General features: G+C 40.3%; 3 protein-coding genes, 1 long non-coding RNA gene and 2 pseudogenes across 4 annotated transcripts in view; 3 read left to right on the top strand and 3 right to left on the bottom strand.

The window, feature by feature from the left end:
• ATAD2 (ATPase family AAA domain containing 2) overlaps positions 1 to 46,123 on the bottom strand; it is a 58,388-nt gene extending 12,265 nt beyond the window's left edge. Inside the window, exons 1-19 of the mRNA XM_032467718.1 lie at positions 45,915 to 46,123; positions 37,033 to 37,181; positions 32,150 to 32,199; positions 30,636 to 30,801; positions 30,232 to 30,334; positions 29,895 to 29,982; positions 28,929 to 29,117; positions 28,194 to 28,311; positions 21,583 to 21,690; positions 18,241 to 18,349; positions 17,822 to 17,937; positions 13,792 to 13,966; positions 12,827 to 12,915; positions 9,072 to 9,231; positions 7,930 to 8,020; positions 6,923 to 7,237; positions 6,431 to 6,563; positions 5,883 to 6,069; positions 5,022 to 5,207 (exon numbers count right to left, since the gene is read on the bottom strand). Coding sequence (XP_032323609.1) covers positions 5,022 to 5,207; positions 5,883 to 6,069; positions 6,431 to 6,563; positions 6,923 to 7,237; positions 7,930 to 8,020; positions 9,072 to 9,231; positions 12,827 to 12,915; positions 13,792 to 13,966; positions 17,822 to 17,937; positions 18,241 to 18,349; positions 21,583 to 21,690; positions 28,194 to 28,311; positions 28,929 to 29,117; positions 29,895 to 29,982; positions 30,232 to 30,334; positions 30,636 to 30,801; positions 32,150 to 32,199; positions 37,033 to 37,181; positions 45,915 to 46,082 — 2,700 coding nt within the window. The 5' untranslated portion in view covers positions 46,083 to 46,123. The remainder of the gene's footprint in view (positions 1 to 5,021; positions 5,208 to 5,882; positions 6,070 to 6,430; positions 6,564 to 6,922; positions 7,238 to 7,929; positions 8,021 to 9,071; positions 9,232 to 12,826; positions 12,916 to 13,791; positions 13,967 to 17,821; positions 17,938 to 18,240; positions 18,350 to 21,582; positions 21,691 to 28,193; positions 28,312 to 28,928; positions 29,118 to 29,894; positions 29,983 to 30,231; positions 30,335 to 30,635; positions 30,802 to 32,149; positions 32,200 to 37,032; positions 37,182 to 45,914) is intronic.
• LOC116659935 lies at positions 9,740 to 9,864 on the bottom strand (annotated as a pseudogene).
• On the top strand, positions 21,715 to 23,888 carry LOC102523387 (annotated as a pseudogene).
• Positions 46,124 to 54,778: 8,655 nt separating the features above from the next.
• WDYHV1 (WDYHV motif containing 1) lies at positions 54,779 to 69,911 on the top strand. The gene is made up of 6 exons (XM_032467766.1): positions 54,779 to 55,134; positions 57,707 to 57,806; positions 58,724 to 58,774; positions 61,852 to 62,000; positions 62,633 to 62,757; positions 69,059 to 69,911. The coding sequence occupies exons 1-6, from the start codon at positions 55,043 to 55,045 to the stop codon at positions 69,166 to 69,168; spliced, it is 627 nt and encodes a 208-aa protein (XP_032323657.1). The 5' UTR covers positions 54,779 to 55,042; the 3' UTR covers positions 69,169 to 69,911.
• A 25,126-nt stretch (positions 69,912 to 95,037) lies between these two features.
• On the top strand, positions 95,038 to 108,836 carry LOC116659822. The gene is made up of 3 exons (XR_004315186.1): positions 95,038 to 95,630; positions 99,621 to 99,623; positions 108,826 to 108,836. It is a non-coding gene; the product is annotated as an uncharacterized LOC116659822 (long non-coding RNA).
• Positions 108,837 to 109,926: 1,090 nt separating this feature from the next.
• Positions 109,927 to 143,776, bottom strand: FBXO32 (F-box protein 32). The gene is made up of 9 exons (XM_014555079.2): positions 143,061 to 143,776; positions 137,147 to 137,259; positions 136,235 to 136,284; positions 135,041 to 135,133; positions 123,449 to 123,542; positions 122,424 to 122,608; positions 116,962 to 117,144; positions 115,674 to 115,817; positions 109,927 to 115,283 (listed from the first exon to the last, which is right to left on the bottom strand). The coding sequence occupies exons 1-9, from the start codon at positions 143,174 to 143,176 to the stop codon at positions 115,194 to 115,196; spliced, it is 1,068 nt and encodes a 355-aa protein (XP_014410565.1). The 5' UTR covers positions 143,177 to 143,776; the 3' UTR covers positions 109,927 to 115,193.
• Positions 143,777 to 144,179: the final 403 nt, after the last annotated feature.

Genomic DNA, 144,179 nt, shown 5'->3' with positions numbered 1-144,179 from the left:
GCCAAAAAAAGAATAAAGACAAAACAGATCCCAAAATGATATTCCCAAACAAACTTCTACACCTTTCCAAGTATTATTATTAGAGGATAATAATGTTCATTCCTTGTATGATGCTTGTGTACTCTGTTTAGGGTACCTCTGATGGAGAGAAACTTACATTCATAGTTTTGCATTTTCTGCTTTATAGGGTCTTCCATGCTCCAAGCTTATAAAAATTATGAACATTTTCCTCCTTTTGTCCCAGCATTTTTTATTAAATAAGTCTCTACTTTAGCTAATTCATGTATTGATTTACCATGCATTCAAGAGTCTCTTAATGAACTGTACTTCATTGATTTGTTCATTCTGGCCCAAATTCATAGTTTTAATTACTAACTATGTAGTGTGCTTTACCATATTTGGTGGGCCAAGAACCCCCTCATTGCCTTTTCAAAATTTTCTTGGAAACTCAAGCACTTTTTTCTTCTCCATTACATTTTAGAATCCATTTATTTTGTTGACCTTTTCCTCCCTTCTGGTGGTTGGAAGTTGTATGCTGTATTTCTTCTATTCTTCTATTGTTACAAGTTTTAATAGACTTATCTCTTGAGCTTCTTTTTCAACCAAACTTAAGGTTAATCAATGTCTACATATCAGATACAAATCTGAATGTGCTTTTTACTTCCTCATTTTTCTTCACTATTGTCCTTCCTGCCATTTTGAGTTCAGACCAAGATGGACTTAGATTTAGTATCACGTTCTTAAAAAAAAAAAGTTTCTAGCACAATTCTGTGACAAGTTTGACTGTTTTCTTCACTCACTGCTTCTAACGTGCCACTTCTGCAAAATAAAAAAACCCAAGGAGAAATAATCCTTTAATAATTCTTTCAGTCGTTGTTTATAGGTAATAATTTCTTAGGCATTGTATATTCAAAAACATCTTTATTTTGCTCTGTCACTCAAATGCTAAATAGACTGGGGAGAAAATTACAGGTTCAAAATTCTTTTCCTTCAAACTTTGAAAAATACTATTCAGTTGCCTCCTTATTAGTAGTGGGTAATAGAATGAGAACTAGAAGCAATTTGATTTTCAGTCCTTTCTAGTACTGTTTTTTCTCTTGGAAGATTTTTAGATTTTTCTTTGTACTTCTGTTGTTTCGAATTTTTATCTAGATGTGGGCCTTTTTACATCCATCAGTTAGAATACAGGGGACCTTTTAAATCTGAAGACTTTTGTTTTTAATTCCATGAAATGTTCTACTATATTGCTCTTCTACATTTCTTTTCACCTCCTATAAATCCCATTAAATAGATGTTAGACGTGAATCTATCTCTTCCACGCTCTTTAACTTTTTCCTCACTTGTCAAATCTCTGCCTTTTTGTACTATAGAATTCCTGATCTCATGATCTTCCAACTAGCTAATTCATTTTTCATCTGTGTCTGCTCCTTTTCAGTACTGTGGGGGTTTTCATTTGGGGAGGGGTTATTTCTTTTATAATGTCTTCAACTGATGTCTGCTGGTGATGCACTAGTGTCTGTTGGTAAACCATGATTATCCATGGAGCTGTCCTTCCTCAAATGCTTATTTATAAACTCATCTTTGCCTCTGAGATCTCTGATCGTCCGAGGCTTTTTCTGCTTATTCTAGCTTCTACTTTCAGTGATTATGGAAGAAGCTAGCCTACACTGGGAACAGAATGTGCCTGTAATTTGCCTTCTGGGCAAAGGGTCTTCCCATTCCTCATATCACTACCTACAGATAAAGTCACCACTCTACCACACTAGACGTTGGGCCCACCTTTACTGCTCTAGCTGAGGACAAACTCTGCTCACTGCTGCCTGGCATGGCCTGTAGTACAGAAAGCCAACTACCCCAAAGTTGTCCAAGGTCTGTTTCAATTCCCACCTAGCACTGACGCAGTTAGAAACCACTCTCAACTTTCAAAGCAGTCCTTTTATGCACATGCTTTGAAATGCAGTTACCTACACCAATCTAATCTAATTCCCACTGCTTTGTCTTTCATGGATTCATCAAAGTTTCTAATTCACTGATGACTTTCTCATTTTTCCGTACTGCTGGTTGCTAGGGCCCACTGGTGCTCATGCACACAGGCACTCTGACCGCAGTTTTGACATGGAAAAACTTTCATGTACCTAGTAACGGTATATGCAGCACTTCTTATGTATTATAGTCCAATGCTGTATAGACAGTATCACAGAATCTCTAAGGATTGTATAGACTAGATGAGGCTCAAGGTGGACTTGCTTATTTGCATCCATATAGATTATTCATTTTATAAAACAACCAATTTCTGGTCCAATGCCCATTCCACTCTACTCTACAGAGTGATACTGAGATACTTTAGCCAGGTTACAATTATATGATTACATACTTAGGCAATATTACCGTAAGAAAACAAAGAAGCTATATTAAAAAAAAGATCTTTAAGGGCAGAATTCCCACATTCTTGATAAAGCTACCCCAGATTAAACTGATTACAGTTTATTAACCTCCCTATATCCATATAAAGTTCAGCTCATTTGCCTTACTTATTACCAAGAATATAAGTTTATCTTTGTTTCAAACTTCAAAATAATTAACAAAGTTTTAATTGACAGTGAGGACAATAAACCAATGGTATAATGTGGCTACCAAATAGCAATTCTTCATTACTCTGTTAATCAGAACACTGTTAGAGTACTTAATTTATTCTGGGTACTGCCTTTCAGAACGAATATAAAGACAAAGACATTTAGGAGAGTGACTAGAATTTTGAAAACTAAAAATACGTGTGATGTGTAGCAGAGCCTGCTCCCATCACAGTCCATGTTTTCTTTTTTGGGGGCAAACTACTATATCATGTTTCCTAGTCTCCCTTGCAGTTAGGTACTGCTATGAGTTTTAGCCAATGGAATGTGAAAGGAAATGATATGTGTCACACTCAGATCATGCACAAGAATAGGCCAACCCTTTCAGCTGGGTGGAATAAACGTAAACTGAAAAGCCATGCAATAAAAATGAGAAAGCTCTCTCAGCCCAAGTTTCTGGAATGACTACATAGGGGAGGGTAGACCTGCCAATCTAGTCATCTGCCTGGTATTGTTAAGAGCAAAGAATAAATTTCTATTGTATTTAATAACCCTAAGGAATACACCATATCATACAAGAAGAAATATTTGGTGTAAAGAAACCTGGATCAGAGTGGGGAGACAGAAATGAACACAAAAACATATTCAAGTATACAAAGAGTTATCAAGATGAAGACAGATTAGACAGGTTCTCTGTAACACCTGGGGGAAAAAAATGGAGATTAAAAGATGGATGCCTCTCAAAATAAGCTGATTTTTCAAGAGTCAGAGCTAACAAAATGAACAGTGAAAAAAGTGTTCTCTACAAAAGAAAGACTATAAAGGAGAGTCAAAAACTAGATGATAAACTAAACTAGAAACCATTAAGGACTCTTCCCACCCCGAGAATCTGTAATTAACTTAATGTTCATTTCCCAGTTTATTTAATTTTTAGCTGAATAATTCACAACTACTAAAACTGCCATCAGGGACATAATTTGGTCCTTTGAAAATTCCTTGACTTCATTTCCTTCTACTCTGCCATACACTCACTCGGCTCTATTTGATATTTTCCCAACACACTTTTGCTTCAAAGCTTTAGCACTTGCTTTCCTCTGCCAGGAACCTTTGTCCCTCAGATACGCAAATGGGTCACTACCTTACCTTTTCTGGGTCTTTGCTCAAATGTCATCTTCTTAGTGAGACTAACCTAGCAGATTTAACACTATGACCCTAGAACACTCTTTTGGCCCTGCTTGGCTAAATTTTCCTCTATAGCAATAGGTTAGTATTATATAGTCTACTTATTTTTGTTTGTCTCTCCCTCAACTAGAATGTAAGCCCTAGGAGGATACAAATTTTTATTTGTATTGTTTGATGCTACATTTCTAGCATCTAGAACCATGCCTGGCACAGAACACCCACATAATAAATGTTTCTTTGATAAAGTGTTGGAATTTATCTTCCTACTGATGTTCTAAAAGCTATATACCAATTCTGTCAAACCTATGGAAAAACTTCATTCATTCATTAAAACACACACATACACACACAGAAGCCTACAATATGCTTATTAATGTACTCTGGGGATACAGAAGTGGAAAAAAAGTCCCTGACTTCTTGTACTTTATATTCTGCTACGAGAGACAGAGTCAAATAAATTAATATTTAATGTCAGACAGCGATAAAAAACAAAGCAGAGTAAGGGAAGAGAGTGATGGGCAGAGGAGCTATATTGCTATCACTGAGAAACTGATCAGGGAAAACCTCTCTGAGGTGATATCTAGGCAGACACTTGAGAAAAATAAAGGATTACACCAGGCAAATAGCTAGAAGAGTATTCAACGCAAAAACAGCATGAACTTTTGTTTGTCACTGGTAGTTGTCTAAATTGGCACAAATTTGAAAGACAGTAAATTAGCCACTATCAAAAGTGTCAAATGTGCATACTCTTTGACTAAGATAGTTATTCCACTTTTAGGAATTGAAGTTAATGTTAGAAAAATCCAGATAGTGATGCTCACACAACTTAAAACCCAAGAATGTTCACTGCAGCAGTTCAACAGAAAAACTGGAAAACAACTGGAAATATGTATTAATAAGGATTTGGGTAAATAATTATAGTACATCAGGACAACGCAAAAAGCCATGCTGCTCTTAAAAGGAATTTTAAGATTTATGTATTTAAAAATATGTAAGATATATAAAGCAAGTTATAGAATAGTATGCATCATATAATTCCATTTAGAGAAAAAAATTTATAATGTGGCTTTACTATACTCATACACATATACACACACCATCCTGCCCAACAAGCACATGTATCAAATAGTTAACGATAGTACCTTATAATAAGAAAACTTCCTTATCATTTTATTCACCTCTGTAACACCTGGAATTTTTACAATAAATTCTTACTACTTTGGTATAAATATCTCTTTTTAAAGTATAATGATTCCCCCAACAACTTACCTCTTCTGGCAGAGCGGAATGAGGTTTGTCAGAAGTTGCAAGTAATAAAACTGGAGCAAATGAGGGAATATTCTGTAATAATGTGGTAAATGTGGCTTTGAGTGTTGGTCCAACTATGTCCCACCATAAGTGAATATGAGGAACATAGACTATACTTGGTGCTGTTCTCTTAGCTTCACGAATCATCTAGTAGAGAGAGAAAAAAATTACATTCAGTTAGAGTCAGCACATTAGCAAAGTGCTTTATTAATCTGGAACAATGTTTAACTTCTCATAAAACCTTCAAGTTTTTAAAATGCTTCCCCTAATCCCACAATCTTGTTTTTAAATGTTTTATAAAATCTCATTTTTAGGAAAACGTAATTGCTTCAAGTAGTCAGAAAACTGCTCAAGAAATCTAGAAGACTTTTCTGTTATGGTAACCAAGATTAAATATAAAAATATAAATATAAAACACTTTTATATTTAAAACATTTAAATTTCAATATAGCAAAAACAGAAGCAGCAGAATATCTGAGTACTTTCTACATAGTAGCACTGTTTTAAATATTTCACTCATTTAATTCTCACAACAGCCATACAAGGTAAGTACTATTATTATCTCCACTATGTAAACAGGTGAAATGAGGCAGAGATCTAATAACCCTCCTAAGGACACATAGATATTAAGTAGTAGAAATGGGATTTAAACCCATACTCTTTAATAAGCAAGCAATTATGCCTAGTTCTATTCCGTAAACCTGAAGTTAGAAATCAGAAAGGCATAAAAACACTGCACAAAAACAATGAGGCAATTTCAGATTTTATCTTTGGAAGACTGCTTTGTCTTAAAGCTTATTTGTCTAGGCACAAATAAATTACCTGGGCACATGTTTCTTCAGGAGATGTAGCACTGACTCCAAAAAGAACAGGAATGTCTAATGTGTACACTGCAAATTTTTCCAAAGCATGGATGACAGCTGGTGCCAGATGAGAACCTTGCCCAAATCCTGGTTCTCCCACTATCAATATCCTCGGTCGAAAGGACATAGGTTGATAACAAGCATTTCTGAAAGAAATGAGTAATAACCTATATTTTAGGGAAAAAAGTTTAAATTTTCCTCCCAAATTACCAATTACAAAATTGCGTAAGTCAAAAATTTTGACTACATGGCTGGCCAATCATAACATCATGGTTCTCATGGTTTTTAGAAACAATCAACCTCTATGGATTTTTAGAATACTTTATACGTTGTAGTTCCTACAATCATGACAAATGTAACAACAAAAATTTTTCTATTTTAACTTTAAAAAAGGAGGTTAGTTGGCATCTTTTATCTTTTTAAACACCATTTCATTTAGTTTAAGGGAATTTACATACCAGGAAAAAAAAGTGTGTGTGTACATATAAATTTTCAAGAGAAATATACCTATTCAAATGAAGAAAATTAAAATTTTCTTTTAGCTTATTGAAGGATTTTTGAGAAAGTCCATTTCCATATACTGATGGAACATCATCATCACTGTAAGCCAAGTCACTTTCTAACAGAGGACAAGAAATATCTATAAGACAAACAAAAAGTGTGCATATTTAGTAACTTTTCTGGATTACAAAGCAAATTTTTATGTAATGCTTCAATTAGCAAACCAATGGAACTTCAATGAAATCTTCTTAAGAATCAAAAATATTTGTATAGATACGTATTTGTGCAGATATGAATAGCAAATAAATTTAAAAATACATTCCAAACTTACTGTACATTAAGTCTAGGGCAATCTGCGAAGTAAATCTTCAAACATCTGGGCAAAGCATGACCAAATTCCTCTCAAGAGGCTCTTTTATAAAAAGACACATTTCTGGGATGTACAAAACATTTAGCTTTACTGATTATGAAAACTAAATGGTCAATCAAATTTCATACCTGAATCTAACGCCTTATTTGTTCTGATTTCTGCGTGTGGAAATACTCTCTGCAGGGCTTCTAAGATCTTGTGAACGGTGCTTTGCAGGAGTGGTTTCACAATGGTGGACAGTGCCTGCCCAGGTGATGTCACAGCTCTCTGGGAGGCTGGTATCATCTTTTGCATAGCTACCTCAAAATCCTTAGCTGAGATATTAATTGAAGAGAGATCCAACTGTAGCTTCTCACTAGTGGTATAGATCTGCGGGTAGCGGCGACGCAGAGCACATAAAGCAGCCTCAGAGCATACTGACTTAATATCTGCACCACAGTATCCTATCCAAGGCAACCAAAAAAAATTTTAAGTAAATTACCACCCTATTAGCATGACCATGCTAATTAAACATCAGCCTAGCAATTTAGTAGAAAAATATTTAGGAGTAATAAGGCTAAAATATCTCTTATTCCCCAAGTGAACTGGGGTATATATGGCAGTAATAATACTTAACAAATCAATCAACTTTTGTGAGTGAAATATGCAAGCAGTAGGTATAGCACAGGAGTCAAGAGCAGGAGTTTTGAAATCAGACAGGCTAGGTTCAAATTCCAGATGTCATCTACTAGATGTACGATCTTTCAAAGTCATTTATGTTCTCTCAGCCATTTCTACATGTTTAAAGTGGAGACAACACAACCTACTTCACAGGACACGATGTGGATTACCTGAAATAGTATATGTAGACTGCTTAAAAGGATACTAGGAAAATATAAAGTTAGCAAAAAAAAAAAAAAAAAAAAAGATAGCTATTATTACTATTATTGTCTAACTTTGTTCTCAAATTCTCTGACAGCCAAAATGCCAATTATCTCTATTTAATATTTAAGACTTCGTAAGAAGAAAACATGCCACAAGTAATAGATGAGAAATATAACCCTGTATTTCTTTAAACATAACCTTGGCAAAACTACAATTTGTTCCATCTTTGAAATGCATATAAAATTTCTTTAATGCTTAAGGCAATGTTTACCAACACAGTTTTCTGCTAGTTCTTCTAGAAATATGTCCAGTGGTTTAGGATTCCAATCCTTTGTGTGAATCTTTAGAATTTCTTTTCGAGCCTACAAATAAAAAAAATTTAATTTTTCTATAATAATAAAATGCTATTCAGATGAGAATAATTTCTATTTAAAATAATTTGATTATCTAAAATTTTAAAGATATCAATACCTAATATAAGCAGAAATATGAAACAGTAAAAATAAAAGATGAATTTGTAAGAGCTTAAAGAATTTATATTAAACAGATCTGCATTTATAGTGCTCAAGTTCTATTCATCATAAATGTGAATGAGAGAAATTAAGTAACTACTGGACTATTGCTTATTCTGGTACATACTAAGAACTGTTTTTAAGACTACTGACACATCTACCCATATTTTGTTTTTCCTTTTTTAATGGTAGTACTGGGGATTGAACCCAGGACCTTGTGCATGTTAATCATGTGCTCTGCCACTGAGCTATACCCTCCCATCTTTTTTACTTTTAACGTTAAAAAATTTTTATTATTTTTTCTACCCATATTTTCTTACTTTGTTCTCAAAAGATTAAGCAGCTTTAAAATAACTGGTTAGGCCTCTGGCTCCGTTGCCTTCTGAGACAGCCTACGCTCTGTGTATGGAGTATGTAGTCTCTGAATAAATCTACTTTTACTCAATAAAATAAATTAAAATAAATAAAATAAATAAAATAAAATAAAATAAAATAAAATAAAATAAAATAAAATAAAATAAAATAAAATAAAATAAAATAAACTGGGTAGGAAACAGCTGTATCCATGAAAAAGCCAAGGCTAATGAATTGGCTAAGGACTGACTGTTCTTTAGGTCACATGTTCTGAATCAAAATAAAGTTGTATGATTAACATGCAAAGGGTGTGCTCAATTCAAAGAATTTTAAGAGTCTTTTTAGGGACACACTATTTTATTTTTATAAAAGAATAAAGAATTATGAGTTCTTTTTTTTAAATGACCCCTTAAAAATATATACATATATTTAAATGTTAATCATACAACATTGCTTTAGAACATACAAAACTCAATCTTCAAATTTTCACTATACCAAGATTTGTTCATGATGAAAGTGACCAACTTGAGTGATGTTAAGTTCTTACCTCTTTATCAGGTAGGCTAAAAAGGAATTCTCTGTCAAAGCGACCAGGCCTTCGTAAAGCAGGATCAATAGAATCCAGTCTGTTGGTAGCACCAATGACCACAATTTCTCCTCTGCTGTCCAATCCATCCATAAGAGCTAGCAGGGTAGAAACAATAGAACTAAATTTAAAAATAAGAGAGAAGAGATTAATTGTATGGAGGGGGAATACATCATTTCTTTTTTTCCTAAGATAAGATTTAATGCACTACACATGTGAATGAATTTTCTCAAAGCATCCCACTGCTTTCAATGGATTAAAAAAAATCTAAAATAACATACTAAATGGCACGTAGACATTAAAATCAATGGAAAACATAGTCTTAAGAAAGCCACAAATGGGTGTATAATTTCACATAGGAACTTTAATAAGTTCTCAAACAAGGAAACAACATAAAAAAGTACTAATAATATGTATCAAGGAGACAAACATTACCTAAAAATCATAACATGTTTCACCATGTACACATTATCAAAAACCCCCAAAATAAAACAGAATATACATAAGCATAGAGATATAGAATTTTAATTATGTTTTATTTTGGAGAGAGAATAGTAAAACAATCTCCACATCTTCATCACCCCATTTCAACAATTATCAGTATTCCTTTTTTATGTCTTCACTCAGTAGCTTTATTTTTCAATTTTTTTTCAGGGGAAAGTGCAGGGGTCAGCACATTTGGAGTGCAATGGATAAGCCTCACCCTAGGAATACCACCTTCGTGATCATAGTATCTCCCCTGCCAGGTACATATTCACTTAATAGCTTTAAGTGAATTAACCCCTCCCCAATCAACCAAACAAAAAATCTCAGATATATCATTCAATCCATAAATATTTCATGTTAAGTACTTCATGTATGTATTTCTGAGATAAGGACTTTAAAAATTTCCACAATACTACGACACCAACATAAACGACAAGAATTCCTTGATACTACCCTATGTCTGATGTCCCTGTCTCATAGTAATCGTTTTACATTTGATTTGTTCAAGCCAAGATACACACACTGCACTTGGTCAAACATCCCTCAAATCCATAACAGTTCCCATTGTACTTCCTTCACTTTTTTTTTTCCTTCCTCCCATACCAATTATTTGTTGAAGAAACTGGTTCATTTGTCTTGTAGAATTTCCTTCCCACATTCTGCATTAGGCTCAATGCTTCCTGATAGGGTCATTTAACTTGCCCTCTAGCTTTCCTATTAATAGATGCAGATTAAACTAATTGGGAAAGCATACTTCACAGGAAGATACCATGTACTTCCTATTGTATACCTCAGGAGGCACATAATACCAATTTTTCATTTAAGATCAGTGGATTGGGTTTAGCTGAGATGCTATCAGCTTAATCCACAGATTATAAACCTTACCATCAACTTTTCCACCTTTCTTACTGTTTTTAGCAGCCACTAACAATTATCGCTTAGATCAGGGTTTCTCAGTCTTGGCACAACTGACATATTGAGCCAGATAATTCTTTGTTGTGGAGAGCTGTTCTGTGCGTTACAGAATATTTAACAGCGTCCAGGGTCGTCACCCACGAGATGCCAGTAGAGCATCCCCTTCCAGTGGTGACAATCAAAAACAGACCGAGATATGTGTCCCCTGGGGGGCAAAATCACTCCCAATTAAAAATCAAAGGTCCCAATACACTATTTTATAAGGGGTTGCAAGAGGGTTATTTTTATAATTCAATAATCTCCTTTGTATTTACTGTGACTTTTCTATAGAGAACAATGCTATTTCATCAATATTATTAAATTACTCTGAATCATGGGTACAGGAAAGGAAAAAAAATGCTTGATTCATTCTCTATCAATTTTCAGAGTAATGAGTCACTGTCTCTGCAACCTCTGAAGTGACTGATTAAGTTATTTAAAGAGACAATTAAAAACTGATGATTTTTCCATATTTGATGCACTTTAATCTGTTGGGTCATTATTACTTTTGATGTTCAGATTGTCCCATCTTCAGCCAATGTAAACCCCTTCAGAATTGGCTGTCATTCTGATATGAGGCCATCAGTCATTCACTTCTAGGAATTACAAGATATTCCAGGGTTGTCTTGCTATTTTCTGCCTAAGTTCTGATATCCAGCATCTCTCCTGAAGAATCCTAGTCTTTAGAGATCACATTCTGAGTGCTGTATGAATTACCACTGGACTGTGATGGGTCCTAGGCCTCTTTAGTGCCCAAAGACAGGGATTACTTTTTATTTTAAAATAAAATTCATCATGAGTTCATACTGTTATTTCCAATTCAGAGTAAAGATTTGACAGTTTTAACTTATTTTATATTTGTATCCTCTTTCTCTTCAGTTAAAAATTTTATTTTCTAATGCATTAACATAATCACTTATTTACATTATCCTACATTATTATTACTAACAATAAGATAAAGAATACAGCTTATGTACACCTGAAACTAACATTGTATATCAACTACACTTCAATAAAAATAAATACAGCTTAATCATGTTCAATGTGCTAACTTCTAAAAAACAAGACTTGTACACTATGTTTCTCATAAATATATATATAGCATGTGCTTGCTAAAATTATCCTATAATTTTTGTTACTAAAATTTCACCAATCCTTTTTAGAACTGTTCCAAAATACAGTAAGTATTCAATAACTTGATTGCCAAGTGATAGTAGTATTGTTAAATATTTTTCTAATAACACAATGAATATAGTATGGCTGATGATAAAATATGTACTATATAAAAAGTATGTATGATTACTGGTAGGGTAAGTGCAGACACAACTATTTTAACCATAACAGTAGTTAACATTTTAATGTCCTCAGGGCAACAAATGAAATTTGATAGCATCAAGTCAAAAAGGGTATCAATATATAGTAAATAGGTGTTAGAAAAATCAAAGCCTATCTATCACTCATACTATATCTTGTTCCTCTTTCATGTTACCTGCAATAAAAAACAATACTGGCATAATGAATACATGCAAACATTTGCTTTCAGGTATCCCAAATTAAGTAAGTAATTACAGATAATTCATGAGACCATCTGAAAAGAAGCTCTGAAAACTGAAGATGAACTAGGGTTAAAAGTAATTTAGATTCAAGCCGAGGTAGTGGCACTAATAAAAAGTGCTCCTTTGGGTAAACAGTTATCACAGAGGAGATGCAACTTTTCCATTCTGAAAATGAGGAAACTGGGCTAGTATTAGAAACTTAAACTAGTAGTCAAACCCTAAGACACGTTTTGTTTGGCCTAGGCAGCATCTTAAAAGCATCTGAATTAGTTGGCAACGTTTAATACATTTTTAACACAAAAATTTGAATATAAAAGAAACAGAAATTTTATTTTCCAAGTATGAGTCAGCTTTTGCGCTTCAATAACAGGCTACAGCTTAAAAAAAAAAAAAAAGGGCTATGCTCTTATGATTAGACACTTAGCCACACTTCCCAGCCCTACTCTTATCACTGGCGTGTCTCACTTATTTGCCTTACCTCGCTGACCAGTGGGTATTTAAGTTTATATCACAAGTTAAATCTGTAACCAATACTGTGCTTGAGAACACTCTGCCATCCAGAACATGTTCACTTTTTCCTTTTGTACTATACACTGGTTTCTATTACCAAACAACAGGTTTGTAAAGTTTTTTCACCACTTAACATTCTATCCCTCATGCAGTATCAATATGGCTCAGAATATAGGAAGAAAAGCAGAAGTTCCATTAAGTAAGTTTTACCTGTGAATTTGATCTTGCCTGCTTGAGCGTACTGGAGCCAGACCATCGATTTCATCAAAAAAAATAATTGATGGGCGCATCTGATAGGCCTAGAAAAGCAAGTCCAGTGACTGAATGTTACTATGAAAAACTTCAACTATGCAGACTGAATATAAACCATTTTAATCCATTTTCATTCCAACTTGCTTATAGAAATTTATACTTTTTAAATCTAAATGTAAATTTAGGAACTATGTTCTAAGGATTCAGACTAAATTGTAACAGCATACAGTTTAAATTTATTTGCATCTTCAACCAGAAATATTCAAAATACACACTCCACTGATTATATACCTTAGATTTCATATAGCTGTAATTATTGGGAAATAAGAAATATATAAGACCAACTGTCAAAACAAGACAAAGAATAGAAGACAGTGACATAGCCTTCGTCTATGTCAGGATGGGAAAACATTTAACAAGATGCCGTAGTTTAAAAAAAAAATCTATTTCAGTAAAGTTAAAATAAAAAAAACTCACTGAGTTCTACAGAGACATAAAAGCATTTGCAGCAATATGCCTCAGTAGATCAGAATGTATTATCTCACAATGTGCTGTCAATACAATCTGGGATATGAAACTGAATGCCGCTCCAGGGCAGAGCTCATCTTCAGCTCACATACTGAAACATAACTCACTATTCTGTTTCTTTAAATATTAGGCTACCACTCTCTCTCTCTTGACATGAGACCTAAGATGCCGAAGAACTTAGATTCAATTATTTCTTTCTCTTACTATAAAACTGTTCATCATAAGTGGGTATTATCATGGCATATGAAGGGAAATAATCTAGAAAGATTATATATTTGGTCTAATTCTTCTGAGTTTATGCCTGTGAAAGGTGATTAAATGCAATTTTTATCTAATTCTCACACTCTTACATCTACACTAATTCTACTCTATATAGGTAAATTTTCATATCGTACCTGATCAAATAGCAATCGCAGCTGTCGTTCAGATTCTCCTACCCATTTACTCAGACAATCAGCACCTTTCCTCATGAAAAATGCTACTCTTTTATCCCCTTGACTGCACTCATTGGCAAGTGCTCTAGCAACTAGAGTTTTTCCAGTTCCAGGTGGACCATAAAACAAACAACCTCTGTAAAAGAATAAGTATTATTTTAGTACTACTTTAAAAAGTAGACTATTTAAACAAAAGTAGAAACCAATATCATGAACGCACTCAATTAGTGAAAGTAAGTAAAACAACTGAAATATCATTTCAATCCACAAAGCACCACTTAAACGCTGGGAATTAACACTGATATGACAAAATTAATATTAAAACTAAATAAAACCCTTTATTTGAAACACATTTTCTTTTATTCATTCATCATGCTCATCATATTCCCTTATCTTGCATAAAAGTCATGATTAAAAAAACTTTGACAGTTTATTCTTATAACGTATCAGGGAAAAGAATAGCTAATTTTATCTATAATCTTTGGTCCTAGCGTCAGTAACACAATACCAAAAGTCTTGCAAGAAAATATGCTAGGAATGAACAGGAGAGAATGTAAGATGAAAAGAAGAGAGAACTCAAAATGGTAGTTGGGTGACAGGGATAAGGACAATGTAAAAATTTAAAATAATTTTTGGTGAAATCACTACACTGTCATGGAATAATGTACAGCTTTTCCATATATTTGCAGTTATTCACTGTCTCAGGATAGAATTCTGAGAAAATAGGTTATACTCATAATCTTAGCAGAAATAATCATCAAATAACTGCTCTTGAAAAGAAACATTTAAGATACCAGAAAAACAGAAATGACAAAATATGAACAGCCAAAAAAAACCCAAAAACACAAGTGGTGAATAAAATCTGTTCAAAGCCAAAATTAAACCATAAAAGAAGAATAATAAGACATAATCAAGCAGCAAGAAAAAATGAAGTAACTGTTAAGAAAACAATCAGACAAATAAATGAAATAAACCATAGTGATTTCAATGTACAAAAGCCAAGACAGGAACAGATTTTTAAAATATATTTACTGAGCCAATAATCTTATTCATGAGACTATATCTTAGAGGAGGAATTAAGGACTCCCATAAAGAGGAAGTGATGCTGATATTCATGACACTGACATCTGTGATAATTAAAGCAGGAGACAACAAAATAGCCAGCAGTAGCAGTCAATTAAGTAAAATGTGAGATATCTATGAAATGGAATATTATCCAGCCACTTAAAATGGAAAGAGAACATACCATAGGAAAATAACAATTTAACACAATCATTTAATTTTTTTTTGAGGGAAAATGTGCAAAAGGAGAAATGTAAGAAAGAAAAAATAAAGAGAAAAATTGGGAGGTTTGTTGTTTCTTTTAAAATTCACTAAATTACTTTAACGAGATACTTTCAACATTTCATGTAACCAGTAAATGCTATTATTTAATATTAATATCTTTTCCAGCAGTCTTCTTAATGTTTTAAAAATTTTTGTTTTTTATTGAAGTGTAGCTGGCTTACAATGTTAGTTTCAGCTGTACAGCAAAGTGATTTAGTTACTATCTTTTAGGGGGAGGATACTTAGGTTTATTTTTTTTTTTTAAAGGAGGTACTGGAGAGTTAATGTCTTTTTGATTAAAAAAATTTTTTTGAATTCACTGATGTTTATAATTGATTCATGATATGTAACTTTTATAATGGAAAAGGGGAAAAAGCCTACTAATTTTATAAAGTTTACTTAAATCAGTGTTTCCAAAGAGGGTGATTTAGGGAAAAAAAAACTGTATAAGGAAAAGGGAATTAGGAACTAGGGTTTAAAAATGGGTTGATAAATAAGGTATAAAAACTAGAAGAAAAAGGAAGAGGATAAAGAAGTACGGTGATATAAAAAGTTCAAGAGTAGGCTTCCAGTTAAATGAGACAGACTGAACACATGGTTTTATCTGTGCATTCCTCATTAATTCTGCTAAAGTGCACAAAGCAAATAAAGCAAACAACAAAAAGATGACAATACTTGAGATATCCCAACAAAATTTTCCAAGTTAGAATGCAGATGACACCAGAGACCTGAGAAAGCTAAAAGCCTCAACTAAAGAAGCACCTAATAAGTAAGCTAATTTGCAAAACCTCTCTCACAATTTAGAGGCAATTCATCTCAAGGCAGAAGTGAAGGGTGTGGGTGAAGACAGGACAGAGTAAAACATTATTAAAGAACAATGAGACCATCCTGATCCCCTCTCCCTGCCCTGTGCAGGCAGCCTGCTTGGCTGGTTTACTTCCTGGTAGAGGACAAGATGAGCTGGTGCAGGAATTAAGTTTAAAACTCCATACTAAACTGGTGGAAACTCCTAATCCTTGCTCAGGTCCACTGCTGAAACGCTAGCAGCCAGGCTCATACAGAAGACTGGAGGACTCATCTCTGGGGAAAAAACACTCTTAAATATAGACTTTGAGAACTTCTGGTAAAAGAATCAGCCCCATCAATCACCCTAAGGTGAGGCCTAGAAGTTAGTCCCTACTAGTGAGCTTTAAAAAATATGCTTCACTTTTAAATATTAACAGAGAGCTAAAGATTACTAGAGACTTAAGAAAACCCTCTCATATTAAGAAGACCAAACAAAATCAGAGAAAAAAGGTAAGAAAGGCAGATTAATCCGGAAGGTCCAATATTAAACTGACATGCATTGAGGGACAAAAAGAAGAGTGAAAATACTACAAAAGAAGTAATATTAAAAAACCTTCCTAGAAATCAGAGCCATGTTTCCAGGTCAGGAAGGTATAGTGCAATGAAGGAGGAAGGGGAAAAAGACACAATAGCGTTTGGTTACATGACATTCTCAAAAACAAAATAAATAAAATAATCTCCCATGCGGCCTTTTTCTCAGGATATTCCTACAATATACTCTATTAAAACACAGCTATAAACCAAAAATGTCCTAGTTGAATCTAGGGAGCTGGGAACCCAGCACTGAGAGAAACACAAAGGAAATCCCATGATGAAGGTAGTGGGAAGTCCCAAGACTTAGCTGTGCTACAAGACTAAAGCAACCAGTCCAGATGGAAGCAAGAGAAAGGAGGCTCCAGGAAGATGTGGCTAGAGAAGTAAGGAGGAGCCAGTAGATTATTTGATATGTTTAACTGTACTGCCAAGAATTTTACAGCTCTAGTAAAAACTTTGTGGATGAAGTGATAAGTACATATAAAACTAATTATAAAACAAACAAAAAGCAAAACAAACAAACAAAAAACCCAAGCAAATATTAAAGTTGGTGGGGAGAGGAGGGATATAAAAGAGGAAATGTAGGCATAATATATTATACATGGCTCAACTGTAAGAAACATTTATATAGTCATAAAGCAAATATTGAAAATTGATCCAAAATTTTTATATATGTATAATAAACTACTAGAAGTATTGAGGAAGAGGGGAAAAATGTATGTACATGGAGGAAAAAGCCAAAGAGTCACTGTTCATAGTTAAGTCTACAGATTATGTCTAAAATAGAAAAATTAAAAATTATAGTATAAACTTATTATTGAGACATGTACAGGTAAATAGCAGCTATAGGAGTTGAAAGTAATTGACTCTGGGAAATGAGAATTGAAATGGAGGAGGATAGAGAACAGACCACTACTATTTTTTTATGTAAAACTTACAGTATTATTTGACATTTGAAATTATGAACATATATTACTTTGACACAAACTTAAAACTAAATTACAAAAAGGAAAGAAAAAAAGTAAGGTGTATGTATGGGAGGAATTTTACTAAATGTAGGAAGAGCCATGGAGAATGATTTTTTTTCATGGAGAATCTATTTTGAAACCTTTTTAAAAATATTAAACATTAAGAAAGTAAAAATATTCAAAGCATCCAGGACCTTGCAAGTATAACAAGTATAACAAATTACTGTAGAACTGAAAAATTTCAACAGAGAATCATGATCTTTCTAGACACAGCACAGCACAGATTTTGGCTAAAATTAAATGTATAATTAAATTACCTAGGAGGCTGAATTTTGAATTTTTCAAAGACTTCTGGATAAAGTAATGGAAACACCACCATCTCTTTTAGAGCTGCAATATGATTAGACAAGCCACCAACACTATCAAATCGTACCTGGTAATGGAAGGGAAACATTGACATTTTTAGATTTGGAGTCAAAATTAAAATCTCACTCCATTCCCAAAATATACCCAAGCCACACACAGTCAACTGAGTAACAGTATCTTAATTGTAGTTCGAAGATTAAAAAAAAGAAAGAATTACCTCCCACCCCCTACACACACAAAATAAATAAATAAATAATTTTTTTTAAAAGTCAATAAAGATTGATTTTAAAAAATTGGTTTCTTTTAAAATTTTTCACTAAAACAAAAAACAATATTACAGTTCAAGAATACATCCCAAGACGGTACCCACTGAAGAATCTAGTTGCATTGGATCAACATCAGCAAGGCTTGCTCCAATTTTTATTCGATCTTTATAAATTCCTTTTAATTCATCTTTCCGAAAATTCAGTGGGAGGCACCTATTTTAGAAGGTTAAAAAAAAAACACTCATCAACTCACTTTCCTTCCCCAAATTCCATGTTAGAATATAAGTATTTTAGAATAAAAAAATTCCAATTGGAGCAATCATGAGATTATGTATTTTAAATTCCTCATTTTCTTTAGAAGTTGAGAATTTAAATATTAGGAATATTTATATTTGAAGCTTTACTGTTAAAGATATACAATCAAATGAAAATACCAGTTTTCAAGATACCACAGCACCATAAAGTAACTCAAATAGTTGAGAATTCAGACAGTATCAATATATATTATAATGATCACGTCTAACTTAGAGTGTTTACCATTTGCTGAACACTGTTTTAGTTTAGGTGCTTTGCATGTATAAATTCATTAAATCCTCACAATATTCTTATGAAGTAGATATTATTTCCCCTATTTTAAAAGAAAATTGAGGCACAGAAAGGTTAACTCAAATGCCCAAGGTCACACAACTAATAAGTAGCAGATCTAGGAATCAACCCCAAGCACAGCATGTCTTTAGACCTGCAACAACTCTGCTAATCTACCTCTTGGCAAAATATCCATAGTCCACCAGCATTTGGATCCATGTCAATCCTCTCATGCAAGAATGATTCACTACTTTCTTAATTACTTTCAAAAACCTGCTTGTTTTATAGACAGAAGAATGAAAATGCCTATGTTAAAGGTTAAGATACTTGTTCCAGAATGTCTAAGCAAAGGATGCCTGCTGCAACTGAACACAAGTAAAAGAGCACCATTCTCACCCCAAGTGACAATATTCACTAGTCTCAAACTCCACAAGGAATTTATACTGCGAAATCCAAGACAGAAAAGTTTTTAATTGTAGCTTTTAAAAAGGTATTTCTTCACTAAGTCTTAATAGAAAAATAACTGCATAATATACAATCTACAGAATTAGATGAACATTTATATGAAATGAAGGCAAAGAAAAATCCAAGTCATCTAAGTACACAGCTTTTGAATGATCTAACTCATTGCTGTCCAATAGAAATGAAATGCAAGCCAAAATGTAATTTAAATTTTTCTATTAGCCACACTAAACAAAGAAAAATTAATTTTAATATATTTTACATATCCCAATTTATCCAAATACTATTTCAATATGCAAAATCAGTGTTTTAAAAATTGAGGTATTTTACATTATCTTTTTTGTACTAAGTTTTTGAAATCCAAGGGTGTATTTTTTACAAAAACTGACAGTGAATCTCAACTCATACTAGCTACATTTCAAGTGTCAACAGCCACAGGAGACTAATGGCCACCATAATGAATGGGGCAGAGCTAACATGGTAAAAGCCTAGAGCTTAGGATACAAAGAATGATTGGTTTGCATGTCCCTTCAATTATTAGTTTCCAATGGCTTCATCAAGCATTGTTTTCTACCCTAAGAATATATTATTACAATCCAAGCACTGTATTTTTTTAAAAAATTGAAGTATGGCTGATTTACAATGTTGTGCTAGTTTTAGGTATAAAGCAAAGTGATTCAGTTATACATTTATACACATATATTTTTTCAGATTTGTTTCCATTATAGATTATTACAAGATATTGAGATGTAGTTCCCAGTGCCCTACAGAAGGTTTTTGTTTGTTTTATATATAGTAGTGTGTATCTATTAATCTCTGACTCCTAATTTATCTCTCCCCTTGCTTTCCCCTTTATTAACCTTGTTTTCTATGTCTTGTGAATATGTTTCTGCTTTGTAAATAAGTTCACTTAAATCATTTTTTCAGATTCCATATGTAAGTGATATCATGTGATATTTGTCTTTCACTAAGTATGATATGTCTTTCACTTAATATGATAATCTCTAGGTCCACTCGTGCTGCTGCAAATGGCATTATTTCATCCTTTTTTATGGCTAATGGTCCACTGTGTATATACATATATCACATGTTCTTAATCCATTCATCTGTCGATGGATACTTAGGTTTGCTTCGATGTCTTAGCTGTTGTAAATAGTACTGCTATGAACACTGGGGTACATGTATCTTTCCAAATTAGAGATTTTGTCTTTTCCAGATACGTGCCCAGAAGTGGGATTGCTGGATCATATGGTAGCTCTATTTTTAGCTTTCTAAGGAGCCTCCATACTGTTCTCCAAAGTGGCTGCACCAATTTACATCCCCACCAACAGTGTAGGAGGGTACCCTTTTTTCCACACCCTCTTTAGCATTTATTATTTGTAGGCTTTTTGATGTTGGCCATTCTGACTGGTGTGAGATGGTAACTAATTCTAGTTTTGATTTGCATTTCTCTAATAATTAGCAATGTTGAGCATCTTTTTATGTGCCTGCTGGTCATCTGTATGTCTTCTTTGGAGAAATGTCTATTCAAATCTTCTACCTATTTTTTGATTCAGTTGTTTGCTTTCTGACATTGAGTTGTATAAGCTGTTTGTCTATTTTGGAAATTAAGCCTCTGTCAGTTACATCATTTGCCAGTATTTTCTCCCATTCTGTAGGCTGTCTTTTCAGTTTTATGGTTTCCTTTGTTGTGCAAAAGCTTGTAAGTTTGATTAGGTCCCGTTTGTTTATTTTTCCTTTTATTTCTTTTGTCTTGGGAGACTGACTTAAGAAAACATGCTACGATTTATGCCAGAGAATGTTTTGCCTATGTTCTCTTCTAGGAGTTTTATGGTGTCATGTCTTATATTTAAGTTTTTAAGCCATTTTGAGTTTATTTTTTGTGTATGGTATGAGGGAGTGTTTGAGGGAGTGTTCTAACTTCATAGATTTATACCAAGCACTTCATTATTCATCTACCCACCCACATCTGTAAAATGGGACTAACCCTTGCCCTGTCTGCTTTACATAATTATCATGAAAATCAAAACAGCAGATTCAGTATACGTGAATTGATACTATAAGGAGTTATGAAATGAGTTAACTTTCAATTTTCCTTAAGAGCTCTACAATAAGAGTGTATTATTATAAACAGAAAAAAATTAATTTGAAATAAAAATAGTCATTTCCTTAAGTTAGTGTTTACCAGGCAGCAATTTTGGTTTTACAAGAACATATATATGATAACTTGTTATTAGTCTGAACTGTAAATATTTCACACAAGATGGTATTCTGGTTTATATATTAACCTGTTGAGTAATTTTTTAATTTAGTCAAGCTTTATCTATTCCCAAATTATTCATCCTTCTTTCCACTTAAAAAAAGAGTTGACAGTTTAAAAGTAATCAATATGCACTTGCCTGTTGATAGCTCTATTACGGCTCCTTTTTCTACGCCTCTCAAAGTGTTGTTCATCTTCAGAAGAGGAAGATGATGTTGAGTCACTACTGTGGATTGCATGCCTTCGCCTAAAGAGGAAAACTGAAATCATGATGGAGGAAGGCAGGAGAAAAAAGGCGTAAGATATAAACATCAGAAATACCTCATGATCCAAAAAGGTTTATTATAAAATTAATATATTTGCTGAATCAATAAAGTAAGCTTTGTTGGTTCAATCTTTTGAAGGGAATAAAAGACTTGGATAACTAAGAGGAAAGGAAAAAAAGATAGGCGGCTGTGGTTGAGCTCACCATCAAATGTTCATTAAGACAAAACCAGGCAGAGTGACTTAGTATAAAGTCTCTTAATATAAATCAGTTATACTCAAAGAGAAAGGTGGGATGAAAAGGGTATTAGATATTAGAATCTTTGGGACTGTAATTTTAGAAAGCATTTTCAATATTATACTACATATAATTTCACATTTAGAAGGGAATCACCTATTCTGAAATGTCAAAAAGCCTTAAAAGGAGGACAATTTTTATGTAAACCAAAGGGAACCAAGAAGGGTTAAAAAAAAATGCTAAGAAATAGTGAGAAATAAGATGACCTTTTATCTATATTATATCCTCAACTCTAAATTCACAACCATTATTTGACAGTTGTGTAAGTGTGGGTAAGTTTCCTAATCCATATAAAGTCTCAATTTTTCTCTCACACAAAAAATAAAAAGATAAAAAAAATCAAATTGTGTTCGCAGCCACTGCTGCGCTACCGCCCCTCTCCAACGTCAGGGCCGCCTCTAGCTTGTCGAGTTCCAGCCTAAGGAAAAGAGGGTGTAAGTAAGGAAGGTCTCTATACCATTGCTCATACAAAGCCGACTGCCCACAAATCGACTGGTGATAAAGCACCTAGGAAGCAACTGGCTACAAAAGCTACATGCAAAGAGTGCGCCCTCTACTGGAGGGGTGAAGAAACTTCATCATTACAGGCCTGGTACCGTGGTACTCCGTGAAATTAAACGTCATTAGTCCACTGAACTTCTGATTCGCAAACTTCCCTACCAGCGTCTGGTGCGGGAAATTACTCAGGACTTCAAAACAGATCTGCGCTTCCAGAGTGGAGCTATCGGTGCTTTGCAGGAAGCAAGTGAGGCCTGTCTGGTTGGACTTTTTGAAGACACCAACCTGTGTGCTATCCATTCCAAACGTGTAACAATTTTGCAAAAAGACATTCAGCTAGCACGCTGCATACGCGGAGAACGTGCTTAAGAATCCACTATGATAGGAAACATTTCATTCTTAAAAACAAAAACAAAAACAAAAACTCTTCTTCCTGTTATTGGTAGTTCTGAACGTTAGATATTTTTTTCCCATGGTGCCAGAAGGTACCTAAATATATGATTACAAGTGGCAAAATAGGGGACAGAAATCGGGTATTGGCAGTTTTTCCATTTTAATTTGCACGTGAATTTTTAATATAAATGCGGGGACATAAAGCATTAATGCAAGTCAAAATGTTTCAGTGAACAGGTTTCAGCAGTTCAACTTAATAACAAATAAACCTGTTGAATTTTTCTGGACAATGACAGCATTTGGATTTTTTGAAAACCAGTAAATTTCTTATTGATGGCAACTAAATGGTGTTTGTAGCATTTTTATCATACAGTAGATTCCATCCATTCACTATACTTTTCTAACTGAGTTGTTCTACATGCAGGTACATGTTTTTAATGTTGTCTGTCTTCTGTGCTGCTCCTGTAAGTTTGCTACTAAAACACATTAAACTAAAAAAAAAAATCTTAGGCTTATTGACAGTATTAAAAAAGATGCTGAGTGCTGCAGATATTCACAAAAATTTTAAATCACTTCCACCTTTGCAGAATTGCAAAAGACACATAGGATAAAAACAAAGAATCTGGCTGGGAAAACCTTTAATCATTCTATTGGCTCAGGGTCTAGAGCATTTCCTAAGTCAGAGTATAATCATGGTTAAGTAGATATTTCCAAAAATATAATATATCCACAATCTATTATCTGCATAATTTAGGTCTAGAATCTTATACCTAAAAAATTCTGAAAACAAATGTTTCCATTATTCACTTAGCAGTAAAACATGATTTGAAATGTCATAAAGGTAATTCATAATCTTTATTTGTCACACTTAACTCTGACTACTCATACTGTTTTGCTAGAAAATTAATACATTTGACTATGCAGTGCTGGCTCAAACACGCCTACAAATGTTAATGTTGCACATTGCATATGTTGTATGTTACCTTCATAAGTACCCCTCACTCGAAAATCTGAAATCTGAAACATAAATGGCCCCAAGGGTTTTGGATAAGGGATTGTGGAAAGACAGACATAAGTGAGAAAATAATCCACCATCCACCCACTCAGACACACCCAAGACCGTTTTTGTGATCAGCCTGAAACTAAAATCTAGTACAAGTCTCTAATTTTATATGAAAAACTTATTTAGTATTATCATTAATATTACAAAGAGACTATAGTTACTTATTATACATAACTGTATGTGACTTCAGTATATACTCACATAATTAAGACCAACTCAACAATAAAAAGGACTAACAATAAATGTTTCTTGTACCAGGTGGTAGACATATTATTTAATTTAATTTAATTAAAACTTTGGATAAGTACATACTAGTAGGTTCATTTCACAGTCAGGGCCACTGTGGCTCACTATTTAAATAACTTGCTCAAAGTTTCAGAATTAGTCAATGATAGTGTCAGAATTAAAACCTCTTGTCTATTTCAAAACAAAAAACAAAAAAAATCCACATTCAGTACACTACCATACAGATGATTTCCAGTTGTTTATTTTATAAACCAATAAAGTTATAAGTAAACAATAAAACCTTGCTGACTGACATAAAGTTTCCCAAGTTTAATCTGCAAGTAGGGATTATTTTTAAACATTAAAATATAGTTACTGTATCAAACACATAGCACTTAAAATGTGCCAGGTACTATTTTAAATATTTAACATGTATTAACTCATCTAATTCTCACAGTACTTTGAGATACGTGCTATTGTCTCCATTACACAGATCAAAAAACTGAAGCATAGAGAGGTTAAGTAACTTGCAAAAAGGTCACTAGTAAGTAGCTGAGCTGAGCTCACAACCTAGGCAGTCCTAGTTCTTCACAGTTACTCTGTAGAAAAGCCAGTGTTTCACTTTAAAAAAGATTCTAGACACATATACCCACACTCACTGATCTTTTCTTTCATTTCACCGAGAGCTTTTAAAAAAATGTAGCACGGAAAAGCACTGGACCAGCACTGTGGACCTAACCAGAGTGTCTAGAGTTGCCAGTTCTAGTTAATTGAAAACTCGTAAGATGTACTTGGGATATTAGTGAAGCAACTGTGCCATTTATGTTACCTGCTTGCTCAAAGGGGGCTAGGCTGATGCCAGAAACTGCAGACTGAAGCTAAAAAAAAAAGCTTAGATGACTAGAGGTTAGCAATCGTAAGGAAGAAAGGGGTAAAGCTCAGTGGTAGAACACATTCTTAGCATGCACAAGGTCCTGGGGTTCAATCCTCAGTACCTCAATTAAAAAAAATAATAAGGAAGAAAGAAAATCCTGCTTAAAGGCAGCATTCCTGAAGCTCTGCTATGTATGTATGCCAAAAGACCCTTGGAAGATCCTGCACTGTGGCTGAAAATTCACTAAGAACAATGTTCAGACAATTCTTTGGATGTACGCTTTGTTTCCATGCCTAAGTAGAATATGAACTATACACAGAAGCTGGTTTCTTCAAGAAAAGTTAAAAAGGCCATGCTAAATGACTACCATTAAAGTTTTTAGAAGGAATGAGATGTTCACATCAACTTGGCAAGAAAACTTAAGAAAAAAAAAGTTTTAAAGGCTACATTCAAAAGGTCAGGTAATAACAAGTGTTAGTAAAAATGTAAAGAAATGGGATTCTAGTACATTGCTTGTGGGAATGTAAAATGGAGCAGCCATTTTGGAAAACATTCTGGCATCTCCCCAAAACATGAAATATAGTTAGTAACTGATTCAGCAATTTCACTTCTAGGTCTATACCTAAGAGAAATGAAAACATCTGACCACACAGAAAGCTGTATACAAATGTTCAAAATAGCATGCACAACAGCAAAAAAGTAGAAGCAACCCAAATGCCATCAACTGATAAAGGGATAAACAAAAGAGGGATAAACAAATACAGTGTATTTATACAATGGAATCTTATTTGGCAATAAAAAGGAATGAAGTACTGATACATCCTACAATGTGGATGAACCTTGAAAATGTTATACCCAGTGAAAGAAGCCAGGCACAAAAAATTCCACTTATATGAAATATCCAACAAAATCCATAGAGACATAAAGCAGATCAGTAGTAGCTTAAGGCTGGAGGGATTGGAGAGTGATAACTAAAGAGTACAGGGTTTCTTTTGGAGGCAAGAAAAGTGTTCTAAAATTGACTGAGGTGATAGCTGTACCACTCAGTGAATATAATAAAAAGCCACCAACTGTACACTTTAAATGGGTGAACTATAGGGTATGTGAATTATAACACAATAAAATTGTTTATCAAAAGAAAAGTTTAAAGGGAGTTATCAAAACCAATACCAAGGTTATTAAGTCAAATAATGTGACTCAGCATACAGCTTAAATCTCTTGGTTCATATGTTAAGTGTATCAGAATCCTCTGCTGTCTATGAGATCCAAGGGCAGGAATTCTGGCTTAGTCATTATTTATTTATTTTTTTATTGAAGTACAGTTGATTTACAGTATTGTGTTAGTTTCAGGTATACAGCAAACTGATTCATTTTTTTTCAGATTATTTTCCATTACAGATTATTACAAAATATTATAGCTCCCCATGCTATACAGCAAATCCCTGTTGCTTATCTATTTTATATATAATAGTATGTAACTGTTAATCCCATACTCCTAATTTATCCCCCCACCCCTCCCTGCACCATGTCCTAGTCATTTTTATATTTATAGTGCTTGGCACATGGTCGTACTCAAACATTTGTCAAACAATTGGAGGGGAAAAAAATCCTGTACCCTAGGAGCTATGCAGTATCGTGAGACACTATTCATAGAGAAAGGGTCGATCCTGTGAACTAAATATGGGAACTCAAGCATCAAAGTGGCAAAAAAGAAATCCTACCTGCTGCAGGATACCTTGTTGGTGGTGACTACAGAGGCAGTAAATCAACAAGCATGTTACTTCCAGAAATATAAACACATTATATATGAGAGAAGGAATTAAATTTCAAAGCAACTGTTCAGTCTCCCACTTCTGCTAGATCAGAGAGGCCTGTCTTGTGAGTTAGGCAACCAAGACAGCTGCCCTAGACTTATGTTTGACGGGGACTCCGGGGAGCACGACACCTAACTCTCCTTTTCTGAAGATCGTTAAATTTCACTAACAAAATAGGGGTCTCTAACAACATCCTAAGGGGTCAGTGAAAAGCACAGACAGTATGGCCTCTTTCCACATGCAGTGTATCCTGGCCAGCCCTGACAGGTTGCCTTTGTGATCGCTATCCTTCTGGGCTCTCATGTGAAAATGGACGATGAAACAAGAAATCTACAATGTACATATCTTGACTTTGATACTCTGAAAATGAAATTGAGAGACCAAGGGACACAGGTAGTATTTCATATTCTAGGAAGAAAAGAGGAATTTGTCAGCACCTACAGAACTGTTACCTTCCACAGCTAAAACATATCAATCTGTTTCTAAAAGGAGGCTTCTAAGAACTGTCTGACTAGTTGAAATCTCATAGGACTTCAGTCTTACTTCTGAGCAGATTAATAATATTAGGAAAAAAGTACCATTTCCCAAACCGATGTCTTTTTTTCTGCCTTTTTAGTCTTCACCCTACAAGCTTCCTCATTCATGAACTACTATAATGCCACTACTACCCAGAAAGTTCTAATGCATCCAAAATCTTTTATTACTCAAGAGAATGAAGCCAGAATGAAGAAACAAGAATTACCTCTTTGGACTTAACTATGACCGAAAAGCAGTAAGTGTCAAATTACAGAAGGAAAAGAAACCCACAAATAATTTGAACAAAGAAAATTAATGTTTCCTACTATAAAAGAGAAACAAATTTGAAAAATAAATCTAAAAAAGGATGGTCAGAATCATGAGAAGTCTAGAAGTCACATAACTCAGAATGTTTGTCTTGGTAAGAAAATATGTTTGTGAGAGTATGTGAGGACAAGATTAATCTATACTCTAACTTAATGTGAAGATTAAATGAAACAGTGTACGTAAAATGCTTAACACCAAGACAGGAATACAGTCAACAATGAAACAAAGGTAGCTCTCTATTAATAAAGTGTGGAACAATGGAATAAACTACCTTACCGTGGTAGTTACTAATAATTCCTATTAGCGAAAACAAAAGCTTGTCAGTGGTAGTGGGGATTAAAGGCATAGCACTAACTCTCCCAAATATATGCAATTCTAGAATTCTATCCTTATACACCCAATCCTAAAACTCTAGAATCCTACCCTAACATAGCCACAATTAAGTTGTCACAAATCAATCACTCTTTCAGGACCAAACCTGTTCATTCGTTTACAGTAAGGACTTCTTGGTCCCGTAGAAGATAACCGATATCTTGGTCTTGCTGGAGAAGCCGGACCACTATAAAATATGTTGGGCTTTCTCTGATGACGAGGTTCTTAAAGAAAAAAAAAATTACATGTATATGACATATAAATATATATAGAGATAATTCTGCTCTTCATCTAAATACTTACAAAGGTGCTGTCTTCCATGAAAATACTAGTACATATCCACTACAGAATATTTTACTGTTCATGTTTTAAATCATTTATGTCTGCAGGGTTGCTGTTAAATATATATGTATAGCACAGACACCAACCAACCAAAACATACACTGGCCATAAACAACCATTATGATTGTATTGATGCATAACAGCTGATTATCAGCCTTGCATATACATGATCATAAGTATTAAGGTATGACTTTACTCAAGCAATCAAAAGCAGTCCTATTTATACAAATTTTACAAAATAAAGTACAAAGCTGTGTGAAATCTAAAGACAGACATGAAATTTCAAAAACAGTCCAATTATTTGCTTTGGTCAAGGTTAACATTTAACTTTCTTTAGAAGAAATAACTTCCTGCACACTTTAGATAAGTTAAGAAAGACAATAGCCATGAGTACTCTGCACAATGAAAACATGAAAAATAAGGATAACAGAGGAAGGGCAATAAAGATAAAGGTAATATAATTACATCTTCCCCTGGGAAAAAAATATATAGCACTTACTTTCCAATGGAGCCTGGTAGTAAACAGTAGCTTTTCTCTGTCTAAGATAATATCGTTTCTGATTATCTTCTTCTCCGTCCTCTTCATCTTCATCGTCATCATCTTCATCGTCATCATCTTCATCATCATCATCATCTTCATCTTCACCATCATCTTCATCTTCTTGGTCTTCACCCTCTTCAGATGATTCTACCATTAAGAAAGATTTACTTTCAGGATACTCCCCAAAATGTTAATAATTTTTAACATGGGGGATAGAAAGAGATCCTCCTTTTAAAATGTATTTACTTCTAGATTGTTCACAGAAAGAATCTGTAATTCTTTTGCAATATTAAATGAAGATGTTTAAAAATGAAGTAAAAAACTGTATAATTAAAAATGACAAGAAGAAAGAAAAAAGAAAGTTTTTAAAAGGCTTCTGTCAGTAAGTACCAAACTAAAGTTTATGGTATTTCTGCTAACTTCATGAATATAGTGGACTATATACTTAAGCTTCCACATTAATGTAATATGTTGAGAAATCCAAGTATCTCCTCACTTAGTTTTTGCCTTTTAAACTTAAGTTTGACATTCCATCCAGCCCTCTGGCTGTCACTGAGTTACATACAGCATAACTCAAATAATCTACTTATGATAATATAATAAATCACAGCAGTAATTCCTAAACAGAATAATAAAACTTAACTTTAATCACCTTTTAACTAAAATAGAGATATGTTGTCTGTAGGTGTATTAAACAAGCAAACCAGTTTCATTTGCTTTAGAACTGTTGATTTCAAATACTTTCCCAACAAAACATATTATCCTTTTATCTCACCTGCCCCATTTTTCTCTTAAACTATAACCAACCCTTTGATTTATCCAATTACTATAAATGTCACAGCTTCTAAATAAAAAGGCTACAATCTACTAAATAAAAAGTACTGAAATTCAAACCCAGAACACAGAACAAAAGAAAAGACTAACCCACACTGCCTTCTTGATTGTCAGTTGTCTCTTCATCAGTTCTTTGAATACCTTTTTGTTTTCCTCTTGTGTACATGTTAAGATTCCCCTAAAAATGTTTAAGTAAAATCCATTAACATTTAGTATATTTTTTAAAAAAATCCAGTCGAATCTTCCAATCTTGCTTAAAATATAGTTTCAGCTATAAACTCTTACAACTCCAGCAATAACTAGTGACTGATCAAACAAATGCTGAAGAAAATGATAAATAATTTAACCAAAAAATGGATAGGTACTATAGAAAAAAGGGTAAACTGGAGATTATTAAATTATCCCCTTAATGGAAGAATATATTTACTTCTTTTGTTTGATTAAACACTCCCAAGTCTTCAAGTTCTCTCATTCGTTGTCTACGCATTTTCTTCATATCATCCATTTTTTGAAGTACAGCTTCAGCAGTGCTTAAAAAAATTGATATGAATATAAGCTAAAATTGTAAAAGAGTAGTACATTTTAAAAAACTTAATTTTTCTTCCACTGCATTCTTCGAGTGCTGGGATTTTAAATATCGCTACAAAAAGTACTTTCACTTTTATAAAAATATTTTAAAATATTCTTTTCAAGAATTTAAATACTCATAATGATAACTCTCCTTTACAATTTACATAAGCTGAATGCGTTAGATATTTATGCTAGTCAAAATCTAGTCCCCAACAAAATTTTGCCAGGTCAGTCATCTTGATCTAAATAATTTTTACTTACTTTGTTATAAGTTTGTCAAATAGCACAGACTGGTTCACACTACCATAACGACTTCTAATCCTACAACTTCGGCGAACTTCAACATCACCATTCTCTTCATGCAAGTGTTCTGTATTTTGAACAATGTTTCTAGTCCTCAATGACCGAGTAACTGGAATCACTTTGTCTTCATAGATGTATATATAAAAGCAAATGGAAAGATTTGAAATAACAGAACTTATAAATGTATTCTAAAATGAACAACTGAACAGCTACACTTTCATATAACAAAATTATAGTATCTTAAACTTAATCCTTAAAAATATTAGGGAGGAAAAAAAGTTACAACATATACCTACCATACAATCCAGCCATATCATTCTCAAGAGAAAAGGAAAGATATATATAATACAAAGACTTGCGCACAAATGTTCAAAGTAGTTGGTGACAGCCTCAAAATGGAAACAACCCAAAAGTCCATCAAAAGATGAATAAACAAATTGTGGGAAACAACCTAAGGATCTGTCAATAGATGATGGGTAAAGACAACGTGGAATATACACACAATAGAATATTATTCAGCCATAAGAAAGGACATCCTACCATTTCCAATATGATGACTGGAAATTGAGGGCATTATGCTAAGTGAAATACAAGTCAGAGAAAGACAAATACTGAACGATATTACCTATATGTGGAATCTAGCAAAATTGAACTCATTCTGAGACTAGAATGATGGTTACAAAAGACTGGGTGGTGGGGTGAGAGAAAAGGGCAGATTGTTGGTCAAAAAGTACAAATTTCCAGCCATATGATAAGCAAGTCATAAAGCTCTAATATGCAGCGTAACAATTATAGTTGATAATACTGTATTGTATACTTGAAAGTTGCTAAGAAAGCGATTTCTTAAATATTCTCAGCACAAAAAAGAAATGGTAATTATGTGACAGGATGCAGGTGTTAGCTAAAGCTATGGTAGTAATCATTCTGCAATATATACATATATATAAGTATCAAATCAACATTTGTTGTACCCCTTAAATTAACACAATATTACATGTTAATTATATCACAATAAGACTGAGGGAAGAAAAAGACTGAATTGTCCTATATCCATATAACGGACTACTACTCAGCAATAAAAACCAACAACGTGGATAATACTCAAAGTAATTATGTAGAGTAAAAGAACTCAGACAAAAAAGAATGCAAACTATGTAATTCCACTGATACAAAATTCTAGAAAATACAAACTAATCTATAGTGACAAAAAGTAGATTGCTGATGGCTGCTCAGGAATCTTGGGGCATGGAGAGTATGGAGAGGAGCCAGGGGAGCCAGGAGGGATTATAAAGGGGCCTGAGGAAATCTGAGAGGTGACAGTTATCTTCATTATCTTATTGTGGTTTCACGGCACACACTTATGTCAAAACCAAACAAACTATACACTTTAAATATGGAGAGTTTATTACATGTACCTCAATATACCTGTAAAAAAAATGAATTACATGTTTAAATGCCTTAACATTACTTACCTTCTTTGCACTCGTCTTTTTTTTTATCAGCCTGCTGTCTGGCCAACTGCCTATATGAAAAAAATACATTAAATAATTCAAAATAGTTGACATAATTTTAAATCCTATATCTCATAGCACTACAAACTAGGACAAAAGCTAAATGAGCTTGGAGGGTAAATACCTATAGATACCAAAAAACCTAAAAGGAAAAAAATTAGCTTGAGAATATCTATGCTTATATAAATGATGGCTAAACAAAGGCTGAGAACTCTGCTGTGAAATTTAACGATATATGGTCATCCCTCAGTATCAGTAGGAGACTGGTTCCAGAATCCCTGGAACCCCCACTCCATGAATACCAAAATCTGAAGGTGCTCAAGTCTCATATAAAAGGGTGTCTTATTTGCATATAACCTATGCCCATCCTTGGTATACTTATAAATTCTCTCTAGGTTACTTTTAATACCTAATGCAATGTAAATGCTATATAAATAGTTGTCAGCTAGTGGTAAATTCAAGTTTTGCTTTTTGGAACTTTCTGGAATTTTTTTTGGTGGGGTATTTTTGATCCATGGTTGGTTGAATCTGTGGATACAAAACCCACAGATACAGAGGGCTAACCATATGCATTAACTCTTAGCTAAACAGAATTAATCAAATCAAAGTATCTTACTTAAAATAAGAAATGAAATCCTTAACCCAAGTATTTAGGTACAATTGAACTAGTAAGCACTGAGTAAAAACGAGACAATGTGTTTTATACCACAGGGGTATAGTGGCCCCATATCCTTGAGGAGTTTATGACTATACACAGAACTATGAACATCTCAAAGAATTTAGTGATATGTTAATTTCCTTCTAGGAACGTTTGCTGGCTACAGTCTTTACATGACATGTATTATTATTCACATGTAGCAACAGTCACATTTGTGAATCAGATATCCCACCTACAAACTGACATACAGAATCTGCTGAATTGGAAAGAACATCTTCCAACACTTAAAAAAACTAACCTTCTCTCATCCTTTCCCCAAAATCCACTGAGCAAGCAAAGCAATATGTCTCATTAACTTATTTTTAGGAACTCAATTTTCCATACTTGGATAGGCTCTATCTATTAATCAACCTATGTATCAAGATATTTGCAAGTGGGCTGGCTGTACCCATGGAATTTCAAATGTGACACCCTAAAATAAAACAAAATCATCTTATCCAGAAGTCAACTCATCCTCATAACAATGTAAGTCATCATTAGTTCCCTACCTTTTTGGAACACAGGTAAGAACCAAGAAGAAAATAAAAAACCTTTCAGTAATCTATCTACAGGTCAAGGCCTAGTTTGTTCCCAGGCTCACAGACATTTCTCACAGAGGAGCCCCTCCTCCCATACCATGCAGGTCTATACTTTTATTAACTAGGCCCCCTATTAGATGCTAAAAACACAAAGATTAAAGCAGTGTTCCCCCTCCTTTTTTTTTGCCTGCAGGGGAAGCACTTTTCCCTTTGCAGGGTTTGTTAAACCTTTTCTTAAACAGCTAGATAATAAAAAATTTAGGCTTGTTAGCCATATAGTCTGTCATAACTACTCCTACAACTCTAACATTGAAGCGGGAAAACAGCCATAGACAGAATGAATGGGCACGGCTATGTTCCAATGAAACTATTTACAAAAACAGGTGTCTGGACTTTTGTCAACTCCTGCAAATCTTTTCTCCCTAGAAAACTGCACATACACATACAAGTTTAAACTTTATTTCAGAAGTTTCATGTGCCCCCTGAAAACCATGATTACTAGACCCTACTTAAGAATTCTAGGGCCAAAGAAATACATATCCTGCCCTCAAGGCATAGTTACTCAAATCTTTCTATATTATTCTACCAGTCTTGGTCCCCTGGTCTTTGAGCTCCAAACAGATTGAAAACAAGGGGGAGGTGGTGGAGTGAAAAAACACAGAAAGGAAGCAAGCAAAGAGATGACTATAGTCAGGCAAACTGGCAAAAGCAAAAAAGGTCAGCCTGATAAGAAAAACTACATAAAGCAGAATTTAAAAATATGACAGGCCACTTTATGTAAGTCTTATACAAACAGGTCCTGATGCTGTCACTTTATAAAATTATAGTCTTTGTGATAATGGGGATACAGGGAGTTTTTTTTAAAGATAGGAATTCTTCTCCATAGAAGAAATACAAATGGCTGACCAATAAGTACATAAAAAGATACTTAACATTATTAGCTATCAAAGAAATGCAAATAAGAACCACAATGAGATACTTCATACCCACTAAAATGGCTAAAACTGAAGACAGACTACGACAAGTGTTGGTGAAGCTATATAGAGAAACTGGAACCCTCATACACTGCTGGTGGGAATGTAAAATGGTATAGTGGCTTTGGACAAGTTTGGCAGTTCCTCAACATTAAAACAGAGTTATCATTTAGCCCAGAAATTCATTTCTACCCAGAAGAATCTAAAGCTTATGTCCACACAAAAATCTGTACACCACTGTTCACAGCATTATTCATATCAACCCAAAAGCGTAAACAATTCAAATGAGTCAATAAACAAAATGTGATATATTCACATAATGGAATCTTATTTGGCAATAAAAAGAATGAAGTGTTGATAAATACTACACTATAGATAAACCTTCAAAACATTATACCAAGTAAAAGAAGCCAGACACAAAAGGCCATATAGTGTATGATTCCACCTATATGAAATGTCCAGAATAGGCAAATCCACAGAGATAGAAAGTAGATCATGGTTCCCAAGGGGCCAGGGGTGGGGGAATAACAGGCGTGGGGTTTCTTGTTGGGGTGATGAAAATGTTCTGAAATTAGATAGCAGGGATGATTGCACAATATTGTGAATATTCTAAAACCACTGAATTACACACTTTAAAATCGTGAATTTTATGGTATGTGAATTAGATTTCAGTAAGTCATGATTTTTAAATAATTAATAAAAAGACAGGAAATCAATATATTTTAGAAGGAATCTAATTTACCAAGTCACTCATCCTTAAATCAGGATTTAAAAAGCACTTACTTTAATACAGCTCTTTACTATCTTTTGAGCATAAAGTCTAGTCAATGTTTTACAAACATGAATAACATACAGAGCCTTCTAAAGACAGACTTTGAGGACTTTCAACATTAATTTTTTTATGACTATGTACAAGCCACACTAGATATAAATTCATTTAAGTTTTATACAAATAAAACCATAAAACCAACCACCAACAAAAGTATTAACAGAATACATTGCAGGTTTTGCTGAAACAAAATAGCCATTTGCTGTGTGAATGTGGTTCAGATTGCTATCAGTTTCCCTTGAATTTGGCATGATATATATCATTTTTGTTATGTATCATGATGACAATTCATCCACTTCTTTTTATATGAAGTGCTCCAAACCTTCATTTGAACAGCATGCCATGACATCACACCACCAAGCTTTCTCTTAGAAGCAGATGCATCGTTATGTGTTAAGGTTAGACTAGATCTTATCTAATGAACCTGAGATAACTAAAGTACTACTACTTGGTGCCAACTGTAAACATAACTGAAATTTTATGACTAGTTTTTTATAAAGTAGCAATTTAGATCATTCAGAATGTTTATTTTCCTTCAGATCATGAAACACATTTTTTCATTCTCAGAGAACTCATGGACCCCACACACCCCACACAAGAAGAGTTCAATTTTCAGAAATAATGGGGTAGCTTAAATCATATTTCATCAACTCTAAAAATTGTACATTCTCCCCTATTTTAACATCTTTCAAATTGGGATATCTTACAATTGACTTAGTGTTTATTTTTCTTTTTCACTGTCTCATAAAATAATGTTGTGTGTTTCAATTGTTGCTACCTTGGATTCCATGAAATACAGCAGTAGGAATGCCATAAATAGTGGCTGAAGTAAAATGCAGGTTTAAATATAAATGAGACCAATTCAGTAATTTTTTAAAAAAGTGACCAAAAAGTAAACTTAAAAGGGCACCACCTCACTTATTTGGAAAATATGCTACACAAAATAAGAATCAAAATTTTATTTGAGTAGGAGGATTCTAGTTTTCTAAGCCATTATGAGTAAATTCTTTATGAGAAGAATTAATGTAAAAACAATTATCTCATCAAACAAATTTTATTCTAATTGGCACTCCCCTCTCTTTATGTTAAGCTCATCAAAATGGGGAAAAAAGTGAATGTTTTGAGGTAATTAAAGCTGGAGTTAAATTTACCCTGGATCAAACAAACTCAAGTCCCACAAACGACATAACCAACTAATTCATTGAAACTAACTCCTTGAGTATTAAAATGGGATTCATACCACCTATCTCTGGGTTCTTGAGAAAAGAAATTTAAATATGTATAAAGCATCTAGTTCCATTAAAGAAGTAAAAAAAAAAAAAAAAAAAAATCATGTTCCACCTACGTGAAGACTAGTTTTAGAAGTATACCAACACAGATATTCATAAATTACTTAGAACTGATGATAGCAAGCAATTAGATATATAACTATTTTGAATAGTAGTAGTTAGAAAGGCTTTTTACAGACTATGAAGCAATACCACATATCATAAGCAAGTTACAGTCACAAAGTCTCTATATTACTCAAGTACTTAGAACTGATCCTGTATCAACCAATCTTGTTAGCTGCCCTCACACATATCACAGAATCATCTTTGAACAAGAAAATAAAAACAAACCTGATTATACACATATTACATTTTTAATTAAATTAATACTCATTTGTTACAATTTCATTTCAAATAAATTACATTTTACAACCTGTACTCTTTATAACTGGTTAAGAATATACTTAAAAATTAAATGTAAATCCTAAATTACTACTTTAAATGATTCTGAATAAGCATTCACCCATCCTGTACTACCTTGTAAAATGCCTGCCATTAGCATGTTTCTCTGTTATTTCCATATTCTTGTCGAAACTAGAATCTGAAGAATTCTGTGCATTTTTTCTCAAAGATCTTAAAGCACGTGTCCGGTGGTAGGTTTCAACTTCCTTTACTGAAGACCCATCCTTTAAAAAAAAATTAAGAAAGCCATTAAATTTTTCTTCAGTCAAATCCCCAAGTTAAACTCCTCCTAAGATTTCTCTGTTATTACAAGTTTGTAACAACTGCTTTTGGTGCAACACCATTTTGAATCTCCTCAGGAAACTATAATAGTTAATATCTAGAATGATCATTTTATGATAAACAATTATCAGCGAAGTCTAGGAAGTGGCTAGTATAAGATTTATTGATGGTTTATAGTTCAATTTCGTAAAAGTAGTCTGGAGAGTGAAATTTTGGATCACTGATAAAAAGTTGTAGTAGTTCATAACAGTTAAGTACTCTTTTATTTTACAGCTACAGAAATTAGACAGATACACAGATACACCGTTGTCTGTCATGCAACCACTGGCAGCAACCTTAAAATGAGTGAACAATCAGAACTGTAATTTTTGGCTTGGATGACAAAAATGAGTTACTACTATCTCAAACAGTTTCTCCAAGATAATGCAACAACTGAATTTAAGAACTGTTTAGGTATGTTGATCTGTTGTAAAAACCATAAGCTCCATTTAACTTTATTTTTGCTCAATAGACTAGAGGCTCTCTAAGTTAGTGGGTTGCTTTTATGAGCTACAGAAGTTCTGTCATAAAGTATTCAAAATTTCATATATGCCTCTCTGAAATCATATAGAGCATACTTTTACATTAAAAAAGAAAGCACAAGTGCCTGAAAAGTCTATAATCCTATGCCTTACTACTCTAAAAATGGACAGTTTCAGAAAAGCAAGCAGTGTTCTTGTTTTGTTTTTTTTTAAATGAAATATTAGTGCGCCCCTATGCCCCTTAGGCTGGCTTTATCTGGTCATTCATTTAGTTTTATTAGGACATTGTGTTGTTTAATTTTGTTTCATGCACAATATTTGATTAATCCACAAGTAAGGATATTTATACAACGAGGATCCGTGTAAGAATTAGACAGGTACTTCATAAGATATTAAGTGATATGTATGATTTGTTCCCACTTTTATCAGTGTACTACACATTTAGGTAGGTGTATTCTTTTTAAAATGAATATCTACATCTTAGATGGGTGTAGTGTAACTTAAGACTTTCCAAGGAAAACTGTAAGGGGATCTATTTTCAGTTTCTCAACTTCCATATGTACTTTTTCTTAAAACTGATCTGTCTGAGAAAGCACCTTAATACAAGGCATCCTCTTTCATTTACCTCCCATTTTAGAAAAGAAAGTAGAGCCTCTCACTCATTCTGAATCTTACTATTGTGGACTGCTTCAAGTCATGAGAAACCTTCGTAAAGCCAAACAAAGAAAAACATTAGTGTAGGTGTTAAGAAATTGAATGGCTAAGCTAGGCAACAAATCCTTTCCTTTGTTAGGTGGTTTCCAATTCTTTGCTTTCAACAAAATTGAAAGGAGACCTAATCAAGCTAAGAGACCATTAAAAATGTTTGTCAAGTGATTTTCCAAATATAAGCCAGAAAAACTGAGTGCACTGCAACAAAACTCCTTTCATTACTATCTACTTATTTATGTGAACAATGTTTCTCAGTGCTTACATTTATTAAAACAATGAAATGGATGCCAAAACACTGTCTTCAGCAATAAGTAAGATTCATCCACAGATACATAAACTAACTGGTGTGGATGGGGGTCTTCAACCACAGGAAATTCTAACAAAGTATTACTTCCTATGTTTAATCATTTTAAATCAAAGTAGGGTTTTTTTGTTTTGCTCAATTGAATATTAATAATTGTAATTCAATATGGAAAATTTTGATTTCTTGGAGCGTTGTCATCACAGAAAAGCGGAAAAATTTCAAATTTTGTTTTACAAGTATGAAAGGATAATTAAATGACTTTTCAGCATAAAAACATATCAAGATAAAATGCTATGTTAAGTGAACTGGAAATACAAATTAAAAGAGGGAAAAATAGAAATAAGGTAAAATTTCTGACTGCTAAAAGAGCTTGTTCATGTATTTTTTTGTTTGTTTCAAGACATGTATCAAATAAGTATGGTTTCTAGACTCCAGTGGATATTTAAAGTCTGATGTAATACTTAAAAAAAAGTCAACATTAAAAGATGACAGAAATGATTTTCTTTGTAACTATTTAAACCGATGGGGGCAGAGGGAGCTTAGATGGCAGCTTAAAAATGTAAAAGATTACAGAGCTAAAAAAATTTTTAGAAACTCAGAAGAAAACAGGGGAAAACCTTCATGACATTGGATTTGGCAATGATTTCTTAGATATGACACCAAAAGCACAGATATCAAAAGGAAAAATAGGTAAGCTGGACTTCATCAAAATTTAAACTTTTACGCAAAAGGACGTTATCAACAGAGTGAAATAGAAACCCGGGAATAGGAGAACATGTTTGCAAACCATATTTGTGACCAAAAATCGCTATCTATGATATACAAAGAACTCCTATGTTCTAACAACAACAACAACAAAAATTTTTAAATGGGCAAAGAATTTTGAGTAGAAATTTCTCCAACGAATACACACAAATGGCCAATACATATGTGAAAAGAAGTTTAACATAACTAGTCATAAGGAAATACAAACCAAACCTACAATGAGATACCACTTCACACTCATTAGGATGGCCACTATCAAAAAAAAAAAAAAAAAAAAAGAGAGAGAGAGAATAAGTGATGGCAAGGATGTGGAGAAACTGGAACCCTTGTGTGTAAAATGGTACAGCCACTGTGGAAAATGATATGGCAATTCCTCAAAAAATAAAGACAGAATTACTGTAGGATCCAGCAATGCTACTTTTGGGGATATACTCAAAAGAAGTGAAAGCAGGGACTTAACAGATATCTGAATGCCCATATTCACAGAAGCATTATTCACAACAGCCAAAACGTGGAAGCGATCTTACTGTTCATCAACAAATGAATGTATAAAATGCACACATATACACACACACACATATACATAGTACATACAACAGAATACTATCCAGTCTTAAAAATAAAGGAAATTTTAACACATTGAAGTAACATGGATGAACCTTGAATATATTATGCTAAGTGAAGTAAGTCTGTCACATGAGAACAAAAATTGTTTCTTCTTATGAGGCTTCAAGAATAGTCAAATTCAAAGAGATATAGGAAGTAGAATGATGGTTGCCAGGGGTTGAATGGAGGGAAAATGGGGAGTTAGTGTTTAATAGGTACAGAGTTTCAGTTTAGGAAGATGAAAATTTCTGGAGATGGAGGGTGGTGATAGCTATAGAAGAGTGTGAATGTACTTAACGTTATAAAACTGTACACTTAAAATGGTTAAAATGATAAACTTTGTTATCTATATTTTATTACAATTAAAAAAAAAGCAAATGTCACCACATTCCTGGGAATAATTAAAAAAGGTTTGTTTCCATAGGAAAAAAGAAAAGAGGGGGGTGCTAAATACTGGGGAAAAAAAGATTCTCTGAGAAACTTGGAAGATTTAATCTTATAAGTGGTATAAGTATATCTTTGATTTGCATAGTGAGTGGCTTAGTTCATTCTCCCTAAATAAGCACTAGGCATCAAGAAAAGCTCTCCTTATAAAAATAAGGTCCTACTGTACAGTATAGGGAACTGTATTCAATACCATGGAATGGCCTATAATGAAAAATATGAAAAGGAATATACATATGTATAACTGAATCACTATGCTGTACACCAGAAATTAACACAATATTGTAATCTGACTATACATCAATTAAAAAAAATTAATTAAAAAAAAGTTTTTAAAAAGGCTCTTCTTAAAGCATGGAGAAAAAAACAAAAAACAGGTTTTTGGGGAATCACCTATATAGAAGTACACACTTGGGAATTTAAAAGTATCAATAACTTCCAAAAATGTTTCATATAAAAGCAACAAAAATTAAACCAATATGTGTACATTATAATCACATAATGAAGAAATGCAGAGATGAAACTGTCACCCTTAATTCCAGCTACCCACAGATAACCACTATTAACATTTTGGTGCATAAACCATTCTTATGCAAACATATTCACACAATTTTAAAACTGGGATAATGCTATTTATGCTCTGTAATTTTTTACCAGTAATACAACCATTTCCCCATGTCATGAAATATTATTCCAAATATCTTTTAAAATAAATGAGCAGTATTCCAGCCATTACATGAATCTATTTAACAAACTGCTTAATACATTACATTTAGGTTATCTGCCATTTTTTGTATGTATTATAAATACCTCTAGATGAACTATCTTGTGTACATCTGATTTCCTGCAGGAACCAGCAGCTATTAAAAAAGTCCCATCTTAACATAGCTAATCAAAATAATTCTCAAGAGGTAAGTTAAACACCAACAATTAACAGTAATTAACACTGGATGACTGAAATGGAGACTTTCACTACTATCAATTTTTCATATTTTTGCAACATGTATTACTAGAAAACATTTTCCTAGCAGGTGAAAAACAAAGAAAACATACTTAATCTGAAAACTAAACCTAGAGATATAGTGTCCTCATTTATCCTTTGGCTAAAATATACTTCAATATTGAGAGCACTGATAGTTCTTTAAAAGTGAGGGTTTTAAAAAAGGAAAAAATTCATTTCATTAAATTTAAAGTCTGTTATAATCTTGCAGAATCAGTAAGTTAGTATAGGGAGCATGCAACAGTAACAAAAGGTCTTCCCCAAAGCAGACACAACTGCATAATAGAAACGCTGTTAATTTTCCACAAAAGAGCAGGCAAGCTTTAAATTCATAACAAAAAAATATAAATGGGAGTCAGCTGGTTGAGTCAATTCAAGTATCAATTCAACAAATGAGGTTAAATAGGATTTTTAAAACCATAGTTATAATATTGACATAAAATATATTCATCCAGACTTAGGGCTTCTTGAAAGCTTGAACAGCAGTATACTCTAATGCACAATGGTATACATGTTATACACAGAATGGCTGTGATATCTCTCCTTAGCTTCAGCTTTAAGCACTGGTGTGGTCAATTAACTACCACAAGTTCCAGTAATTTGGTTTCTAACTCTATAGCTCTTTCAGTGGATCTAAAACTATCTCCTAATAGTTAAGTCCAATCGCCAATTCTACCTCACTGACTGCGATGAAGTTGGTCACTCCTTTCTTTGCTTTGATCTTTTGTTTACATGATACTCTTTTTAAACCTAATTCATCCTCTTCTCCCCCTTAAAATAAAGCCAATTCTCCAGATCTTAAATATTTTTGTGTTTTCCTGTTTTCATTCACCTTCAAGAATTCAACTATCAAGTCTATATAGGTGACTCCCAAAGAAAAATAGTCCTAACTTCTCACCAAACTCTGGCATCATATTCCCAATGGTATACAGCTTACCTCTTTAGCAGGAAACACTGCCTTCCCTCCCTGTATCTGAACAACTCTCAGACCCCTTGCAGTACTTTTGGACTTTTTCTCGGTCCCTCTTAGTACCACCTTAACTTACGCTCTAGTTTTTTCTGCTTTGGTCTATTGCGATAATAGTGTTCTCAGTAAGAACTCAAACTCTTAAAGATAGACTGCCTAGGATTGATTCTTGGCATGTCACTTGGAGCTGTATAATACTGTTCAAGTTACTTAAGGTAGAGACTTTAGTTTCCATATCTGTAATAAGGATGATAATAGTAATAGTTACTTTATGGAGAAAGTGCATGTGTGAATATTAGGTACCTTGCCTGGCACCTAACAAGTGTTATACAAATGGTCGCTATTAGTATTAACATCTTTTAACTGGTCTTCCAAACTCCTGATTTGTTGACTATAATCCCTTCTAAACACCAGCTTATCAGATCCTTGTTCTAAAAGTTGCAAATTCTAAGCCTAAAATCAAAGGCCAGCCTAATACAAACCAACAAAAATAGACTATTTATTATTACTGCAAAACAAGTACTCTCAAATGCAGGGAAGCCATGTTACTCAACTCTAGGGATCAACATTTAATGCCACATGTCAAAATCCTCTACAGAGGAGACATAGAAGAGAGGAGTACCATGTCTCAAAAAGGTGTAATTCCCACTGGACATCCCAGCCTGGAAAAAAGCCTTTTCACCATACAACAATGAGCTAAGTGCCACCTGCTCAACCACCACATACCACTGATGTGGCAAGACAATCAACAAAATATTCATTACGCACTTACTATACTCTAGGTTCTCTTCGAGGTGCCAAGAATTCACAGCTAAACAAAAGGTCAAAATCCAAATCTCTATAGAGTTACAATCTGATTTGGGGAGAGATAAAAAAAAACATTTAAAAAGTAGGAAATTACAGAATATTGAGAAGGAGGTAAGTGCTGGGGAACAAAAAACAGAGTAAAGGGGCCTGTCAATGAGTGGTCTGTAATTTTAAATAGGGTGGTTAGGGTAGGCATCATCAAAAAGGTAGAACTTTAGGAAAGACTTGAAAGAGACTGATTCCTAGGTTCTCCCAGGTAGGACTCACAGCTCTATCAATTATTATAAAGGTGAATTTGAGCAAGCTTTAAGTCTCTGTGGCTCAGTCCTCTCACCTGCAAAGATAATCATATATCTTATAAGGTTATCAGGGTTGAGTTAGTATTTGTAAAATTCTTGGAACACATTAAGCACTATGAGTTCTGAGGTTTTTTTTTTTTTTTTTTTAATTTAAAAAAAGGTAAAAGGTAAAGGAATGGCTCATGCAGATATTTAGGGAGAGTGTTCCCAACAGAAGGTAGAGTAAGTGCAAACGTCTTGGGATTCAAGGAGCAGCTAGGCCAGAGTGGCTAAAGTAGACTGGGTTTTGCAAAAGGGAGAATGGAAGAGGATGTCGTCATGAGGGAAGGGGGCAAGGAAATGTAGGACTGCTCCTCAAATTTTAAATTTTACTCTTAGGGATTTTTGAGCAGAGGAGTCACCAACTGTTTCGACTTTAAAAGATCACTCTTTAAGCTATACTGAGAACTGATTTCTGGGGGAGGAGGGCATTAGAGGGTGGGAAATAGGGAGGCCAGTCAAGAATCTATTTTCATAATCCAGGCAAGAGATAATGGCTTTGAAAGCAAAGCCAACAGAATTTGCTAATATGAAATGAGAGGAGTCATGAGTGACTGTAACATTTTTAACCTGAGGAACAGAAAAAATGGAGTGGCCATTAAAATTGACTGTGGTCTTAATAGCTGACAATGACTGAGTCCTAATCATAAGCCAAGTGATCAGGTAATCTCCTTACATGCATGATGACATTTAGTCCTCACTACCCACATGGTGGGTTATCACCCCTTTCAACAAGTATAGAAAACTGCACATTATTGGAACCCTAAGGTTCAAAGCTAACAGTTCTTTATGGTACTTAACCAGTATTCAATACAACATTACAGTCACAGGATCTAACATTATTCTGAAGATAATAAACAATATTTACTGAAATAATTAGCTTTTCTGAACATAGGTTAATAATTCAAGGGACTGAGTTCACTGGAGAAGTGTCCAGCCTCCCCAGAGCTCTAACAACTTCTGCCTATGATTGAGAAACAGATCCTGAAAGGCAGGAAATTATTTGTTTTACAATTCTGAATCACAATTTCAGAGACTAGGCTCTCTCATTCCCCTTAGCACTGACAACTCATTTCATATAGTGACCACTCCCCTATCTACATTTTGTCACTCTCTCCCACCACACATACCTCTCCTTGGCCTCTCACTGTGACCTTCCAGTTCCTAAACCTCTCTCTGGTCTTATTTTCCCACCCCCACGCCTACAACAGAACTAGGCTCCTTCCTGCTGCCTTAACTTTCACTAGCGTTGCTTCCTCAATTTCTCCAGCCTTTTGTTAACGCTGTCTCCTCCACCTCTCTTTTAGCAGCTGGGGTGGGGAGGTGGAGGGACTCTCCCTCGGCGTTAAGTCCGCCAAACATCCTAACGGTACTTCAGACCCAGAAGGAGAAGCACTTCTTTTAAGAAGACTGTACTGCTCCACCAGCTTGGAAACCTACAGACCTTCTTCATAACTGAAGCATGACGTAAAAGGAAGGGAAAGGTGGTGGAGGCAGAGAATCCAAGTTTCAATTTAATTTTAGATCCACCACTTACTGATTACCTTCTTGAGTCCGCTTTTCATCTGTAAGATAAATATCATAACTCTCCATTCCCATGGAGCCGTTATGATGCCCAAGTGAAGAGGATGTACGTGAAACGTTGCTCTCCATCCCTTCACATTACGCAACCTGGTAGTAGTCACTGCGCTGATTACCGAACCTCTCTGGATCGTAAATGAAGGTCAGGGAACCTGTTAAAATCTTTCTATCCCCCGCGGCCCCTAAAACACTTATTACGCACACAGTAAGCGGTCAGTAAATGCCTCTGGCTCTCGATCGCTGCGAACCTAGGGCGGGAGCCTGGGCGACTGGTTAGGGAAGGGTGTGAGATGGGGGATGGGGCAGCCCCCAAGCCAAGGTTCGGCCTCCAACTGCACTTCGTCTGCGTAGGGCTTCGGTTTCCTCTCGCGTAAAAGTAGGCAGTAACGCACTGCTCAGCCCTCCTCCAGTCAGCCCCATCTCGCACCCGACCCACACCCCCCTTCGGGCTCCGATCTCGAGAAGCCTTCCATTTTACTTGTCCTCCACCACACTCCGGCCAACCCGCCCCCTCCTCAGCGCCAACTGTCACCCGGACCGCCCGCCCATCCCCCGAGGCCCCACTCGGGCAACGGGCCGCGGACAGTCCCCCAGGCCCGGCCCGAGGGGTCCGCCCCAGGCCGGTACTCACGCCTGCGGCGGCCGCGGTGACGGCGGACTGCTCAGCGGCGCCGGCCGAGCGGAGCCGCCTCCGGCCGATCTGCTCCAGGCTGAGGAACTCGTTGGACAGGTCCAGGGAGTCCGTGGCCGAGGCGGCGGGGTGGCTGTGCAGCTCCAGGCTGCTGCGAAGGACCACCATCTTCTCTGCCTCCTCGCCCCGGCGGCCGCGGCGGGAGACGCACCCGAGGCCGGGCAACAGCCGCTCAGGCTCTTCCGCGCTCCGAATTCTGGCGCCACAAGCTCCGCGCCGACGGCCGCAGAGCGCGCGTCTGGAATCCCTCCGCCGCCAGTCCCGCCCACGCCACCACCCTACGACAGCGGGCTCGAAACTTTCCTCCCATCTGTACAGCGAAGGTCTTAGGGCCGAATTTGAGGAGAGCCCGCACGGACAGTGTCGAGGGCCCGAGCGGAAAGCGACGGGAGACTACTGACTCCTTTTACTTAGATAGTTCCGGCTCGCTGAGCTCGGCGGAGGGAGACGGTGAGTAGTGGCGCGAGATCCCTTTTGGAATTTTGGCGCGTGGACGCCGGCGGGGGAAGGGAGGCTCCCGCCCGCTCTGATTGGCTGGTGGGGCCTGGGGCTCCTCCCCGCCCCTTCCGACACCTGCCCTCCGCTTCCCGCCACGCTGGATTCAAATGCAAAATGCCCAGTCCTTGACTGCAGGCGGGTAAGCACTTGGCTTTTGACAGATGTTGACTTTGATTCTCAAAAACTTTTTACTGATAGTTTAACCAGAACAAGTTAACGGAAAGGGAACTAAAAGCTAGCTGGCAGAGTATTGCAGTTAAGGACGCAGTTACGTACCAAGTGCTGTCGATCCCACATATGTGATCTTGAGCAAATGATTCACCTTTCTGGGCCTTAATTTCCTAACCTGTAAATTAATTATAATACCTAAGGTTCTAAGATATTATTATACCTAAAACCGTGTCTGCACATATAAATATTTGCTACTATTACAGAAATACAGAAAATGGCTTCTCCAAAATTAAAGCAGTTACTTGACTCCTTTGAAATAGATAACAACATGCTGAATGATCAGAATGTGAGAGGAATCCTAGTAAAAGAAAAACGAAAGCTACTTGTTGATTTGTATAACTACATTTCCTTAATTCGACATTTGTTAAATGTTTACTGAGCATCTATTAAGTGTCAGATAGTATTCTAAGCACTGTGAACAAAAAGCAAAAATGCCCTCATGAACTTAAGTTCTGTAAAAGGAGAAAAATAATTAAATAAATACGTTTGTTAAAAGGTAGTTTAGTGTTACAGAGATATGTAAAGTAGGGAAGGTGAAGGGAAACCTGCAACTTTAAACAGAATCATTAGGGAATGTCTCCCGAAGTATAAGCAAAGACCTAAAGGAGGTTAGGTATATCTGGGAGAAGAGACATGCAGGCAGAGGGAAGGGGAGGACACCAGGCCAGTGACATCAAAGAGGAACAAAGCTGCCTGGAGCAGACCCTCCAAGGCCTCAGCTTTAAGGGTTTTTTTTGTTTTTGTTTTTTCCTTTTTATTATAAGTGGGATGAAAAGACATCACAGGATATTGAACAGAGGAATGACTTATTCTGACTTTTTGAAAGAATCCCTCTGACTGCTGCATGGAGAATGCAATATTGGGGACATATTTATGCTGAAAATATTTGTTGTTAGTCTGAGATTCAGTTTTAACTGGGTGTCCTACATTTTTATTTGCTAACTGGCAATCCTAGTTAGGAGGCCACCACAATTATCCAGGCAAGAGATGACGGTGACGTAGACCAGCATGACAGCAGTAGAGGTAAGGAGAAATTGTTAAATTCTGGGAATATATGGAAGAAAGAGCCACCTGAATTTGCTAATTAATTGGATTAAGTCATGAGAGAAAGAGAGGAGTCAAGGATAACTCCAATTTTTTGTTTGTTTGTTTGTTTGGTTTTTTCTTGAGCTAATGGCAAGATGAAGTTGTGCTTTAGATGGAGAAGGCTCTGGCTAAAGCAAGTTTGGATGGAATATCAGGAATCCCTTTCCATGCACATTTAAGATACAGAAGTTATTGTTTATTCAACACTTAAAATTTGGCCTTTTAGAAGTTCTGAAAAATGTATGCACCATGATATTTACCACAGCATTACTTATGATGTCAAAAAGCTGAAAACAACTTGAATGTCCCTCAGTGGGACCTTAAGAAGAATGCTATACAACTGCTGCCAAAACATGGCCTCTGTACCCTGCTTACCAAATTGAGACTCAAAGAAAGAGTTTTGGATGAAGTAGAAAAGGCAACCTTATTTCTTTGCCGAGCAAAGGGGGTCACAGTGGGTTAATACCTTTGAGACCGTGAGCCTGCTGGGGAGAGAAGGCAGGGAGGTTTATAGTAAAAGTTTAAGAGTTCAAGGGGCAGGGCTAGTTTCCATAGAGACTACATTCAGGGTAACAAATTGTTGCAAAGTTGTTCTTGTTTTTGTAGATGTGCAGTCCCTTCCCTTTGCTGTGTATGAAGTTCACTTCCAGCTTTGGGTCTCTTCTAATATTCTTGTACCTAGAACAAAGGATGCATAGGAAGAGGCTCTGTGGAAAAGAGAAAAACCTGTGCAGTTTAAGGTCAGGTTGATAAATGCTTTTAACCTTTTAAGCAGACTTAGACCTGGGATCTCCTGCTGCAGGCTGAAGACTGCAGCTCAAACAACAGGATACAAGGAAACCACAAGGGGTCAAGAGAAGGGCACTGGGGACAACAGCAGGGCACTGAGCATAATCCCTGCACACAGCACCACGAAGAATTTGGGCAGATCATCCAAGCGTCCCTCCTCTCCAGCCCAACCCTGGCCAGCAAGAGCATGAGAAAAACCCTTTAAACCATTATACAGTTAAGCAGTTACCAACACTATTACAGATATCAGATGGACACCAGTGATGACAATACTGGGTTACACAGTCATTAAAAATTATGATGCAATTCTGTGTTAATTTAATTATATGAAAAGTTGTGCACAATGCATTGTAACTTGTTGAGAAAGTACAAGGAAGTATCAAACAGTTCCATCTTTGTTTTTTAAAAAAAGTATATACATGCATTGGAAAAAGTCCCAAAGAAACTACAACAAAATGTTAATGGTTAATTTGTGGATGGTAATATTATGTTGTTGTGTAGTTTTGTTGTACTTTTCTCAACTTTTCTGTTTTTTTTTCAATAAATAAATATGTATTATTTAATAATAGAGAAAAAGAAAAGCTTTAGGATGATTGTTTACCCAATATAAATGAAAGTGGAAAGAACAATATTTAAACTAACAATCTACTCTTATGATATTTTCACTTTTCTTTATGCATTTTATACCTCAATAAACATTTATAAAGAGAACTGCCACCCCAAAGTCATATGCATTTGTGATTTTTGTTAGATATTACCAAATTGACCTCTACAGAAGTTATAGCTATCATTTTAGTTTTTAGATTTTTTTTAATAAGCAAAGAAATAGAAATTTTAGAACATCAAGAGGCAGAGCCAAACAGTTTTCTCTGTTCCTTTATTCTCTGTCCAACAATATTAAGAATTACCACACTTGCTTTAGCCTTTATTTGATGTAGTGGGTTGATTTATGTGACCCAAAAGGATACATCGAAGTCCTAAATTCTGGCACCTGTAAATGTGATCTTATTTGGAAAAAGCATCTTTGCAGATGTAATTAAGGATCTTGAAATGAGATCATCCTGGATTTATGGTGGCCCCTAAATCCAATGACTGGTGTCATAAGAGAAAGGAGAGGAAGATTCAACACACAGAGACACACAGAAAAGAATGAGATGTGAGGATAGAGGCAGAGATTGGAGTGAGGCACTGACAAGCCAAGGAACACCAAGGATTGTCAGCAACACCAGAAGCTGGGAGAGAAGTACGGAAAATGCCCCCTCAGAGCCTCCAGAAGGAAACAACCCTGCTGACACCTTGGTTTCACATTTCTGGCCTCCCGAACCATGAGAAAATACAGTTCTAGGTTTAAAGCCGCCTAGTTTGTAGTAATTTGTTACAGCAGGGTTAGGAAACTTAGAGTTGGTCTGGAATGGGTCTTTGGCAAGTCATACTTCTTTCTTTTGCCGAAGTCTTAGCTATTGTTGATAGGAATGACTTGATTTAGGAAAAGAGGGGCAGTAGAAATGGAGGTTCTTTCCCACACTCCCTGACTTCTTAAAGAGGGTCAAGTGTGACAAAAAAGAGGGCTGAGGTAAGAGCTAATCATACTTCCATTACCTCATTTGAGATGAGGTCATAGGTGGGCCCCTTTCTGTTCTTTGGTAACAAAATTAGAAAGTGAACATCACTTAGGACAGGGATGTCTTTCAAGAATGTTGTAAATCTGACCTTACTTAAATTTGGTAGTTAATCTCATTGACTTTGTCCAAAAGAGGAGAAAACCATTAATCACATGGAGGTTGGGGGTGGGGGTTCATTGTTGACATTTACCATTTTTTAGCTACTCTGAATTTAAACAGACACCTCTATCAGAGATTTCCTCTTTGAGTGGGTTTGGGTTAGGCAGGGCCCACCACCTTCAGTGGAAATCCTATGGGGACAGATACTTCATTTCCCTGTTAACCTGGCAACTAGGGCTCAGGCACATGACCTCACCTCAGTCAGCAGGCTGCTCCCACCTAAAATGCATTATATCTTGAAGAAGTGACCCAAAGATGCAGAGTTAGAGATTATTCATGGTGGCAGCAGCAGTGGTTCCAGAGGCAGGGACATTTCATGGTGGCCTCCTAACCTGCTGATTCTGGGATTCTTGGAGCATTATATCAGCATGACCTGGCTGGGCTTCCTCCCCTCCAAGTCCCCACCCCACCCTCTCTCCTCCCCATTCTTTCTGTAAATTTGACTTCCTGTTTAAGTTAGCCAGAAATGGTTTCTGTAGTTTGCAGTCAAGGACTCTGCCTGGCGTAGAGGCTTCAGGTCAGAAAGAGGAATTTTACAAGTGGTTTCCTAGAGTGGACACTGTGAGACAGACTCCCTTATCAGATTCGGATGATTGAGGGCTGGGAGAGAGGGTATGATGTGGGCATAGGAAGTGAGCCAGGAATACATGTCATAATTTTATGATGTGGTTTTCAGCCTTTCCCTCTTTGTCGGCCACCCCTGAATATACTTCAGCTTCTCATTTTCCCATGTAAGGTTTGGTCCACAGCCTTGAGTCTAATTCCACAGGCATGGGCTGGCCCATGCAGAGGGCCCTGGGACTACTGCCTCCCTCCCACGTCATTCTAAGAAAGATTAGTAATAATAATACTATACTGCACCCCAGCCCAACTCCCCATCCTCAGTGATGAGGTGCTCCCCTCCAGAGCTCATACATAGCACATTGCTGCCTTAGCATTTACTGCTTTATGTTGAAATTAACCCTTCAACATAGAAAAGTAGTAATCAGATAAATGCAAAATAAAGTAACAACAGGAATGCCAGGTTTTTTTTTTTTTTGCATATTTTTGTTTTTTAATAATGATACTCAATGTGATATTGAGGTATCAGCCCATTTCTTAAAAGCAATATTGCAACGTGTATCAAGAGACCTGGAAAATATTTAAAACCTTTGGCCAGGGAATTCCACTTCTAGGACTCCCTCCAAACATAAATAATCAGAGGTATGGATGAAGATATATGGACAAAGATATTGATTGCAGCTTTATTTATAATAGTAGGATCTAAAAACAAACTAAATGTACAACAGTAAGGGAAAAGTTAAGTGAGCAATAGTCTGTCCATGTAGCTTTTTATATTAATGTTGATTAATTTGATTTTTTTAGAAATTTTTTATGAAAAGATTTGTTCTTAGAAAATAACACATGTGAAAAATTCAAGCAGTACAGAAATGTAAAAAATAAAGGTACAAGTCACTCTGTGTGAGTGCTATGAGGAAAAAGAAGTTTTCTTTCCACTAGGGTTGCCAAGCCTAGAAAATATGAATATGGGGCTGCCAGTGGCCATCCTCTCACTAGCAAGAAGTGAAGTCACCTCAGAATGAAGCCAAGCACTGAGAAGCAGGCAGAGATAGTGAGCAAGAAAGCCTGGGGAAGTGAATTCTGCTTCTGGTCCCTTGAGACCCTGGTTTCTGCAGCTCATCCTTTGACTGTGATAGCCTTTTCAGTGTCCTTCCTGTTCGACAGGCTCATAAACAGCCTTTCTGCCTTGACTTTTAACTTAGCAAGTCATGACTACCACATGCTTCGTTAGAAGCAAATTATATTGTTTGTGCTATAACCGTATTTTAACAATCAATTAATTCTTCCAATAATATGAAATGAGGTCCACTTGGCATGAAGTAGGCTTGGCAAACCAGGAAGGGCCTCCAAATAATCACCTTTTTTTCATGGTCACAAGTCATACTAGGAATAGACATCAAGTTCACCAGGGTATAGTGTCTGGAATATATATGTATCTTTTTTTTTTCTTTTTATGAAACCAAAAACAGCAACTATTCATATTTAGTCTTATGTCATCTCCCTCAACATATTTTCTAAAAGATCCATAAGAAAGGCTTTGGGGTCACCATGTTGTTTTTAATGGAGACATTGGGGACTGAACCCAGAACCTCGTCATGCTAAGCACGTGCTCTACCGCTGAGCTATACCCTCCCCTGGGGTCACAATGTAAAGCTCTTTCAGTATGCTGGAATATAATTCATCTGTAATCTAAAGATTTTTAACCCATTTAAGGCAACTGGGTGCTTTTTCCCACTGCACCTATCTTGGCTTTAATTTCCTCTTACTGCTATTTTCTTTATTCTTTACAGCTTGAAGATCATTTTCTTTGATAGAGAATAGACATTAGGTATTTCTGTTTTCTTTCAGTTGTCTGATCCCATCATATCATGTGGTCTCAAGGGATTATCTCATGCTTTTTCTTCTAGCTCTTAATATCGCGCATTAAAATACCCCCTCCCCCCCAAAACAAAAGCCCCTTTTGTTATTAAACCTTAGTGTATCATGTGCCGTAGACTTCCTGAATCTCCCCTTTCACGTCTGTGGCCCTTTTTTATATTTTCCTTTGTTATGTGTTCCTCCTCCAAACCCCCTGCTCTTTAACATCCTGATTTCATTGGGTATTGGCTTCTCTGAGTGCATGTCCTTATTTCTTCCACATCCAGATCACTGGCGTTTGTATGCCAGAATCTGATTCTATGTACTTCCTACTCCTCTGAAACCATATCCTTTTTTAATCTTTACCGTGCAATCCTATGTATTTTTAAAATATGATCTATTTAAAAATAATTTCTGCTTATAAGACAAAGTTTAGAAGCATAAAGAAAGCACATTATGGCAGAGACTGCTGGCTCTCTTAATATTCATTCTCTCCTGCTTGAGACACTCGAAGGTTAGCTGGGCTGCCCAGAATAAACCCTACATTTCCTAATCTCCCTTACTCCTGGGTGCGACCTTGTGATTATCTTTGTCAGTGGAATGTGAGCAGAAGTGATGTGTACAACTTGTGGGTTTTATTCTTAAACCTTCCACTACTTCCACTACTACTCCTTTTCCCTGATTTTGCTGGCCAGAATGCAATCACAGTAGATATGGTGGTGAGCATTCTTCAACTATGTGGGCCAGAGCAACACTCTAGATATGGCCCTCCAGCAAAATCTTAGGAGCCTGGGTAACAGACACTGTGGAGACAGTGTTATCAGCTCTGGAATGTCAACCTTCAGGCTGTTAAATAAAAAATGTTTTTGTATCTTATTTAAGCCACTACATTTCGGGTTTTGTGTGTGTGTGTGTGATAGTAAACTCACCTGTGTTCTAATAAAACAAAGCCATTAATTCAACAAAGATTTATGCCAGTCACAGTGCTTATACTGTTTACAGAGGTATACAAGGATAATAATCATAACTGCAAAATTCTGTAGTTGTTTACTACATAGGGTACTTCTATGGCGCCAGGCACTATGCTAAGTGTTCTGCAGAGATTAGTTTATTTGGTGCTTGCTACAGCACCATTACGTACATGCTCTACTTTCATTATTCTCATTTTACAAAGAAATTGACACACAAAAAACTTGGTGTCTTGTCCAAGGTCGTACAGGATAGTAAGTAGCTGAGAGAAGATTTGAGCCAGAGTTTGACTATTATTAATTTGTCCTACCTCTCAAGACAAGATCTATGTCACGGAGCTGCTCGTGACAGAGGTAGAGACAGGCTGAGTTACTTAACATGATAATAGTATTAAAGGCATGACTAAAAAGTGAAAAAAATCACCCCACCATCCACCATCTTCTCTGGGCACATCCGCCCTCCGCCCCTCCCCTGCCCTCCAGGCTCAAAGTGCTAAACCCTTGTTTTTCACACACAAGGCCTTCTTATTTTACTTGCACACGTGGAGTCCTCCGAGTCTCATTTGCCACAATTGGTTACAGGGTCTCAGACTCCTTTGAGAGACTCACGAAGCACTGTTTACCAACTCCAACCCTTCCCCAACTCCTCTCCGGAGCGGCCCTCCGCTGACCTCTTTCCTTCCCAAGCTAACGGGAACCCCGCTGTTAGCGAAGCCTCCAGCACGCCCGGCTCCGCCCCGCAACTAGGAACGCGAGCATCCTGCACCGCCCGCCTGGTCCCACCCACCTGCCCAGGCTCCGCCCAGCAGGAACCACGCAGTCCTCCTCTCCCCGGGCTCCGCCCACTGTGAACACGCCGCTCTTACAAAGCTGGCTCCGCCCATGTAGCCCTGGCTCCACCTTCTCGGCACCCGCACCGCGAGCCTCGAGCTCCGCCCACCCCGCCCCACGCTTTGCACGCAGGGACGTCGCGCCGCTCGCCTCGCCCAGGCTCCGCCCACCAGAACGTGCACGACCAACCCAGAGCCGTCCGCGCCAGCCCGCTGAACCCCTGGCTCCACCCTCCCAGCTTCGGCCACGGGCGCCTCAAGTTCCGCTCTCAGGGTTGCCGCGCCGCTCGCTTGCTCAGGCTCCGCCTACCGCGTCCCAGGGCCCATCACCTGGGAACGCCTGCGGCCACCTAGGGCTGCGACTCTAGAACCCGAGCCTCTCGTGGTGTGCCGGCCCCTCCCCCGGAGCCCGCCCGCCCGCTGGGCAGGTCCAGTCTCTCGGCATCAGGCCCGTGACCAGGCCCGCCATGGAAGGGGATGTCCCTGCCGCCGCCGCAACCGCCCACTACCAGCCGGCCAGCCCCCCGCGGGACGCCTGTGTCTACAACAGCTGCTACTGGTGAGGGGGCGCGGGGCAGCCCCCGGCATCTCCCCGCCTCTTCCCGGCCCCTCCCGGGAGAGCTCTGGGCCTCGACTGGCGGGTTTTCCGCTGTGGGGGGAGGAGGGAGCGGGAACGGCAGCCCTCATTTCTTGAGGTGGGCATTTGGCTACGGGTTGAAGGAAGAATTCGTCAGGAGTGGTAGGGTCAGTGGTGCATTACTTATGCGTGACGCTTTTCGCCTGGACATATCTCAGCAGATCTCAGTGCTGGAGGGCCAGAAAAGGGAGTTGGAGCGCAGAGACCCTTTGGAAATTATTCTGTTGCATCCTGTGTGGTTTCACACTGATATGAAGGTCATTTTAATTTTGGCGGAGAAGGGAGGAACAGAGATTTTGCAGTAACATTCCCAAGGTCATCCAGCTAATAGTAGCCTGGAGTCTAATTCAGGCCCTGTTGTACCAGAAACCAGGATCTTAACCACCTTGTAGTCACTGTAATAGCAGTTAACATTTACACATATCACTTGTTATATGCCAAGCATTTTTCTGAGACGTTTATGTAAACGAATTCATTTGAGCCCCACAATTACACTAGGAGGGCGGTACTGTTGTTATCCCCATTTTAAAGGTGAGCACATTGAAACACAGGGTGCAATTTGCCTGAGGCCACATAGCTTTTTCCTCTGTGTAACATTCACAGTATTGGAAAAATAATAGGCAAAGTATGTCCAAACCACATGTGTATTCAGCCTACCAGTAGTTCTTGTGGTACATAGGGATTCACAAACTTTTAACATTAATTCTATGCCCACCCTTGGGATGGGGGAAGGGGAACAGATAAGGAGCACCCACTGACCTATACCTCCTCCATCTTCCTGTATCCCTCAAAATTAATGACTCCCTCGGCTGTGCTTTCTCTGTGCATCTTTTATGGCTTTCTATGATGCTCACTTATTTATGGATCTGTATGGCTCCTCTCACCATCTGTGAGCTGTGATTTATCATGATGTCCTCCAAGTACTTAGCACAGTGCTTTATACATCATAGGCTCTTGTTTATGGTCAACTCTCCAAAACGTCTACAGGCTGGACAGACAAAATGTCTTCTCAAAACTTGGTCTTAGAACATCTAGAGTAGAAAAATTTTAGCTACTACCTGTTACATGTCATATTGAAGCAGTATAATTTTGTTCCTCCATGCTACACATCCTGTGGAATTAGTAGCAATCTCCTGTTGTTACCTCTACCATTTTCTTCCATAAGGTTTCTTAGATATTTTAGGGAAAAACAGAATCACAGGAGAAGAATACAGATGCTCAACTTTGGTACTTTAAACCTAGTTGTGCGCAGCGTTGAGACCAAAGCGAGACAGAATTGAAAGTGTCTTTCCACAAAACGGTGGTAGCCCTTGGTGACGTTTGTGCCTTGTCTCATTTTCAGGTAGCATGTTGTAAATGGCTGGAAATTATGTTTTGACAAATAGAGTTACTTGTGGGATCAGAGTGTTGGTGTAGCTTATTTTGAGCAAAGGTGCTGTGTGGCTGGTTAGTAAACAGACAGGAACCCAGAGGTGAGCTGTGAATACTACAGGGGTGATTGCTTGCCTGTGCTGGAGTGTGACTGTGGCTACCAGCGTGGCTTGGTTTGATGCACTGGGCATTGCTTTAACTTGGGCAGTTCTGACCACTGCTTCAAATAGCTAAGGTCTCTCTATGGAAGAGAGGGGTGGGGCTATAAGGAAGATAGATTTCAGTTCCACGTGAGAAAGAGCTTTCTAAAAGTCAGGACCCCCTTCATACCAGAGGGGCTCAGGGAATCCCACTCATAAGGGGCTCTGTCCAAAAGAATTCCTGGACATATCATGTCACTGTCACAATCCTTTCCAGGCAGGAGCCCTCCTACCCCAGACACCCATCCTGCCTGGTTCCTAAGGGAGGCAGGAAACCAATGTTAACTAAGATTTATTCAGTGTTTGTGCTAAGAATATGCCTATTTTACAGAGGACAAAATCAGATACACAGAGAAGTCAAGAGTCTAAAATGTCTTACTTTGTAAATGGCTGAGTTGGAATTCCAGCTGTATCAAGTCCCTGGACTCAAAGCTTATACAATTTTTCTTTTGCATTTTAGTTTTTTTTTATAACTTTTTTTTATTGAGTTATAGTCATTTTACAATGTTGTGTCAAATTCCAGTGTAGAGCACATTTTTTCAGTTATACATGAACATACATATATTCATTGTCACATTTTTTTCGCTGTGAGCTACCACAAGATCTTGTATATATTTCCCTGTGCTATACAAAACTTGTAGAATATTGATTCATTTGATCAGTTATAAAATGCCTCCACGCGCCAGCACTCTTGAGGGAGGTAATGAGCTGTATGTCTACAGAGGGGTCCAAACACACAGTATAGGTTGGTAACAGCTTGCTGGGGATGTTTTAGAGGACATTCTGCTGTTAGTTGTTGGATGAGATGGTGTTTAAGGTCTCTTCCAACCTTTTTCTGTCATTGTCAATCTTTTGTTCAAATTTGAAAGACACAGTGTTTGTTCTTGCTTAATTATATTGATTAAACAATTATTTTATTTCAGTGAAGAAAATATTTGGAAGCTCTGTGAATACATCAAAAACCATGACCAGTATCCTTTAGAAGAGTGTTATGCTGTTTTCATATCTAATGAGAGGAAGATGGTAAGTTGGTGAGTGATTGCAGAAAGAAAACAAGAAATTTAGGATGACATTAGAAGCTAAATAGAGAGTGAGTTTTGGGTTTAGCACTGTTCTAAAGTGTGCTTTGTAAAATGCAGCAACATTTTAAAGCTTTTTAAGAATTTTTACTTTTTAATTTTAACTTTTTATTTTTTTAAAAAAGGTACTAGAGATTGAACCCAGGACCTCATGCATGCTAAGCATGCACTCTACCACTGAGCTGTACCCTCCCACTAAAGTTTGTTTTTGGATGAGATTTTTTTCTTACCAGGACATGGTTGAGTTAGTAGTTTAGTCCCTTACTTGTAGGTAAGGAAATATGTGATGGTATGTTTATGAAAATTAAATCCCCTTTCTTTATTATTAGGTATTAGATTAGAGCTTTTTAAATTGCTTAGATTAGAGGCACATAGTCTCAGGTTTGAAGTAAAGATTTGTTTCTGGAGTTTTAATGGAACTACAGGAAACTTATATGAAGTATTAAAAGTAAGTCCTTCTTTGTATTTTGTAAAGGACCTTTGGAGGCATCATCTTGTTTGATCCCAGTGGAAACCCTGTGAAGTAGACAAAATTCAGAGAGCTGTCTCCATTTTATAGATGAGGAAATAGAGACTCAGGGAGAACCCATGAATAATTAAATGGGAAAGCAAGACTGGAACCTCCTGATTCCTAGTTCAGGCCTCTTGCTACTCTCCAGAGAACATCGTATAATTAATTATTGCTCCTTCATTGTTAAGGACACTTGGAAGGATTTGGATTTCTTCTTATCCATTCATTCTTTCACCTTGACTGTTGGTTGCTTAGAAATATTTTATTTTTTCTTGTCATTTCATTGCGTTGAAGAATTTAGTAGTGGTGTAACTGAAGTTGTGGCTTATGAAATTTATTGTATTTTGTAGATACCTATCTGGAAACAACAGGCAAGACCTGGAGATGGACCTGTGATCTGGGTAAGATGGTCAGCACGGACAGCTCCTAATGCATCTCTGTTTTACCAAAGAGATTGGGCAGAAGAGAACGATTATGATAATTACTAATAATTTGATCTTTTGAGAATAGATGTTATTTGGCCTAAGGTAGAAGTACTTACGGGCACGTTTTCTTTTAATTTTGAAGTTATTGTAGGAATAATTTAAAATGGCTGATGTGGCTGATATATTTCTGATCTAGACTCTTGTCTGTTTAGCACCGGAAGGGACTTTAGCAGTGTCTAGTCCAGCTGCACAGCAGAATTATCCAGAGATTGTGTTAAAAGTATAGGTTTCTTATCTAGTTGATCAGAAATTAGATTCGGTTCAGGAATTAGTGTTCTTGGCAAACTCCGGAGTGAACATGACTGGCATGTGAAAAACATGGATCTGCTGCAACGTGTTCATTTTTCAGGCAAAGAAATAAGCCCAGAAAGGCAAAGTGAGTCTCAGGGTCATCTAGCTGGTTAGTGGCAGGACTGGGTCCTTTCCAGCTCACATCTGTACGTCACCCTAACCTGACCCCTTGAAGAATGGAATTGCTTATGCTAATAAACATGAAGATAAGGTAAAAGAAAAACTCTATTCGTGATAATGTAGTAAACCTCAAGTTTCTGATACTTATTTAAGATAAGATATCATTTGAATTGGCTTCATTCATTTATTTAACGTGTATTTATTGAGTGCGCAGTAGACTATAATCCCTGGTCTCACGGAGCAGATGCTCTTGCTTCCTTCGCCAGCAGGGGATCCGCTGCTCTAACATGAAAGCCAGCATCTTGCAGTGCTGGGTCAGGAGTGCAGGCTCGGAGTCAGGCAGACCTGGGTTAGGCTCCCGTCCTCCCATTGGAGGGGAGTCCTTGGCTCCCCATCTCTGCCATGAGGGTGATTCCGGGTTGAGGACTGCTTCCCCTAGAGCGCGTCAATCACATGGTGCGTAGGCATCTGGACCTGAGCTAACCAGAAGATATTCCTTGTTTATGCCTTTCCACAAGGTGTCTTGTTTCTGGAGAGCCCGCCCCTTCAGGCAGGATGCCGTGATGGCAGCCCTTCCTCAGTGAAACTCTGCTTGGCACTTGGGCCCCCTTCCCCCACCCCCTTGCTGGTTGGCTTTGAAAAAGGCCGAGTATTTACATGCATAATCTCATTAATTCGCTCAGTCATACCATGAGGTAAACACGACAGTTATCTCTATTTTATAGAAGAGGAAACAGGCTAGTTAGTGGAGGGGCTGAGGTTGAACCCGGTGATCTGACTTCAGGCGCCCTTCCCTGCATTCCCCCCCCCCCCCCCCCGCACCTATCTTACCTCATCATCTCACTTCTGCAACAGTGGACTTGCCTTCCCCGCTCCCTTCTCCAGGAACCCCTGGAGGGTAAGGACTTGTCTTTCTCATCTTGGTATTTGTATTTCAGCAGCACAGTTTCTCACAAACAATAGGGAGTATGTACTTTAAAAAAACTATAACACAAGGTAGAAGATGTCAGGAGAGAAACAGATCTTGGGTAAGGCAGAGGCTTCTTTTGGCTGGAGTGGGAGAAAAAAAAAAGGGCTCACTGGGGAAGAAGCATTTGAGCTGGAGCTTGAGTGAGGGAGACGGCAGAGCGGCGGAGGAGGTTGTGCAGGTGGAGCGGAATAACGTGAACAACCCTGGGGGAAGGAAATCTTGCTCCGGTGCAGGGGAGCAGCTCTTAGTTCATTTATCTGAAGGGGCGGGTGCACTAAGGGGACTACAGCGAGTAAGCATTCATTCCTGATGCCATTTCTGCTTTACTAAGACAGAATTTGAGCCAAAGGAAGCACTTTAGGCTCTGTTGGTACCATATCTCTAGTCTCAATTAATCACCTTCCCCGCCTCACAGGGGCAAATGAAACAATGAGGAACTGCTTTGTAAGCTCTGAAGTACTAGAAACGTAAGATGGTATTGCTAATGTGATGAACTTTTTATCTTGCAATGCTGTTCTTTGTGAGAGCGTTTTTCTCCGGAGGAATGATGAACACCAGACCGCCCTTGATAACCTCCCTGACATCCCTTCCAGCCCTTGGCTGGCTTGCGCAGTGCCCGGCACCTGGGAGTGAGCTTGAGAATTCACCTGCACACAGGGACCCAGCTGTGTGGGAGAAGCTCTCTGTATCTTCCCTTAATGGCTGCAGATTAGGGCTCGGCTGACTGAGAAACAGTGAAGTCCTTCTCCTCTCCAGGCTCACCTCAGGCCATCCCCTTTGTTAATGGTGTGGAAGAGATCCTTGCTGACGTCTCCCTCTCTGCTCATGAGCATGCATGTGTCCTTCTGAATGCACACGTCTGTCTTTATACACAAATGGCTTCAAAAATAATATATAATGCATATTCTGCAGTTTGTTTTTTCTGTCCAACTGTATTACATGGACTTAATCCAATTTCCACAGACATTTACTTGATTTTTTTTTTGCAGCTGTGTAGTACCCCATCTATGGCTGTATTGTGGTTTGTTCATCATTCTCCTCTTTGTGGACTTTCAGTTGTTTTTGAGTTTTCACTGTTATAAACAGTGCTGCAGAGATTTTTCTTTGTATATATACATTTACATGCAGATAGCCGTTTTTCTACAGAATGGATTCCTAGGGGTAAAATTGCTGAGTCAGAGGGTATACATTTATATATGTATTTTTTTTATTGAAGCATAGTCAGTTTACAATGTTGTGTCAGTTTCTGGTGTACAGCACAATGCTTCAGTCATACATGAACATACATATATTCGTTTTCATATCCTTTTTCACCATAAGTTACTACAGGATATTGAATATAGTGTCCTGTGCTATACCATATGAACTTGTTATTTCCAAGGGTATATGTTCAATGTACAGGAACATTTCCAGTACTTATTTAAGATAACTGTTCCCTGTCACTGGACATTTGGGCTGTTTTCAGGGTTTTGTGTTTGCTTTGTTTTGCTGTTATGAGGAGGGCTGTAATAGTCTTGTATCCATTTTTGTTGATGTATCTGTATTATTACTATAACCTTGGAACATACCATCGTAAAGTAACCTGGTTAACTTCAGCAACTTTTACTTCTAGGATTACCATGTTGTCTTGCTTCATGTTTCAAGTGGAGGACAGAGCTTCATCTATGATCTCGACACTGTCCTGCCATTTCCCTGCCCCTTTGATACTTACGTGGAGGATGCCTTTAAGTCTGACGAGGACATCCATCCACAGTTCAGAAGGTGAGGAAATTCAAGATGGATTTACCTACTTTCTGAAGTTAGACCTTGACAGCTGTACAGAGCTATTTTGTTTGTACATTTGTTTTTGCGAAGATCCCTTGTCTTGGCTTCACCATTGACTTGGTATTTGAGAGTGATGTGCTGCTCAGAAGATTCGAGATGTTTTAAAGTTTTAAAGTTTTAAAGGCTGTCCACTGTATAAAAGGTTGGCAGTCTTTTATAGATCTGTGTGATGAGATCCAAAAACATTTTCTAAAAGTCATTTTGGGGATTCCTTTCATACTTTTGGTTTTGGGTGGGGTGGGGAGGGGGAGCTGGGTGCCTTATGATGCCAAAATTGAGAGGGCTGTGATGGCATTACCTAAAAACTACGCCCTTTGCCCCTAATATACAATTGAATAAGTAAAGGCAGCTGGGTATATTTCCATGCCTTTACAGTTTGGGATTTCAGCTGATCATTTCTCATGGTGTTTCTAATAGGTAGTAAGACTGCATGTAGCTGCATATATATTTGTGTATCACTCATAGTACAAAAATGCCTGCATAGTTTTGTGCGTGTCGTAGAACATGAGTCTGTGAGAATTGAGTTAAAATTTCAACTGTGACATAAATGAATGTGGATTTATGTGCAGGAAGTTTAGAGTGATCCGTGCAGACTCCTATTTGAAGAACTTTGCTTCAGACCGATCTCACATGAAAGATTCCAGTGGGAACTGGAGAGAACCTCCTCCGTCATATCCCTGCATTGAGACTGGAGGTAAGCCAAGGACGCCCTCCCAGAGGAGTTTCCCATCACTCTTTAGATGTGCATTTTCCCTTAACCAAGGACAAGAAGCACGTTCTTCTTTGGGTAAGACTCCCAGGGTGGTAAGGAGGTTAAGAGGGAGTTTAGTTCTGTGTATTGATCAGATTCAGAAATTGAGGCACAGAGAGCAGGACTGGAGGGCACAGGAACTTACAGGAGAGGAAAGGTGTCAGGGAGTCAAATCACGACACTTGCTGGAGTATTGGCTATACCTGCTGCTGGCGCACTGGACTGCGGCAGATCAGCATGTTTGTGTCATTTAACAGTGGAACTGCCAGCACCTTGCCATGGTAGGCTTTCATGTTATGGTAAAGGCATTCCCTGGTGCATCCATGCAGTGGGTGAAATGTCATTTCACTGGCTCTGTAATAAAATCTGCCTTAAGAGCTAACAGATTTTATTGTCCCACTCATCTCATTTATGTACTTTCAGGAGTCAGTCCAATTAATAATTTCTTGAGATTTAAGTAGATTAAGGGTTCTTCACCCTATTACTATTGCTTGGCATTCACCTGAGTTGGAAACATTATTTATGATGGGAAGTAATTCACAACGTTGCTGTTTACTGGTGAAATCATCTCCTCACGTGGGTGACACTGTCTGAATCACAGTGCTCTGAAAGCCGTGCAGGATGCCAGAAAAATAGGACAGTAGTGTTCGGAGTTCAGCAGGGAAGAAAGTCAAACGTGTTTGGTGTATTTGAAGGGAGTGAACACTGAAAGAAGATTCAAACCCTGATTTTTGAGACTATGAAAACGTCTCACGATTTTCAAGATTTATCTTGGAGTTGCTTTTGATCCACCAACCTGGTTCTGAGCCTCAGCATTAGAATTGGGTAGCTCAGGTCAGGAGAGGCTTCATGGGTCTTGTTTTCAGTCCATACACCCTGCTGCATGGTGTGTGGTATGGACAGTGCTGCTGCAGCTTGTTTCTCTCTTTTTTTTTTTTTTCACACATGGGCACTAACACAGAGCTTGACACGTGGTAGGCATTCAGTGAACACCACCTTGTCAGCCCTGGCCCTCCCTGAATCACTCCTTTGGGTTTTGATGACAGCTACACAGTAGGTGCCGTTTTGTGCCAGGCTTTGTGCCAGACACCTTCACATCTCATTTTATTTTTCTATTTTTAAACTTTTAATTTATTTTTTATTGACGTATGGTCGGTTTACAATGTGTTATTTTCTGGTGTACAGCATAGTAATTCAGTTATATATATATATATATACATATTCCTTTTCATTATAGACTGTTACAAGGTACTAAGTATAGTTCTGTGTGCTATACGGTAGGACCTTGTAGTTTTTCTGTTCATATCTCATTTTAATGTAACCTTCACCACAACGAGGCAAGCTTTGTTTTCCTCACTTGGTAGACACGTGGACTGAAGTACACGCAGTTAAGCCCTCTGCTGCAGGCGCACGCTGGAAGGTGGCAGGGTCCCTTAGCACCCTGTGCCTGGGGAGCAGGGACAGTGGTGTCTTTTTTTGCCTCCTGTGTAGCTGGCTTATCAGGGCCCTCCTGAATTGGAGCTTGAAACTCAAAGGAATTTGCACTGAGCTGTGGGGTAAACATACTGGTTTTTCATGTAGTAATTTAACCACATGTTCTCTCCTATGGTAAATTCAAGCCCTGTATTTATCAAAGGAATGCATTTGAAGTTAGGATGAGGGGGAATTACTTTTAGCTAATTAGTAGTGTTTTATTAAAAAAAAAGTTGAAAAAGCAAAATAATGGTTCAAGAAAATGTCAAGCTTTAAATTAACTCATGTTTTAGATACTTTCATAGCAGCTATACTCAGTCTCCTGCATTTAGTTATTGAATTGACTCATAGAACTTAAAATTTAATACATTTGATATGTTACACATTATGATTAAGCTTTTACCTTGAATAATTTCGGTGGCCATGTGACTGCAGGCCCACTATTTTCGAGTCAGCATTTACGGTATTTTAAATAAAGGAACTCCCTCCCCACTACCGCATTAAAAAGGAAACTGAGAGTCGTCTTTAAAAAAATTAATTAATTAATTAATTAATTAATTAATTAATTTTTAACTTGAAGTATAGTGTGTTTACAATGTGTGAATTTCTGGTGTACAGCGTAATGTTTCAGGCATACATGTACATACATTTATTCCTTTTAGTATTCTTTTTCATTATAGGTTACTACAAGATTTTGAATATTGTTCCCTGTGCTTTACAGTATAAACTTGTTGTTCATCTATTTTGTACATAGTAGTTAGTATCTGCAAATCTCGAACTCCCAGTTTATCCCTTCCTACCCTCTTTCCACCTGGTAACTGTGTTTGTTTTCTAATGTCTGTGAGTATGTTTCTGTTTTGTAAGTTCATTTGTGTCTTTTTTTTTAGATTCCACATAAAAGTGGTATCATATGGTATTTTTCTTTCTCTTTCTGGCTTACTTCACTTAGTATGATGATCTCTAAGTCCATTCCTGTTGCGCCAAGTGGCATTATTTTATTATTTTTTATGGCTGAGTAGTATTCCATTGTGTAAATATACCACAATTTCTTTATCCAGTCATCAGTCGATGGACATTTAGGTTGCTTCCATGTCTTGGCTATTGTAAATAGTGCTGCTATGAACCTTGGGGTGCATGTATCTTTTCAAATTAGAGTTCCTTCTAGATATATGCCCAGGGGTGGGATTGCTGGATCATATGGTTAGTCTATTTTTAGTTTTTTTAGGAATCTCCATACTGTTTTCCATAGTGGCTGCACCAAACTACATTCCCACCAACAGCGTAGGAGGGTTCCCTTTCCTCTGTACCCTCTCCAGCATTTATTGTTTGTGGACTTTTTAATGATATCCATTCTGACTGGTGTGAGATGATACCTCATTGTAGTTTTGATTTTCTTTTCTCTGGTAATTAGGAGATTCACAGTCTTAACAGCCTTGCCCTGCAGGCTCAGTTCCAGCCCCAGCCACCAATGGCTCAGTTTTTAAGGACCTTTCCCAAGTCTTGGGCTGAATTATAGAGCACACCAAATGTTTCCTCCTCTTTCTGAGCCCTTTGCTGCCTCTTGTCTGCATATACATCTCATCTTCTTGCTCTCAGATGTGTTATGGTGACACTGGCTAATTTGAGCCAAGATGGAAGACCAGCTATGTAAATAGAAATGTTATAGTACCTGTTGGAGAGATTATAGACAAATGCTGATTTGCTATACATTGATCTTTAAAATGAAAAAAAATTTTATTTTCTTTTTGTACATTGACAAGTAATGAATGCCTGCAGACAGTAATTGTTTTTAGTTACATTAGAAGTCCTAGAAAATGAATACCATTGTATTTCAGAAGTTGAGGTTTCCTTTAGCAATTTATTAAAAATTTCAGCTGACTTAGATGGAGTCTGGCATCCACTCTACGTGAGCAAGAACTTCCACCCCGTCTCTCCTGGGAGGTGCCTGTCCTTCCTTTTTTTCGGGTACTCAGTCATCCTGCATCCGTAGCTCTCTTGATGACTTCAGCAAAAGTCTTGGTTTTGCTGATTAGCTTATTTATTTTAAAGATAGGAGCGACTCTATTTTTAGTTTTCTGTGTCTTAAGTGCTCACTTTCATTTTTGAAAGATACATTTGTTGGGCAATGTATGCTAGTTTTACATTTTTTTCTTTCAGTTTTTTGAAGATGTCTCTCTTTGATTTTCTGCTTGCTTAGTTTCTGATCAAGGAGCATGCCATTGCTCTTGTATTTGTCTCTGAATGTAGTGCACCTTTTTTTCTCCCCTCTGGCTGCTTTTTAAGGTTTTTCTCTTTATTACTTGTTTTCAGCAATTTGATTATGATGGACTGTAATGTAGTTTTCTTTAGGCTTATTCCTCCACTTGAGGTTTATTAAGATTCTTAGATTGGTGGATTTATAGTTTTCATCAAATTTGGAAACATTTGGCCATTATTTCTTCAAATATTTTTTCTGACCTCCCTTCCCCACCTTTTTAATTCTTGTCCTTCAGCTACATGTATGTTAGATGGCTGGTTATTATTCTCTCAGGTCAGTGATGTCCAGTTCACTGTTTCCAGACTTTTCCCGTATGTGCTTCATTTTCAAATCTTTTGTCTGTAAATTCATTGATCTTTTCTTCTGCGTTAGCGACTTTGTTTGTTAATCCCCAACATTGCATTTCTTTTCATTTCACATATTTTATTTTGTCATCTTTAGAAATCCCATTTGGGCCTGATTTAGTATCTCCCATTTCTCTCTTCATGCTCATGTTTTACTCTGCCTTTTGAATATAGGGAACATATTTATAATAGCTGGTCCTTATCTGCAAATTCCATTATCTCTGTCATTTCAGTCTATTTGTGTTGATTGATTTTTTTCTCCTGATCTTGGGTTATATTTTCCTGTTTCTTTGTGTGATTCATATTATTTGGTGGGGTGTCGGACTGTGAATTTCACATTGTCAATTGCTAGATCTTTGAGGTACTTTTTTAACCTCAGTGTTGGATTTGATGCCGGCATGCAGTTACATCACTGAGGGTCAGCTGGGTTTTTTTAAGGCTTGCTCGTAGGCTTTTTTAGTGCAGGTTTGGAGCAGCCTTTCACCCAGTGCCAATTTAGCCCCACTACTCTGGTGTGACCCTTCTGAAGATTCCAGCAGATGTCTGTATGTTACGAGTTCTCTCCACCCTGGCTGGTGGGGGACGGTGGATATTCTGGGAATGGTTGGACTGACTGTTCTCTGGTGCTTCTTTCCTAGCCTCCTGAGCTCATTCCTCAGCCAAAGACTTGAAAGTAGAGGAGTGAGTCCCCTCAGCAGATCTCTGGAACTCTCTGCAGAGTTCCTTCCTCTCCCACACTCTGCTCTCCAGATCTGGCTGCCTGGGCGCTCCGAATGCAGGTCTCTGTCTCCCACCTCAGGGAAACTCTGATGCTCTCTGTGTTCCTCTCTCTGTGCTGTGGCCTGGAAACTAGTTCTACAGCTCCCTTGCTTGTTTCTGCCTTCTCAGGAGCCAGTCCTGGGCTGCTCATTGTCTGGTGTCCAAAAACAGTTGCTAAATATATTTTGTGCATTTTTCTGAGAGTTATGGTAGAAGCGCAGTTTCTGTAACAGTTCTTTGATGGACAGAAGCAGAAATCTGTACACACTGGAAAAAAACTTGTAGTGTGGATACTTTAAATCATATACAGAACTAAATGGAATAGTATGTCAGACTTTCAACTGTTACTAGCTCACAGCTAACTCATTCATTTATATCTTGTCCACTTTCCGTCTTCTTATGTTGAAAAAAATCCCAGACGTTATGTCCTTTCAACTCTAAATATTTCAGTATGAGTCTCTATGAAGTATAGGATTTACTTTTAAAAAATGTGACCACAATACCATTATTCCATCTAAAAAAATTAACAATAATTCTTTAAAATCATCATCTATCTCTCTAGTCAGTGTTCAGATTTAGTTATCTCATAAAGTCATGATTTTTTAAAATGTTGTTTATTTGAATCAAGTTCCAAATAAAATCCCCACATTATGCTTGGCTGGTATGTCTCTTTAGAGTCTTTTTTAATATATAGAGATCCTAGTCCAACTTTTTTTTTTTCATTGTCATTTATTTGTTGAAGAAACTTGAGTCTGGGAGAAATGGTCTAGATTTTGCTGATTGTATCTCTTTTGCTTCCTCTGAATTTCCTGTAAATTGGCAGTTAAATCCAGAAAAGTAGATTGCTTATTTATGCATTTTTTTCATTTACCTTTAACTTTAAACTGCTAGAGAATTGGTACAGAGTTCCTGTATACCTTTTACTCAGATCTCTGGGGAATCTGAGAAAATTGTAGTATAATTATCCAAACCAAGAAAATAACGCAACGGATACAATAATACTGGCACAGTACTGTTAACTTACAGACCTTATTTAAATTTTGTAACTTTTCTTACTAATTTCTTTTTTTCTGGTCCAGAATCTAACCCAGGATACTACATTTAGTTCATGTTTCTTTATTCTCCTTCAACCTGTGACACTTACTTTTTTTTTTTTCTTTTACAACTTTAACACTTTCGAAGGTCACTAGTCTGTGACTTTGTAGAGTGTCCCTCAGTTTGGTTTTGTGTGGTGTTTTGTCATGATTAGGTTGAGGCTGTGCGTTCGAGATAAGGATCCCACAGGAGTGGTACTGACCCCTTATAAAACATTTGAATACTTTTCCCTACCTTTGGTCTTCTGGGCTGTTTTACTGCTGTTAAACCAGAATTGTGCTTCTCAGTGGACATTTCTTTCGTGTATTTTTTTTAGATTCCAAAATGAACCTGAATGATTTTATCAGTATGGATCCTGAGGTAGGCTGGGGAGCTGTCTACTCGCTGTCTGAATTTGTACATCGGTTTGGCAGTCAGAACTACTGAACCTTACGTCTGGATGGAGACACAGGGAGAGTTCTAGGACATGAACAGTCCACCTCTTCATCTGGGACAGCAAATGTTATGGTACATTTGGCTTAGAATTATGTTCTTTTTTTAAATTCAATTGAGTTGAAACAAGTGAACAAAGAAATAAATAGAGACAGTTTTTTTTTTGGATATGTCAGGTTGAAATTTGATGTAGTGTATGTTTGCTTAGATATTCCTACAGCTCATTTGTTAAAACACGTGAAGACTTATGCCAGTAATTGCTTGTGTTATGATAGACATGTGGACTTTGTGTCTGTTTTGGATGTCCAGCTATACTGTAAGCTCCTTGAGGACAGGGCTTTGGCCCATTACTCTGTGAATCTTTAATGCCCATAAAAGGTGCCCATAAAATGTTTGCCAGTATTTGTGCTTCTGCTTAAAGAGGGCTGACATTGTGAGCTGAATCAGCAATAAGTATTAGTCTTTTGGGACCATTATGTTCTTAGAAAAGATTGCAGTCCTCTCAGGCTTAAGTGTTATTTGGCCTATTTATATATGTTTTTAAGTAAAGTTGACGTAAAAGTAATTTTGTTTTGAAGATTATGTGTCCCTCTTGATGTTCTGGGATACCCAAGAATGTCTCAATTGTAGATGGAAACCATTGCTTTAAAATACACTGATCAATCTTCCTTCTTGAAGGTGTTTCGGAAATTTGGCTTTCATCATATAATTCCAAATAAAAGATGTTTGGCATTAAATGAGTATTGCATGAGTTCTCATTCGTGTCTTCGAGGCTCTGTTGTAAAAATGAGCAAATTTCTTGTAACAGGGCTGTCCAAGCTTTTGATCTTAGATGAGCTTTCTGCTTGTTAAGAAACTTCCATTCAAATCCTCTGCCTTGTGCTCTGAAGGGGCGACTGCAGTGATTTCCTCAAGGATCAGTCAATCTCAGGAAATGCCACGTGTCCATTTGGTTCAGCTGACCTGGAAGATTCTTGGAGAAAGTGAATCAGCTTTGGTAAGAGGAATACAAATGCAACCCAAGTTATTTTATAATTTAGAGTCAAGTATAGACCCTGTACTTAGATAACTTGGTTGAGTTTCAGATGGTCATTCAAAAAGTTTGTGACTACAATGAAGGAGATAAATTTTGGCAGGTTGTACCATGGAAATACTTTGTCCTGAGTAAAAATTTCAGAGGGACCAAAGGATTGTGATCTGATTTACAAATTGCATCTTTGGAGGTTTTTTTGTTTTTTGGTTATTTTTTGCAATCTTGTTTCCAATCTGGTATTCAAAATTACGTGTAGTGCAGACCAGTCAGACAATGTGTGTGTCTAACTTGGAACTTACCAGTCACGTTGTCTTGAAATTGAAAACACCCTACTTCTAACCAGCGTGGTGAGCAAGGTTCATAGTTTTAAGCCTGTTAAAATACCCAGTGGCCGTTGTCATGACTGTTAGAAGCAATAGAGGACGTTTGTTTTTCTCTGCCTACGACTCCTACAGTGCCCTTTGGGGAACTCTTCTTTGCATATTTCATATAGTTCTGGTGGCCCAGAGGTAGAGGCATGTAGCCTAAGCTGTGCCAGGCTTGGATCCCACCCCTGGACAAGTCTAAGAATGACCTGTCCTAGTGTTCTCTAGAATTTCCATATGACATTCAGGGAGAAAAATTTTCTCTCCATCAGGACTGCTGAGCTAGGGGCCTGGGAGTTCGGGGCTGCCGGTGAGCTCCTTGACTGACACAGAAGGGCCTGACTGCAGAGTGCAGCCTAGCGTGGCTGAGAGCAGAGCCAGAGCCCCAAGGGCGTCTCTGGGTGCCTGGATCTTTCTGTGCTTCAAGCCAGCCCCGCCTTTCCAACTTCCCAGTGCTACAACCCAGTGGATTTCTTTATCTCCTCAGCTTGTGTGAGTTGGAATGCTGTCACTTTTAACTGAAAGGTAGGTTCCCTTGCAAGATTTTTCTTCGAAATTGTTTGTCAGGAACTGTTACTTTTGTCTCTGTGCTTAATTTATCTTTGAGGTCAGATTTGCTTCTCACATGTGTGAGAGAACTGAGTAAATACTGATAAATGCTGCCTGGAAAGAGGAACTTTCAAGAAAAGCAGGGGACTAAAATAGAATTTGTACTGAAAATAAGAGAAGGAGCATATTTTTGAGAATCTGATGGGGAAGCAGGTACAGTGACATAAGATGGCTCCTCAGGTCGGGAGAACTCACTGGACCTTATTGAAGGTATTACTGTGGCTTTGATGAACTATTGTGTCTTTGAAAAGAAAGGTTTGTTAACAGTGGAAGTAAAGACAAACCTTTTTGTATATGTGGTTTTTCTCATTTAATTTTTAATTAAATAAATAATAGATGCTACCTTCACTTTGTACAAATTCAAAAGCTATAAAAGGGTATATGGTGAAAAGTAATCTTACCCCCACTCTGTCCTTCAATTTTCTGATTTTCCTACCCAGAAACAATTTTTTTATGTCCATGCAAGCATATAGATATTATGTATTAAATTCTATTTTTTTCTTCCCACAAGTGGTAACATTCTGAAATTATTGTTCTGCATTTTGCTTTTTAAAGTTAGCGTATTTGGATATTTTCCAGTCAGTACGAGTCAAACTTCCTCATTCTTTTTAAAGATTACATTGTATTCTATGGTATGCACGGTCCATAATTTTGTACTCCCAAAGTTGTTTTAGTCTGAGTATGACAAAAAAAAAAAAAAAGTTGATTCAAGGAATATTTTTGGCCATGTGTCTTTATAATAATTTCTGGGGTAAATTTTGAAAATGTAGACTGAATCCATCCTTCTAGAGAAGGGGTTACAAATGTTCTCTCTAAAGGGCCAAATAGTAAATATTTTAGGCTTTGCAGCCCAGAAGGTCTCTGCTGAAACGTCTTAACTCGGCCCTTGTAGCAGGAAAGCAACCATAGACAGTATGTAAATGAACAGGTGGGTGGCTGTGCTCCAGAAAAACTTTGTTTATAAAATCTGGAGGCTCGAGGATTTCACCCTTGGTCTATAGTCTGTCGTTGCTGGTTCTAGAATCATAGAGTTGAAGCCGGCCTGTGGCTGCTCTGGCCGGGACTGCATTTCCCAGTGCCCTTTGGAGCCAGGTGTGGCCACGTGACCAGGTTCTCATCATCGGCATATAAGGGGAAGGGTGTGTGTCATTTCCAGGCCTGCAGGCCCGCCTGAAAAGTGTGTTGTGGAACTGTTCTGTTAGAGACACGCGTGTGTGTTTTTTTAAGTCACAGTTATTGGTGAGTCTTGATTCTGCAGTTTACCCCTCCCTGAGTAAAGCAGTGCCCTTTCAAGCACTTGTCATAGCGTATTTCCACTGAGTTGGAAATAAGACTTTGTGCTGTTCCACGTGGAACTGGAGCCTCTGTGTGTTTGCGCAGGCAGCCCCTTAAGTGTCCTACAGTGTTTGTGGAATTGTCGCCCGTCCCAGGATGTTCAGGAATGCTGAAGACAGATGTCCATCCATAAAACTCTTGTTCTGCATGAGGTTCAGGAGCCTTGTGGGAAAGAAAACCAATGAACCCTGTCCCCATTTACGGTTCAGACGTGTGCAGGCCTGTCTCATGGACCTGGGTCTTCAGAGCAGCCTGAGCTAGAGGAGGGAAACAGGTTCCTGAGAGAAAACACTTGAGTGAAGGAGACATCTGGCTAGTGGACCAGACCAGGGGGCAACGGGGCCTGGCAATTAGAGGGCTCACGGTGGCGCTCTCTCTTTTTTTTTAATTGAAGTACAGACAGTTACGATGTGTCAATTTCTGGTGTACAGCACCATGTCCTGGTCATGCATATACATACATGTATTCGTTCTCTCTCACTCTCTTGAAAGCCCTGTCCTCTTGGAATGGAGGTGCCTAACATTTGCAGAGTTAGGCCCCGATGAGTAAGACAGAACTGTCCTAAGACAAGAATACACAGAGTGCTCAGGTTCAAGGGGCAGAACTTCTGTCCTTTATTGATGTGTCTTTTATTATCTCATTAATTACTCTCATTAGCATGTAAAGCAGAGGGCCAGCCTTCGAGGAGCCTGTTGTATAAAAATCTTTACTAAAGACTTGGCACTTAAAGATTACACTTCAAATACGTAAGCAAAAATGAAGAACTTCTCTGTTATCACATAGAAGGGCCTCCAGGGAAGAAGTGATTGTTCTCTCCCGTACAGAAGATAAAGAACCAGAAAATGTGGAAATACTTGAGGATCCCCAGGGCCGGAAAGTCCAGCCTGACCCAGAATTACTCTCTGAGTTCCCCTGCACAGCGGTTACCCCCGGCTCTTCCAGGAGCAGGAGCTGGACACTCCTGTGAGCACCGCTGCCTCTTCTGCATGGTGGCGGCAGTGGGTGGACAGTGTGTAGTCAAGTCTTAGACTCACTCTGGAGGCTAGTGACAGTTTCTCCAAACAAGATCCTTTGTCGCCATCCTAGAACACTGAGTGGATGAAGCTCTCTAGTAATGACTGCCAGTGAGGTGTCCTGGCCGAGTGCTCTAACTATCACAGGCCAGCTTCTGATGCTCGGAGTGGGCCAGAGGCACTGCATTCTCTCTCCATGGACAACACACGGTAGATGCCCAGTAAACGTTTGCTGAATGAATGAATCTAAATTTATGAGGTTCTCTAAGTGTGTTTCCATTAGCGCTGTCAGTTATGAAGTCAGTGAGATGGTGTGTGATTGTGCACATAAAACAGCCGCAGCCAGGAGGTTAGGTTGAACTCGGCTGTGAGACAAAACTGTGATCGCCGTTTTTTTCTCTTGGTAGAGAAATGACAGGAATGCTCTGTGGGAGGGCTTCTCTCTTGGCCTCTTCTTTTGCTTTTCGTTCCAATGTGCTCCCTCCCAACCCTCCTTAGATGTTACTGTACTATGCCGTTTCTGAGAAGAGTATTCAGAAGTACCCCAACTAACAGGTACATCTTATCAGGGTATCTCCTTCCCCGTGTGTGGCTGAGGAGCACAGAAGGAAGGAACAGCGTATTTCTCCCTGGTGAACCCTGGAGGAAATTTAGCCCGTGGTCATAGAGCAAGGGTGCTAAAGTCTGAATATTTATATCCACCCACCCCTCACCCATCCCCAAGATTCACATGGTATAATCCTAACCTCCAAAGGTGATGGTGTTGGAGTGGGGGCTTTGGGAGATGATTGGATTATGAGGGTGGAGCTCTCATAAATGGGATTGGTGGTTTTATAAAAGAGATCCTGTAAAGCTCCCTGGCCCCTTCTGTGAGGATACAGTGAGAAGCCTTTGACCTGCAGCCTCATCTGACCATGCCGGCACCTTTATTGGACTTGCCGCCTCCAGACATGTGAGCAATGCATTTCTGTTGCTTATAAGCCACCCAGTCTCTGGTGTTTTATCATAGCCATCTGAACAGACTAAGAAAGAGTTCCTAACCTGAGGTCGTTAACACCCACTGAATGTGTACATAAGTCCCTTTTTCTGGAGAGAGGACCCATAGCTTGTATTACCTGTTTATTCCTGTAACAAGATTTATTGATGTTATTATTGTTTTTGCCTGTTGAGGGCCTTCTCGATGCCAGCTTCCAGGTTAGATGCTGGTAACCTACACCAGAATAGTTTCTGCCCTCATAGCTCATAGGCTGATGGTGGAGACTAACATCCATGACAGAATCACACAAGTGACTGTGCACTTGTTACTGGGAGAGTTATCAAGGAGAGGTGACAGCTCTGTGAGAACACATGATGGGGGAATTAGCTGGTGAAAGGAGGTTGGGAGGTTTCCTTTAGGAAGTGTTTCATCCATTCAACACATAGCTTGTACTGTGTGCCAAGCACTGTTCCTGCCCTGGTGGTGTAGCAATGAAGAAAACAAGCCCCTGCACTTACAGAGCTCACATCCTGGTGGAGAAGGCAGACAATGGACACATGCTACGTGTGGAAGAATGGTTGCTATTTACTGAGTTGAGAAGGATTGCAGGTGGAGCAGCTTTGGGAAGAAAGATCAGGAGTTTTATTTTGGATATGTTAAGTTTCAGATGCCAGTTAGATGTCTAAGAGGCGATGTCAAGTAGGAATTGGATAAAGGAGACTGGGAGTCAGGGGAGATGTTCATGCTGGGAATAGAAGGTGGGGAGATGTCCGTTAATAGGTGGTATCTAAAGGCACAGGACTCAGTGAGATCATTGAGAGAATGTAGATAGGGAAGAGATTGGAGACCGAGCCCTGGGAGCTTTTAGGTTTAGACGTCAGGAGGTGAAGAGGCCCCAGAAGTGGGGCAGGGGGTTGCTCAGCGAGGGTGGAGGGAAAAACAAGGAAAGCTCAGGGATGGAAGTGATTCAAGAGGGAGGGAGGGATCCGACACGTCAGGTGTCACTCCTCAGTTGAGTAAGCTGAGGACTGAGATGACCATTGGCTTTGGCGATGTCTTCAGAGGTCTTCAGGGCAATTTCAGTGGAGGGGGATGAAAGCCTGTTTGAAATGGGTTCAGGATAGAAAAGGAGGAAGAGGCAGAGTGGTGTGGTTCAGGGAGCAGAGAAGTGAGACAGCTTGGTGGAGGGGGGATGTGGGTCAAGGGAGACTGCTCTGAGCTTGGCCGTCATCCAGCTCTTCCTTTATGATGAGCAGGTTGACCATTTCTAGACTTCCAAAGAGCCCTCTAGGGACATCAAAGATCTGTCCTCCAGGCCCGCTGGCCTCACGCATAGCAAACACTGCCTTGTTCTTGACTAGATCCATCCCTTGGTTCATACAGCCTTCCTCAGCATCCACATGGAGGGAAGAAAGCTGTATACCCCAGAGGGATAGTCATCCCCCAGTACCCGTGGGGGATTGGTTCCAGGACCCCTTGTGGACACCAGACTCCATGGATGCTCAAGTTCCCTTACATAAAATGGCAAAATGTAATCAGCCCTCAGTATCTGAGGGTTCCACATCAGCAGACTCAACCAATCGTGGATGGAAAACTCCAGATTGAAATCCACAGATGCAGAACCTATGGATAGAGGGCTGTCTATTGCATCCAGGTCACGGAGAAGCCTTAGGAACCACCCCTAATAGACTCTCTGCTTATTTTCTTGTCCGCTTCCCACCTTTCAGTGTCTTCTCCACAGAGCAGCCAGAGTAATCTTTTAAAGACAGAAACCAGATCATCTCACTTTCCTGCTTTAGAACCACAACCACCACCAGCACCACTACACACTGGCTTCAATGTGCACTTAAGATAAAATGCCTCGTTCTCACTTTGGCCCACGAGGCCCTGTATGGTCTGGGTCGGCTGCCTCTGTGATGCCAGCTCCACCATCCGTGCTCTGTCCTGCCTCCCCTGTGAAGTTTCTGTCCCTGCACAGACAGACCCCACATTCCAGTTGCCCCGATTTGACCCTCTCCCCCACATTTTGTCCATCTTCTCTTGGCTGTCAGCACCCTGACAGGTCACCAAATCCTTCCCTGATTGCTCCTTGGAAGCTGACTGCCCCAGTCAGCAGTCAGGCTACTTCACCACTCTTTTCCCTTCATAGCAGTTGTCACTAACTGAAATTATCATCATGTGCAGTTACTCGTCTAGAAGTCTGTTTTCTATCACCCTTCCCTAGACTGTGAACTCTCTCTGCCTTGCCCAGTACAGTGTCTGACAGTGGAGGCACTCAGCAAATATTCCTCAAATATTTAATGAAGGAACAAGTCCTGTCACCGTAGGGGTCTGGAAGATCAGGTCCCCCTCTCCACTGGATGTCTGGATAATGCTGGAAAAATGCTGCTCAATTCTGGCTCTTTGGATTCTTCCTGTTCACTGGATTCTGTTCCTTTTTTAGTTTATTCTGTCCTTTTGCAGACAGTACTGTTTAGAAAGGTATATGATTCTTGTTTAGATTGTACTGTCCTTTTTCTTTTGCAACCTCTCAAGCCTCCACTCCCGGCCTTGTTATTTCACCGTTGGGTCTAGAAGGCACGTTACAAGTGACTTCCATAGACAGCAGATTATCACCAGTTAATTTAACTGGTGTCACACTCACACTCTTGGTGGTCACCTCACTCTAATTTCCTGTCGTAAACATATATTGAAAGCACCTTGTCCTGTGTGTCTGATTGTGACGTGGGTGGCGATCACATTACATTTTCCTTCTTTCCTCCAAGCTGACCACATTGGCTGGCATCAGAGAATTAACCATCTCTTTCACCCTCTCAGTTTAAGGAGAATGTGGCTTTGGCCATGAGCTACAGCAGGTGTCTCTTTGGGCCAGGCTTTTAATACCATCTGTTTGTTATCAAGGGAGCAGTCGTAGCAGAATTTCACTTGCAGTCAATAGGCAGTCTTTCCTGAGGTTGCCATGGGGACCTGGAGTTTTAGAGCAATTTCTGGGAAGAACATTGGAAAGAAATTGAGGGGCAGCATGTTAATACAGTCACACTGTTCTGGCACACCCCATTTCTAGAACCATGGGATTTGGATAAGTCACTTACCACTGAAGGCCCACAGGGTGCAGAGCTGTGTGTGACCTCCTTGGGGCCAGGTGCAGAGGAGACCTAGTCCCTGCACTCAATACAGGAAGAATCAGGTTTGAGTCCTTAGTTTCCATTACAGCTGTGCTTTTGTTAGTCACTTGCTGTGTGACCTTGGGGAAGTCACTTAACCTCTCTGGGCCTTTGTTGCTTCACTTAAGAAAGTTATCTTGAGGCTCACATGAGATTGTGTGTGTGTGTGGGGGGGGGACTTTTTCATACTCTGAAAGGTAAAAGTGTTTTGAATAGCTAACTCTGTGCCTCATATGTGCTAGATAGCCCTTCTAAACCCTGTATGTGTATTAACCCATTTAATCCTCTAAACAACAATGTAAGGTAGATTCTGTTATTCACCCTGTGTTACAAATGGGGAATAAAGTAGTTTACCCAAAGCCATGTAGCTAGTGAGTGGCAGAGACAAGATTTGAATTCAGATAATCCCACTCTAGGGCCAGGCTGCTGTCCACTTTACCCAGTTGCCAGTTCACCCCCGCATCTCGTAAGCAAATTCTAGTCACTCGAGAAGTGTTTTCTGTTGTGGGCAGGAGTTGCTGGGGATGGGGGGGAGTCGGGGGAGGGGAGGGAAGGGAAGAGGGGCTTCCCCATGGCCTGGACGAGGTGTCTTTCACAGCTCTCCACCCAGATTAACCTATCTTGTAGTTACTGCAAAGAACGTTTATCAGCTAATTTCAAACTTTTTGAGCTTAAGATTTATTGGAGAGTTTGTTAAAAAGAACAACAGCAGCAACGTGCTCAGACTCCTCCCTCAGAGACACAGATTAGGAAGCGTACCAGTCAGCCTTCAGCTGCAGATAACAGAAGTCACTCTTGCTACTTGAAGCGGAAAAGAATTTGATTCAGAGTCACAGAGAAGGGAAGCAGGTGTTTGGAGAGGCGGTCATTGGGTGTAGCAGCCAGAGGTGCTTTGCTTCCATCCCTTGGTGCCTGGACCTGTGAATTCTGGCAGCACTGTCCTGGCTCACTGTGTCGCCAGGTGGCGTTTCCCAGCTGGTTCTGTGCCTCAGCGGTCAATAGACCATCTGAATTCTACTACCCAGTAGAGCAGCTCCTTCTGAGTTATGGGGAGCATGGTAAAACCAGAGGATCCTGGGGGCACCAGTTCATTGATGTACTTCTTTTGCTGCAAGCAGATTTGTGATCGGAAGTAATGTTGGCTTTGAGTAAGTCACTTTAACTCAGTGTACTTACGTGAACCTCCAATGCCAAGTTCCAGAGGCAGTGACGTTCCATTTCATAGTTTCCCGTAATCTGATAGGGGTTATGTTTCCAGGTAAACACTTTAGTTAATAGTCACCCTGCTTGTTCCTGTTGCTGTTGAGTGTCGAGAGAACTTAACTATTGCGGAGATTTTTATTTCAAAACTTGGAACCCAACATGCACATCTTAAATACCTAAGGCAGGAGGCATTTTTAAGGAAACAAAATTACAGAGAAGTGTTGTTCAACTTGATTATATAATTACCTCATTACAGGAAATAATTATTTTGGTCAGTTCTAAATGATATCAATCCTCACAGGAATTAAACCAGAGTAAAGTATGTACTTGAACTCTTTACCAAGTATTGAAGGAGAAGCCAGGAGTTGTTTTATATGAGGGTAAAACAAAAAAGATACTTAGTCTGTCTTTTTTTAGAAAATGTCCTTTTTAAGTGATCCTTTCACTTTGCCATCCTCTTTGCTCTGTCACTGAAATGACGCTGCCACCTATTAAACTTGTAGGCATCTTGGAAACTTTGAAAAATAAAAAATTCAGTTTGTTTTAGACTCTGTGGAAGGCATTCCAGATATTTATCTGTGAAAATGACCTATGAACATACCTTTGGCTTAGTAATTCCCCATCCAGGAATGTATCTTACAGATACACTGCCCATATGTAAGATGTTGGAGAAACAAGGTTATTCAGTGTAACAACAAAACATTGGAAACCACCTACAGACTCATCCACTGGGGGCTGATGAAATTAATTATAATATAGATGTAGAAGAAAATGTTATGTAGCTATGAAAATGAGGAAGGTAATGTTTCTTACACTGAGTGGTGGTATTTTTATTCTTTTATCTTAGGCTTATGTTATATTCTTTTGCAGGTATTAAATATTTAGCAAAATAAAGCTTAAAAAGCTAGTGAAAAAGTGTGTGTTAAAAGAGAAAAAATTATTTATTTGCTTGTATTTGTACAGACTCTCTAGAAGAATATTCAATATCTAGAAGAAACTGATAATATTAGTGGCCTCCAGAGAGAACTGAGTGGCTGGGGTCAGAAGAGGCAGGGAGACTTTCATTGTATATCCTTTCATGTTTTTAAGAGTTGTGACCCCTGTGGATCTATTACTTATTAAAGATAAAATTAAACATTAAAAAAATGAAATAAACCACACCTTCCCTCACTTATATATTTACCTGCATGACTTTTTTTTTAAACATAGCTTTTTTTTTAGTTGAAGTATAGTTGATTCACAATATTGTGTTAGTTTCAGGTACTCAGCAAAGTGATTCAGTTTTGTATATATGTATATATATATATAATTTTTTCAGTTACTTGTCCATTATAGGTTATTATAAGATATTGAGTATCATCCCCTGTTGTTGTACAGTAAACCCTTGTTGCTTATCTGTTTTATATGTAGTAGTGTGTATCTGTCCACCACCCCCCTTCCCCCTTGGGTAACCATAAGTTTAAGCAAACATAGCTTTTAACAGCTGCAGTCTCAGACGCCCTCTGCAGTGAAAGCTGCACTGACCAAAAGCAGAGAAAGCCAGGATGAGTGACGTACACATAGCGAACTTGTAGGTATTGTTCACGTGACGAGAGACTGAGGAACGAGGGAAAACGCCCCCAGTTGTTTTTCGGTTATACTGCTCTTAACCTTTCACTCAGCAGTTCTAACCTTTGATTTGGCTGCTGTGAGTAACGGTGAGACCTTTAAACAGCTGACGAGCTGTTTGTGCGTTGCTCGGAGGTGTGTTTGGGTGCCTTATATGGCTTTGAGCTGCAGTCAGGGTGCAGAAAGGCTCAGGATGCTCATGAGCTCATGCAGAGAGAGAAAACCTTCTAGTAGACATCTCTTGATTTCTTTTAAGAATCTTAAAATAACATCTTGTGGGAGCTGGTACTGATAGCTAACATTTATCAGGCACTCATTTTGTACCAGGCACTGGTCAAAGCTACTGATTGTGAATAAGATTAATCCTTACAACAACCCTCTGAAGGCAGGATGATGATTGTCCCTGTTTTTCATGTGAGGAAACAGATGTTGGCAGTGTTCCCCAAGGATCACAGTTGACACGCAGATGAACATGATCTAAACCTGGATCTGACTCCAGAATTCCTACTTCATAAAATGAAGATCCAGTCACACTGGGATAAGTCCACAGGCAACATTAAGGCATTGCTTCTCATGCTGGTCTCAGGACTGAGGAGCAGAGTGGATTATCGAAGTAACAACCTAGAGGAGTACGGGGGTGGCCTTGAATCACAAGATGAGATTGAGATTGAGGGTTTAATCTTGTAGGAAAAAAGGAGTTATTATGGCAAGCCTTAAAGAGGGGAAGGATGTGGGAAGACTAGCATTTTGTTGTGTGTCCTTGGGCTGTGATTGGCAGGTTGGGGCTGGTGGAGGAGAGACCAGAGGGAAGAGGCCTCTGCAGGCGAACAGGTGGGGGTCACGACTAGGGAGGATGCTATGGAAATGGGAGGAAGGGTCTGGGAGATCTGGTTTTGAGGATTTTGTAGGGCCCATCCCAGCTGAAGGTCGAAAAGGAAGCAAGGAATGAGAACGTGTTAAAGGTGCTCTGTCGTCCAGGGGTGGGTGAAGGCACCGCTTCATCCTATGTTTCCACTTAGGAACCTTTAATGCTTCTGCCATGTCCTCTGCTCAGGGCTTCCAGAGCCTCTCATTTGTCCACCAAAACAGGTCTTCTAGAAGGTGTAGCAGATGTTGTCAGTCCCTCCCTCCCCAGTAGTGCCCGGCTCTCCTTACTCTTCCTCACCTAAGTGGAGTCCTTGTGCACCCACAAAGGGCTTTCCTTGGACCTAACACACTTGGCCCTGGCCCAGGCAGGCCAGTGGAGAAGTTAACATGCCCTGCAGCAGCCTTCAGCCACTAATGTGCAGGAACTGGTGGATAAATGCTTCTGCTTTCTTTCTCCTCGAAGGGTGCAACTCTGAGTGAGGTGCTGCCCCATCTCCCAGGAATCCCCAGCAGGGTCAAGCCCCAGATGCCTGCAACGGCATACCTGCTTACCACCTTCTCAGTAACCTGCTTCCTTGCCTCTCCTAACTCACTCCCCCTCTCCTTGCTCGTGCTTTCTAGGAGCCCTTCTCAGATAAACATTTGTACCCCAGCCCCTATCTCCAGGTCTGCTTTGGGGGAACCCAACATAAGGCAGCTGACAGCAGACACTGTCAGAGAGGTTATTCCACTTGTTCGAGCTCACAGATCCAAGCTGTAGTGAATCCAGGATGTTAATCCAAGTCTCCGAAATCCAGTGTTCTCCTCATGTTATTCTCTCCTTGACCATGTTTTGTATCTACTCTAACTACTCCCTGGGTCTTTTTACATGCCTGGCTTTCCTACCAGAGTCTGGCCTATTAGACTCTAATATAAACTCAAAAGGCAGGAATTATGGTCTTGGTAATTTGGTACCCAAGACCAACAAGAACTGTCTTTCAGAGATGGATGCTCAGTGAGGATGTGTTGAAAGGAAGAAAGAGAGCAGGAGGATGCAGGTGGAACGGGGAGGGGCAGGCAGTTGGGGGTATGATACTTGGAGCATGGATGAGAGATTCTCAGGCATCTTGACTTGGGGCCTGAGAGTGACCTGCTTTGAAGGAGACCGTGATTAGAGTGTCAAAAGCAGAAGACCCAGGGGAGGCACAATGGTGAGCCGAAGAATTGGTGGAGAACTCAAAAGTCCATCTACTGCGAAATCACTTACGAGGAAAGATAAACATAATGAAATAGTCTTTTTCAGTGTGTGTAAGGGAAGTTTGTTTTTTCTTATTTGTTTTTAGTTTTTAATATGAGATTAGTTATCTTAGCTTTGTAGAAAAAACATTGGTTGGATTCTTAACTAAGATTAAATTCTTTGCAAATCAGATACTCCAGGGCAGTATGTTTCAAACTATGCTCTGCAAGGCAGTAGGACTTCTAAGGAACTCTTAGAAGCCTCTTCAAGGAGAGGTTAACAGATCATAATAATTGGTTAATACTTACTGAACTTTAATTAGACCATGGGCCAAGCCCTAGGCTATGTCTTGGTCTGCATCATCTGCGTCCTCCCAGTTACCATTTGATAAGGTACTATTGTCATCCCCACCTCACAGATGAGGAAGCTGATGTTCAGAGAGGTCACTGAGCTAGTAAGTAGCACAAGTGGAGTTTAGACCCTGGGCTGTTTGACTCTGGAGCCCATGACCTTTGTAGGCAAGGCTGTAGGTAACTTCCTTCCCATCCCTTAGCCAACCATCCTCTCCCTCCACCAGAACTGAAACTCAGCTTTTGACATCATAGAGAGTGAACTGGGGGACGGGAACTACACGGTTTGTTGGGAGTTGGGAGAGGGTGCGTAACAATGTGCCACACTTTGATCGCCTTCTCTAGAAGTCTTGGACTTTTGCTTTCCCACTGTGCAGGGGAGTTTTAAAATGCATTTTGATAAATGCGTTCTGCTCTCTTGGTACACAAGGGGGAGCATTTAGCACAGAAATGGGAATAAGATTACTACAGGGAGTGAGTGCTTGCTCTTTGCAGGAAGATGTTTCTCTCTCTCAATAGGATTTCCTAAGAACAAAGACATTTTTCTGCTTAATCACAATATTAGTATTATTGTGCCCAAGAAATTAATATTGATGACACCATATTACCTAATACATTGTCTATATTCAGATTTCTCCAAATATTCCCAAGAAGTCCTTTCTTTTTCTTTCTTTTCTCTCTCTCTTTTTTTTTTGATCCAAATCAATTTTGTATTCTCCTAATGTTAGATAATGGTCATTTTCTGAAATATTTTGGTGCAAAATGTTCATAATTTTTATTGGCTTCATACTATTTCATGAAACTGTTTTGCTGTGATTTATTAATAAATTTCTCTTCGGTTATTCCTGTTATAAGAATAACATGGTGTTACGTGGGACTTTTTCCTTTCTCAATTTTGGCTCAGGCGCCAATTCAATAGATACAAGATTCCAAAGTGAGAGTGAGACGGGACAGTCATATATGCAATTCACCCAGTGTCACAGATCAGCTTCCCTGGCAAAGATTCTGGTGAAGATTTTTGTACGAGAGGTTTATTGGAGAGAGTTTGGCTATCAACACCCGAGGAGGAATAAAAGCAGTAGGACTGGGCAGAGGGAGTAGTTGAACTTCGATGCAGCGGCTATAAAGACTTCAGCTGACCCTTCACTAGCCCTGGAGCTGAGATGGTCGTGCAGAGTTATCCCCTACTGGGGCAAGGAGACTAGGGCTTTTTACCTCTACATGGACCAGTCATTGGATGCAGATTGCCCCTAAGAAGAAAATATGACCTTGGGTGAGGTAGCTAGCTTAGAGCAATTTTCAGAGAGACTCAGGGTAGCAATGAGGGCCTCAGTTCTGTGGGGAGATCTGGGCAGAGACCATGGCATCTGCTACACCAGGGGAATTCTCATGAACCTGTTGTCCAAGTCTTGGACCTCCACAGCCCAACTGAACACCCAAGTGGGCATTGTGGAGAGTAGAGGAGTGTGAAGAGATGCTACTGGAGAGAGCATTGCATGCTGGGACTCCTCCCTCCCTCCTCAGGGGAAAGGCCGGGACGCTACCTTCTTCTCTGAAAGTGTATGATGGGGGCTTCCGCAGGGCCACATATTGAGCTTGAAATATATTTTCTACAGTCGGGGGCAGAGAGAACTGACTAGAGCAGCCTGTGGCAGCGGGACACAGGGTGGGGTTTGATTCTGCCCTCCCAGGGTTTGTTGGGGCAAAAGATGAGAGAATGTTTCCTGGGGCTCAAATGTGAGTCACTTGGGAGAGGGAGAACTAGGCTAGAGCTATTTTAAAAAAAAACTTTCTTTTTTTTGGAAATCGTTTAAGGACTCACAAGTAGTTGCAAAAATAAAACAGAGTTCCACGTGCTCTTTACCCAGCTTTTCCCAATGGTAATATCTCATATAATCATAGTGTATTTTCAAAACTAGGGAATTGACATTGATGTTGGTAAAATGCTATGGGTGGAACTATAGACTTCTCTTGATTTTCATCAGTTTTTACATGTACTTGTGTGTGTGTTACTATGAAATTTTATCGCATGTGTAGATTTGTGGATTTGTGGCAGGGGCCACTATCAGGATACTTAGTTGCTCCATTACTACAAGAAACTGCCTCACGCTGCATGTACCTTTGCAGTCAGACTGGCTAGCAAACCCCTTCCCTGGCAAGCAGTGATCTAGTCTCCATTTCTATAATTTCATCATTTCGGGTGCTATATAGTGGAATCATGCGGGATGTAAGCTTTTGAGATTGGTTTTTTTTTTTTTACTCAGCAGAAATAATATCCTTGAGTTCCAGCCATGTTGTTCTGTGTATCAGTAGTTCATTTTTAAAAAATATCTTAGTAGTATTCAATCATATACCTACACACAGTTTATCCATTCCTGGTGGGAGTCACTTAAGGCCTGCACAGAGGACTTCCTAGGAGGGTGAGAGGAAATCAAATGATGAAGTCTGAATAAAGAAGATTGCCAAGGGAACCAGGGGCCGAGGGGGAAGCTGGGATGGAATGCTTCTTCCTTGCCCTGATGAGAATTAAAACTGGAGAGGTCCCCAGAGATGGGGACGTCTAGAGATCCCATGAAAAGTACATAAGCAAGAGGCAGTTTTTAATAGCTTCAAAGCCCAGTGAGCACAAAGTCAGCTTACGACAGTGCCAGTCACAAGCCAATTAAAGTATTTCCAGACATACCCATTTACCTCTACGCCTTCTGTCCATTTTGACACAGAACCCAAAACAGCAGCTAGTGAGTCGGGGAGGAAATGGGAGAGGGTAGTGAAAGAGAGATTTTTTTCCCCCCACCTCTCACTGAACTGCTGGCTCTAGCTGAGAAGGGGAGGAAAGCTGTGGAATGAAAACTGAATTGTTGATTAATATAATGAACTAATGCAGTGGATTACTCTATTAAGACCATGTTTGTGAATCGATGTGACCATGAGACTGCCATTACTTGGAAGTGACCAGAGCAGGCAGGGCCCTGAGGGACAAGCTCCTTTCCCTCCCCCTCCTGTTCCCTTCCCTGCTCCTCCCACTCCCTACCAAGAAAGAATTCATTTAAAGGGATGGTGGGAGAAAAACAGTGTGTTTTGATTATATCCACCAGGATAAATAACTTGGAAATAAACATCTTCTATACATAAACCTTTTTTTTTCTTTTGTAGTGTAATTTCCTTGGAGCCAAGTCCTAGAAATGGGGTTAATAGGTCAAAGGGCATGGATATTTTTATGATTCTCAAAACATATTGCCAACTTGCTTTTTTAAAGGTTTGTACCAATTTACACTCCCACCACATGTTGTATGAACATTTGTACAGTACTGGAAAGTCATCATAAGATTGTTAATATAATGGAGTTTAAATGCTATTTCATGCTTGGAATAATTTTTAAAGTGCTTTTATAACAGGACAAGTTTTTGCATTAGGTGTTTTATTAGTCTCTTTAAACTTGACATTAATATCTTGAAGTATAGAATATTGCTAAGTGTCTGATTTAGTAAGTTAATTACTAAAAAAGGGTTGTTGGATGACACGGTAGTTCTATTTTTAATTTTTTGAGAACCCTCCATACTGTTTTCTATGGTGGTTGCACAATTTTACAATCCCACCAACAGCACACAAGTGTTCCAGTTTCTCCACGTTCTCACCAACACTTGTTATTTTCTGGGTTTTTTTTTTTTTTATTCTAATGAATGTGAGATGACATCTCAGCGTGGTTTTGACTTGGATTTCCCTGAAGATTAGTGATGTTAAGCATCTTTTTGTACATGTATCAGCTGCTTGTATATCATCTTTGGAGAAACGTCTATTTAAGTCCTTTGTTCATTTTAAAATCAGGTTATTTGATTTTTTGTTGTTGAGTTGTATGAGTTCTTTATATATTCTGGATATTAACTCCTTATCAGATACATGATTTGCAAACATTTTCTCTCATTCCATAGGTTGCCTTTTCACTCTGTTGATTGTATCTTTTCATGCACAAAATTTTTAAAGTTTGATATAGTAGACAAATACTTTTGCTTTTATTGCCTGTGCTTTTGGTGTCATTTCCAAGAAATCATTACCAGGTCCAACGTTGTAAAGCTTTCCCCCTGTTTTCTTCTAGGAGTTTTATAGTTTTAGATCTTATATTTAGGTCTTTAATCCATTTTGAGTTAATTTTTGTGCATGGTGTAAGATAAAGGTCTAAGTTCTTTTTTTCCCCTGCGGATATCTAGTTTTCTCAACACCATTTGTTGAAGAGACTATTCTTTCTCCTTTAATGTTAGCAACCTTGTCAAAATCATCACGTTATTATTTTTAAATTGATGGAAAAGTAGTAACAAGGGCACAGAATTATTTTGTAAAGCAGATTTGGGAGCATATAATGACTTTTTTTTTTTAAGTTAAAGTACAGTCAGTTACAATGTCTCAATTTCTGGTGTACAGCCCAATGTCCAATGTGTACAGCACAATTACAGCACATGCATAATGACTTTTTGAATGAGGTGGAGAGCTCTAAATAAAAAATACAAAAATGTGAATAAAACTTTGAGACCATTGGATGGGGGCCTAGTAACATGTTTTCTTAAGATGTCAATGCCAAGGGGCAACAGTTCATTGACAAACTAATTAATTTACCAAATAAGTGATTATTGAGTGCCTCCTATATGGCACGAACCAGGCCAAGGGAATACAGGTGTGTGTAAGAGACAAGTCCCTGCTGTGTGCTTCTGTGTGGCGTCTCATTCTCTGTTAGCAGCATCAATAAAAATGTGTGTGCTTGCCCACCCTCTGCTAGGAATTTGGAGAAGCATGAGACTGTCAGATACCGTCCATGCTCTCAGGGAACCATGTGAGCTTATTCTTACCATGACCCCAGATCCCCTTCATGCCCACTGCTCTTTGCTAAGGGTTGGTACCTGGTGTGATGGACTCTTGTAGCTTGGAGAATGAAAGGGATGAGGGCCAGATGTCTGAAGGAGTCTGTATTCCATCTGAAGCTGCTCTGCATAGGGCTATTTCTCAGGGTCTCCCCAGACATGTCCCACTCTGGTTGAAACCAAAAGTTCTGTTGTTTCAATTACTTAAGTCCTCCATTCAAGAAACACAGAAAATAGGGTAAAAGAGATACTGATTTTGCAAGCCACAGGCTAACAGACAGACATTCAATAGCGCCCTCATTGGGGATGAACAATGGCAATTGTGTACCAGTTAACATAAAGCTGTGTTTTGCAGTTATTTGGCCAGGTGTTTTATTTCTTCCAAAAGGAGTGGGTACACATGTGTGAATTGGAGTCTCTTTTGCATTGACTGTTCTCTGGGTACAGCTTCTCTCAGCTCTGTATGATGAAGGGTTTTCAGTATCATTAGAGAGGAGTATCAAATTTATCTAAGGAACTCAGTTTGTAATAGTCGCTGTTGTAAACAAATTATTTATGCTTAAGTTAACAGTGCCTTAACCTGTATATCGTTCTCACTCCATAATGCAGGTCCAATCACTTTTTTTTTAAATAAACATTTTACTTTGAAATACCTTGGACTTACAGAAAAGTTGTGGAGTTCCCATATGTCCTTTACCCAGTTCCAATTTCCTCTGATATTAGCACATTATCTTGATATTTTTGTCACAACCGAGAAACCAACACTGGTATGTTACCATTAACTGAACTTCAGACTTTATTTGGATTTCACTAGTTTTTTCCAGTAATGTCCCTTTTCTGTTCTATAATTCAGTTTAGGATACCACCACTTTGCATTTAGTCGCCAGGTCTCTTAAGTCTCCTCTGGTCTATGAGAGTTTCTCAGTCTTTCTTTGCTTTTCATGACCTTGACAGTGTGGAGGAGAATTGGGCATGTATTTTGTAGAGTATTGGGTCCAGTCACTTAGAATGCATTATTCTGTGGTCTTCCTAGAGCCCAGAGTTAAAAAGCAATTCTCCAGTTATTATTAAAGTTAGTTTTCTGGGTTGGGTGGACCCGAATGCACCCTTGCAGCTCATATAGTAATTTTAAAATTCCAGCGTCCAGAAGGGGCAGCTGCAGGTGTGAATCACCCTGACAGAGTCCAGCCTTGACCAGTTTTATATGTTTGGTTTTACAGCCTGGCCATTCTGTTAGTCAGGGTCTTGGAAGGAAAATCTAAGGTGGGATTTTGAAGAGTTTTTCATGAAGGGACTATTTACCCAGGTAGGGCAGTGTCTTGGCTTGAGCTTCTGTAAAAAATACCACAGACGGGGTGGCTTAAAGAACAGATACTACGGGAAGGGTATAGCTCAAGTGGTGGAGCGCATGCTTAGCATGCATGAGGGCCTGGGTTCAATTCCCAGTATCTCCTCTAAAAATAAATAAAGCTAATCATCTCCCACACAAATAAGATAATTAAATAATACAATAATAAGTAAAAAAACTAAAAAATAAATGTTAAAAAGAAAGTACAGATACTTATTTCTCACAGTTCTGGGGCCTTATTGAGGACTCTCTTCCTGTTTTACAGATGACTGTCTCTAGAGTCACATTGTTGTCCTCTCCCTGTGTACTTCTGCTTCCTCTTCTTATCAGGACACTAGTCACATTGGGTTAAGGGCCCATCCTACTGCAGTATGACCTCATCTTTGTTTTTTTAAATTTATTATTGAAGTGTAGTTGACTTACAATATTAGTTTCAGGTGTAAAGTGATTCAGTTATTCATAAACATACATAATGTATTTTTTCTTTTCAGACTCTTTTCCGTCTTATGTTATTACAAGAAACTGAATACAGTTCCCTGTGCTGTACAGTAGGTCCTGGTTGCTTATTTTATATATAGTAATACGTGTCTGTTAATTCCCAACCCCTAATTTATTCCTCCCTGCCCTTTCCCCTTTGGTAACCATAGTTTTTTTTCTATGTCTGTGAGTCTGTTTTTGACTTGTAAATAGAATTTGTATCTTTTTTTTTTAAGATTCCACATATAATTGATATCATATGATATTTGCCTTTTGTCTGACTGACTTTACTCAATATGATAATCTCTAAGTCCATTCATGTTGCTGCAAGTGGCATTATTTCATTCTTTTTTACGGCTGAGTAATATTCCATTGTGTGTGTGTATGTGTGTGTGTGTATCTTCTTTATCCAGTCATCTGTTGATGGACATTTAAATTGTTTCCATGTCTTGGCTATTGTAAATAGTGCTGCTGTGAACACTGGGGTACATGTGTCTTTTTGACCTCATCTTAAATTAACTATTTGCATCTTCAGTGACTCTATTTCCTAATAAATAGGTACTAAGGTACTGGAGGTTAGGACCCAGCATATCTTTTTTGGGACCACAATTCCATAACCATCATGCCTAGAGAACAGTTTTGTTAGCTGATGGAATAGAAGGATCATGTCAAATCTGTATTTACTGTGTTATTGTTTGATTGGGGTCTTATCCCACTCCCATCCCTGAATGGATAGCACAGGCTGTTTTCTAGAATTTTAGAATTCCTGGTAACTGGACAGTGACTCAGAGAATTTGTGGGCAGGCAAGGGGGTGGCGGGAGAGGCAGGGAATGTGCCAACTAGTGCTAAAAAATATCCAAAGCTAAGAAACAGTGTAATCAACCCTGCCCTCCCCTGGCAGGGCAGTGAGATGACGAAAAGATGATTAATTGCCCTCTGCTGGTCACTTTCCATATATTGCCTCCTGCATTGCTTATGCCGTTAGTTTCCCAGGGCTGCCAAAACAAAGGATCACAAACTAGGTGGCTTAAAACAACAGAAATTTATTCTCTCATAGCTCCAGAGTCTAGAAGTCTGACATTAAGGCATCAGCAGGCCACACTCCCTCTGAAGGCTAAAGGGGAGAATCCTTCCCTACCTCCTCCAGCTTCTGGTGGAGAGCCTTGGTGTTCCTTGGCTTACAGTTGGGTGTCTACAATTTCTGTCTCCATTTTCACATGGCCTCTCTGTTTCTCCCTATGTCTTTTCTTCTTCTAAGGACACCAGTCATCGGATTTAGGGCCCGTCCTTATATAGTATGTGACCTTATCATAACTTGTTTACATCTGCAAAGACCCTCTTTCCAACAGAGGTGACACTCTGAAGTTGTGGGTGGACATGAATTTGGGGGGGAAGATTAGTCAACCTGCTCCACTTACTAAAATCTCTTTTTTCAGTTAAGAAGAAAGAGGCAGAAAGAGTAGTTTGCCTGGATCACAGCTAGAAAGTGGTCGAGCTGAGTATAGAAGCATATTCTTAACCATTAATTAGCCAGAACATCTTCCTTCTTTCCATTTGTCTGCCCCCTTGCCAGCTACCACCCCTGTGCTTTCATTACTTCTATTCTCCTTCAAGGACACCTTGGAGGTTAGTTGATCTTAATTTCAATGGACAAAAATGACTGGGATTGTTAGCTGTTGGGTGGAGGGATGGGAAGATACGTAGGGAAAAATCTCTCAGTCTCTTTCAGATTTAGTATTCTTTTTGTCTGTAAAATGGCGAAAATGCAGCCTATCTTATTTGGTGGTTGTGAGTACTCAATAAATCAATGTGTGCGAAAATGCTTGGTAAAATCTTCCAAGGCATGCATGCGATCCTGAGGAATTTTTATAGATAAATTTTCAGAGTGTAAAGGGGACATTACTCATCTAGGGTATTAATTAATTTATATTCTTGAATTTCTGCATTAGTGACATGTCTTCAAGTCTTAGACATGTGAACAAGAAACAGAAGTACTGTCAGCACAGATACACAGCATTGCCCATAATTTTAGTTGACTGTTTAGCCTCTTTCAAGCAGTAAGTAATTTACTTTCATCCTCACTGCTAAGTTACAGCAAAAGTAGATGTCATAGCTCTTACTCCTTACCAGCAGTATTACCTTGGTCATGTTACTTAACCTCATGATCTTAGGTTGTGAAGATGAAAGGAAAGAAAATACACACACACACACACACACACACACAAAGGAAAGTACACATAAACTCCTACTACAGCTCCTGGTAACATTAAAGGTGGTCAGGAAGTGAATGTCTTTTTACAAAATTTATCATGTTATTATTACTATTAATATTATTAATGTCATTGGTGTACACAGGCACCGAATTATAAATGCTTGGTCAATTAACACTCTTTAGCTTTTAAAAAATTTTGAAATAATTTTAGACTTAAAGTTACAAAAATACTACAGAGAATTCCCATATATGTTTTACTAGCTTCCCCTAACGTTAACATCTTAACCACAGTATGATGATCAAAAACAGGAAGTGAACACTGGCACAATACTATTAAATAAACTACAGATCTTAATGTGAAATTGTTTGTTTTCGTATTAACTTTCCAATATCCTAGTGCAATCTAGTGAACTTGTTATGAGAAGGAGACTAACTTAGTCTTCTCTAACTTAGTTTTATAATTTTGTTTTATGATCCTGACACTTTTGAAGAGAACTCATCAGTTACTTTGTGGAATGTCCTTTGAATTTGGGTTTGTCTGTGTTTTCTTTGATGAAATTGAGGTAATGCAATTTCGACAAGGATACCTGAGAAGCAGTGTTGTATCTTTCTCCATATACCATATCAGGAGGTACACAATGTCAACATACTTTGTAACTGGTGTTGCTAACCTTGACTTCTTGGTTAAAATGGTGTCTTTCAGGTTTCTCCATCGTAATTACTGTTTTTCCTTTTGTAGCTAACAAATATCTTGGGGAGATACTTTGAGACTATGAAAATATTCAGTTTCTTGTACTTTTGCATACTGTTTTTAGCATCTGTGGATGATTCTTGCCAGCAACAATGATTAATGTGATGTTTGCTTATTGAGGACTTTCTATTTCCTTCATGCCTACATTTATTAATTAGAATTCTATAAAGAAGAGTTGTTCCTTCTCTCCCATTTATTTATATTATAATGAGCTTATACATATTTATTTTATTTTGTGGGTTATAATCTAATGCTGTCATTATTTATTTTGTTGTTCAAGTTGTTCCAGCTTTGGCCACTGGGAGCTTAATCAGGTTGGCTTCTGTATCCTCTCAACATGCTCCATCATTTTTTAGTGCCTTCTTACCTTATGGTACTTCCTTCTTTTTTTAGGAGTATCTTGCATTTTCCTTGCCCCGAAGCCTGGAATCAAACTTTTTTTCCCCTAAAAAGCGCTAATTCCATTTATTGGAGAATGTATTTAGAAACCATGATCTTGGTGGTAGGTGTGCTCATTGCTACTGGGGTGTCCTCTCCATGGAAAGAACTAAAAAGTATATGTATGTGTACTAATACACACATCTATGTTTATTTTAATATGAGTCTGTATAAATATTAAAAGCCATAGTGAATACATTCATTTTAAAGGAAATGTATGTGCAAGGCAGGCTTCTATTTGTCTCCCCCAGATAAAGAGAACAGGTCCATTACAATATTGCAGAGTCAAAGTACTTGTTTATGTTCGATTTTATGTTATGATTCAGATAGCTGAGGTTTTAGAGAAGAGACGTGACCTCATATAATTCTGAAATCAGAATATCCAATTCATGTTTCCTAAACTGGTTTTCCATGGAATACTGTTTTGGGAGGTTGTAATAGGCTTATCATGATAAAAGGGCTCTATGGTCCAAAAAATTCGGGAAACTTGTCATGGTAGATCCTTCACACTTGTGTAATACTGTCCAGGGATTATTAAAGCAGCTTAAAAAAATAAGTATTTCCCTGAAAAATTATACATTATAAACAAAATATTTTTCAGACAATTTTATGGGAGCAGAAGATGTAAAAGAAGAAGAAAAAGTAAACATGTCAAATTCATATGCAATTTATATTGTATAAATTTATTTGGGTCTAAATGTTGGTCTGAACAAAATTTAAAATTTTCAGACCAACATTTACATTGGTCTGAAATTTTAAAAGTAGGTTATGATCACATTCCTTATTAAGAGGGGCTGCTCTAAGGCATGCCTTCAAATGCCTTTTAAAACCTAGGTGTAAAATTACATTTACTTCATCGAGGGGCAAATATATTCTTTAGAAAAAAGGTGTCTGTACTCTGGCCAATGAAGTACAGCTCAGCAGAACTTACGGAAAAGCTAGCAACAAAGACAAAATATCCAGTTTCAAAGTAGTCATTTTGTGGAAGAAGGTAGAAACCTGCAATCTTTCCTCCACCAGGGCATTTCATATTTAAACCTTCTATTTTTAACCTGATGGTGGGATTCATGGCTAATGCTTATGAGATCTGTGTCTAGACAGTTGAGAAAAACAGGAAATGAGTTACATTGTTGTAGCTTAGGAGAATTTAACCTTTTGTCTTCTAGCTCCAAGCTGTGCCTGCTTTAAAAAAAAAAGAAAAAAAAACATTCCTTCTCTCCTGAGAATTTTAGGGCATTTAAGGAACTATAATAATCCAGGGCCTCTTCAGGGAGCAGAGATAGCTATTTTGGTGGAAAAGGAAATGAGAACATGAGTTTACTGAGCTCAGCCCATAAAACGAACGCAGCCATTTGGAGGAACATGTTTGCTTTCTTCTTCTGAATTCTGAGCATGTGCTCGCAGCTGGCTCTGACGGTGTACTTCTAGAGGACAGGAACTCAGCCTGACTAACTCATTCTCCCTCTGTGCTGGAAACATCGTTTGATGCTGTAGGACATACAGTGACACACCCTGCCCAGAAGAACAAGTAAAGAAGAAACAGCTGGCATTTATGGAATACTTTCTGTGTGCCTGGCACTGAGCTAAGCACATCACATACATGATCTCATTTAATCCGCTCAACCACCCTCCTAAGTTGTGTTACCCTCATTTTACCCATGAAGAAATGGAAGCACAGAGATGTTAAGGAACTTTGCAAGGGTAGCAGAACCGGCATTTGACTCCAAATCAATGTGATTCTAGACCCTATGTTCTTACTTGATATGCTGTACTGTTGTAGGGCTGTTGTGAAGATTAGGTAAGATGATGTATATACCAAATTTATCATGGCTTCTGGCCCATAGTTTTAGAGCAGGCAGATAGCTAGATATGAGCAGAGAAAGGGGGAAACGAGCCAAATGCAGGAATTGGCAAAAAAGGAGGCAAACGGGCCAAATGCAGGAAACCATACATCATGTAAACTCCTGGGGTCCCTGGGCAGACTAAGAAAAGCAGGAACCTCTGGGCTGATAAGAAAGCACACATTTTGGGGGGACAAGTGCCCTGGAGGCTGACAAAGAAAGGTGGGAAAAGGCAGGAATCTCCAGTGTCCAAATGTAACCTTTTGCCCATTATGCCCTCATTTCAGTAAAATTAGCCTTGCAGATTAGAAGTACCCATCATGCTCTGACACTATGACAACTTTCCATCCAGACTAAACAAGGACAAGCATTCCTCCTCCCTTTGGGAAGGTGGAGTTGGGATGAAAATCAGGAAATACGACCCCAAACCCTTCCCTCCCCAATGAATATTTTGTCCATTAATTTTTACACTCTATGTAATCAGCTTGTAAAAGATGCTCACGGCAGCCGCTCACCTGAGCCTCCCCACTCTCCCCGTGAGAGTGCACTATCTATCCCTTAATAAATCCCCGCTTTACTTTCTTAACCTCTACATCTCGTCTCTGAGTTCTTTCTGCGACAAGACAAGAACCTAATCCCTGGCAACAGTAATAAGCATCGCAGTTAACTCCTGCTATTATTTACATGTTCATAAGTGAAATAATGCTGTTCTCTGTTACTAAGTAGAGGATGATACTCACCCCACCCCACTCCTTGTGAGATACACAGCTCCTAGGTAGCTACCGAATTGAATTGAATGGTACTGGTGAGGATTTGTATTTAATGTGTTCATTCCCTGCAGCATTAAATGGGGCTGGAGATACAGTGATGGCAACAGCTGGTCCCTTTAGAGAGTTTGCAAACAAGTAAAGGAAACTGGCCTAGACAGCAACTAAGTCTGCAATTTTGGCTTTATTAACCATTTCTCCTTAGAGTCTATGAAATGGCCATGTAGCACACACAACAAATATTACATTAAGGGTCTGCTTGGTTGGACTCAGAGGCAGTAGGTATACAGTATTAGGTAAGACATAATCCTTGTGCTCATGGATTTACAATCTAGTAGAGAATACATTAAAAAAATTCAAGCAAATAAAATCATTATAAATTGTAATAGGTGCCACCAAGGAAGTAATCGAAGGTTTGAAATATAGAGTAATGGAGCTGGGATGAGGGAAGGTCAGATCCTGCTTTGCATGAGGAAGTTAAAGGAAGGCTTTCTTGAGTAGGTGGAGTTTAAGCCCTAATGTTAAGAAAGAGCCTAGTATAGCACAGGGAGCTATGTTCAATATCTTGTAATAACCTTTAATGAGAAAGAATATATGTATGTCTATGCATGACTGGGACATTGTGCTGTACACCAGAAATTGACACATTGTAACTGACTACTTCAAATAAAAAATTTTTTTTTTAATTTTAAAAAAGTAAAAAAAGAAAGAACCTAGGAAGAGAGATCAATACAGAGACTTTGAGGTGGGGAAAGAACTTGACAAGTTCAAGGGCCTGAAAGAGGATGAGGTGTGACTGGAGAATAACAAGGAGACTGGGATGAGTTGAGACTGGAGAGATAGGTGGTGCAGACCATAGAGGGTCTTACCAGCCCTAGGTAAGAAATTGGGTTTTATTCTAAGTGAAATGGAAACCCACCAAAGTGTCCTAAATAGATGAGTGACATGATCTGATCTGCTGCTGTATGGAGAATGAACTGGACAGGGTGAGAGTGCTGTTGGGGTTACCTGTACAAAAAATGGTGGTGGCTGGGACGAAGCAGTCCTTAAAAGAGGGGGCTGGATGGTCAGAGACAGAAAAGAAGATGTGATGGTGGAAGCAGAGGTCAGAGTGATGTGGGGCCAAGAGCCAAGGAAAGTAGACAGCATCTAGAAACTGAAAAAGGCAAAGGAGTGGATTCTCCCTTGATTCCTCCCATTCTAGACTTCTGACCTACAGACCTATAAAATAATAAATCTGTGTTGCTTTAAGCCTCTTGGTTTGTGGGCATTAATTATAGCAGGGAGATGTAGGTACGAATAAATAATCTGCCTCCACCCTGCGTCGCCCTCCAGATCTCTTTGTCTTCCTTCCATTGGCTGGTTCTAACTGGAAGCCACAGGCAAGGGATCCACAGATGCAGTTCACATGGGTCACCCTTTCGGGTGACAAAGAGGATGGAGAAGAGTGGAGAGTGGATCTAGATCAGCAAGTAGAAAATATCCAGCCCAGTGCAGGTTGGCAGGCTGAATGGTTTGCTCCTAATCTGGAGTTTATAGTAAAGTAGGACGTTTGGAGTGGTGCCCCTTGCCTGCCTCTGCTGTCTCTTTTGTGAATTCCCTCTAGCATAGCCTTCAAACTTCTTTGGTTTATGCCTCGTATTTTGCTAGTGCAGATAAATGATGTCAATGCACCTGTTTCTAATACTTAATTCACTCCTCAGTGCAGCATGTTTCCAAAGCAAATGATGTGAATTAAAGTGAGTCCATCAATTACTATAAGAACAAAAAGTAGGTTGACATCGCAGTATCATAAATGAATTTACTCAAACTTTTTGTTTTTCCTATTTTCCCCCCAAATAGAGGTCCCAAAACACCTATGCTTGGACTAGCTACATCCGCATTCCCAGGGATATTTTAAGATTTTACAGATTTGGGGATTTTATCCTTGGGGATTCTCATTTAATAAGCCAGGGTGAGGACTGCAAATTTGTTTTCTTTTAAAAAATGTTCCCCTGGAGATTATAATGAACCACAGGTACCTTAGATCTAGACTTTTTTTTTTTTTTTTTTAGGGCAAACTGACTGTAGATTCACAAGTTATATACTATGTAAAAGCAGACTTTTTATTAGTCTTAAAGCTACCTTCTCCAAAAGCTACCCAGTTTTACTTCCGGTCAGCTAGATTGTGATTGGAATTAAATTCACCTAACACAGTTGGGTATGAACAGAAAATGCATTTCTTTAGTACTAGTTACAGTGTGTGTATGTAATGAACTACTGTGATGTGGCAGCCCTTGACCTAGGCACTGTAGGTACAAAAATGAACGAATTATAATACAGATTTTCAAAGATTTAGTTTATTGGGAGGGGCAGCTCTGCAAATAAGTAATTATAATATGGCGAGGTCAGGGCTACGATGAGACCATGGACATAGTGCCTCAGGAATTGCCGGGAGGGTGATGCTCGAAGAAGTCTTTACAGATGATGAAACATTTGAGCTGAGCTTTGTAGGGACAGTAGGAGTTTACAGAACAGGGAAGGGCATTCCAGACAGTGGGAACAGCACGTGCCACAGGAGCACAAATGAGCTGGTTAGTTCAGGGAACTGCACGTGGTTTGGAGGAGCTAGAGAGAAAGGTGTGTATAGCTCTTGGTGAGGCTTTGCGGATGCAGGGACTTCACTTAATCACCAACCTTGCTGCCATGACACTGAGCTTAAGTGTTAGATTAGTGTTAATGGGAAACCTCGAAGTAATTTGAAAAATTATTATAAAAATGACAAAAGTAACTCTTGCCAAACTTTTGAACAACCCAGAATAACTTTATGGTTAAAGAGTGAAAACCCCCTTTCACTGCTCTCTTCTGGTTCCATCCAAATTGCAGCCCTCTCCACCCTGAGGCCGCCATTGTTAATAGTCTAGGGTATCCTCACTGATCCTCGCAAATCTTATTATGTAAGTTTTCAAACCTACTGCTGTGGACTGAATTGTGTCTCCGTGAAATTCACATGTTGAAGCCCTAACCCCCTTAATGTGACTGTTTTTGGAGATGGGGTCTTTAGGAGTAAATTAAGATTAAATGAGGACAGGTATCCATCATGTGTGGCCACAGAGAGAAGATAGGTGTTTGCAAGTCTGGAAGAGAGCCTTCACCAGAAACTGGACCCTGCCAGACCTTGATCTTAGACTTTCCATCCACTGGAACTGTTAAAAAAGAAAATTATGTTATTTTCGGCCCCATCTGTGTTATTTTGTTGTGGCAGTCTGAGACTAAAACACTCCAAATTAGAAAAAAAATAGCAAAAAGAATCTTCATTTATCTGTTACCCAGATTTGACAATTATCTATTGAATGATTATAAACAGTGAAGTGATATGATTAGATAGTGTGTTCTAGAAAGACCTCTTGGGCAGCAGAGTGGAAGTGTTGGAGGGGTTCAGGCTGGAGATGGGGAGACAGGTTAAGCACCTCTTGTAAATTACCAGGCAAGCGATGCTGAGGACTCTAGTCAGGGAGAGGCAGTGGAGAAGGAGAGGAGGGGCTGACCAGGGAGAGATGTAAAAGTAAAATTGATGGGCTACATGTTTCAGTTGTGAGTCTGTGTTTCATTGAGTCTAAGACACCATGGACTGTAAGATGTAGCCTGAATTCAAATATACAAAAAATGAAACAATGTTAATCTTAGGATTGATGGAATGCAATAGAATTGAAAGCTGGGACCACCAGCCCTCCATGGGAATACTGGACTTGAGCTCACAATTTAGTGTGTAAAAAAGAAGGAAGATTTTGATATCTGGAGTCCTAATGTACAGTATGGATTAATGAACATGTCTTTTATATTTCTCAGGTTGAACTCTTCTCTTGCTGTTTCTGATTAAAGAACAGGTTTGCAGGGGGCAGGGGGCGGAGGCTATGTGGCTGGGAACTTTATAGGAGCCTCTCAATTTAACAAAATGCTACCCAGATGAGATGATATCATTTACAAGGCCACAGTCATGCTCAGTTTGGGGGCAGCCAAATTTGGTTTATTTAATAAAAAAGGATGTTTTGAATGGTGGTGCTAGGGGATTTGGCCTGTTGATTCTTTTTCCTGGAGCTTTCTTGGGCTTCCAGAAAGAACTTGGATTCCACAGGCAGATGGAGCTGTTACCCATGATTTCTCTCCCCCGTGACAGGCCTGCAAGCCTGTGATTACAGAGTACCAGGAGCTCTTGTTTTGGAGCTGGGATGGTTACATAAACACTGAGAGCAAGCGTAGCTTGTCCAGGCTACACTTGAAGGACTTACATTCCCCTTTGGAGGGCATGGCACCCAAATCACACTGGGCACCTGGCTGAGGGGCAGGACACAGCCTTCTGCAGGAAGAGCCAGAGGCAGGGTTCAAGGATCAGTTTGCCCCAGTCACATCAACCAGCAAACTCATGTCTCCTTGTCCAGGACCCCATGATGAATTTTTGAATTTAAAATTGGATTGAAGAATTCATGCGAATGTTTTTAAAAAGTCCAGAGCCAGACTTTTTGGTTGCAAGTTATTTTAGGACTACATTTTATCGGTTGCTGTTTTGGAAAAAGTGCTTTCGCCTCTGCATTCCCGGAAGTGCCCGGCAAAATTGGCCACTCTTAACCCCCTATACTCCTCAGTGAGTGCAGGCTCTGGATTTAGACAGCCTACTTTTGAATCCCAGTTCAACTGGGTGTCCCTGGGCAAGCTGCTTATCCTTCCTGTGCCTCAGTTCTACCGTCTGTAAAATGGGAATAATGAATAGTACCTATTTCATAGGATCATTGAGGTAATCAACCATTTAGCATGCTTAAAACAGTACCTAGCTATTCAGCATAAAAATGATAATATACAATAATGAACACTGAAACGTATCCAATTTACTCTGTGCCAAGCACTTTTCTACATAAGATAGCTTATTTAATCCAACCAACTGTTCTGTGAACTAGGTGCTATTATTATTGCTTTGTAGATGAGGAAATTGAAACACAGAAGAGTCTATTCGAGATAAATATTATTGTGTCTCTGCGGAACCTCACGTATACCTGGTTGTAGAATATTTAAATTGTTGGTTTATTTATGTGGCTCTTCCCCATAAATAGGTGGGCTCCTCAAATATAATGATTCTAGCTGTCTTTTTTGACTCAGTAGTACCAGGCACATAGTAGGTAAATAATGTTGAATAAATTGGAACTAGATTAATGGGAAGTAGCAGCTCGGGGAATCAATATGAAAAAAAAATTTTTTTCAGTATTGGCTCCCAACCATATGGGACTTATACTGAGGCTTCGAGGGAGGGAACAGCTTCCTATGACCTTCAGGCCAAATTCTGCAGCTTTTCAGTTCCTGCTGGTTCTTAGCAGTCTCATTACAGTCTGAGCCTCAGCCCGGTTCATTGTATAACATCTCTCTCCGCTTCCTTCCTCCGCTCTCCTCTCCTCCCCGCAGCTGTGGCCGCTGGTTTCCCCATGGCCGTTTCTCCTCCTGGAGCTTAGATGGAGGGTGAGGGGTAGGAGGGTGGGGATGAGGGGTGCGCAGAGGTTTGATCTTACTTGGTTGTTGCTGCATCTCCAGCTAATTTGCGGCCGGTTCTCTCTGGGGCAGGTGCCCAAAGCTGGTTCTCCTTTGTGTGAGCCAGTCCTTTGGAGGCCCCTTTGGGAGTCTTCCCTACAGCCTTATCTGTGGAGGGCTGGCCCCAATACAACCTCTTCCTCTGACCCCGTGTCAGTCCCCATGCCTTCAGTGGCTGCTGGGGCCACTGACCTAGGGGACACCCTCTTAATGAGATGCAGAGGTGGCTAAAGCCCAGCTACTTTCTTGGTGTCCACTCCACCCAAGGAAAACTTGCACACCCTTGTATGCCACTGGGGACAGTGCAGGGTACCTTGCTACCCCTCCGTCTTGCAGGCCAGTGTCCTCTCCAAGTCTCTCTTCCTCTGCCCCAGTTAACAGTTGACAGCCATCCATAGGGGAATGAAATGCCCGTCTTCCAAATCACTGGAACTCCTGGGCTTTCAGAATAATTCTCCTGGACACCCTGCTGTGACTTAGGGGAGGGAATAGGCTCTTTTCATGAACACTGTCCTGCCCTCTCTTCACTCATCCTATTTCACCGTTTCAGAGGACGGAGGGAATGGAGTTGATTCTGGCTTCTCCATAAGCCCTTTAAGGAGGTGGCTGGCTCTAACTGTTGAATTTAGAATGTTTGGATACTTAGTGCCATTTGTCCTCTGCACTGAGCTTTAGCCTAAGTTCTGGGACTTCACTGCAGCGTTGTTCACAATAGCCAAGACATGGAAGGAAACTAAGTGTTCGTTGACAGATGAATGGATAAAGAAGATGTGATGTGATGTGTGTGTGTGTGTGTGTGTGTGTGTGTGTGATGGAGTATTATTCAGCTGTGAAAAAGAAGGAAATCTTCCCGTTGGTGACAACATGGATGGACCTTGAGGGCATTATGCTAAGTAAAATAAGTAGACAGAGAAAGACAAATGCTATATGATCTCCTTATATGTGGAATCTAAAAATGCTGAACTTGTGGAAACAGGCAGGGGCTAGGAGGTGGAGGAAATGGCGAGCTGTTGGTCAAATGGTACAAACTTCTAGTTACAAGAAAGAATAAGCTCTGGGAATCTAATGTACAGCATGGTGACCGTAGTTAACAAGGTATTATCTAATAGTAGATTCTAAATGTTTTCACTACATACACCAAAAAATGGTAATTATGTGAGGTGACAAAGGTGTTAACTACCCTAATTGTGGTATCATTTAGCAATATACATGTGTACCAAATCATCACATTGAATACCTTAACCTTACACTATGTTATATTAATTGTGACTCAAAAAAGGTGGGAAAAAAACTCCAGAACAAAACTAGAGGCATTTCCAAACTTAAAAAAAAAAAAAATCTTCCAGGGATAATATAGGAGACACACACTTTATTTCACAAGCAATTCTATGAAACAGACCACAAAGTTTAATGTATATCTTTAATGTGTGTCCCTTCACACCTGTAGCCATGACTCTGTGAACTGTATATCCTGAGAAATTAAAGTGACTGGAGGTTTTTTCTCAGTTATATGCCTAGGCAACTACTCTTTTAAAATTCTTTTTATTATTTTTAAAATTATTTTTTAATAAAAAAATTTTGAATTGAGGTATAGCTGGTTTATAATGATATGTACTTTGTGGTGTAGAGCATAGTGTTTCAGTTATATATATGTGTGTTATATATATACACACACATATATATATTCCTTTCCATATTCTTTTTCATTATAGGTTAGGCAACTACTCTTTGAGTTAAGGAATGTGGCCCATGTTAGAAGGCCTTGAAAAAGAACTTTTCCAGAACTAGGAAGTGAGATGACCTGTGATAGTTGAACTAGTTAAAATGAACACATAATGACATAATGGGAAAAAAAAAAAACACCAAAGTTCTGGGATAAGAAAAACCCACTCAACATCCTATTACAGTTATTAGCAAATTACAGAGTAGGATCCTCTATGAAGTGTTTTGGCAGATCATTACCATTTCTAATCCTTAGTTGTCTCATCTGTAGATGGGGGAGGGAATGAGGTCTATTAGGAATGTGGTAGAAGTGGGGCCAGATCACCTCTTGAGGTCTCTGTCAGGTTTAATTTCTTTGAATCTATGAAGTTCATGGTTTTAGGGTTGCCTGAATTCAAGGTTTCTCCCCTCTGTCCTTTGTTTTGTTTCAGGTTAAAATCACACTCGTGCTGAAGCACTCCAGAGTGATGAAATGCCCAGCCTAGAAAGAGGGGCAGACTAACTGGGAGAAGGGAGGAGGTTGTGTTCATATACGGAGGGGAATGGACACAGGGCAGTGCTGTGTATAATCTGTTCCCGCCTCCCAGTGGCAGGGCTGTGCGCACAAGCCAAGAATTCTTTCAGCGGCTTGTTGGCAAGTCTTCCTCTAAAAGAAAGACCGTTTGGGTGGCAAGGCTAATGAAGGGTGGTCCCAGAGGCTCTGGGGCATCTGGTGTAGGAAATACGTATTTCATAAGGACTCTTCACGAGGTATTGTATGAGGTGCTGTGTGGGAAAGACAGTGCAGAGCCATAAAAGGACACCAGGGTTAGGGCCAGTCAGATTTGAGCTTAAAACCTACCTCTGTGGTTTGGTAACTGTGTGACCAGAGTGTGTGATAGTAAATGTTTAAAAATCAGCTCTCAGAAAAAAACTAAAAAAGCTCTGATTTGTTGCTTTTGCTGATTTCTGGGTGTAAATATTCCCACTATGGCTGATTTTAAGTTACCAAAATGTCACTGAATGTCAGGTTGGGAAGAGATGAACCCATTCAGCTCAGCTCCCGTGAGCCGGCTACAGCCGAGCACCCTGAGTTCTCTGAGCCTCGCCAGTTTCCACATTTGTGAAGTGAGGGTAATACTGGTGTCTACCTTACAGGGTTGCAATGACAGTTAAAAAGAATAATGTTCTTGAATACGTTTGGCAAAGAGTTGGATTCAATGTATTATTGATGTTGCCTCTGGGCTTCCTTATTTCTTATTACCTAGGAGTTCATAGAACTTAAAGGATTTTCACCCAAGGAAACTTCTAACTGGTGGAGGGTGTGTACATGCTTGTCGTGGGTGTGGGGAGCTGGTGGGGAGAGTGTTGAAGTAGAAAAACAAGAAATAAAACAAAAATACAAAAATAACATGGTTTCATCTGAACTAATGTATGATTTCCTAAAATCACAAAAGGCTATTTGAGCTAAAAGGGACCTAGAGGCTAGCTAATCCAACCTGCCTTCCTGTTACAGATGAGGAAACTGAGTCAGAGAGTAAGTGGCTTCCCTCGGGTTCATCCCGGTGGTGACAGAGCCCTGTGTGGAAGCCAGGTCTGCTGACTGGCTACCCAGAGTTCATTCTGGCACCCATCTCTTTTCCACCGGGGTGTTGACTTGAGCAGAGGTGATGGGATTCTTAAGGCTTCCATTCACACTGATCAGGAAAGTGATTTGGCTTGATCATCAGAATAGGCTCCAAAGTGAGGTGCTGGAAGGAAAAAAATGAAAACTTCCATTGATTTCTCTGCTAAAGAGTAGGAAGTAAAATAATTATCAATGAGGCTTCTGGCAGGAAATAATCTTGTTCGTTCCTTGGCAGGGACTACTTGGACAGGTGTGGGCAGGGTTAAGGGAACACAAAAGCTGCCGAGGCCCTCAGAGGTGAGCAACAATGAGAATGACTTTTTCCTGGTTTGGAGAGGAGCCTTGTGATGGCTGGAGCCATAAGGAGGGTTTATGTGGAGGAGGGACGTGGCTTTTGCCAGAGGCCAGGGGCCAGCCAGGAGTGAGCACGCAAGAAAGACCCTGAACTCTTTCTCTCTCGGCTCTGGTTTCTGCCAGCACCTCCCACTGGGAAAACCCAACCAGATGCCAACTGACAAGAGAGCTGGGAGATGCAGCCCTTTGTGGTCAGCCCTCAGGGCACAGAGCAGGGCAGAGATGAGGAGGATGGATCTTTGGGGACAAACAAAACAATCAGCACAAAAGCTTTGCAAACGTTTAATGTCTGGATTGACAGTGGTCCTTTCCATCCATCCATCAGACGTCAGTCAGTACCCAAGGCACCTTGGCCCCAATGGGGAGTGGAGGCCAGCAGCACCCAAAGTCGATCATTTGTTTTCAGTGTGTTGTGACATATTGTAACTTCTGTATGCCTGGCTAAATGGATTTATGGATTACAGTGTAACTGGTTTTAAGTAAAACAAAGTCTCACAAAATGGACAAATGCTTTATTAAAAGAAGTTTCTTAGGTTCTTGTGAAGAAACAGCAGAGTGAAGATACTATGATTGCAGACACAAAGGAACAAGAAAATTCAGGACTAACATGGCTCTTAGGAGACACTCTTCACTGGCTGCTTTAGACTAAATGATAAGCTAACAAGATCTGACCAAAAATTGGCCAAGAAGTTCATAATGGTCACAACTGTTTGCAATATGGATTTACGCCCATTATTACTAACGATGACTCTCCTCATAAATGTTATGCTTTGAAATATTAGTTAATGATAGTACTGCCTGGCAGTACATCATAAATAAATACACATATATTGGGTTTATGCTTAAAAAATGTTTACTGATGGGATGGTTGGAGACCACCGGCTTAAACAATAAGCAAAGGCCTGAATTGTGGGGGTCATTGATTTAGTCATTATGTTTCTCTTTAGAGGTAGTAAGGCTACATGGTTTTCCTGCCTGGAGCACATAATGCAAAGAAAAAAAAACAAAACAAAAGGAAAGTGGGCTTGTGAGTAATAATAACAAACGTTTATCTAAAGCTTATTCTGTGTTAAGCACTGTGCTAACTGACGCAGACACGGAACGTATTAGTCATGTGAAATGTACACAGAACATATCAGTCATGTGAAATGTACCAACTCAGTTACTCTGCACAGCAGTTCCATGCTGCAGGTGCTGTCATCATCCCTATTTTACAGATTGGGGGTGCTGAGGCGGTCAGGGTTTGGCACAGTGCCCAGTACACCCAGGAAGAGGCAGCTCGAACCCGGGCAGGTTGGCTGCAGATTCTTTGCTCTTGATCTCTGTGTCTTGCTGCCTCTCTGGAGGAAGTAGGGGCTCCTTGGAATAATTTTGAAATTAAGAGCAAAACAAAATAGTGAAGTCAAATTAAAACCATTGAATGCAAGTTTAAAAAGTACAAAGAAGGGGGAGCCACTCAAATACTCTTATGTGTGTTAAGAGTGACTGTACCCTTGCGCTCTGTGGCATCTGCCAAGTATGATTTCTCAGGATGTGGTAGCTGGCTAACTGCCTCTTATAGCCACTAGATTCTGCTCTCTCCCTTTCTCACTTGCCCTCTGAGGCCTCCCTCTAGACTTTCCTTGCCTTTGTTCTCTTTCTAGGAGCTTGTATGTGTTAGAATTTGCCAGAGGAACAGAACCAATAGGATGTATTTCTCTCTCTCTCCATCTCTATATAGATATATATAGTAACCCCCAGATATATATATATATATATATATATATATATAGATTTTATTCTGTAAAATAAAACATTTTGTTTTTTAAAACCTATCTGTAAAGATTTATTTGTTTTAAGGAACTGGCTTATGCAATTGTGGGGCTGGCAAGTCCAAAATCTTCAGGGCAGGCCAGCAGACTGGAGACTGGAGACTGGAGAAGAATCACTGCTGCAGTTTTGAGTCTAGAGGCAGAATTCCTTCCTTTGGGGAAGGGGGAACTCAGTCTTTTTCTCTCAAGGCCTTCAACTGATTGGACGAGGCCCATCCACATCATGGAGGGTCATTTTTTTTACTTAAGGTTACTGATATAATGTTAATCACATCTAAAAAATAACCTCCACAGCAGTATCTAGTTTGACATTTGACCAAACATGATGAGTACCATGGCCTTGCCAGGCTGACACATAAAATGACTCCTGCAGGGCTCCTTGGAGGGATCTGGGGTTCATTTGGGCTTCTGTTAGTTTTCTAGAAGACTGGCAGTGAGGTTTAGGCACTGGGACCCCAGGGAACACAGAGAGCTTTAGTTCCCTCCAAAAGGAAAATCTGCCCAAACTTCAGTGGTTTTTTGTTTGTTTCTTACTTTCAAGAAACCTTTGACACCACCAAATGGGCTTGGTGGTAAGTCTTGATCTGTGGCTCTTAAGCCATGGTGCCTGGCTTCCCAATTTCAAAGGAGGAGCTCCTGTCCATACTGATCCAGGAAGAGTACATGGTAGGCTTGTGTCTTATCCTACACTGTTCTCCTTCTCAGAAGCACAAACTCAGTTCTTCCCCTCTGAACTCCCCTGATACTTTGTCCCTCACTAGAGCACTTAGAACTTTGGATCATGTGTTGTAGTTGATATCCATTCTTGTGCCCACCTAGGGACCAGGTTGGTAAAGTTCTCTGAGAGCGAGGGCTGAGCTCACACTTCTGAATGGCTGCTCCAGTGGCCAGGACACTGCCACTTCATAAACATGGCTCATTGGCGAGAACTGGAAATGCTGATTTTTTTGTGATGCTTCTTGGGCAGAGATGTGATTGGTGTCAGCCTCAATGAAGCCTCTGTAGAATGGGAGGGAGACAAGTTTACACCTACCCCGGGCAGGCTCTGCAGAGCCACATATCTGGGCAGCAGAATAACTCACTCTTCTGAATTAGGCATTTGCAGACAGACCCTCACTCGGGGTGGGATGGGGGACATGCACCAGAAGGGTCAGTGGGAATTTGTCTGATGGGGCAGAGGTAGAGTATCTGTCAGATTCACTGTCTTAGTTTCCTGTATGACTGTCACAAATTACCACAAATTTAGTGGCTTAAAACAACCCAGATTCATCAGAAGTTCAGAAGTCTGACAGAGGTCTCACTGGGCCAAGGTGAAGGTATCAACAGGGCTGTTTCTTTGTACAGGCTTTAGGGAGGATTGTTTCCTTGCCTTTCCCAGAACATAGTCATTGCTTTCATTCCTTGTTTTTTTGGGGAACTATTACTCTGCCCACCATAGTAGCTTTATGATTTCCATTTAAAATAAGCTATTAGTGTAAGATATGCTTTTTAATGAAAAGGTATAATAATTTCACTACCTTTAACAATGTTAGAGGTTTTTTTAAAAAGGGGATTTTGAGATATATTTATGTTTAATTTACTAAATTTGTAAGTTATTAATTTACTAAGGAATGTTTTGCTTATTAGAGTTGATGCTTCTCTGAACAGGTATTTGGACTGCTTATAAAAAAGCAAATGCATTAGAGTTATAACTGCAGCTTTAAAATGTTTAAAGGAATTTTATTGTTTGTGAAAGGGACTTGTTTAGTCTGTTCAATTTGAGTTTATCAAACAGTAATAAAAGACTCTCTTATATTGTATGAATATTTACTAGACTTACTAAGATTCGGTTGAACTTAAAAGAAACTTTAATGAACACTAGGTATCCACATTGGTTACTTTTTCAACTACCATTAATTTTTAACCAAGAAGCTATAAATAGTTCTATGCACATGATTCTTATTCTAGTCCAGGGTAAGTCTGTGGTTATAAGTGAGCCTTTCAAAAATATTTTATGAATATATGTGTGGGTTTATTAATTCATTCAGCCCTGGCACTGTGCTAGGTACAAATAAGATTACAGTGTAACAAAGTCCATGTGCAAAAAAAGTGTTACAGAAGATGAGATTTACTCAGTTGGAGGATACTTCAGCCAGGAGGTGGTTCTAAGGAGCAAAAGATGCTTACCAGGCAGAGGGGCAGGGGAAGAGCGTTCTAGGTGGGTGGAACAGCCTGAGCAAAGAATGCATGGGATACTTAGGGAATGGTGAGATTTTGTGATCTTGTTGGGAATTAAAAAAAATCTCTAATTATTCTCAGGTGCCTTGTATGTCACATTCTGGTGGAGACTTAGTGGCAGGACCAGGGCGTGTTCCAGAGTGCATGTGTTGAGTCAGTCAGTCACCCACAAGGTAGTCACCCGAGCAGATCACACCCAACTGGGAACGCGGCGCAATTCCTAACCCGATTCTTGGGCTCTTGTTGCTCAAGGAACTGTAATTGTTAATGTTTGTTGAGTTCTTATGATGTGTCTGGCTCCAAACACCTCACCTGAACTAGTTCACTTATCCCTCACAGCCATAAGAGATAGGTTTACTATCAACATTTTGGAGTTGAGGACATTGAGACAGAGAGAGGTTAAGTAAGGTGACAAAAGTCACACGGCGGGTAAGTGGCAGGACCATGATGTGAACCTTGCACAAGCCGTTTCCTCTTTCTGGAATGCACATGATCTCATCTTCCAAGGGCGGCTCCTTTTCACCCTTCAGGTCTCAGCTTCAACATCCCTTCCTCAGAGAGCCCCTGTCCCCTGCCCCCGCCTTGCTGCTCTGCATCTCAGCCCCTTGTTTATTCCCTTCATAGAGTTTATGACAAATTAACCTTGTCCCCTACTTTGTTTTCTTTCCCACAAGAAATCTAGATTCCATTAAGGCAGGGACCTCATCTGTCTCGTTCACCATCCCGTGCCCAGAGCCTTGCACAGTCTAGTGTAAAATAGCTGTTCAGTAAACATCTGTTGATGAGGACATTGGTATTGGCTTTAAAGTTCATTATTCCCTAATCATTCTACTTTATGAACAGTAAGTGGAAATATCTATCCCATTTATGGATGCGTAATGCTGTATTTCTGACTCAGGTTGGTACTCAGCAGCAAGCTTATTTTTCTGTGTATTCCTAGAAATTTTACAACAACGATAAGTTTCTGGGAGAAGAAATGTAAGTCTCACTCAGCAAAAGATAAACATACTCAGTTTGATAAGAAGCCAACTTGAACTGACGCACACCAAAAAATGCACCAGTGTGTGTTGTTGGAAAAACATTTTATTGCAATTCAGTGTCAAAAAAATTTTTACAAAAATATGCCACTGTCTGGTACAAACAACTATAAAAAAATCAGTTCATCATGCAAGAAGAGGGTGCAAATAATTTATACAGAAGGACTCAGCCCACACAATATTAAATAAACATCTTTGCATGTACTTGGTCTAACCTTATACTTTTAGTTACAATATCCAACCACCTATAGTATTTTTCATTTAAAAAAAAAGTACATTAAAGCTTCTAAGCTTAGGATTTGGACTTTAATATACACCCCCTTTAGCCAGGGTGATTGGCACTTGGTAGAATAAAGATGGCGCCAAGAGTTCTCAAGTGTAGAGCGCTGCTTAGAGCTTTCTGTTTAACAGACTTGTGTATCGTTAACAAAACAAACATTTCTATACTCAAAGACAGAAAAAGTCATGTTCAACCTCCAGAAGTAAAGTTGTAGCAGATGGAGTTTCAAGAAGTTTCGAGTTTTGAAGCAGCCACCCATATTTGGCCAAATGGAGCAGGGCCTAAGTTTTGAGAGATCTCTCAGGAAGCTTTGTTTGCTGAGTTCAAGGACACTTTGAAAAATGCCTAGCAGACAAAGTCATGAATATCATGGTCCCTTGCTCCTTGCCGCCATGTGGAATTATCCCCCTTTGCTTGGTGAAGGTGAGGTTTAGCAGAAAGTGATCTTCTGGAAGCTCACTGGAGCTCACTGCAGGTACCAGAGGACCAGTAGATGAGAGGGGTGGATTAAATGTACCTCTTAGTCTAAGAGGAGAGGAAATACCTACTTGGTTACCATCAGAACCTCAGTTTCTAGAAAGCAAGCCAGCTGCTCAGCCGTTACCTGTCTCAGGGGCCACCTTTATAATTAAAATCTAAGTACCCAGGGGAAAATGAATTTATCAAAATATGTTGCTTACTTTAGAGCAAGCAGATTGTACTCACTAGTATGCTGTACTCACAAAAGTTCTGTAAAATCATTAAGTGGCTCCTTAACTTCTCCCGGAAGAATCAGGGACTTAAATGTTTGGAAAAGTTAATGGCCAGACACCTAACAGTGGATACAAACTTGCTGTCCCACAGTGAAGGTCTTGAGAAGAATCAGGTCAGGTGTCCTGGGTGTCCAGCCACAACAAAAGGTGCTGGGGCAGGGGGCACAAAGTCAAGCCTCAGAAAGTTCCAGGTTTACGCTTAGGTCCATTGCTGAGTACCAAGTGGGCTGAAGCACGTCCCCTAAATATTCTGGACCCACTACCTCATCTTGAAAGGCAGAGGAGTGCCAGACTCCAGCATCTCTAGCCTCCCTTCCAGCACTAAAGTCTGGGGGAGAAGCTTCCTTCCTTTGGAAAACCACGGAGGGTTGACTCTTAATAAAACACAAAAGAAAGCATCCACAGAAAACGCTGAGTGTAAAGGAATTATGATTTTGTTTGTTGAAGACCTCAGGGGCCCAAGATATATCAAAAAGCCCCATCTCTGTGTTTGCCTAGAGGTTCAGGGTGTTTCTGAGGTCTGTTTAAACACTAATAAGGTTTTAGGCCAGCATCCAGTCAGAGGGATGGTTCACAGACTTAGAGAATTGGAAACAGATTAAAAACAACAATAACAAAAAACAGCAGATGTCAACATAGAAAATGATGATAGAGTTTAGTTTAAAAAAAATTCACACATTAAATTACAGTTAAAAAAATTCACACATAAAATAGAGTGTTTGCATAGCAAGACATTATGGCCGTACAGCCTGGCAGAAAAATATAAACTCAGGTGCATATTTTATGATAAACATTGTATTGAACGCTAAGCATGATATACTGTTGAAATGACTGAACTTCTTGTAAATCACACCACTTGCTTAGACAAATGAAATTCCAAGCTTTTTCTCTTCTCCCACATAGAGACAACGGAAAACAAGGAGCCTCTGTTAATTGCAAGCTCCTCTTGAAAAATAGTTTTTAAATAGAGAACTGTGGCGATAACGCAACACACACTCCTTACCTTCCTTCATCATTGCCAAGGAACGCCCGGTTCTTGCTTTAACAGTTTTGCAGTGTCAACCCAGCCCATCCAAAATATCTCCTCTGAGCCACCTCAGTAGAAAATTGATCATCACTAAACAAAGGTCCTCTCCCAACTGACCTTTTTGAAATGAGGGATGCCTTTACCTTGTCGTTTGTGCCACCATCCTCCCACATGACTGATCTGTCTGCACTGAGTAACAATAACGCGATCTAGTTTAAAATGTCTGGATCCTGCTATAAAGTCTGCCCTCCTGGGCTTTCGCAAAGTCTCCTTTCCTCAAATGCTGTGCCTGATTCTCAAGAAACTGTGGGATCACTGCTCAGAAACCTCTGAGTTGAACCAAGTCATGACACCCCAGTGGATCTGCTCCCTGGACAAAGCTCTTTGCTTCCCTGGAAGTCCAGGTTACGTTCATATTTGACATCAATTTTGAATTCTGCTTTATAGGGTTGGGGTGGGGGTAGGTAGGTACAGCAAAGAGAACAGAGCGTCCTGTCCCTTCTGGCTTTTAGGCCAGCAGCTCTGAGACAGGGATTCTTTGTTTTTGGTTTTTAGGTCAGGTTGTCCTGGAAGGGTTTGCCACTAGACATTCTATAGACATTAGTGCCCAGGAAATAAGCGTTTTCTTTTTAACTTTACTTATATGTAAGGCTTTGGCCATACTTCACAGCTACCCCCATGGCACCAACTCAGATGCTCATACCCACCGACCTCACACAAACCATAGCATCAAAGACACGCCCCTTCTACTCCTTCCCCGCTCCCTCTCCACCTGCCAGTTCCTTCCTTATCCTCCTCTTCTAATGAGAGGGAACCACAAATGATGGTTTCTTCTTTTCTTTTCCTTAAACATTCTCCTTGACTCTTGTCACACACTACCTCCAATTACACCAAAGGAGATGGGGAGAGTCCGGAGGCACCATCTGGGTAAGCGTTTCAGAAAACCGCCAGCCTGTCCGTTGCGGTGGGGTCGTGGTGCACAGATGCTCCCGCTGCCTGGGGCGGGTTGTGCAGTCCTGAGCACCGCGGGCAGTCCGTGTGACACTGGTTCGCTCGTTTCATGCTGACTGTCAAAGCAGGCAACTTTTCTGGGGCTGCAAACCTGAAGGTGCTGAGGAGACTCCCCTGGCTTGATCAGCACGAAGAGCCAGATGAGTTGGGGGCAAGACGTGGAGGGCCATGAAGGCCTAAAAATGCTAGAGTCAAAGGCACCAGAGCTCTCACAGCAACGACAAAGCCGGCTCCCCCTACATCTTACAAGAAGTTGAGACCTTTGAGAGAACATGCCTGAATTATGGAAGAATGAGCTTTTTAGTCCACAGTCTGGACTCTGCATTCTCAACATGACCTTGTCTCAGGGAGGGGATGGGGTGCAGGGAGAAAAGGGGGCAAAAAAAATCCCCGTTACATGTTACAGGGGTTCGTGGCCCTCCAAACTCAACCTTACCCAACGAGATCTTATTCTTTAATATTTACTTTTTTTTTTTTTTCAGAACTGAAGTTCAATTTACTTTTTTCTTCTTGGGGTGGGGGGAGGTGATAATGAAAAACAAGACCGAGGAACCCTGGAGGAGGCACAGACCTTGCAAAGCGTGAGGAATAGTGACCAGCAGTCGCGTTTTCTTCCGAACGCTGGTACTTGGGTTGTGCTTTGAGGGAAGGGCATGAGGGGCTCCTACATCACTAGCTGGTCCCTTGGCTTGTTTTTGTACGTTCTTAATCATCTTTCCTGATCCAGGTCACCCCACAAGTTCAACCCCTAAGAATACACTGTTCTTCAACGTACATGTGAACTAATTTCCTATTTCTGCTTCACTTACTTGCCAAGGTCACACAGGGTGGCCACTATATTTACAAGAAAAAAAAAAAAAGGAAAGCAGTTACAACTGCAAAAAATATGTACATTGTGGTAGAAAAGCAGAGTTCTATAAAAAAGTAAAAAACAAGAACATCCCCCATTCCCTCCCAGGAATATTGACTCCTTAAGTCCTGAGATTTCCATCTTCCACATAGTTACCTGCAGGTGTCTGCCGAGCAGGCTGCCCTGGGGCGTGGAGCAAATTCAGGATGAACTCACGGCACCTCTGCTCCCTATCTGGCTGGAACTCCAGGCTTTACTTTATCATCCTTGCAAGAAGCCCTAGCTCGGGTTGACTGAATTTTGAAGTTAGGTGTAAAGAAAACTCCTCAACTCATCACCCAGCAAGAGGAACAGCAGCTGATACGTAAAACCTGTTTTACAAGCCTTTATCAGCACGCTGGCTCCAAACAGCCCCCAGAGATAGGCTTATCCGTGAAGATACCCCAGGAACCCAGACAAGGCCAGAAGTGAAACAGGAATCAGAAAGTCTTCACAGCTATTGGGTGACTAATCCCATCTTTTCTGTGGCAGGATTTCCTCTGGGACTGTTTTTAATTGATTGGCCTTATGTTGCCCTGAATGAGCTACAACATGAAAAGGAAAAAGGCGTGTGTGCTTTGGGGTCGTTCTAGAAAAAGAGGCAACCCCAGAGTGCCCCATTTGTCTAAAAAGGAAGTCTGACATATGATGAGGATTGCCTCCGGTATCTCTTCCTGCTTTGAATCACTTTTTATATGATGAAGAAACAAGAAAAACAGATACTGCCTACTGGACAATGCACTTTGTCAGAGCGAGCATTGTAGCTTTCCGAGGTAGACTATTGTGTGATATCTTCAGAAGATAAGGCCCTGTACCCATGCGGGTTTAAGATGAGTGGTACTTCCTTTGTCTTTTCAAAACAAACCCCAAATCAAAACCAAAAGCCCAGGGATTTCTCATAGTAGTTCTTCTTCTTTCCGACACGTTTTCACATTGTAAACAAAGAGCCTTCTATCTTGCATTCGAGTTTTGCCCCCCTTTCTTCCACATCTCTAGGGAACTATAAAGGAGTTTCAGTGAACAGCAAGAGAATTCCATTTTCACCGATGAAATAGAATTCCTGCCCTTATAGTCTTGCTGGCAAATCATTAGGGGAAAAAGTTTATTTACAGGATTTCTGCTTTTTTATACCAATTCTAATGAGAAGTCCATATGCTGAAATTCCCAGCCAGCAACTGCATCTCTCCCCTCCAATGTCCTGTCAATGACTTATCTTAGAAGTTTTGAGCCAGTGTTTAAAATGTACACTATTTACAAACGAAGTGTCCAAACTCTGTATTCACAACCATCCAATCAGCAGGGGAACCCCTTCTGGGGTGCTGTCGTGTGTTGGTATTCAGAACTTGAACAAGTTGATAAAGTCCTGGGGTGAAAGTGAAATGGAGCAGCTCTCGGGGTTATTGGCTGTGCACGGGTGATCGGTGCCCTGGAAAGGAACATCACGGTTAGGTGGGAGTTCTCGGCGGCGTCTCACTGGCTTGTAGCACCGTAAGGCACTGTCCAACCTCAAAACAACATTCCTCTGTCATGAATGCCACGCACTATGGAAAAATTGAAGGGCTGTGCGTGCGTGTATGTGCACCTGTGCACAGAGAGATGGGGGAGTTTGGGGGTGAGTGGGTTGCAGAAAAAAATAAACACAAGGGGGTGAAGGAAATGAAGATCTTTAAAAGTTCCTCTCTCTAGGAACTGAATCAGTTTTATCTTCACCTTCAGCTGGGGGCTACAGTAGTGGAGAGCAGGAACATCATGCTGGCGCTATCGGCTCGTAGGGGCTGGGCTGGGGGTGTGTGACAGACACCTCTGATACACGTACCTTCCAGGAGAGAATGTGGCAGTGTCTGCAAAGCTGAAGGGTGTCTCCGTACTGCTCCTTGCGTGGGTAACATCGCACAAGTTTAAAATACATCTTCTTCCAATCCAGTTGTCCTTTGTCTGACAAAATTAATCGCTTGCGGATCTGAATATCAGAGAAAGAAGACGGAGGGTATAGCTCAGTGGTAGAGTATGTGCTTAGCATATGTGAGGTCCTGGGTTCAATCCCTACTACCTCCATTAAAAAAATTAAAATAACCACATAAATAAACCTAATTACCTTACCTCTGCCAAAAAATTTAAAAATTTTTAATTAATTTTTTTAATTTTAAGAAATTAAAAAAATTTTTTTAAACGTCAAAGGAAAGTAGTTCTGAAAAGTTCTGCTCCTGCTCCCCTTCCCCCTTTTTCATCTATACCCTGGCAATAGCTCAGGGAAAAATAGCAAAGATATAAAGAAGTAGCTTCTGAGTTCTACCCAGGAAACAGTAGCTTTTAAGCACTCTTAAAAGAAACAGGTGGCTGGTGACATCTCACGGGCAACCTTTACTTAATTGCATTTGGATGGCCCTGGAAGGTTTAGGCGATCTCAGTAAACAGCTTCAATCTTCTCTTTGCTATAGACTTGAGTGATTATTTCCAGGGAGAGGCAGTGACTGCTTGGCACAGTGGCTCTATTTTATATCTAAATATTAGTGGCTTCCTGAACAGAACTTGTTGAACTTACACTTCTGGATAAAGAAGTTGGGAAAAAAAAAATCTGAGGCAGCATGAGGAGGGGAGAGAGGCCTAGAGCTGGGGTCAGAAGGCCCAAACTGAAATCCAAGGCCAGTTTCCTCGCTTAGAGAGCACTCCACTAATTGGGATTTATCACTTAGCCACTTGTGGCCTTAGTCCTTTCATCTGCTTAAAGTGAGCACAATGATATCTAACCTTCCCTGGGTCATTATATGAAATAATATCAGTAAAAGTAGTTTAGCTATAATATGTCATAAAAGTGTAAGTTACTTTGTTATAGAAAAGAAGGACTGGTGCTAATTTAGGATTTTTTTTTTTAAGAGCAAGCTGTAAAATGGAATATGTTAAGAATACGTTTTTTCCACGTATTGAAACACAAGAAAAATCTCACACGTTTTCTTTAGAAACTCCTTGGACTATTGTTTTTCAGTTAAAGCAGGAAGCCCTGGATGGTGGGCTCCTCTACTTCAAGCTTGAGAAGGATGCCAAGGAAGCTTGAGGTAGGGGCAGAGAGGGAGAGAAGGAAGGAATGGCTGCTGGGTGCCACCCACCTGCCGCTCGGAGAAGTGGTACTGGCAGAGTTTCTTCCATAACAGCCGGTCCTCACTGAGCACGTGCAGGTCGGGGGCCACCTGGCCCAGACTGACCAGGTCGCGGCCATCGCTCAGCCTTTGCATGATGTTTAGTTGTAAGCACAGGGGCAGATCGGTGAAGGTGAGGCCTTTGAAGGCAGGCTGAGGGGGAGAGGGATTCAGTTAAGAGAGGAGCAGTTCTCCAGGCGACACCCTCACACCCTCCAAGGGGACAGCTGTTCCCTCATCCTCCAGCTGTGCGGTCCTGAGCACAGCTCGAGCTGGTTTATTGATCAGAGATCAAAAGCATCAAATCTCCCTGCCCTAAGTGCAGAAACAGGACCCATGGCTGAGACCCACAAAGAACAACCTGGAGTGGCTCCAGCTGATGGTGCCCGAAGGATATTCCTAAATTGCACAAAACTGTACACTTTTTAAAAAAACTGAAACATAATTGACTTACAATCCTATGTTTCAGGTGTACTACCTAGTGATGTGACATTTGCATACATTATGAGATGATCAACAATATTCTAGTACCCATGTGTCCCCATATAAAGTTATCAGTGTTATTGACTTTGTTATTGTTATCCCTTACGCTGTGTATTACATCCCCATAGCTCATTTATTTTATAACTGGAGGTGTGTACCTCTTAATGCCCTTCACCTATTTACACTTTAAAGATTCTCCTAATAGCACATACTGGATTCTTGTGCTTCAGTCGGTTACGATATTTGCTGCCTTTGTGAAGGACTCCTTGCCCTGGAGAGAGCACCCCTAGCCTCAGTCTCAGTGCCTGCCCCCTTGTGACCACTGATCCCTTCAAGCAGGTTTTCTCCCTGGCCCCCAAACACACTGCCCACAAGGCCCTCACTCTCCGCAGTCAGTCGTCTCTGCCCATCCAAATGTGATTCTTCCTCAGATGCAACAACTTCCTTTATGTTATGAAATGCAACCCATCTCCAAAAGAAAGCTTGAATGAACAGGAAAGCTTGAATTCCTACTAGAATTTAAGCTCATGGAGGCAGAAAATGTTGTGTTTTTTTTCATTGCTATGTCTAAAATAGTCTAGAAGCATGTTGACGTATAGTAGGCACTCAATAAATACTTGTGGAATGATGCAACTCAAATAATTAAACAGGTAAAAACAGCAACAACAGAAAGACTCTACTGGGGTGTGTGTGTGTGTGTGTGTGTACACACGCATATGTGCCTGCATTGGGAATGGCTGGTTAAGAACCTTTCAGCCTAAACTTCATTATCCATTGAGGCATCTCTGTTCAAACCAAGGGCTCCATGGAACATTTTGAAAACTATTGGTCTGTGGAGAACACATTGGCAATTAATGATGAGATTCTCCAGAAGCTTCTTCTACTATATCCTTGAATTTATATTTGAGCCCTTTATTGTTTAAATTTTGATGAGCTCAGGGGATCCCACCCAGACCAGGATCCTTGAAGGCAAGGTCTCAGCTTGGATCCCTTGCCAACAAGCCCAGCACAAAAACCCTCTTCTGAGTGCCTCCTAGGCCTGCAAGGGGCGAGAGACCCAGAAATGTAAACAAATAATTATAGAACAAAGGTTAAATGCCATCAAGAAGATAAGCACAAAGAACTCTGGGAACAGTCCATGCAGAAGGTCCTCCTTAGGATTTGTTGCTATTTCTTGAACAGCAACTGGATGCTGCCATCTGGATAAGAAGTCAGCACAAATCGCTCGAGACTGGTTCTTTGTCCTTCCCATGCTAGTCCTGGGTGAGCTCTTGAATTTGAACTACTGACATTTTTGGCTCAGTGTTCTATCACCTCTGGAGGTCACACACACACAAAAAATACAGGATGAAGAAACCCTCCCTTAGCTCGGGGGAAAATAAACTCTGTACGAAGCACAGCAGAGCCAGAACACACAGGAATACAGGAGACACGCGGTCTCAGCACCCCTCCTGCGTCCCCGCAAAGCAGGACAGGTGTGCAGAGGGAAGGAGGGTGGTGGCAGGCGCCGTGGGCAGGTGGAACATGGAGAAGGATGGGAGGCAGGACAGGCAGGACACGGGGTGGACAAGCAGCAGATTTTAATCCCAGGTGTCCTTGGGAAAACCTGGGTCTCAATTTCCCTGTGTCCAGAATGAACTGGTTTCGAAGACTCTGGAGATCCCTTCTACCTCCAACAATCTCAGACTTGGAGTAGCTTCAGCCTCCAGACTCGTCAGAAGCGTCTACGATTTGACAATTTATGTTGTTCAGGCTGCTGGGCTGAACTTTCAATTGTTTGCAAAACTCAGGACTTTGCCGGACTTTGCAGAAGGCCCTAGACCTATTTGTCATTTATCATCTGCTGCTGATCATATGAGCCAATAAAACTGCCATGAGATTTTCTTTTTGTTTCCAGCACTTCAAAGCATCTACTTTTTTGGTTAAAACTCCCAGGCCAATTATTACATGAACTCCTAATAAAGTCCACTTGGCAGAATTCACTCTCAAGTTTTCAGACCTGAACTTTTCCAAAATCCTTGCCCAGACCCCATGCTGAGCCTTTCCTCCTGATAAATGGTTAACTGCTAGGGTGCTTTTTTTCTCTTTGAATATAAACATGTAAAAGAAAAAGAAGTCACTCTTGCTCCCCTCTATCAAGTGTTTGGCTAAAATCCTTTTGTATTCACTCTGCCTGCCTCCCCACTCCCCACCTCCCCTACTGCCTGTGCTTCCAAACCCTTCCTTGCTCACGGCACACTGTGATTCTATTCGATTTTTCCCCCTAAGCCAGCTTTCTTAGTTTTTTTTTTTTTTTTAACTCCCTTCATTCTTTATTACTATTAATTATTTTGCCAGTAAAAATTGGCTCCATAGAATTAGATAGGAAATTTTGAAGGCAAACAAGATTATGTGCTGGGAAGATACTGATAGAACTTTGGCAAATAGAAAGCAATTAATGTAAATGTCACCTTAACATTTTCATGTAATAACTTAACTTCTCTTTGGTCCAAACTGTTAAAAAGTAAGTATATTTTAAAATATAGTCCAGACTGAAGTAATTAAGTCTCTCTCTCTCTCTCTCTCTCTGATCTTTCTTTCCTCTGGAGAGTTGGGAATTTGTGTAAAAAGCTCTTCAGGTCTCTGTGGGTTCCCAGCACTGCTCTCAAAATAATGTAGCTCAGAGCCAAGGAGGGTTGGGAAGGAGGGCATGAGGGAGGAGAGTGTGCTGGGTTAAAGCACAGCCTCTAAGGACAGGCCTGGGTTCAGCCCCCTTCTTACTGGTGTGGAGGCCCCGGCCAGATTATTCTTAACTACTCGGTCTGATCTTTCTCATTTATAAGATGAAGAGAAGCATATCTTACAGTGTTGCTGGTGGAATGGATGAGACAGTGCATAGAAGTACTGAGCATAATGCCCAGTAAATATTAGCTATTATAATGACTCCTACTTAGAATTATTCACTAGATGAGTTAACTCATACAGTAAAGGACTTAGCAGAGTGTCTGCCACCGAGTGAGCTCTGAAAAATAAGAACAGCTGACGCATTTATAATACTTACTACATGTCAGGCACTGTTCTCTCTCTATGTTAAATTATTAAATCTCACACCAGGGCTGTGTGCTAGGCATGACTGCCTCTATTCTCCAAGTCAGGAAAGTGAGGTACAGAGAAGGTGAATAGCCCCAGATCCTGCGGTTGGTAAATTTTCATACTCATCTGAGGTGAACTTCAGTATTTAATCTGTCCTGCATGGGATTTCATTGGATTTAAAAGGCTTGCAAAAAGCTGGGTCATTGAATAAATAGTTGGAAGAGAGCTGGTTTGAAAAAAAAAAAGTTTGGAAACCACTGATGTTTAAAGTTTTGCCATTTTAGGAATAAGGAGTCCAGGGTTCTGGTCTCAGCTCTAGCTCTGATTGCTGTGTTACTCGGGGAAAGTCACTCAACTTCTCTGATCCCCATTCTACCCTCACCCCCATGAAGGGTAATGGCAACTGCAATGGGTACCTCCTAGGAGAGTTTGTAGATCAACGAAGGAGAGCTTTGGGGAAATAAGCCCGTGGAAATGCAAGATACGTGGGCAGATGTGGCCAAGAGGGGCTCCTGTGAGGTGGACAGAGAGAACAGAGGCAGGTTCTGGTCACGTGACCACCCAAATGGGTGTTCCAAGTTGCTGGAGGGAAGGTGCCCTTGGGACAAGTGGGACTTGCTCATTTATATCACTGGCTGACTATCACTGGTGTACGTGTGTGTATGTGTCTGTATGTGTATGCGTACGTACTGTAGCATAAGTGATTCTAAGGAAGTCACATAACTCTGAGGCTTCTAATTTTTCCCTCGGTTTCAGAGTTTACAAAAAACTAAGGCTCAGAAAGGTTATTAACAGTGAAGTCAAGGACCCTGTACTTTGCAAGCTTCATACAGTGAAACGATTATTTAAAAGCGGTCAAAGAAATTTTTTCATGTTACTTTCTCGAGAGATGGGGCAGATCCAAACTTTATCAGCCTGGGTCCCGGAACCACTTAAAACAGCCGTGGTCAGTGATTAGATTAAGTCAGCCAAGTGCTATGTGAGCTGCCTAAGTGCAGTCTGTCCATTAGGGAGCCTTAAGAGATTACACCAGCATCTTTCCCACATTGGCGTGTATGTGTGTGTGTGTATGCGTATGTGTGTGTGTGGGGGGCCTTAGTCCTCCTGCTCACTATTAAGACAACAAAAGCTGAGGGCCAACTTACACTTTAAAAGCCAAAAGAAGCTACTGATAGTAGTTTAGCTGGTAATATGGTGGGGGGGTGGTTGGTTGGTTTGCTTTAAGTGAGAATTTTTCTTTTCCTACATGTATGTTTACAGTCTTTACTCAAAGGCTTCCTTTGTCATAGCCATAAATAATTGGAACTAGAGTTCTAAGAGGTTGATACCAGTTCTCCAAGCCACTGCCATCATAGCGCTGTTGTATTCAAGGCAGCATCCTAAAGCTATAAACAATACATACTTTAAGAAGAAAAGGGCAAAGGGGAACGATCTCCAGATGCTACTAAAGGTTTCAGGGTCAAGCCCCAAAGGTCAAATTTCTCATTTTCCCACCATGTTTCAGTTGGCTGCCATCTTTCCATATACTCAGATCCTGCTCTGCCAAGTTCTTCTTCCCACCTTCCCTTTATTAGAAAGTCCCCCAGCCCATCCTCAGCACCAGTTTAAAGTATCAGATCAGAATAGTCCAGACTCTTCTATCACCAGAATGGTTTTGAAGTCCTGGCGGGGCGCTGGGTGGGGGTATAGCTTAATGGTAGAGTGTGTGTTTAGCATGCATGAGGTCCTGGGTTCAACCTTCAGTACTTCCATTAACCAAAAAGAAGAAAATTAACAACAACAAAAAAAAGTCCTGGTGAGGCCACCCAGCATCTCAGCAGAGGAATCGACGGAAGCTGTTCCTGCTGGGAGGAAGCTGGGGTGGGTGCTCTGCTTACCCTGGTAATTTGGATGTTGTTCAGCTGCTGCTGCCAGTGTAGAATCGTCTCCATTCGATACACCCACATGTTAATGTTCCCGACCAGCACAGACTTGCCCACTCTTTGGACCAGCGTACACAAGGACGTGTAGAGGGTCTGGAGTAGTTCCCGTATTAGTCTAATGTTTTGCTGGTCTTCAAGGACTTGAGTAGGGAAGAAAAAAAAAGTAGCAACAGTTACGATACCAGAACACTCCGTATTTTACAAGTGGTTCTTTCTTCTTCTCTATTCTGCTTGTGTTACCAGGGCACGCCCCCTGGGGACGTGGTTGTCTTTCTCACTGGTGTTTATTCCACATTTGGCCAAGCTTCTGCACTCGAGGTTATTGGGTAGAATTTCCATGACCTAGGTCCCTCTTTGTTCTCTCCTCTGTTTTCTGCAAAGACTCTTTCTCTCTCCATTGTCCCACCAGCCCCAATGGCTCACCTGATCTGAAAGCAGTTTCTTTTTGCCCAGCTGTGATGTCTCTTTTAGGTGATCAGTGGTAACAGCACAGGTTTGGGGGGTCAGGAGCTTGGATTCTAGTCCAGTCTGGCTGACTCTGTGTGATTACAGATAACTCACTCTTTTTCCCGTGTATACAATGAGTCAGTTGAGCCAGAGATGTAAAGTTCCTTTTAGCTCAATGAGTCTATGAATCTATTCTGCCTTGTACGCAGCTCAATTTTTAAGAATTTGAAATTCAGAGGTTCGGTAGCCAAGGCTGGGACATGTGCCTACACTGAGAAGCTTGAGAGGCTTACAGCAGGGCAAGTGGATGATCCCAGCACAAGGACAGGAGGGTGGTGGTCTCACCCTCTGTCGTCAGCATGAGTGGCACTCCTTTCTAAACCGGAATCTGGCATCCCCGAAATGCGTCCAGAGTCATTCATTTCCATCCACTCACATTCGCTTAAGTCTAGTGACACGTCCACTCCATTGGAAAATCCATCTGCCCAGCCCCAGGCCTATAAAAAGGGGTGAGAGAGTGAGAGAGAGCTCACCTTTCAGTACCACTTTTTCCAAAATGTTCATGAAGTTCTTTTGGGCAATGCCACTCAGGGAAGTGAGCTGTGACTTTGCTATCAGTTCCAACAGCTGTGGATAAAAATAGAAGTCGCCAGGCTTAGAATACATAGATATTTTTCTCCTCTAATCTTCACTTTTGAGTCACATGACATGTAGATACAGACTGACGAGGAGAGAGAAATGGCAGGCAGGGCCACAATGCAATAAAAAGCAGATGCTCCGAGCGAAAGACAAATGGGGGTAATTCAAAGCCTAGGAATCAGGCTGAATAGTTGATTGCTTTTTTCCCTTTTAAATATAAAGAGTTTGGCTTCAGCCAGGGCTAATTCATTCTACTTGTCCTGCTCCAGCAAGGGAAGCTGAGGTTCTCTGAAGGGAACAAAACCTCCTGTGACCTGCAAAGGTTTGAGGTCTACGAAACCAGTCCCAGTGGAAGTTCTATCCCCACTTGAACTTCTCCCCACTGGCTATGACTGCTCTCAAAGCTCCGAAACGCTCATGTTCAGCAACAGTGCGCACTTTTCAAGGAAGTGGCAATCATCCAGATATCCCCTGCTTTGCAGCAGTTAATAAAAATGTCTATTAATTAGAATCTTTCCTTGCCCGTAACCTTCTGTAGAAAGAGGCCAATAACAGGAAGAGGGAGAAATGAAGGGATGGATAGCGTATACTCGTATTTCTAGCCTCGTAGCTCTTAGCCTTACGTACAAGTCTTATTTGATGACTTAGTTCTGTGACTCTGGGCAAACTCCTGAGTTTCTTGGTGCCCCACTTTCTTTATCTGTACTTGTACTACTTAGAGCCTCCAAGACGGGTGAGACCTTTAAACGAGGGAGTGTACACAAAGCCCTTGGCACAGCCTGGCAGCAATTAGGTAGAGAATAAAGGTTGGTTTGTTTACGAAGGAGTATGTCCCATCCCCACCATCCACGGTATCCTCAAACAAAAAGAAATAAATAATTTAAGTTGGTGCACCCTTAGTTTAATCCTTCTTCCCTTCAAAAGCAAAATTCTTTATAGATGAGGCAAGACTTAAAAAAAAAATCAAAGATTCTATTGTTGAAAAAATGAAACTTTAGACTGGAATGGAAGTCAGAGCTCCTGGAGTTCAACCCAGTTAGCAGATGAGCACAGTGAGACTTAAGAGACTAAACTTGACCAACTAAGCTACAAGGAGTGAAAGGGGTCAGCAGAATCCTTCTTAACACACTACATGCTTTCACAGAGTAACCGAACAACAGAGGTCGATGTAAAGTGAAAAGAATTAACTGTACCAGAACCCACCAGGCGCCCAAGTAAAACTAACTAGCCTTTGAGCTAGTAAACTGGACTTCAAGAACCATGACCTCCCTTTATGTTAAAGCTTGCCTCTCTGCTCCTAGGAAACTTTCCAAAAGTTTCATCTCCTGGCCAGGCCCCAGCTCAACCTCACTTCAGGTCAGTAAACACCAAGTGAGATACTGTGCTGGGTGCTGGAATCAAGGCTGAGGGAACTAGCAAAGTGACATTTTAAAAACTGGGCTGCGGAGAAGAATGGAAACTTTTGGATCAAAGCCCCAGACAATTCAAAGAACCTCTGCCTCCAAGGCATTTGTTGAAAAATATGTCCCCACGGAGCCCCTGAGGAGCCTGTCAAACCATATGGACTTTTAATTTCCTGAGCAGAATTTTACTTTAAGTTAAAAAAAAAAGAGCCCAGATCTTTTCCTTCTTGGCTTATGTATCTCTCACATATGCAGGGAGAGGTGCCTTCACCAGGCTGGGGGAAGGCGGCAAGGAGAGGCTGAGGCTGGTTTGCAAAGGTTAGTCCTGGTGATCCAAGTTTGGATGGGAGATGCTGACCAAGCGCCCATAAAGAGGCAAGAAGTCAGAACATCAGTAGAGGCCACGTCCATGGTGGTGACCACACTGGATGTCCTCTGCCTGTCTGGCTCAGCTCTGTCACCAACCAGCACGTGACAGTCAAGAGAGGAGTGAAAAATGGCACAAAGGGACTGGCCAAGCCTTTCATTTATCTCCCTGACCAACAACAAGATTCAGAAGGCCAAGCCAATGGTCTATTAATACCCTGAGCTTCACATGACCGGCACAAAGCAAGATGAAAGAAAACAAGTCTTGAGTCTGCTCTGGGAAGGGCTATCTGCTGTGTGCTATGACTCATCGTGAGGTGGGAGGTGGGTCAGTGGGATGGGAGGGGAGTGGGCGGAGCTCTGCCTGAAATCCATCCAAAACCCAGATTCCATGTGACTACCATCTCACGAGGGCATCAGTTACAGTCTTGTCTAAAAAGGCACCAATCACAAGGCCAAGAGAATTCTCAAGGCTATGACTATGCATTTGAGGGGAAACAAAAAAGCCTTTTGGTCTGACTAAGATGATCTTTGACAAAGGAAGAGAAAGATTCAGCTGCAACAGTCGGTCATCTGGCAGTAGAATGACATGTCATCCACCCTCTGTTTCATCCTGTGTTGAGACAAAGTCCTTCTTTTCACTGCCAGGCAGCCTTGGGGTCAGGAGAGAGAACCTGGAACAGGAGGAGACCTGGGTGCTCCAGCTGGGTGACCTTTACAGCTGTCATTCATTTAGCAAGTATCTTCTGCCTGCCCGTTCTGTCCTAGTGTTGTGGTAGGTGACGCAGACAGAGACACATGATCCTTAGCCTCATGGAGCTGACCGTCTAGTCTATGGTGTAAGTCTTTTAACCTCCCGGCACCCCAGTCTCTTCATTTCTAGATTGGACATTTTAAAAAAGACTGCCCACCTCACAGGGTTGTTAGGAGAATAAATGAGATAAATATGTAAAAACCCACTGCACGTACCAGACACAAGGCATGATTATCGTAAAGTGTTATTTCCCCTTTGAAACCCTCATCTCTTAGTGAAGTTTCAGGTTGCTATCAAGGGTTAACTTTTCTGTAAGGCTTTTTCTGGAAAGGACCAGATGGTGAATATTTTAGCCTTTGTGAGACATAAGGTCTGTGTTGCAACTACTTAACTCAGCAGTTGTAGCACAAAAGCAGCCTGGGACAGTATCAGTGAGGAGGTATGGCTGTTTTCCAATAAAACTTTATTTACAAAAACAGGCAGGGGGACAGATTTGGCCCTTAGGCCGTAGTTTGTCAACTTCTGATACAGTATATATCATAGAGTTCAAGACTGAGGGCTCCAGAGCCAAACTGCCTGCCTCAGTTTCCCCATCTGTAAAATATACATAATAGTACCTACTTTAGAGTTGCTCTGAAGATTAAATGTGTTCATAAAGCACTTATAACAGTGCCTGATGCTAAGAATATACTCAATAAATTATCATTCATTTTTATCATAATACAGAGAATATTACTAGGTAAAATTATTGCCAGGGAAGGCATAGTGAATTAGTAGGGTAAAGTACAGCCGGTTTAAAGACCTTTGGAATCCCTGTATTTCAATTTTATGTCTTTTCAACCACATGCTTAGATGCTTTCAAATGGTTATACTCCTATCATTTTTATTGTTTCTGATACATTTAATAGCTCCCTATCTGTTAATAAGTTAATGTTGGTTCTATGACTTACATAATTGCATCTAACATGAAGCCTTGTTTTGCCTACAATAATGGGTGTTTACTACAGGCCAGTGATTGTGCTGAGCACTTTACATGTGTGATCTTGTTTAGTCTTCAACAGCAACCCAGTGAAGTGGGGTCTCCATTAGACAGAAGAGGATTCTGTGGCTCAGAGAAGTTAAGCAACTCACTTAAAGACATACCAGCAGTAGCAAGTGATGGAGCCAGGACTTGAGCCCAGATATGTCTAACAGAGAACATCTGTTTTGATAGCTTAAGGACTTCTGTTTGTTGAGGCTAATCAAATTTGCATCTAGGGCCAGACTTTAAAAATAGCGGCAATACCATGTATTGTGATGTTCTAGGAAACAGAGTCTGGAAATGTATCAATATTACACTGTGCCGGGTAATCGGCTTTTAATATTAAGGGAGAAATAATACCCAGAAAGGGTTAATAACACGCTTGGGATTTTTGGATGATGCAGTTGCTTTGGGTAAATCATTGAGGTCTACTTTCCACATCAGCATAACTCTCCAGCATTGAGTGGAACTAGTGGTAAAGAGGACTGAATTTATTAATTTTATTTCTGTGTCAAGAGAGCTGTGTGCCTAGGGGAGCAGGGCTGTATCTAGCAATTTATTTACCAAGATGACTTAGCCAATTGGATTCTCTGCCCCTAGCCACAAGAGAAAAAGCAGAGGAAAATGTCTTGCTTGAAAATTGCTGTTTGTTTTCCGCTGGGCAAATTTTAGCCCAGGTGCCAGTAATTTGTGGCTGTGTTTAAGGAGGGGGTGGTTGGGGGTGGAGGTAAGAAAGGGAAGAAGAGGGTTCTCGGCTCCTCCTGAATTCCAGGGTATCATTACCGCGGGGAGGGGGGCTGCCTGGGTATCCGGCATGATCTGCAGTGACTAGTTGTGCAGTAACAGGAACGGTTCTGGGCTACCGGAGGAAGGGATGGTGGTCACCGCATGCTGAAACCACATCCTGCCTGCAGCTTTGGCTCATGCTGGTCATGGGCACACTGGGTCGAAGAAAAATCTAGTTGCAAGCAATATCCCACAGCAAATCTCGGGGCGGATATCAACCACAGTTTGAAGTGGTGTGTGTAAGATGAATGGGCGGAGAGATTGCCTTCTTATCTCACTCTGCCCACAGAAAAAGCGGGTTTCGTCTCTTCTCTTCGGTTCATCGTAGATGCCGTACTTTTAAAAGTCAATCAACTCGCGTCTTTTGTCTGCCGGAAACCCTCCCACGGCTTTCCTTTGCCCTTCCGTAAAAAAAATCCAAACTCCTTACCATGACTGGTGGGGGTCTTCCCTTATCTGGTCTCTGCTCCTTGTCCAGCTGCATCTTGCCCAGTGCTTCCCCAGCTCATGGGCTCTGGCCACATAGCCCGCCTTTGGTTCCCTGATCAGGCTCAGCTTACGCCCACCTACCAGCCTTTGTACTCGCCGCGTCCTCACATGCTGGCTCCATCCCATCCTTCAGGTCTCTGTTCAAATGTCGCCTGCTCACAGCTCAGAGGGACCTTTCCTGGACCATCCTCTGTCTTACTATGGTGTCACTTTTCTTCATCGTTCACGTATACAGGTCTGAAATGTTTCCTTGCTTGCTGACTGTCTAATGGGGATATAAACCTCCAGGCAGAAGGGGTTGTTTTGTTTACCACTCTACCCCAACCTGGCCCATGGTAGGCACTGAACAAATACTTGTTTTTCAAATACATTTGTCTTTTAGAATCAAGGAATGGTATAGTTCCAAGAGTCCTGGGAAAGAGTTTATGCAAATTCCCTCCTGCTATAGAGGAGGAGGCTCAAGATGGTCAAGTGACAAGATCAAGGTCAATGGTAGATGGCCTGGACTATCAGGCTGGCATTCATATGGGGTCTGGTCCCAGACAGGAGTAAGTTACTTATAATGCAAACATGTCACACTTTTCAGGAAGGCAAGCAACTGAGATTTAAAGGGACAGTAAACAACTGGGCCTTCAGAAGTACCAACAGAAGCAGCAGCTACTCTGTTACTTTGAGACAAAACCATAGCACGGGCAGCCATGTAGCTGCTGCCCAAGCATACCCTATTTTGCATAGAATATTGTTAAGAACGTAGTTGATCCCTAAATTCTCCATCTCCTATGACAGTGGGCCCTGTCATTCAAAGTACACATCTGATTAGAAAGCATGCCAGAGGATTATCAAAGGGAGGAAAAAGCTTCAAGAGGCTTCAGGAAGCCCCTGCCATTTCTCACATGCTCAGTACCCAAGCTGGGTGGGTGCACATAGGAAGATTATGGCTTTTGCAATAAACCTTTGGTTACATCAGGCAGTGCCTCTGTCTGCACTGAGTGCTGCATACATCCAAGACCCTTATTTATTCAATGGATAACACAGATTAAAACCTGGAAAGTTTTGTCCTGACTTTGAGCTTGAACACTGACAGGTTGGAAGAGGGAACATTTCTGCTACATTAATAATCTTCAGGCATGTCAAGACTGGGTAAATATTATTTGCAAGTGAAACATCTCTCTAACTGAGGGCCAAGTTTACACAAATTAATTGTATTCTCAACCGAGAGGGACTTGCCTCTCTGTCTTCCATCCTCCCCAGAAATTTTTGAACTCAGAATAATGCCCTATTCCCTAATTGCGTCAATCTGAGCAGCTCTGTTTGCCTCAATGAGCCTGCTTAAATTGGGCTCCCCGTCTACTGCAGCCTCCTTACCTCCACCCTATGATTCTCCAAGGTTGGATGTCACATTGCCCTTGGCCCCTAGCCCACCATCACCCCCCTCCACTTCTGTTCATTCCCATCTCCAGGTTTCTGCTTATGCCATTTGTCCCTACAATTCTTCTACCTGCCTCTCCACCTGGCCATCCTTCAAGGAAGGAGAATCTACCTCTTCCAAGAAGCTGTCTCCAGTGCTCCTTCTTCCATTTCCCTAGATAAGACCAAACTCAATTTGCGAATTCAGTACTTGCACCTTGTCCACTAAAGTAGCCCAGAAGCCCCTGACCAGTAGGAGCCAGGTCTTAGTTGATTCTCATGTGGCTATGGCAACACTAGGTATATGCTATGGATGTAACACAGAAATGCCTGTTTAGGGATTTGAAAACACTCACCTGAAGCGATATTGATGTATGGGGACCAAGTAGAGGATGCTGTCAACTCCTTGCCAATGGAAAGCCCTCTTTTAGTAGACTTGAGAGGCCTTCAGCTACAGGCTCACGGACACTTAAACCTCAACCAGAGCAACTTAGAGCAATGTCACATGCTCTCAGAAACATCCTTCCTCAGATGGGGAAAAATCTGCTGAGTTGGCACTTAAAACTCAGCTCACCTGTTCAATTTAGTATATCCCCCCGTATGAAGAGCACCTGACTTAGTCTGGAAACTAGGTAGAGTTTTAGTATAAAATATATTTCTGGGATTGTTGTGGGGTATGTTTAGATTCTGAGTCCTCAAGAACAACATATATACTAAATGGACACACTTTTGAGCCTATGGTCTCTGAAGTGGGATGGGAAAAAAAATCAGGTAGCAAAATCATTAGAAAATCAATCTCTATATTTTATTTCATCTATGATTTTTATTTTCGTGTGTTTTCTAATGCCTGTATTAGGATGCTAAGGATGGTAACAGTAACAGCAAAAACTGATGCTCACTGAGTACTCACTGTGGACCAGGCACTGTTCAAAAGCACTTCAAGTGTTTAAATTCAGTTTACTGCTACAGCAGCATGATGGGGTAGACACCATTATTAGCACCTTTTATAGGTATGTGATTTACAAATGAATTTCTGTATATACGTGAACTGAGAGTACATACTTAAATTATGTACTGTCAGGAGTCCACAGTCAAAAACACCACTATCCTGGTCTCTCAGCCATCCTCCATTTCTTTGGGTGCCCCCACTTCTGTGGGTATTCCCAGCTTCTGTAAGCCCTCCATCACTTCTGTCATTGTGTAGACACCCCCACCTCTTCAAGTAGCCCCCTACTTCTGCAGGTACTCCCCCCATTCTGTGGTCATACCCTCAAGGTCTATGAGTGTCCCCCGCTTCCCTGGGCACCCAGAAATTGCAGGCTCTGCTTGCTTAAGTGCTTAGTATGAATGAGAAGGCAAGGAATTCCAAGAGATGCAGCATTTCTTGGTAAAATCACTAGTAACCTAATTAGCATTCACTTTAGGACCGGCTCTGGGCTCTCACTCTTAATACCCTGCAGTGGATTTTTGCAATTTCCAGCCACTTCTGCCAGTCACTTTCAAGTGGGCTCACAGCTCTGTACTTTTGATTTTGTTGCATTGGGATGGCTGGCCTCCTTCCCAGCTCCTCAGTCCCAATGGGAAAGGATACCACCAGTTTTAAGACCCTGGTGGCAGGGGCCGCATTCCATCAGAGGAAGGCTGTGGGGCAAATTAATCCAAGGTCACTGCGGCAGAGGGACCTGGAGAAGGGGCCGGGCTGCCCATGCACATCACAACCCACCAGGGGTTTGGCAACAGTGCGCCCTTAATTTAAGGCATTGGGTTTAAATTTGAGTCATAGTGCCATATTTCAGCCTTTTGTTTGCCAAACCACCAGTCAACTTAAACTAAAACATGTTTTTGGAAAAGATTTTTAGGGGTGGTAGGAATGCAGTAACTTGCTGGAAACATTCAAATGGACTTAGGGTGGTGATGCAGAAAAAAATTAAAATGTGCATTGGTTTAGGTTGTGATGTTCTTTGCTGCAGAGGGACAGAGAGAGTGGGGTTATTTTGTGTGTCCTTCCTGATCTGATGGCACACAGGGATCAGTTCATTCAGGTCAGGAAACCAGTATTCAAGGTTCTCTAGGACCTTCCTGGTCTGAAGATGGCATCTGTAGTTACCATGTACTGGGCCACATTCTCATCCCATAGAGAGAGCTTGGAGGACCAGGTCAGAGATCATTCTGGCATTAAAACATGAAAGCTCTCTCCTGCATTTGTATCTCCACGTGTCTTATTTAAAAACTCATTATGCAAAATTCAACATTTGGGCTCCCAAGTAGTTTCTGAGCTGGCTTGCAAATTTGAACCCATTGGGATCACCTGGTAGATAAATTTAAATAGCCATGCCTGGGCACCACCTTCAACCAATTAAAGCGGACGCTCTCGAGGTAGGCTTCTTCAGAGGAACAAGCTTCGCAGGTGATTCTAATGTGTTAACTGGAGACCCACTCTCTCCACTGGCCTCACTATGCCCTGGGTTAGTCAGCACTTGCTTTCTCGTGGTTATACCAAGTTCTACACCACTGACCTGGCCCCTGGAAGCCTCACCAGCTCCCCAGAGGAATTTCCAAAATGTGTAGGTCTTGAGGCATGGTATGAGCCCATTTTTAAAAATAGACTTTCGTAAGTGGGTAAGTTGCTGCTTTGAAAGATTATTTTTTTAATTGAATGCTTTGAAAGATTTTAAATCATCTTTAAAACCCACAGTTAAAATTGTGTTTAAGCCATGGGAGGGGTGTAGAGATGGGGGTAGGGGCAATGAGTGTAGCCTGAAGCTAATTAAAAAAAGGTACAAATGCTGTATAAGAACCTCTCCAATTTGTATTCAGAATCTTTGATTCCAAAAGTTCTACGGAATGTTTGTGCTAACTGATAAAAATCTAACATTTTGAGATAGGAGGGCTGGCCATCTAATTCCCTCTACACATCTCTCTTATTGAAACTGACAATCAGCAGGAACATGACGCATTTTTGAAAAATGTACTTTGTCTTTAAAGAGATTAAACAAATTTTATGGATTCAAAGTTAATTCAGTTTCTTACTGGAACTGAGGAACTGTAGTATTAAGAAACCATTAGGCCACAAAGTTGGTTTAAGGATAAGAAAATATGAGAAGTGTCCTGAGTTCCTTAGAAGAAAACCCTCAAAACACGGTGCCTATCATTAAACTGTTTTAAGCTCTTTATAAAAATAACGTTTCTCAAATTACAGAGGACTCTCAACACTGAAGGGGAAAAAAAAGATTCTTTCCAAAATAGAAATATTTTTTTCTCTACTTCTGAGCCTAATAACTGAAAGCATTCAGTAGTTTCTTCAAAGATTAAGAGAACGTGCTCATTCTTTATAATTAGATACTATCAGCACAAGGTCTCTGTGCTGAGTCTTAATTAAGGGCATGATTCCTCAGGTACTTTTTTTTTTTAAGTAGAAAAACACTTTGTCAACTAAACTGAGAGGGCATTTCAGGGAGAATAAATAGTAATTTGGGTAAGTGGGTAATAATAAATATTAGTAGCTGACTGTGAATAAGAGATTCTGGTCTGCAGGGTATTTTCATGTATGTTGCTGAGTTTCACAGAGAAGGTGAGGTAAGGTTACCCTAAGCCCTTCTTACACTGGGGGAAACTGAGTGTTGGAGAGGCTGAAACAGCCTGAAAGCAGTGGACCTGGGATCTGCTCTCATGAGGTTTTACTTTTGATCCTCTGCTTACATAGAACTTATTTTAGCAGCTAAAGGGTGTAAACTTTAGGCTGCCCAGGTTTCAGTTTTGGATTTCTTCATTTTGTGATGTTGGACAAGTCATTTTCTCTTGCTGTACCTCTCTTTGTATAAACAGATAATAAAAATACCTACTCTTTACAGAGTTGAAGAAAGGATAAAAAGTGATAGTGCTGATAACTGCGGGACATAGATCTTTACCATTAGGATCCTTGTCTCCTTGCTTTATTTCATTTCTCATGAAAGGAAAAGCAGGTAGGAAGGAGAACCATCTAAAAACTGACCCCATGCTGATCAGTTCAGAATCAGGACATTAGATCTGGGCGTCTTCCTCTAACACCTAGGATGGAAACTATTCATAGTCTTAGCAACAAGTTTCCAGATCTTCCTGGGCCTGCCTCCAAGCCGCCTGGACTGGGTTGCAGGCCTCAGTGACCTCCCTGAAGCAGCAGAGTCACACTGAATGACACGAACATTTCGTCAGGGAGGTCTCTGATTTTCATCCCTTTTGGGTTGGGATAAGGGCTCAGCTGAAGAGTGGACAGATCTGCTCCATGTGGCCCCGGGCTCAGCTCAGAGCTTCTAACCTACAAGCCTGCCTGGGTTTTTTTAATCGGGTCAGTTGGGACTGCCAGGCCTGCATCTGCGCAGATGACAGGTGAACCATCCAGGCCTCAAGGGGGCTTGAATGTCATCGCTCTGGCTGAGCTTTTGCAATCATCTGACTCAATGACCCGGCACTGAGAAACAAAACGCAGGAAAAAGAAATAAAAACCCAACCAACTAACACCCACAGGGGGTAAGTTCCCTCCTACATCTGATCCTAAAACCCAAACAGCTGCTACCTCCTTGGTTGAACCACTGACAAAATATACTCAAGGGAGCCAAGGAGGGAAATCAACAATCAACCAATTAAAAAGAATCAGTGGCTTGAAGGTCGTGGTTAGACTTACTTTCTTCATCATTAATATTTGGCTAAAGCTCATTAAAAATTATTATCTTTTCCAACATTGGGTTTCAGACAGGAAGCAGCTGATCCAAACAGGTAGTTTCAAGCTTGAAGTGAACCTGGGACTGAATATTGTTATCACATGTGGTGGGGAAAGGGAGTCGGGGGAAAGTCACTGGGTGTGCTTTGAACTCATCCAGTTTTGAGGCTTAATCCAAGAATGCCTTGGGGTCACCTAGAGCTAAAGCAGGACAAGACGGAGGAGAGTGAGGACAATCAGAGGTGCGCAGAGTTTTTAAAACAAGCCAAGGTGCTTTAAAGCTGGCTTACTGCTGAATTCCCTCTTGCTAACGCTGCCTGCACCGTGGCTCACGTGAGGTGTCGTGGCCAGTCCCTGTGTGTCGGGGCCGATCTCAGGGACATCCTAGCAGGATCCACAGAAGAACCTTAAGGGCGTTGGGGAAGGGAGGGAGACGAAGAGTCCACTTTCTGCTTTTCTCAAAATCCCCAGCGCCCTAAAAAGTTTTTTACGTGGGGAAACTACTTCAGGACAACCAGAAAGGACAGTTCACTTTGAGAGGCTGGGTAATTGACAGAGACTTACCCGTACGACATAGTTAAATCTTCTGGAATCCAGAATGGCAGTTGAGAAGTCGAGCCTGTTGAAAGCTTCCCCCAGAGTGCAGTATCCATGGCGCTGAATGTGAAGACAGGGGTGCAAGGGTCATTCTCCAGAGCCATCTGCCCGGACTCTGTTGACAGGCTTGGGGCCCGTCTTAGGTAACCTGTGGCCATCTGCTCCTTTCCTGTGCCATGATCAGCTCTTTCTGGGACCACCCCCACCCCCTATGATCACAGAGATGGGCCCTGCAGCCAGCAGCTGCTTTCATCAGTGACTAAAGTCATGACTTGTACCCTGCACGCACTTGTACTTGCTTATCAAGGAGAGGTTGGGAGCTGGATGTATGATGTGTGAGATGCTGATGGCTGGTCACAGTCACATACTCCTGGGAGGAGAACTAGCCCCACTTATGTCAACTCTGTCTGCCCCTTGCCTCACATCTCGAGTGCTTTTCTCATCGTGATCATCACAAGTGTTTTTAAGGCTTCATGAAGAAGCCAAAGACGTTTCAGGCTTTTCTCTATGAATTCACAAGGCACTGGGCATAGAGAGCCCTGACTCACAGCCGCAGCTCTGCTCCCAGTACCCAGGTGGTCTCGCGTATGTCACTGACCCTCTTGGGGTCTCCGATCACAGAGGGAACTAAATGTTTTCCAGGGTGTCTGATAGCAATAGAAATTCTATCATCCTGCCTGTATCCTTGTTATCTGAGCAAATGTAGTCATTACAGCATCTTGTTCCCTTCTGCATCTAGCTGTGTGCTGCCTCCACTGGGCAGGCACTAAAACTAATGCTCTGCTTCGCGATTAACCCTTCCGGGGCTAAAACTGAACTGAGTTGAAGTCTAAAAGAGATCTTAGAACAGAAGGGAGGCTCTGTCCCCAGGGAAAGGCTAGAGCTTTATCATCGTACATCTGGGATGGGTGTATTAGTCTTTCTAGCAGACTTCTACATGGATTATCTCGCTCAGTCACTGGGGAGTCCACCCGACGACTGTGGCGTCTCTCTCTGTAGCCCCAGACTCTGATGGTTGGCTAGGTAGTCAGCTGCTCACTGCACCACCCACACCCCAAGAAGACAGGCATGATTTAAGGTAATGTTTCCCAGTCTCACCCCTACCCTGTCAGGGGAGGCATAAAGCTACACATACTCCTTAATAAATAGAGGGGTGCTCACCTCTTTAGTACTTCCTTTGTGAACATAGATCCATTTTTCTTGGTGGAAATCTACAAAGACAGAAAAAAAAACCCCAAAACCCCCACAGCTTTAAAATTTATAACATGTCCACGATTTTTTAAACTTGTTTCTTTTTCATTTAGTCCAAAGTATAAAAAGTTTTGAACCAAAATACAAAGACTCTACTGACAATTTAAGGGGATGCAAATGCCTAATTTTAGCAATATATAAATACCGGAGTTATAATTTACTTTGTTAGAAGCTCTTCAAGTCTTTAATACCCGGATTTAGTACACCAAAGCTCCAAATTAAAAAAAAAAAATCTAACACCCAAGTATGAATTTGTTTTTAATGCCAAGCCTACAACTTACACAAGGCCATAAAAAGTAAAAATAAAACAGATAACATGAAGAAACCATGCAGTACAGCTGGAATAAACTAAAGATCTGTAATTCCTGTTTATTATTGGAACTTTATACTCTGTTCGTATTTACATATAGCATTTAGAAATGTTACTAGTATTTACACAAGGAAGGAAGGAGAAACAAATGACTTTCAAAGCCTCAAAACACAGTTCCAGATAAAAGCACTTGCTGGAACTGGTTCAGCCAACCGTATGCCTGTATAATAACTAAATTAACTACGTCAAAGAGAAGTGACAAGCAGGGAAAAAACACCTCAACTTGCAACTGACTTATAAACAAGACTATAAAGAACACATTAATCTCACCCATAAAATGCACAGCCAGGTTTCTGAGTGCAAAGTTCCCAGTAACCTCTGTCAATGACACAGTCAACATCAAAGCAGAAGCTGAACACGTGAGGTGTGATCCCCCCTCTTCCCCCCATCAAAAAACCAATCGTCATGCTCTTCAAACAGCTTTCCTCTTAAGTGCAAAACAAACGGCTTACACTGAGTTTTGGTTTTGCTATTCAGCATGTCCTTCTTTCTCTTCTTGGCTGCAACATCATAGTTCAGGCTGTTGAAAAGATTCTCCTTATTGTATACTTCCTTGTTGCAGTAACTAGGAATAACCAGACAATAGGGGATGAGCTGTTGCAGCTATACTTTAACATGAGCTGTTTCTATAAATAGCTTACTGAGTTATAAAACACAAACATACGTGCTCTTCAAGCAAAATAATAAAATAACCACTCAGAAGAAGCCTCTACTGGCACAGAGTTCCTCTTGGGAGGAAATACTGTCACTTCTCTGGAAAAGGCAGGGATGGGGGCTTCTGCTGCTTTTGAATTCCTAAGTGTTTGCCATTGTATTTGACACGCAGCCATGCAGAGGACTCCAACATTATTTTAAGCAAAAATGATGAATGGAGGGGGAGGAGAGAGGGCGAGGAATGATACTGGTATCACTGTAATACACAGTGCCTTCATTTTGCAAAAGCATCCACCCCAAACTGCTTTTTAAAAAACAACTTTGTGGAGATACAATTCACATATCGTACAATCCACCTATTTAAAGTGTACCTAAGCTGCTTTTAACTAGCATGCTCCCTTTACGTGTTTAAAACATTTACAGAAGTGTGACTTACAGCCTGCATTTCTAGATGTTTACTGTTATAGTAGTAGTTGTTTGGGTTTCATATAATTTCTTGACTAACACCAGGCATCATGCAGTGAGGTGAAGACCTCGGGTCCTAAATGAATCTAGCTGAATGTACAACTCATACATTTCTAAGGGCTGGAAACACAGATGGCCACATTCATAGGTCACTGAAGGATATGCGGGTTCAACTTGGGTCAGGGGCATATTTCTTTCAGTAGGCTGAGCTGTCGTTTGGGGGACTGACTGAGTTCTTTTGTTATGTCACGCAACTTCAGAGTACGTCTCTGAAGAGTTTCCACAGAAGGGATGCAGGAGAAATATTGAGGTATAATGGAAGATAGGTTCCCTAATCTCCCCAACTCCCATGCGGTGGGCATGCGCAAGGCAGGATTTATAATGCCAACCGCTGAAACATAAATTTGGGTTTTTTTCTTACATCACCCATATTACCAGAGTCCTTTCATCTTCTGGGTTCCTTGGCTGAATTTAAAATGTGATTTGATTTCTTTTTTGGACATAACATCTGTTGGATAAGAGGAGGTACACCTGCATTTCTCCATCACATGGATATTATGTAAACGGTACAAGAGAAAAGAGGGGTTGGAACAGTTGCCAGTATCCTGTTGCTACAGTGGTCTCTCCAGGAGCACTCCAATAAGTACAATAGTATCTTGCTAACTTGCTTCCACGTGACATCAATAATACACCCAGTGTTTCTGGACCCGTAGGGATAGGCTTGATGGATCATCAGTCATTTGTTAATCTTCCCTCAGAAGGCCAGGCTTCATACCATTTATTGAGTTTCCTAATATCATTAGCCTTCTGCTGTTCATGCAGGGGAACAGGATATTTTTAGGTTTCAGAGATATCACTGCAGAAATGCCCACTCCTAGAGGCACTTTCTGGAGGGAGCTAAGGCTGTATGTTGCGGGCCCGGCTTTCTGTTGCAGATGAGTGTGTGTTTGTCTACTTGCATAACTATAGGGGCACAAAACCACCAAACAGCCGGTTGACCTGCTGCAAGGTCAGCTGGAAAGAAGGGACAGAACAAAGGGAGAGCAGAACTCCCAGTCCTTAGAGCTAATTTAAGAAAGTTCAGTCAAAGCTGAGGAGAAGAGAGAAAGATGGAAAGTCACTTGACTGGTCCATGATGTACCAAAGCTGAGAACAGCTTTAGAAAGCAAAGTGAGGCCATTTTGTGTAAAAATACCACACGAAGGCTTATTTTTAAAGAAAACACACGCACGCACTATGAACAAAAACCTACAGCCTGCATTCCACCTATAGAGAACCTGAAAATGCAGCTGATTCTCAGTCACACATTTAAGGGTTAGTAGAACATTTTCAGAGTCTGGGCCATAGATGGTGACCATTCCTTAGAAATGTTATTTATATTTCATCTTATTCTTTTCTAATTGAAAACACTCCTCAAAGGAATTGGAGCACTCGCTTTCCTCACAGAAACAACAATAACCTGCTTTAAGCCCAAGTGACTCATTCCCAAAGCTAGTTTAAGAAGAATTGGACATAATTGATGCTCTCCCACTTATAATGTAGAAAAGCTTTAACCAAAGAGAAACCTGGCCCTTTTTGCTTAGTTATTAGGTTTTGGACTTTAGAGGTAGGGCCTGGAAGGAAGGGCCGTGGGGTTTATTTGTGTTGCCTGCTTATATGTTTTCTTTTAAGCAGTAATATATTCAGTTAGAGGCTATTTTGAGAGTTCAATTATGTCCATTTCAAGGAAATGCAAAACCAATGGAAAATTACAACTTAAATTTTTAACGAGAAAAGCCACCACCATTTAGGAACCACAACATTTAATTTTTTTTTTAAATAAGCAAAACCATTTAAAGAGGCTGCTTTTTTCATTAAATTCAATAATAACCAGTAAGTTGCTATTTTATGGTCAGTTCTCACTAATCTTGATTTTTATAGGCACAGTCCTTGAATAAGAAAAAAAGACCTCTTCCAGCCCTATACTGTCATCACACACATACCACGATATTAAAGACAACTTTAGAAAAAGTGGAAAGATTTCAAAATAAGCGCATTTGGCAGCAGAGATAAAGGGAGGGAAGGGGGAAAAAAAAAGCTCTATTTCTCATTTCATTTGCAGTAACAGACCGTTTAAGAAAGCTGTGGCCTGCCCCAAAGGGCTTAGTTATAGATTAAGGCCAATGAGGTTTCTATGCTAATTTGCTCCAATACAAACCTAAATTGTCAGACGCACATGGCTAGTACCCGGATTGTTCTGGTGAAACAAACAGCCTAGTGTATGAAGCTCTGAGAACAGTGCAGTGCACAGAGTAAGCACTCATAAAAATCGTAACTATTATTTTTATTTGCCTATGCACTAACTCATCCAGGGCACCGAGGCAAACTTCCTGCTTCCTGGTTCAGCCTTAGCAGTACTGGAAAGCAATGTTGGAGTTTTCAACTGCAGGACTGCAGGCTTGCAGCAAAGTGGCCCAGGCTCAGGTAGCTAGGATTACTCATCCCCGGGGTGGGGTGTGAGGAGGGCTGTGTGCGAGGTGGCTCAGCCACCACTTCCTTGAAGCATTCTTGGATCACCGAATTCATGCCAAACTCTTTCTTTGAATTTTTCATCTGCCCAAATTTCACACTTGCCATTTCTCCTCTGTCTGATGTAGTTTCAACTTTTTAACCAGGGGTCCTGCTTTAAGCTTATTGGAAATCCTCTAATGATCTCAGTTCAGGGCACTTAGCTGGGATGGGGTTGGTTAACATTGTGCTGCTGGAGGAAGTCAGGGCCCCGGACCACAGAGGGAATGGCCAGCAGAGTCCAGAGAGGGTGTTCTGGGCAGACAAGCTACAGAAAACCCGAAACAGTGTCCCCAGGCTGGAACACACCAAATGCACCCTCACCCCCCACTCTTGTTGAGGCCCCTCACAGAAAGGCAGGTACAGTTAGAGTGCACTAGGCCTCTGCAGGCCTCTGCTTTACATCCTCCCCCTTCTCTCCCTCTCCAAGGGCCTGCCTTTTGTTTTCTCCTAACAGGAGAGGCATTCAGCTTCACCTGTGTAGGCCGGCACTCAGCCCAAACCTGACATCACAGAGAAACATCACCCAGGCTGAAAACAGTAGGGATATTTGAGATGACAAACCCAGGTCTCAGAAGGCCAATGCTTTTAAGAAGTTGGCAGACTTCTCATGCTAAGTAAGGGAGGGATTGTTTACAATTGCGGGAGAAAAAATACTCTGCAAACAAACAGCCAGCTGCTTTGCTAGGAGCTACCAAAAGATTCCTCAAATGACTCATCAAAGAGTCACAGGTGGTCACTATCTCGATCACCATTTGTGACAATGATGGTGGTGCGACAGCTCTAGCTCTGAAGGCATGAAAGGGGAGGAAAGAAAGGAGGTTCAAGAAGGGGAGAGAGGGGTGGGAAGCTACCCGATCCCAGCCTAGGTTAAACTTTTGTGGTAAAGTAAAACCACCTTCAGGTCTCCCCTACTGTGGAGAGAGAGGCACCACTATTTTCTTCTAAATAGGAGTCACACCAGCTTATCTCCTGGAGCAGACACAGTATGAGTGTTTATATGAATCAGACGCTCTGCCTTCTGAACCTCTCCTGCTGAACCCCATGATCTGCTTCCCACTGAGGCATACCCTACAGTTACATCTGGGTGAGCCACTGCCACACAGCATATCGTGGCTGCACCTCCTTAGAAGTCCAAACTGTTACACAAAAATAAAGCACCAAAATATTAGACCCTCGTTTCTTAGGAATGAGGAGGAAGGAAGGAAGCGTCTACTCTACTAAAATAAAAGCTTTTAGTCCAAGGAGAAAAACTTAGGCATAATTGGTAACTAGAGTCCCTAAAAAAGGCTAGTGACAGCAGTTGGTCTTTTCATTTTTATGTAAATTATCTGATTTTCCATAAATAAGATTTCCTTATAGTGCTCCCCAAACTCCCCAGGGACTTCCTCAAAGTGTCTTTAACATAAAGATCAATGTGCTCTTGTCTCTCCTGACAGACGCCAGAGATTAAATGCTTTAAAAATTTTCATTGGAAGACAAAAGGTGATGCTTTACAAATCACAAGCAGATGGGGGGCTCTGGAGGTCAGGACGTCAAAATAACTATATTTTCTTGATAGTTTTCCTAAAATTGAGTACCCAGGGCTCAGCCAAATAACCACTGGTAAATCTCAGTGAGAGGGAAGATGGCCCAGTTACAGAGCTCTCTATTGAAGTCAATTTAAGGGCTGGGGATGAAGGGCAGTGGTTTAAACCAAAGGCCACAGGTAAAGGCACCCAAGGATGACCAGGCTGCACAGATCTCCTCTGAACCCACTTCCAGTGCTCTCCTCAATGGGCCAAACCGCAGCCGTCTGGAAGCCAACAGTGGAGATCTGGGACTGACAGATTCCAGACCATCTAACTGGTTAATCGGCACTTCTGTGTTATCAAGGAAGCAGAGCATCAGGCTGGGCGGACCTCGGATTTTCCACCAGACTGACGGGGCTCAGGTGGGACTTGAGTCCAGAGGCTCACCCAAGCCAGGCTGGCTTTATGCAGGTGACAGGCATCACTTGAAATGGGCTGCATTCACTATACAAAGAACACTGACTGGAAGGGCCACCGGGGAAACAGGTGCAAAAACTCGGTCCTCCCAGAAGCAGAAGGCTTGTGGGTTTCATCCCCGCCTCCCTTCCCTCCTCCGCAGTCTCGAGTCTTTACCATCGCTCCGCAAGTCCGCCCGCAAGCGCTGGTTGCTCAGGGACCATCTGGCCGCCCCTTCCTGGTTACTCATACTCCCTGCCCACTCTGTGGTCGCCTGTGCGTGGGAAGAGCCTTGAGGTGCTCCGGGCGGGACCCGTGTCCAATCCTGTCTCCCGACTTGTGCTCAGAGCCCCGCCACCCCTGCAGTGAAAGGCGCGCAGCCCACTCGCCTGCCCCCCCCCCAAGGCAAACAGCGCGACTCCGGTGTCGTTAAGGCAGGGGACCCCTGAAATTGTGTAAGTTTGAGCCTTTGCGGACAAGACCGCGTTTGTCCCCAGGGTTCTGTAAGGAGTCGTGACGCTGGAGACGCTGACCTTGAACGATAAGAGAAATACCCTGAAACCCGTGCTCTGGCGACCTCTGCAGAAACCTGCGCAATTCACTTCCATCCCTCTGGTCAGGGGCTCCCTCCTCACCCTCCTGCGGCCCTGCCTGCGTCCCATTCCCCCGCTCCACTCCCGAAGACCAGCCCAGGTCTGTTTTGCGCAGCTGAAGTCCGTGGCGATCCCCTCACCTGCTGAGATCGCTCACGAAGCTGCCGCTCTTCTCATCCAGGAAGCGCTTCCAGCCGTCGGCTGTCTTCACCCAGCTCTGCCCGGGGGACCGCCAGTCCTGCCCGAGGAATGGCATGGCACCGCAAACCGATGGATGCGACGGACTGATGGACGGGACCGGCCCAGCAGCCTCTGGGACGCGCCGCCCTGGGCGGGTGCTCGGGGTGCTGGGGTCGGCTAGGGCCCGGCTGCAGAGACCCGGCGTGGAGGGCTGCGGGGTCGGGGGTGCGGAGTGGGGTCCTGGGCTCGCGGAGGGCGCTGGGGAGGATCGCAGGGAGCGCAGGACTCGCTGGAGTGCTGCGCTGCTGTCCCGGCCGCCGTATTTATCTCGGGCCGCTGGCCGCGGCTCTTTGTTGCCGGAAGAGCCTCCTGCTTTTAGCCCAGCCCCCCAAACCCGGAGGCCACGTGGCTTTGTTTATGGGCTCAGCTTGTTTTCCGAGGCAACCGGGGCTCCTGCTCCTCTGGCTGTTGCACAACCGCTCGCCGCTCGAAACTTGAAGCCTTGCAGCGAGGCCGGGGCTCCCACTGCCCCTCTGGCCCTGGCCTCTCTGCGCTCCCTCCCTGCCCCCAGGGCGCAGCTGCCGCGGCCCGGGGAGCGAGGCCGGGCGCTCGGTTTCCCGAGCGCCCGTCCTCCTGTGGCTCTTGCCTGGGCTGGTGCTAGGAGGAAGAGGCCCGAGCAGCGTCTGGATCTCTGCGAGGCGTGGGTGGGAGAAAGGAACAGCCCCCATCCCAACCCAGAGCTGTCACAACCGAGCTCCGCAGTCCAGTGGAACCCTGCGGGAGCTGGGGACCGGCATGGCGCGGCCCGGACCCTGGTTGGGGGGCGCAGACTCCTGGCTTCTCTCACTACTTAGACTCCGATCTTGGGCGAAGGAGGGAACCCACCGGGAGGCAGGGGTGGGGATGAGGGACAGACCCCCACTCCACCCTGCCCCGGAACTGTTAATGAGTCTGCTGTCAAGCCTGCCCTGCGGATGGCAAAAGAAAGAGGAGGAGGAGGAGGTCGGGCGGCATGTGGTCCCCGCGCGGCGGGTGGAGAGCAGAGACAATCCCCTACCCGACTCTGGGCACGCTGAGCC

This window comes from Camelus ferus, chromosome 25 (genome assembly GCF_009834535.1).
Source record: "Camelus ferus isolate YT-003-E chromosome 25, BCGSAC_Cfer_1.0, whole genome shotgun sequence".
In the NCBI taxonomy this organism is placed as follows: Eukaryota; Metazoa; Chordata; class Mammalia; order Artiodactyla; family Camelidae; genus Camelus; species Camelus ferus.
Note: the sequence above shows the minus strand (reverse complement) of the source record. Positions and strands in the feature narration are given on the sequence as shown.

What these genes read in the sequence shown, in the direction of transcription:
- WDYHV1 (XM_032467766.1), top strand. Translation starts at nt 55,043, where the DNA reads ATGGAAGGGGATGTCCCTGCCGCCGCCGCAACCGCCCACTACCAGCCG. An exon ending in GAGATGGACCTGTGATCTGG is followed by an intron (nt 58,775 to 61,851) that starts GTAAGATGGTCA and finishes TTTTACTTCTAG; the next exon opens with GATTACCATGTTGTCTTGCT. An exon ending in ATCCATCCACAGTTCAGAAG is followed by an intron (nt 62,001 to 62,632) that starts GTGAGGAAATTC and finishes ATTTATGTGCAG; the next exon opens with GAAGTTTAGAGTGATCCGTG.
- FBXO32 (XM_014555079.2), bottom strand. Translation starts at nt 143,176, where the DNA reads ATGCCATTCCTCGGGCAGGACTGGCGGTCCCCCGGGCAGAGCTGGGTG. An exon ending in TAGCAAAACCAAAACTCAGT is followed by an intron (nt 136,285 to 137,146) that starts GTAAGCCGTTTG and finishes CTGTCTTTGTAG; the next exon opens with ATTTCCACCAAGAAAAATGG. An exon ending in ACCACTTCTCCGAGCGGCAG is followed by an intron (nt 115,818 to 116,961) that starts GTGGGTGGCACC and finishes TCTGATATTCAG; the next exon opens with ATCCGCAAGCGATTAATTTT.